Source organism: Protopterus annectens, chromosome 3.part1 (genome assembly GCF_019279795.1).
Source record: "Protopterus annectens isolate FY-2018-M chromosome 3.part1, PAN1.0, whole genome shotgun sequence".
NCBI classification, from domain to species: Eukaryota; Metazoa; Chordata; order Ceratodontiformes; family Protopteridae; genus Protopterus; species Protopterus annectens.
This window is the reverse complement of record NC_056732.1, coordinates 1,509,942,603-1,510,086,781: the sequence shown is the minus strand read 5'-3', so window position 1 is coordinate 1,510,086,781 and position 144,179 is coordinate 1,509,942,603.

The following is a 144,179-nucleotide window of genomic DNA, read 5'->3' as shown; positions in this document are numbered from 1 at the left end:
TAATGCATGCAGAATAATCCTGAGGAGTAGTGAGGTTTAAAGGAAGGCAGGATTTGAGCAATTTATTTAATGGACTGAATGACAGGTATTAAGAAAATGTATATGTAATGTAAATAAATGAAAAAAAGTTAATATGTTTTGCTTTTCATATATGTGTGCCCGTGTCTTAAGTGATAATTTAATGAAGGTGTTTAAAAAATAGCTTACAAAATATATAACATTTTTGAAAAAAGAGGTCAACAAAAGCCATGTTGCTGAAGCCAAAAGTATACATTGTGTGGGGAAAGGCATGTTCAAATAACATACTGCTGCAGAAAAGTGCACAAGATTCAGTGATGAGGTAGAAAGACATATGGAACACGTGGATCTTGCAATATTTTTATCAAAGTTATTAAGCTCTTCTTTCAGTACTGGTGATATCCTGTAGGACTGGAGGAAGTAATGCATAGTATACCATCATAGTGGAGAAATTAACATGTGGCACTAATATTGAAAGGGATCTAGTAAATCTAATTTTTGTGATTGGTTAGCTACCTAAAATCATTATAAGTTCTGGGGTGGACTCAGTTGGTATACTTTTCCAGAATTCAGCATAACTAAAATTTGGGTCCCACTACAGAACAGACTTCATGATCTCAGCCTTGATTAAAAAAATACATGATTACTCATTTAGACAAAATGAAGTAAACACGCATTAACTGTTTAGCAATACTGCATTTCTCAGTGTCTGTGGGCAGAGATATTTTTTAGTCTCATAATTATTTCAAATACTGTTAATGATAGCACGGACCAGTGCTGTAACTTGATTGTTTAGCTAAAAGTTCTACATTAGGCACAAGTAGCTTGTCATACAAATATAAGCTTTGCAAATAAATGATTGTTGCATAAAATCTGCTGTTTTACATAACCTGTTAAATTGTTTTACAGCTTTGCAGTAGTACATTAGTCAGTTTTGTAATACAGTGTTCTGAATGCTACACTTAAAGGACCACTGTGTGTGTGTGTGTGTGTGTGTGTGTGTGTGTGTGTGTATGGAGGGGTGAAGTAGCATTTTTTTAAGCTTTGCATGAAAGTGCATTAAGCTTGTATTTAGTCAAATTTATTTAATGTTAAGTTGTCAATCTCGCCTTCATTCTTGCTGGATGGGGTTCGGAGCCGATCCTCGGCTCTGACTCAGCCACTCTAAAAGCTCGAGAGCTAGTTCCACCGGCTCGAGGCTCCCCTATATCCCACAATGCTAGGCGGTAACTCCTCAGATCTCGTTTGCCGCTACAGCGATCGAGGTGCGTTCTTACCGGCTCAGGTTAGTTTTTGGTATAGAAACTAGTTTTCTTAGCCTTTTTCCCCTTATTTTAAGTTAGTTTTTTATAAATAGTTATTGTAAAGTAGTCTATCAATTCCCTGTTAATTTCCCCCCCTTTTTCCAAAAAACTATAGAAATTTTCCCTCGGGCCCTAGGCCCAGTCCCTCCCTTCCTAGTAGTGAGTGACTGTGTTTTGTAGGGATTTTATTAATAATTACCTTTAACTTAATTTAAGTTAGTTTAATTATTTTTTAAGTGTAATCGGTGTGTGTGTGTGTGTGTGTGTGTGTGTGTGTGTGTGTGTGTGTGTGTGTGTGTGTGTGTTTGTGTGGTTACACTTTCCCCTTAGATATGTCTAAGGAATCAAAGGTCTCAGGCTTTAAGAAGTGTGACTCGTGCTGTCAGAAGATGTCTCTGACAGACGGTCACACTTCTTGTGTGTACTGCCTGGGACCTTTGCACCTGCAGGACTCATGTGCTGTTTGCCATGGCTTCAGCCCTAGAGTCCTGCAGGAGTGAAAAAATAAACTCATTTTAAGGGGTTTATTGAAGCCTGAGGGTCCCTCGACTCAATCATCGGGGAAACCCTCGAAGTCTTCCAGACCTTCGGCTCCAGCCTCTGAGCCGTCTTCTGGAGGTCCTAAGGCTATTCGAACATCGGCTCCGGCCGGAGCCGAAGAATCTCGAATAAAAGCCCCTACGATGTCTTCGGCTCTGGCTGGAGCCGAGGAAGACATAGCTGAGTCGGCTCCGATCAAGTTGTCGGAACCGTCATCTAGAAAAAGGTCCCGATCTCCATCTATCGGCTCCGTTCATTCGGCTCCAGCATCTCCTTTGCTGTCTGAATGGAGCCATAGATCCCACTCTTCTAGGTCTTCCAGGTTATCGGACCATGACCTTCAGAGAGTAGTGAGTCGACTTCTTAAGTCCGAGGCACTAGCCCAGATGCTTCGAATTCCGACTCAACAGTCGAGAATGATTCCCATCACTCAAAATGTTCCTCCTCTGACTCTTTTGAGTTTGGAGCCGGGGCGGCTCGGACCCGAGACTGTGGTGGCATCGGAACCGATACCTTTGTCTTCGGTTACGTCGTCTGCTCCGATGTCTTCCTTGGAAGAATCTCGGCGCCGGACTTCCCTCGTCGGCTCCGAGGGGGCGAGTGGCATCGGACCCTTGTCCGACCCCGCTCTCCCTCTCGGTGCTTCGGCGCTGGTGAGTTTGGCTCCGACATCGGCCTCGGAGCCATCACTGTCGGTGTCGGGGGAGGTTTTCAGTTTTTCGGAACGGAGACCTCCGGCTCTGCCTGACAGAGGTGCCTTCGAGGTCATGAGGAGCGTGTTAGAACCAGGTTCAACTCCACAGTCGGCTCCTTCTGCCCTTCCCCCTATAGTGCCTCCGGTGATTTCTACTCACTCTCTCATCCCCGACCGTAGAGAGCCAGCTCCTCAAGTTTCCCCAGTGGGGATCTCCTCCTCTTCCGAGGCCTCTCCTGATCCTGTAGGAGAGCCCCCTAGGAAGAGGCAGTGCAAGAGGAAGCACATTGACTCCCCTGAGTCTGTCACCTCTGACACTGATTTAGAGGATTCTGAAGGTTCCCCTCGATGTCCTTCAAGGATGCATCTGCAGTCCTAACATATGGGTTGTCCTGCCTCAGGCAGCCCTTCGGTCGGCCGGATTCCAAAGTCTGGGTCTGGCCTCGGCTGATGTCGCACTTCACCCGATGTCATAGCTGCTGTTAATTGGGTATAAAGGCATCAGCCGACGCCATTTTCCTCAGTCTTTCTTGCCGCGCGGTGCCCGAAGCAGAAGCTGTTCGCAAGTGCCGGTCGGTCAGATCCAGAGATTTCTACTACCGAAGACTTCTAAAAAGCTAAGTACCCCGTTGGGGACTCTTTCTTGCCTCAGCCGATGTCAGAAAAAGTAAATAATTGTTTAACTTGTGGGAATCAAATACCTCATAAGGATTTCCACTCTTACTGCCTTCCTTGCTTAGGCCCAGACCACGACGTAGCAGCTTGTCTAGCCTGTGCTTCCTTCAACCGACGGACACTCAGACGTCGGTCGGAGTTTGCGGAGGAGTTTTTTGGTCCCGCTTTTGCTTACAAAATGCCGTCGGACCCTCCGACTTCACAATTAGCTAAAAAGCGTAAGGAAAAGGACCGACACTCGTGGTCCGCGGTTTCGGCCGAAACCACGGTTAAGCCAACCGCGAGTGTCTCGGTTTCGGCTGAAACCGAGTCCTTGGTTCTTCCTTCGGCCGAAAGCATACCTCCGACAGCCGAGGCCTCACACAGCATGGCTGAATCTGCTACTGAAATTTCTCCTGCTGTAGCAGGCACCCAGGATTTATCAGATACTATTCCTTTAGACATATCTACTCCTGCACGTGGAGCTGCTAGGCCCCCTGCATCCATGTCTATCAAGGCTTTTTCTAGGGCTAAAGCAGCTAAATCTTCTAAGGCCTTGCCTGCTAAAACCCCCTCACACAGGCCTAGCTCTAGTTCCCAAATGCTCAGCCTGGCAGAGGATCTCATTTCTTTGATCAGGGGATCCCAACCTCACCCTGACAGGGCCTCTCATCCCCCTCCCGAGAAGAGGCCTAGAGCAGAGCCACCTGAGCCAGTTTCTACAGATTATTCCTCTGATGATTCAGAAAACTCAAATCCTCCAGAAGGCCCTTATTCTCCATATGAGGACACGCAGAAGACTCCATTCATTCTGCCTCTCCTCCTGAGGAATTTTCTTTTGGGGAAACCTTGCATGCTATGACAGAGCAATTTCAATGGCAGGGCCAGGATTTTTCAGATTCTAGGAAAAGGCTAAGGACCTTTTTACATTTGCCACAGCATAGGCCTTTAGCCATTCCTCCAGTACTAACAGTTGTGGATGATGCATTTAATGATGCTTGTACTGCCCCTGACTCTCTTCCCCCGGCCCCTGCTAAGCCCGACAGATACTACAGGGTCCCAGACACACATTATCACTTGTATAAGGCTCCTATTGCAGATCCTGAAACTATTTCACAGGGCCCCAAAGCTGTAGCAACTGCCTCTGCCAAAAACCCTCCCCTCTGAAAGAGAATCTAGAGCATTAGAGAGATGGGGTAAAAAAGTTTATACTTCTGCTACTCTTTCGGCTAGGACCTTAAACTGTCAATTCCACATGATTCAGTATCAGGAATTTTTGTTAGATCAGCTAAATAAAAAAACTATCCTCTCCTGAACCTATAGACCGTAAGTCCCTTCAGGATTTGGTACATAACACTCAGCAGGTCAGTAATCATTCCTTAAAATGTGGCTATGATGCACTGGAGACTTCCTTTAGATCAGCTATGACTGGTACAGTGATCAGAAGGCATGCATGGTTAAAAGAGCAATCCTTACCAGACCATGTAAAGTCAAAGCTCCTAGATGCTCCCATGGAGAAACACAGTTTGTTTGGCTCCCCTGCACAGCAAGTGTTAAAGAAGGTGGAAGAAAAAGCAAAATCTGTCCAAACAGTCAAGGATTTCTTACAGGTCCAGCCTCCGAGGTTTAGTAGAAATTGGCCTTCGAATAATTGGTCCTTTCCAGACACCACCAGAGCACAGAGAGGCAGAAATAGGCGCCCAAGAGGCAGAGGTCAATCCAGAGGTGCCTACAGGGGACGTCAGTGGCAGCCTAACAACCAGAGAAGTACTGCCACAGATCCAGCTACTACCACTTCCACAGGACAGTCACAGTGACTTGGCTCTGATACCGCCTACCAGGGAACAACTGGAAGCACCCTTAGGTGGAAAGCTAGCCTTATTTTCAGTAAACTGGCATTACATTACAGGAGACAAATGGATTTTACAGACAATAGACAAAGGTTACAGGTTTCACTTCCATACTCTACCAAGGAAGAGAGGAATGCCAAACCTACCACCAAACCAAAAAACAAACGCTCTAGGACAAATCAACCACTTACTAAGGATGAGAGCTATAGAAAAGGTACCGTCTATGGAACAAGGACAAGGATTTTATTCCAGACTTTTCCTGGTGCCAAGAAAAGAAAACCAATGGAGACCTATTCTCGACCTGTCCGCTCTGAACACATATCTCATTGTTCCAAAATTCAAAATGCTGACCCTACAGCAACTTCTTCCCCTGCTGGGCAAGGAGTCTTGGCTGATGACTCTAGATCTCAAGGAGGCATACCTGCATGTCCCTATACGACCAGATTGCAGAAGATACCTCAGATTTCTTGCAGGATCAGAGCATTATCAATTCTCAGCATTGCCCTTTGGCTTATCTACTGCGCCCAGAGTATTCATGAAATGCCTGGCATCAGTAATTGCTCATTGCAGGCTTCAGGGAATTCAAATTTATCCATACCTGGACGACTGCCTGATACAAGCGGACAACAAGATCAAATTAACAAAAGATTTGGAAAAGGTTATTCACCTATTGCAAGCCCTGGGATACACAGTCAACATAAAAAAGTCAAGGCTGATACCATCTCAAAGGATAACATTCTTGGGTGCAGAACTGGACACATCAAATCAAATGGCATTTCTCACAGCAGAAAAGCAAAAGCAACTACCACTCTATTTCATGGCATTAACAACGCAGAACCAGCTTACAGCAAGGAAAGTCCTGCAAGCCCTGGGTTACATGGCATCCTGCATAATATTGATTCCACATGCCAGACTACATATGAGGAAGTTGCAATGGTACCTAAGGAATTTATGGTCTCAGCACAAGCACAGCCTAGAAAACCAAATTCCAATAATTCCATGCCTGAAGCAAGAATTCCTGTGGTGGGCTCAGGCCTGTCAGTTGAACAAAGGACTGCCTTTCCACAGCCCTCACCCAAGCCAGACTATCACCACGGACGCCTCAGACCTCGGTTGGGGGGGCGCACATGGTAGACAAGTGTATACAAGGCCTATGGACACAAGACCAGCTGAACCTACACATAAATCAAAAAGAGATGCTGGCAGTGAAACAGGCAATTTAGACATTCAGACCGTTTCTTCAATGAGGCCATTTGCTGATAAGGACGGACAACACCACAGTTATGTGGTATATCAACAAGCAGGGAGGCACACATTCATATCCTCTATGCCAGATGGCAATGGACCTGTGGAATGTGGCCCTGAACCTCAACATTCAGCTCCAGGCCATATTTGTGCCAGGAAAAGAAAATATACTAGCAGACACCTTAAGCAGAACTACCACGGATGCCCACGAATGGATGCTGCATCCAGACATCTTCAAATCCATTACAAAGAAATGGGGCCTACCAGAAATAGACCTGTTCGCATCCCCACACAACCACCAATTGAGAAAATTCTGCACAAGGACATACCACCCACTTGCTTGGAAGGTGGACTCCCTATCCTTCAGTTGGGAAAACCTAACAGCATATGCATTCCCACCTCTTCCTTTGATGCACAAAGTGCTACTGAAGATCAAAGAAGATCACCCAAGGATCATCCTGATAGCTCCAGACTGGCCGAGGCAGCATTGGTACCCGCTACTGAGGAGTATGTCTCGGGCACACGCATGGCCTCTACCTCTAGTTCCTTTACTGCTAACACAGAACAACTTCAAGATCCTACATCCAAACTTGAAAACACTGCAGCTAGCTGCTTGGAATCTTACATAAAACAAAATAACCCAGATGTATCTCAGAGGGTTAAAGACATTATCCTGGAGGCTCGCAGACCCTCCACAAGGAAAACTTACTCAGCAAAATGGAAAAGATACCTCATTTGGAGTGCAGCAAAAGGAGAAAATGTATCATTGGCAAACATAGCTAACATCCTGGAATATTTAGCAGAACTTTTCCACAATGGCCTGTCTTACTCCTCCATTAAGATTCATGCATCAGCAATTTCAGCAGAATACAACATGGATCCTCCAGTCTTCTCTCATCCTCTACTCAGGCAGTTTCTAAGAGGAATTAAAAATGTAAAGCCTCCAAGGAAGCCACCTTTGCCTACATGGGACCTGAACTTTGTGCTAGAAAAGTTAACACTTCCCCCTTTTGAACCAGCAGCAACAGCAGAATTACAGTTCTTATCTTGGAAAACTGCTTTCCTGCTTGCAATCACTTCAGCAAGAAGGGTTTCTGAATTACAGGCATTAATGGCAGTACAGCCCTTCCTTATCTTCCATCAGGATAGAGTGTCCTTGAGAACAAACCCTACTTTTATGCCAAAGGTGGTCTCCAGAGTATCATTGAACCAAGCAATCCACCTACCAACATTCTTCCCCAACCCACAGAACAGGGGGGAAAGACTACTGCATACCTTGGATGTGCACAGGCAATTCGCTACTACCTGGACAGAACCAAGAACAATAGAAAAACTGACCAGCTTCTGGTAGCATATGCAACAGGAATGGAAGGAAAAGCAATTTCAAAACAGACAATCTCAAAATGGATAGGAAATTGCATTAGATTTTGTTACTCTTTTCATGGAAAGACAACTCCAGAAAACATCAGACCTCACTCCACAAGGGCTACAGCCACTACTACAGCTTTCTTACGAGGAGTGGCTACCAAAGACATTTTAGAGGCTGCTACTTGGAGCTCCGTGCATACATTTGCCAAGCATTATAATTTACCTTTATACTCCAGATCCCAAGCAGGTTTTGCCACTGCTGTTTTGCAAGGGATCTTAACTACACCATAATCTTCTTAGTGCCTCCTCCCCCAGTTTGGCTATGGTATTCTACCCATATGTTAGGACTGCAGATGCATCCTTGAAGGACATAGTACAGTTTTGTACCTACCATAAATGTAGATGTCCGAGAGGTATGCATCTGCAGTCAGGATTACCCACCCTCCTTCCCCTCTGTGGTACTCCTAGGGTATTTACCCATCTTGTAGCTGGCTGGGGGAATCTATTATGGTGTATTTGTTTGTATATATGTATATACATGTTTATTTTTGTGTGCTCTCTACTGTTTGGAATCATTTGCATTTATCCAAATTTAGCCTTCCTAGAGGGCACCTGGCATCTGGGGCAAGAAACACTGAGGAAAATGGCGTCGGCTGATGCCTTTATACCCAATTAACAGCAGCTATGACGTCGGGTGAAGTGCACCATCAGCCGAGGCCAGACCCAGACTTTGGAATCCGGCCGACCGAAGGGCTGCCTGAGGCAGGACAACCCATATGTTAGGACTGCAGATGCATACCTCTCGGACATCTACATTTATGGTAGGTACAAAACTGTACTTTCCCCCTCTGAAGATGTCTCCTTTGTAGACATCCTTGAAATCTTAAAACAGGGGGAATTGGCCAGCCCTCAACCCTTCAGAGGATGAATCAGTGTATCTTGAGGCGTTTGGCTCTCGCCCTTCCACCTCCTGGGTGTCCCCTCCCTTTGACCCCCTTATGCAAGTGGTGGCAAAGAAGGCTTGGGCGGCTCCTGATTCAGTGGAACCCACCCCCAGGAGACCATCAAAATTCATTACGGCCCCCAAGGACAAAGAAATTTTGACCAAAGGCATCTTTGTTGATGCTATGGTGGTGGCTGCGGCCACCAAGAAGGAGTTAGCTGATCCTTCGGTACCTGTTCATCCTCCTAACAAAGAGTCTAGGTCGATGGACAGGTACAGGAAGCGGATGTTCTCGTCAGCGACCTTTACTATGAGATCGCTGAATTACCTGTGTCATTTCACTCATCTTCAGAGGGATTTGCTCAAGGAAGCGAGTGAAATGTTGAAGGACCCAACAGCTGCGGGTTTTCAGGATAGGATGAACTCTCAGCTGGCAACCCTTAATTCTATAACTAACTCCTCCATGCGCCTCCTTTCATATGCGGCGGATGGAGCAAGTAGAGCAGCAGGTACAGGTGTAGCCTTGCGTAGGCACGCCTGGATGCGGCTATGTAACTTTGCGGACCCTTTCAAGGTGTCCTTCACTAATTCCCCCTTTGATGGATCATCCCTCTTTGGTCCTCAAGTGAAGGAAACCCTGACTAGGTGCGAGACTGATGGCAAAACTCTCTCTGTTGTCGGAGTCCATTTTTCTACTCCTTCTAGACCTTACCCCAAAGGCCAAAAGGGGGGAAAGATGTGGTTCCGCAAGCAATCTCAAGGAGATTTGCCTGACGCACAGAGTCGATTCCCCTCTAGAGGCAGAGGGGGGAACAATAATGGTAGACGCCGTCCTAGAGGCAGAGGAGGCCCACAGAATCAGGGCAGTCGAGAATCCTTTTCCGACAAGCCCTTTCAGCATCCCTGAGGTGTTGCCCGACTGTCCACCTTCGGAGGCAGTCTGGGGAAGGTTGTCACTGTACCCAGAAGCCTGGCTATCCCTAACTCAAGACAAGTGGGTACAGTCTATCATTTCTGAAGGCTACAGAATCCCTTTCCTTTTCATTCCGAAGCAATCCAAAAAATCCCTTCCAGACATTCCACCCAGTCAAAGGGAGCAAGCAGCTTTAGAAATTTCAAAGCTGCTCGCAAAAAGAGCCATTCAACCAGTTCCAGCAGACCAAACAGGATCCGGAATCTACTCCAAATTCTTTTTGGTTCCAAAGAAAACAGGGGACTGGAGACCCATTCTGGATCTCAGCAACTTGAACAACTTTGTCAAGAAAACAAAGTTCAGGATGGTCACGCTGAAGTCCATTCTACCCCTTTTGGGGCGGGACAACTGGATGTGCTCGATAGATCTCCAGGACGCGTACACAGAATGAGTCGACGCTCCAGGAGGTTTCTCCGCTTCAGGCTGGGAACCAGTCATTTTCAATTCAGAGCCCTGCCCTTTGATCTCACTACAGCCCCCCCGAGTGTTTACCAAATGCATGGCAGTGGTAGCCTCTCATCTGAGACGACAAGGATTCCAGGTGTTTTCTTATTTAGACGACTGGCTCCTTACAGCCCCCACCAAGCATCTTTTACTTCTCTCCAGAGACTACACCTTTCACACATGTCAGGCACTAGGCATTTCAATAAACTACGAAAAGTCTGTCTTGTCGCCTTGTTGTGTTATTACCTTCATAGGCGCAAATCTAGACACAGTCAATATGTCAGCCAGACTCGCAGAGCAGAGAATAGCAGACATACACAGGCAGGTCTCTCTTGTCTTGCAGAGCAACAAAGTCAAAGCCAAACTGATCCTGAAAGTCTTAGGAATTATGGCGACGGCCATCCCCCTTCTACCATTAGCTCACTTCCATATGAGAATTTTACAATGGATGCTTTTCACACAATGGTCTTACCAAAGACTTCCAATGTCCCATCCTATTCGGATAACTCAATCGTGCAAGAATCACCTCTCTTGGTGGATCACATCTCCCCAGCTCCTCCTAGGGAGACCTTTTGTCCCTCCCCCTCCGGTTGCTACAGTGACAATGGACGCCTCCCTGATCGGGTGGGGGGGCATTACCAGGGCAGGACAGTCCAGGGCATGTGGCAACCATTCGAGTGCCACTTGCACATAAACGTCCTAGAGATGAGAGCAGTGCTTCTGGCGTTGCAAGCTTTACAAGACTCTCTTCCCAAGGGAACTATAGCAATTCAGACAGACAACATGTCTGTAGTGTGGTACATCAACAAACAAGGCGGAACCAGATCTTACCCCCTATGTCGAGAGGCACTCAGACTGTGGCAATGGGCGATTTCTTTCAGCGATTTCTGTTAGCAACGCACATCCCCGGGAAGTCCAGTGTGATTGCAGACAAATTGAGCAGAGCTATTCTCATGCCTCACGAGTGGTCTCTGAAGAATTCAGTGTTGGAGAAAGTTTTTCGAAAGTGGGGCCAGCCTTGCTGCGACCTTTTCGCTACTCCCCAAAACAGCAAGTGTGACGATTTTTTCACCCTCTTTCCCCAACCAGGCCACCCCAGCAGAGACGCTCTAGTGCACGTTTGGCCCCAGGGACTTCTGTATGCTTTTCCTCCCTTCCCACTGATATCTCAGCTGATACAGAAAGCCATCGCTCAGGAAGCTTCCATGATCTTCATTGCCCCTTACTGGCCTCGACAGGTTTGGTTCCCATTTCTCCACCGTTATCTGTTGGAGCAACCTTGGCATCTGGACCCAGTTTCAGACCTCTTGACCCATCAGTCGGGTCAGTTGCACCACTCCCTTCCTTCTCTGAACCTCACATCGTGGTTCCTCCAATTCCAACTTTAGCCAGGCTTCCGCTGATATCTCACTCAGAGATATCTTGATAGCCTCTCATAAATCTTCCACTCGGAAGATTTATCATAACAAGTGGAAACGTTTTTCCTATTGGGCGTAGTCAAAGAATATAGATCCTTTCACTGCTTCCATTCAATCAGTTCTAGACTTTCTAGCCGAACTTTTCCACTCAGGTTCGTCTCCATCTACCATTAGAGTTCAATTGGCAGCAATTTCGAACTTTCATGTTGGAGTCTGAGTCCTCCATTATGTCTCACAAACTCTGCAAAGCCTTTTTAAAGGGAGTTTTTCTCCTCAGACCACCCATCAGAGATCCTCCTCCCCAATGGGATCTCAACTTGGTTCTGACGTCCTTAATTCTTTCCCCCTTTGAACCTGCAGCTTCATGTTCAATAAAGTTACTTTCTTGGAAAACACTCTTTTTAGTAGCTATCACTTCAGCTAGAAGAGTCTCTGAACTCCATGCTCTGTGTTGTCGACCCCCTTATCTTGTATTTCATAAGGATAGGGTGTCCTTACGTACTAACCCGTCTTTTTTGCCCAAGGTAGCTTCACTGGCAAATTTGAATCAAACCATTGAGCTTCCTGTTTTCTTCCCAAATTATTCTAATAGGTCAGAACAAAAGTTACACTGTTTAAATGTTCATCGCCAACTTAGGTACTATTTAGACAGGACCAAACAATTCAGGAAATCTGACCAACTGTTTGTTTCTTATGCAGAAGGTAGAATGGGCCTTCCAGTTTCTAAAGTGTCTCTCTCTAGATGGCTTACTTCGTTGATTACCCTAGTGAATGAGATAAGACATCAACAGTTGCCATCCAAGCCCAGAGCTCATTCAGCTAGTGCTTTAGCCACTTCTATAGCTTTCCAAGATAGGTTGCCTATTGATTGGATTTGTTCTGCAGCTACTTGGGCTTCTCCCATACCTTCATTTCTCATTATAAGTTGGACTTGGCCTCTAGAGACCGAGCCAACTTTGGTTCCACTGTACTCAAGAGTCTGTTCCGATAGGCCACCCGGGACAAGGTGCTAGGGACGCGGTCCCATCCAGCAAGAATGAAGGCAAGATTGACAACTTAACATTTAGAAGTTATGTACCTACCATAACGTTCCATGTTAGTTGTCTTCTCGCCTTCTTTCTTGCGTCCCACCCTCCTTCCCCCTAGCCAGGACAGACCTAGAGAAGTTTTTCCTTGTTCCTTATGGACTTTTCTTGCTGTCCTTAGCTTTCAAACGAGATCTGAGGAGTTACCGCCTAGCATTGTGGGATATAGGGGAGCCTCGAGCCGGTGGAACTAGCTCTCGAGCTTTTAGAGTGTCCGAGTCCCCATCCAGCAAGAAAGAAGGCGAGAAGAAGACAACTAACATGCAACGTTATGGTAGGTACATAACTTCTAATTTTACAATACAATTAATGCACTCATGGGATGGACATCTTGATAAGTTTTTCTTGGAAAGCAAACTCTTGCCAATAATGCAATATGAATGCACAGATGATGATGATACAGTGTCATAGACTGGACTGTAACATCACAGTTCTGTTTGTTCAGAATGGAAGACCTGAGAAGTACTGCTTTGAAGAGTCTTCAGTAGATATGCAAATGAATGGATTACATTGACTTTTACAAGTGTATTTCCTCTGATGTTTTACACATTCTGTGGGGAAAAAAACTTCTATATTAGTAGACAACAGATTTTTTACAAAGAGAACTTTTCAGAGGTTCTGTTTCTATACCAGTTACTCCTTTAGTTGGCCAGAGCATCATGTTTCCTGTCCTCCAAGATTCAGTTAATTAGCCAACTCTGCATTACAATGCATATCAGAGATTAGTCTGCCTGGTGTGGCAGTCATCAAGTTCCCTTATGTGTCTACTTACTCATGTGATCTGTACAGCACCTACACAGTAAGCAATGCTATTAAATGCATGTCTCAGCCCTGAACATACACAAATATAGCCTTTCCTGAAAATGTGCCCAGTTAAAGATTGATTTCAAATGCATATTGGCTGCTCACATGGATATACTCACTTGAACTGTTTTATGTCCTACAGAGCTTTACAGAACAATTAAGTGCTGCTGCTTAACAATGATTTTCTCATGACTTCCAAGGTAGATGCATACTGGTCAACAATTTCATTTCAGTTCTCCCACTGTAAACAAAGAAAAACAAAGAAATTGAGAAATAAGCGTTAGTAATTCACTACATTTCAGTTACTGGCTAGTAAGTACACTGTCTAGATGACAGCAAAGAAGAAATTTAGAAAACTTGAAAGAAATTCAGTTATAAAAGGTGAGAAAACTGACAGGTAAGAATCCTGCAGCTGTTCAGCAAAAGGCAGCTGAAGCTTCAGCTTTAATACAAAACCTAGCTTCCAGTAATTTAAAGGAAAAATAAATCAAATGTATTCAGAGGTGCTTAAAATAATGAAACCTTGAGGAGTGTATAAAGACAAGTAAAAGGCTGGAAAAATAGATGAAGCTTTAACTAGCTATTTCGATGAACTGATAAAGCTGCAAAATTAAAGGCTGAAATGAAGAATGAAACTTCTCATGAAGAGCTGTTTCAAATAATGGTACAGTTAGAAGAGAGCATGCAGAGAAAATCTGAGATTTTCTGCTCTTCCAGAAAAACTGGAAACTGTATTAAATTTATGAAAGCACAAATAAGCAACTGTACTGATATTCCACAGCAGGACTTGTTAATTGAAGGGGCATGTATATTCTATGCGCCAAACCCGGTCATGAGAAAGCAGTCAAGGCCCTTATTAGTAAAGGTGTAATTATACCAGCAGAAAAGGTTGATCATAGTAAAGCTGTGACATAAGGGAAAAGTATAAACTGGAGACAGCAGAGTGTTTATAGAAAATTATTATTCTCTGTACACCAGGAGAAGAGAAGCAAATCTATCCTAGTAATCAGGCAATGTTTTGAGGCAGGTGTGAGATTCAAGCTGCTGTATCCATCTGTCTTCAGAATATTTTTTTCCAGCAGGATCAAAGACATTTTTAATGTAGAACAGACTAATGAGAAAATACAAATGTTTATCCAACGAAAAGTGAGGCAGTAAACAGAAGGGGACCCTGCTTACCATTCTTCTGAAAACTTATAGAGCCTTTGCCAGTGAAACATTTTCCAGTATTCCAAAGGAAAATGGTTGATGCAGAAGAAAAGCAGAGGAGTTGACTAGAAGAATCAGAAGTACCTTGTACTTGAACCAAAGTCTGGTGCTGGGAGATGGAGATGAATAGAAAGAAGACCAGCAACTGAAATTAGTCAGTAAATGTGAGATTGTAAAGCATCACTGACATTTGTGAAATATGGCTTTGCAAGCAAAAGTGGCAGATAAAATTTGAACTTTTAACAACTGTTAAACTCGTGGCTGGACTGTTAAGCATATATCACATGTTGTCATTAATATCTAGAAGAACACTAAAAGAAATAAAGTAACTGCAAGAAAAAAAATGGTCATAATAGTATTTGCATAAAGACATTTCATGCTATAAACTGAATGCTATGTAGTAAATCAGTTTTGTGTAATATATAGTTAGGGTATTTTAAATGTGGGGGAAGTCTTTGGTTATTGTTTGAGATAGATGTTAAAGTAAACAAGTACTGTTTTTAATTGTAAGAAATATAGGCTTTACAGTGTATTGAGAAGAAAGCCCAGACAAAAGCAAGTTTAAGCTGATGTGCTGTGATCTTGGGCTGCTGGAATGGGGGTGTAAAAGTGCACTAATTACATTGTATTTAAAGTTTATATATTTTCTCTTATTTTTGTAAAGGTGAATGTTTGTATTAATGCCCTTAGCCAATCTGTAAATGTTTTTTGTAAGCAAGTAGTCGAGAAATAAGGCAAAAATGATGAAAGCTATGTGTAGTGGCAAGTTTCATCCATATGCAGTATTAGCTTGGTTTTCTCCATTAAAAAATGTTCAGTAAGAGTCAAGAAGTCTGCTGCTGAGAACAGTTCTGCACTAAATGAAATTGCCAAAGATTCCTTCGTGCATCTGCAGAGTTGTTAGCTGTTTTTCTCTGTCTCTCATTGCCAACCATGTTTCCATGGAGATGAGCTATCTGAAGTTGCAAGCAATTAATCTTGAGAGTTCTGAGCATTCTTTGCTGAGGGAAATGCAAAATTTAAAGGTACAAGGGCAAGCAGTTCACTGAAAAAAATTCAAAATTATTGGAAATGCATAAGAGAATAGTATCTTTTCTAGCCTTAATGCATTTAATAAAACGGTGTATAATTTTGTCTTATTTAAAGATAGCCAGTGTGCTTTTCTTAGGGCTAAAAGTTAATGGCTTCTGAAAGCATATATGTTACTTTTTTGCATCTGGGAGAGGAATAGGGATAAGAAAATAACAAAAATAACAACTGACACCAATCAGTATAAGTGGAGTCACAGGCTGTAACGTGCACTTTAGCATGAGTAACTTTCATTAATTTTAAGTTGCATAATGTCTCTGGGTGTAGCTGTTGATTGCTGGAGGGTTAATCTTCACATAGATTTGTATGATTGTTCTAAAATAGTTTCTAGGAGTGTTCTGAAAAAAGTTTTTTTTGAGGGTTTAATTAAAGCAAATGTGACATTGGTTCAAATATAGATGATAGATAACTATGAAAGATCAGTCTGCCAAACAATGTGTACATGTAACACAAAAGTTGGAAACACACATTCAGTAAAAAAAAAAAAAAATCACATGTAATAGGTGGGAGCAATAACTTATCATAATTGCCATACTACCCATTTTATGTTGGAACGTAAATGGCCTTACAGCTATAGTCAAAAAGAAGAGTATTGAACTGTATTAAGAAATGCTGAGTGCAAATAGCAATGTCGCAGGAAACATTTGGAAATAAATGAGCTTGTGGATTTGACAAAGAAAGCATTTCAGGAAGGATATTCAGAATGTCAGGGACAAAGGAAAAGGGGAGTAATTATACTAATTGCGGGAAAAGCTACAACAGTGATAGAAGAGGAAACAATATTATTATAGATTTGTAGTAGTAAGGGGCTATTGCCAAGGGAATGGGGTTATGCTGACATGCATTTGAATTCAACCAAAAGCTGCTGTTATGGAGCTTAAAAAATTTTTGTGAGAAATGATCAACTTTTGGCGGGGAATATTACTTGTAGATGGGGACTGGAACTTGATTTGCAACAGTGAGGCTATATCTGGGGGACCTAAAAAGGAAAATATAATAAAATAGTGTAGATTTCTGAAGAAATTTATGAAAATAGTTGATGTGAATTTCAGAGCAGGAACTCTTGACAGAATTTACATATTATTCCCCAAGATATAATAACTGGGGTAGACTAGCTAGTAGTTAAATTTCACAGGAACATGTGTATTTCATTGAAAGCTTTGATACACATCTGATAACTATTTTGGTTCATGCACCAATAAAAACTAAGATAAAAAATAAGCCACTATGCTTTCCCACCTACCTGTTAAAAAGAGAAGAGTTTAAAGAATAGGTAGTGGAAATTATTCAAGAGTTATTAGGGAAGATAAAACTTTCTTCAGAAGGTGTAGCTAGTGATTGTAGAAATAAAAACAAGAGATATGGTCAAGAAGTAATACAAATTATTTATAGAGTCTGACAAAGGTTAAAGTAATACAGAATCAGGTGAATCTCATAGAACAAGAAGAGGTGCAACTGCAGAATGCCTAAGAGAAAATAAAGGAATATTTGGTAATATGCACAAGTTTGAAAGATTGCAGTTATGCACTTTTTTTTTTTTATAATAATGCCAGAGCACAAAAACTTCTAGCACAGTGATTTAGACAACGAAAAGTGGAAACTGTTGTCTCCAAACTTAGGGTTCCTGTAACAAAAATAACCAGGGATCCTGTAGAGGTACTACAAATGTTTTGGAAATGTTATGACAGTTTGTATAAAGCAGAAAAATGTGGAAATCAAGCAAGAGCACAAAAGGAAATATTTAGGGAAGACTTAATTATGCCAGTGTTGAAGGCAGATGAGGTACAGCAATTAACAGTTTAAGAAAGGAGGAGATGAGCTAAAAGCAGTGCTATACAGACAATCTGCAGGAAATTCGCCAGGAACAGGTGGTATTCCTGTGGAAATTTGGAAGTTAGGAGGGAAGAAAGTGATAAAGAAGTAGAAGGTTTTGGAAGAAAGCTGTGGTGGCTGCAATACTTAAAGGTGGTAAAGACCCCATCAGACCCAGCTTCACATAGACTGATTTCAATTTTAAACCATGATTATAAAGTGTTTGTACTAGCTAAAAGAATGAGAAAGCTATTGCCAAGATTGATAGATATGGATCATTATGGGTTTGTGGAGGGGAGGCAAACATTTGGCAGCTTTAATAGAATAACGATGATCTAAAGGGAAGCTGATTGTAAGAAAATACCACTGTTTTTGGGTACTGATGCAGAGAAATCATTCAACAAAGTAAGTTGGGATTTTATGAGTAAGGTAATAGAAACATTGCATTCCCTGATAAAATAAGATTAATTAGGAGGGATATATATAAAGTCTTGGAGCCAAGAGTTAGCGTGAGAGTTCCTCTCTGATAAGTTGTGTCTGAACAGAGGGACCAGGGAGGAGTGCCTTCTTTCTCTTTTATTATTTACTTTATATTTAGAGCCATTGGTAAAGAAAATAAGGGACTCAGAAGAAATTCAAGGATATAGTTGGTTGTTGGTTGTGTCTTTTGGCTTATCCCGGTTAGGGGTTGCCACAGCGGAACTCCGGTCCGCTAATGTTTGGTAGTGGATTTTTACTTGCCAAGCTACCAGCCCTGACGTACAACCTTCAATGAAGGCATGCCCATTCACGCATGCCTGCACACAGAAGACGCTCTAGCTGAGAATCGAATGCGACAACGTCTTGCTGTGAGGCAAGGCTTTATTTGTAGATGATATTATTTTAGACCTGATAAGTCCAGAAAAGGATATCTCAGTGTTGTGGAACATTTTGAAACAGTTTCAAGTCTTTTCAGGATATAAAGTAAATGAAAATAAAAAAAGGTCTGCAGGTATAAATTATATACCCACACATAAATTGGTTCAGCAATACCCATATTTATGGGGACAGAATAAGATTAAATATTTAGGAATATGAATTAAAAAGGCTTTTGTTATGGCAGCTAAGGATATGTGGGAAGAGACTAAAAAGATAATACAATAACATAGAAACTGGAAGCTCTTGTTTATGGATATAGATAGTAAAATACAAGCAGTGACAATGCTTACATCCCTTTAGTTTTATATGTAGGCCAGGCGTATTTTTATCAATCAGTGGAGACGTGGGCAGTAGGTAAGTTTTTGGAATTTATTTGAGAGGGGAAGAGGTCAAGAGTTAGGTGGGAGAAGGTGATCCTTCAAATAAAACAAGATGGTTTAGGATTATATGATTTGAAGGAATACCTTAGAGGTGACTACAAGTAAAGGTGCAGAGAATAGGCAAGAAGGGGCTGGAATTTAGTGGAGAAAACTAGCAAAGGAACCTAGGTATTGGGAGCAAAATACAAGAAAGGGAAAGGTAATAAAATGGAATAAGGCCAAGAAGACATTTGGAGTGCTGGCTGGAGACTGCCTTCCCTACCTGGGATTGATATTGGATTTTTGGCAAACAGAAATCTCCTATCCCTTTCTAAGTGAAATACCTGCTCTCATAGAGTTTTTGTTTGAATCTGTAACTGTAGCTGCTGTTAAAAAAAAGAGATAATTAGTAGAGCATATAAGATATTGCTTAGGGACTATAAGAATAAATCAGAGGATGTTAGAAAAGGTTGGAAAATAGATTGGAAAAGGAATTTACAAGGGAACAATGGGAAGACATAGTATGGCTCCCAACTATGCAGGAAAGCCTAAAAGGTTTAGAACTGTTGCTTGTGTTTGCATACATATTTTTATACCTCGCAAAGACTTCTAAGAATTTTTCCTCAGAAAGATGGCAAGTGTTGGATATGTGATGCAGAAAAAGAGGTAACTGGGAACATGTATTGTGAGAGTGTAATGAGATGGGAAATTTTACAAATTCCCTACAGATTGCTCTGTAAGAAATATTGACTGAGCAAATGGGTGCAGCAAAGGAAATGATTCTTATGAGCTGGGACACATGATCTGAATTGCCTTGTCATAGTAAGACCTTGTCAAGTTTTCTTCTGGTGGTTGCCAAAAAAAGCAATTACTAAAAAATGGAAATCAAAGTCTAAACAAACTGGATTTGAAATCCTGAATATTGTAACAGAAAGAGAATAACTGGAAGTAGGATTTTTAGAAGTAGAAGCAAATTACATAAAAAAAATGAGAGCTGAGGTAACAATACATGCAGAATAATGTTTTCCATGAGGAGTGAGGCTGAAGGGAAGGCAGGAAATAAATCACTTAATGTTGGATTGATGATAATTGCATAAATAATGTGTGTAATATATAATGTTTGCAACTGTGAACATGTTAACATGGTTCATTTTCTTTTGTATAAATTTGATGCTTACACCTGGGTTTAAAGGAGTACTAACAGAACCAAGATGCTATCCCCCCAAAAAAGGAAGCCAATCTGGTGGTCCCCTGCCATAAACAAACTCTTCAACAGAAGACAGAAACTGTCGCAAAAACGAGTAAAATTCCATGATTGGAGACGCTCCCTGGTCAGCCTCAGTAAGAAGCTGAGATCCCTCATAAAATCCTTCAAAGCTAGTTATGAAAACAAAATCGCTACTGACTCTAAAGACAACCACAAAGCATTCTATAGCTATGTCAAGAATCTCAATGGCAAAACTCAGATCTACTTTGAGTTACAGCACAATGGCACTAAATATACAGAACCAACTGATATTGCCAACATCCTGGCAGATAGGTTCAGTGCAAACTTTACCCCCCCTTGTCATCCCCTAAAGGACCCATATCTATACCAGAAGAATGCAAAGTTCCTGTAATCATGGCTGCACAGGTAAAAAAACACACTATCCAAAGCCAAAAAACACAGCATCCATGGGACCTGACAACATCCCAGGCTGTGTTCTACATGACCTACAGAACAAACTGGCACCCCACCTAAGTACCATGTTCAATCATAGCCTGACTTCAGGCTATGTGCCCACTGAGTGGCGCACAGCAACAGTTATCCCACTCCACAAAGGGGGTGCCACCACAGACCCCGGAAACTACAGCCCCATTAGCCTAACGAGTCTGGTCTGCAAGGCTATGGAACGTATCATCATGGAACTTATGACATTGGTAATCTCCAAACTCAGGACCCCACCCAGTTTGGATTTGTAAAAGACAGATCATGTCTCCTAAACCTGATAGACTTCTTTGAAGCAGTGACCAAAGCTGTAGATGAGGGTAAGGAGGTTCACACAGCCTATCTAGATCTCGCCAAGGCTTTAAACACCATTCCCCACTCTGGAATTATAGATAAACTCACTAAACTAGGTATAAATCCCTATGTCACAAGACGGGTTGCCAACTGGCTCACTGGCAGAAACCACACTGTGAAAGTAGCAGACTCCAAATCCAACTTCAGACCAGTGACAAGTGGAATACCACAGGATTCAGTCCCAGGTCCTCTCCTGTTTGGTATCTACTTCTCTGAAGTACAGGCCAACACAGAAGGTCTTTGGCTAATGAAGTTCGCAGATGACTGCAAACTAGGAGCCATAATCAAAACTCCAAAAGATGAGGACATCCTACAAAAGGGCCTCGCTGAGACAGATGCCTGGTGTCAAAGCCATGGCCTCAAGCTCAATGCCAAAAAGTGCATTGTCATCCCTTTTGGTAAAAACTCTGTACCCATGAACTACCACATAGGCGGTAGTCTACTTAACACCGAAGGTGTCATAAGAGACCTTGGGACACAGGTGGACAGTAGTCTCTCCTTTGATAATCACATCACCACAGTAGTCAGGAAATCCTTCAATGTGGCACACTTCATGACAAAAGGTTTCTCATCCAGGAAAAAAGAGGTCATTGTTCCCCTCTACTCATCACTCATTAGACCCATTATAGAGTACAACACCCCTTTTGGTATGTATCTCACAAGACATCTACAACTGGAAAGACCACAGAAATACCTCACAAAGAGGATTACTGGCCTCAAACAAATGCCCTATGCAGACCGTCTCAAAAAACTACAGCTTTACTCCATTGCATATCGCCTACTCGGGGGCAGTCTCTGCCTAACATACAAAGCTATGTCAAACCCAGAGCTGTTGGACATGCTCCACTTAAAGAAATCCCAATCCCTCCGAGCTACATGCTCTAGGGACCTAAACCTTGTCACCACAATAAACAGAACATGCTGGAAGGATAGATTCCTGTCCCAGAGACTTACCATACTCTGGAACAGACTACTTATCTATGTCAAACAGAGCTCCTCATTAGCACCCTTCAAGAAAAATCTTGATGATTGGAAGGGAAATGGGAAATTCACCCCGGGGATCACTTCTGTGGCTCTGCTCGACAGGGGCACAGGAAAATAAATCTCTTGGGTAGCGAAAGCCAGGGTACATTTTTTGGCTAGGCTTGTATGGCCCTAGGGCCGATAGCCTAGTACTTACCTATGAACCTATATATATATATATATATATATATATATATATATATATATATATATATATATATATACACACACACACACACACAAACACATATATATATATATTACATACATATATATATATATATATATATACATACATATACATTATATACACACACACATTATATATATATATATATATACATATATATATATATATATACATTATATATATATATATATATAAACAAAACCGAATAAGACTAGGAAGAAGTAAACTTATACTACTGAAAACTTCCGAACTATTAAAAACAAAAACAAAAAAACATTGAATAGACGCTGAGCCAGAACTATTATTTCGTTCACTTTATTGATAACAATCGAACTTCGTCAGTGCAAAATGTGATGTTTTTGCAGTACTGTGCGAGCTTTAAATAGTGTAACTGGTATAAAAAATGCTTCACTATGATTGGTAGATAGACTATGCTAATGCAGTAGTATTTGGACTAATGAAAGACACTGCTGTGAAACAAAAGGTTTTATCTGCTAACATCTTGCCTCTAGGGGGCGTGCTGTACCTTTTTAATTGTACCACTTTAATGCATATTTAATGTTGAGATTCTCGTTGAGCCCTGGTGGGGTATCTGCTTCAAGGAGGAGTTGCCATCTTAATTCCTTCAGCTTCAATAGTGGGTTGCAATCTCCAAAAAACTGCTGGACCTGTTCTAACACTAGAAATTTAAAACGGGCAAAGCCGTTGCAGCTCGTGGCGTGTCTGCTTAATGCATTGTAACTATCATTATGCCTGATGGCTGCAAGGTGTTCCTTCACCCTGTCCGAGAGCTTTCTAATTGTTTTTCCAATGTAGAAGGAAAAACATTTGTCGCAGTAGGCTGCGTAGACTAGAAAAGTTGAGTGGCAGTCATGTTGGGCTTTGAAATGCACCGTGATGTTGCAGTGCTGAAAAGTGTAGGATGTGCCTGAGTGTATGAAAGGGCAGACTACACAATGCTTGCAAGGGCCCATACCTTTGGGGTTTGGCAGGTTAGCAGGCTCATGGGGGTCTGCGCCATTCCTGAGTATGGGGGTCTCTTTCCTTTCAAAGGTTTGTTTGAGCGTTTTGGTCTTCTTGTATGAGAAGACAGGCCCGTTACCCACTATCTGGTGGGTGTTGTGGTCCGCTCTTATGATGATCCAGTTTCTGCCAATGATATCCCTAATGGGTTGCATATCTCTGCTGATGGGGAAACTACAGTTTCTGTTTTTGGGTTCAGTAGTTTTGGTGGTCGCCCGGGGGGTGAGGCCATGAGTTAGGATGGATGGATGGATGGGTGGGTGTCTGTCTGATCTGTTGGTAACCACTTCTTGAAAGACATCCGCTACTAGCTGTTTAGGGTAATGTCGGTGGATGAACATTTTGAAAGGAATTGGTTTTCCTTGAGGAAGGTATCATCAGAGAAGATCCAGGAGAGGCAGATGTACTGCCCTTTGAGCACATTCTTCTTCATAAAGAAGGGGTGCTGACTTTTGAAATCCAGGAAGTTGTTCCTCTAAGTGTTCTTCCGGTACACATTGGAGGTAAGGCTGCCAGTGCTGGGGTTAATGGTTAACTGAGTATCAAGGAAGGAGATGTGGGTCCCTCGTCCTGAGTCTACAAAGTCTAGGTATGGGATGCTGTTTGTTAGTGCCATGAGGAAGGTGTCCAGCTCGGTGTTGTCACCCTCCCACACGAAAAAATTATAGTCAATAAAATGACAATATAAGTGAGCTTTGTGGAAGCCTTGTATATGGCCCAAAGTCTCCTCCCATGTGCTAAGGACTAGGTTGATGAAAGAGGGGGCCATTTTGGACCCTATCGCCACCCCCTTGGTCTGTAGGTAGATGGCTCCATTGAAGCAGAAAAAGTTGTTTTTTAGAACCACTGTGGTTAAAGTTATAAGCATTTCAGTTTTAAAAACATTGAATTTAGCATGCTTGTTGAGAAACCGTTCTGAGGCTTCCAAACCTTCCCTGTGGGGGATGTTGGAGTACAATGCTACTAAGTCTAGCGTTACTAACATGCATTTTGAGAAATCAATATTACTCTCGTGCAAAATGTTTAAAAAGTCCCAGGAGTCCTTGATGTAAAAATCCGTTGCCTGAACTAGCGGGTTGAAAATGAAGTCCAGGTATTCCGAAATTGTCTCTGTCTTGGTTTTGTGTTAGAGACGATGAGCCTGAATGAGGGTTTGGTGGTGTCCTTGTGTACTTTGGGGATGCCGAATGCTCTTCCTAGGCTGGGGTTATGCACCAACAGAAAACAAATTCCTCTAGGGTGATATGCTGCTTGCATTCCAGGGTTTTGAGCAGCTTATCAATGGTAGTGAAGCTTTTGTTCACTTCGTTCATGGTCACAGCCTTGTAAAAGTACTGGTTGAGCAGTAAATTAAGTTTTTATACATATGTTTCCCGCTCCAGAAGTACAAGGCCCGTCCCCTTATCTGCTTTCATGATACGGAGATCGTGATCCTGGCTTAAGTCCCGAGATAAAGCCTGAGATCCAGCTGAATGTCTGTGATCCGTGTTCTTTGTGATGGTGAAAAGGGCACCCCCTTGTTTAATAAACAAATGTGGGCCTCTGAGAGATTTCTGTCAGTTAAATTGAAAAGGGCGCTGGTGAGTTGTACCTCCCACTCTCCTAGTACCTCCTCGTGGAGCTCCTGGTGTTCATGGGTCTGCTGACGTGTGTTCAGTGGCTCGACCCTCTCCCTCTGCCTGTGGTTCTCCATCCTCCCTGCCCTCTTCCTTTGTTCCGGTAAAATGCCACAAATGCTTAGGGCTGGACTGCCTGGTCCTTGTTGCCATAAAAAACGCTGCTGGGGTTGCTATCTGTTGAGCTCGGTAGCCCCGTTGTCTGGGGTTCCTGCCATGGGGGCAGGTATGGGAGGAGAGGGGTTGTTGATAAGCTCCACTTGATGCAAGGGAGCAGCTGTAACCGTGGAGGAGGAGGGGGTCCTGTGGATGCAGTGGTGGTCGTTGGGGGTTGCCTTGTGTAGCCATTTCTTGTTCCCAGATGTCTTTCATCAGGGAGTCTGTATGCGTGGTTGTCCCGGTATTGTTGTAGATCACGGTTGAGCTTTTTCTGTTTCCTGAAGATGCATCGGGGAAATAATTGTATATCTATATACACATGTATGTATATGTGTGTGTGTGTGTATATATATATATATATATATATATATATATATATATATATATATATGCACACATATATATATATATATATATATATATATATATATATATATATATATATACACATATGGTGGTGCTGCGGTAGCGTGGTCACCTCACAGTAAGATGTTGTCTTGTTTGATTCTCAGCTACAGCATCTTCTGTGTGGAGACATGCGTGAATGGGCGTACCTTCGTTGAAGGTTGTGCATCAGGGCCGGCAACTCAGCACGTAAAAATCTACTGACAATTATTAGCGGACCGGAGTTCCACTGTGGTGACCCCTAACCGGGAAAAGCTGAAAGACACAACAACATATGCATATATACATATGTATGTATATATATATATATATATATATATATATTTAACAATTTTAGAAATTATCATACATCCTGCATATAGAAAAAAGGATAGAGAGTGCACAGTTCAGGGGCTCCATACCAGGAACTGTGGTTCCTACTAGTATCTCTATCAGGTCTTTCATAACTATGGACAGGGGGAAGGAGGGCAGGAAGGTTGAGGAAGAATGAAAATGGGCAACACAGATGGAACATTATGATAAGTACACAACTGCATCTGATGTAATTTTTATTTGTTCCTCAACCTGTGGAACAGAGTCCCCAGCTACAATAACCTAGGGTGGACCTCATGGAAGGATATTCAGGAGCACTGCAGAGTCAAAAGCATTCCTATTCCTGGAGATAATTTTTAGTTTAGCTACACAAATATCAAGTTGAAACTCTGGAGCAAAAAGCTTGAGATATCACCATGGATCTTGTAGAATGAGCTTTGATATGCCTAGGTAAAAGAATATGTTTTGAAGAATAAATAAAGGAAATGCAATCCAATAACTATTTAGCCAGTGTGGATTTAGTAACTGCTGTACATTTTCTAACATCCAAGAAAGATATGAACAGTTGATCAGATTTCTGGTAAGATTTTGTCCTGTCCAGATAAAAATGCAACTGCCTATGAACATCCAAGAGCTGCAGCGTTTATTCACCCTTGTTCTGAAAATTGGGAAAGAAGATGGGTAGTTTAATAGACTGATTGATATTGTTTTCTGTCACAACCTTAGGGAAAAAGGAAGGATTGGTCCATAAAGATACTCTCTCTTTAGGAAAAATCAAATAAGGAGGTTTAGAATAGAGGGCTTTCAGTTCAGAAACTGTTTTATCTAAAGTAACAGCTACCAACAGAGCTGCTTTCCAAAAAATAAACTTCAAATCTACCTTAGCTGCAGGTTCAAGAGGGGGAAGAACTAATGCCTGTAAAACCAAAGTCAGGTCCCAAGAAGGAGTTAAATCTTTGAATGGGGGAACAAAGCAAAAAGGTATCTTTGAGAAAGACCTAGCATAGTTTTGATGACTCTAGAGAGAGAGAGAGTTTTCTCCAATGTGATAATTTGAAATGGCTACCAGTTGGGGAATAACTGGACCCATTTTGGAAGAGGGAGGCCAGGAAATCCAATGCTAGTGGGATAGGAGCTGTAAAAGTATCTGCTAGCTTCTGTTGAGCCCAGATGGAGAATCTTTTCCATTTGCTCTTGTAGATTTTTCTGGTAGATATTTTGTGACAGGAAATCAGAATCTTTTGGACTGGGGATAAAATCCTGGAATGTCAAGCCATCACTGGAATTGGAGAAACCATGAGGTCAGTTTTAGGCCTAGAAGTTCCGGGTGACTCTTCCCTGAGGGATAAGACAGTAGATCTGGAAGAGGCTCCAGTGTCCACGGAGGGCAAATCAGGTGAGGCCAAAAGGAAGCAATGAGGATTACTTTGCTCTTCAACTTGTGTGCTTTCTGAAGAAGTTTGGGAATCCGGGGTAAAGGAGGGAATGCATAAAGTAGATCCAAGCATGGACTAGAACATCTCTTGGTGACTATCCCTGAAGGAGGATCAAGGCAAAGAACCTGTTGTATTTGTTGTTGAAGGGGGAATGCAAAGAGATCGCAGCAAAGTTGACCCCATTTGAGGAAGATCATGTTTGCCACTGACTGATATAGAGACCACTTGTGCGGTATTAGTAAAACTGCTGAGCCTGCCTGCTAGAATGTTGTACTCCTCCAAAATCTGCATTGCAGTTAGAAAGCGGTAGATATCACCCATTGCCACACTCTTATTGCTTCTTGACATAGAGGGTAAGATCTGGTCCCTCCTTGCTTGTTGATGTACCACACTACGGATATATTGTCTATCTGAATCACAATAGTCCCTAGAGGGAGAAAACTGTGTAGGGCTTGCAGTGCTAGAAGGACTGCTCTGATCTCTAGAACATTGATATGCAAGTTGGTCTCCTGAGAAGTCCATATGCCTTGGACAGTCCATCCCAAAAAATGTCCCCCCACCCCATCTGGGAGGTGTCCATGGTCAGCATGGCATTTGGTAGGGAAGAACAAAGAGGCATCCTTGGTTGACTTCTGAGGAATGAAGCCACCAAAGGAGAGAATCTTTGCATGCACATGATAACTTGATTGGTTGGTTCAGTGGGTGATGGCATAAAGACCATTAGACTAATAACATCCACTGTAGGTTTCTCATGTGCAAGCATGCTGTAGGTAATAAAGTTATCATGGCAGCCGTTGAGCCTGTCATCCTGAGCACTAATTTTGCTGGAAGGGCCAGAATTGCTAGGATCTGCAAGATATGTAGCATCATGGTCAACATTCTGTCTGAAGGTAGGTAGGCCATAGTTTTGGTTGTGTCTAGATGTGCTCCAATAAAGTCTATCAGTTGAACAGGTAGCAACTGTAATGTTTGCATGTTGACAGTCATGCCAAGAATGGGAGCTAATTGCAACAGGTATTCCCTGGCTTGGATGAGTAGATGCCTGGTCAAAGCAGTTAAGAGCCAGTCATCCAGATAAGGAAATACGTGGAATCCCTGTTGTCTGAGATGAACTGCAACTACTGCCATGCATTTTGTGAACACACTGGGAGATGTGGTGAGACCAAATGGGAGCACTCAGAACTGGTAATGGCTGGCTCCCAGCCAGAAGCAAAGATACCATCTTGAGTGCCTGTCCATTTTGATATGGTAGTACACATCCTTCGGTTTTATTGAGCACATCCAGTCATCCATCTTCAGAAGAGGTAGGGTGGATTTGATCATGACCATCCTGAATTTTGAGTTCTTCACTGCTTTTTTCAGGGATGTTAGATCCAAACTTGGCCTGAGGTCCCCTGTCTGCTTTGGTATCAAAAAGAACCTTGAGTAGATGCCCGATCCAACATGGTTGGGAAGGTCCTTCAGGGTGAATCATTTTTGGAGCAGCTTTGTAATTTCTACAGCTGCTGCATCCTTCTGACTGGATGGAACATCGGGGAGGTGAGTCTTTGGTTTGGAGAGATTTAAAAAGGATATGGAGTATCCTCTGGATACAATCCTTTGCACCCTTTGGTCATTTGTGATGGCTAATCCTGGCTTCTGGGTACAAGAATAAGTGCACCCCCAGTTGCCTCCAAAGAAGGGCAGTAAGGCAACCTTTCAGTGGTGCTGAAAGGATCTGTCCAAAAAGGAATCTCAAGACCCTTGATTTTGGAGACCCCCCTCTGCCCCAGGGTGTTGTCTTCCACTATAACTGATCCCCCTCTGCCCCGGGGAAAAGTCTCCCTGAGATTCCCGAAAAGGGCCTTGAGACTTCTTGAACCACAGTTTTTTACCACCACAGTGATTCCTGGAAAAGGATCTTTGTGGTCTAGAAAAAGATTCTGACAGCATTTTTTTTTTTTGCTATGGAAGAATGTCTCATTGACTGTGGGGCCATCAGAGGGTGCATTGACAAATGACACCTTGAAATATTCCACAGTCACACAACCACATCCAGGCATGGTGCCTAATGGCAATGCTGTAACCAGCAGCCCTTGAGGTGCCTTCTGCCTGGGAAATCAACCTCATGGACAAGTTGGATATTGACTGAAGAGTGGCCATTCTGGAGGAAAAAGTCTTGTGTTCCTCATCAGATATGGACTTGGGACCTAGCTAGATAGTTCTTTAAGTCCCTCTGTAGCCTGGTAAGGTGAGATAAGTAGTTTAGCACTTGTAAAGCAAACATGGCCGAAGTGTAAACCCTCTTTCCAAATCTGTCCAAAGCCCTAGACTCCCTGTTAGGGATGGACAATGGAGCTTTCCTGAGCCAGCTCCTTTTTGGTGGCTGCCGCAACAACCATGGCATCTACTGGGATCCCTTTGGTCCAGGGAAATCTGACTGTGGGGGCAGTGAGAATCCTTTCTCCCAGTTTAAGCATGGGCTGTACAGTGTCCTGTTCTTTCCATGCCTTAGTAGATACTAAATCAATAAGTAAATCCGCAGGGAGGACACCCAAGATTTAGATGGGCCAGTGCCAAAAGCCTCCAAAAGCACTATGGGTTTTGGGTGGACCATCCACCTTTTTGATGAAGAATCTCTAAGATGTCAGCAAAAGAGACATCATCAGGTGGAGATCTAGGGGGACCTTGTCCCTTCCTCATAGTCAGTTTCAGTAGTTACCAATTCCTGATGGGAATCCAAGTGTCTCCTTTTACACTTCTTTTTCCAGGGAAACTCCCTGGTGGGATGCTTCAGGAAGAGGGAGGTATTGGAAAAAATTCAGGGTTCCACAGTTGGAAAAGGTTGGAAACTTTCTAAGACTGGCTGTTGCAGTGGTAAATGTGAGGTCTCAGTAATAGATTCCATGGAGGTGGGGATTGGATCTGATAGTGGGAGAACTGGGAGTCCCCTAAGATGGGAGATGAACCTCTCCACTTCCTCAAAGGCAGATGGACTAAGAGGACTCGAGAGTCATCCCACCAGAGCTGAAGCTGTTGGAGCAGACTTCTCTGGAGTCCACTCAATCCTTCGCTATGAAGGGGAGTTGGTGCAGAGCTGTCAAATGCTGAAGCTGTGAGGGGAAGCAACACCTATGAAAACTTTGGAGTCGAAGTAAGCCCCCCCAGACTCAATGTGTAAGCTTTGGCTTTGAGATGCACTGGGCCTTGACACTGTCAGAGCCTAGCAAGTCAGGGAGATGGTTGGACTCAAACTAATAACTACTACCAGATTTGAAGTCTCAGTTCTCTGGGGCATCAGATTTGATGACTCTGAAGCAGGAAGTGGGATTGGAGAATGAGCTGGCAAAACCCCCATCTGGATCTGTGTCTTGAGAAATTATCTCATCAATCTATCCATCTAATGCTCGGACAAACTCCGGGAAGACCTGATAGAAGAGGAGGCTGGTGGTGGCCTGGACACTCTTTTGGGAGAGGCTTCCTTGACAGGAGACCTCTGTGCTGAGACACCTGGCCTTAAAGTGACAGGGGGGATCATGGAGTGCTGAAGGAGAAGAGATGAGGACTATCAGATCCAAAGATCTTGGATCAGAGGTTTTAGGAGCCTTTTTTGGCAGCTTGGAGGAGGATCTGTCTGGGATATGTTTCCTGTGTTCCTTGGTCTCCTTATGTTTCTTTATGGGGGTTTAAGCCCCTGAATTGGAAGGCACAGAAGGAGTAGGAGAAGGAAGCAAGCCCTTTAAACAAACTTGTTCCTATGGTCCACCAGTGCCCACAGATTAAACACCCTTACAAATGTCACACAAGAACTGTCCAGGTGCACTGGGTCTAGACAGTAAACCTACTTCTTGTGGGTGTCATATAAGGGAATCTTGTGTAGAGCAGAGTACAAGTGAAGTGTGCTGTATCTTTAAGAAGGTTCTCAAGGCTGTACGTGCACATATAAATTCCAGACATGTGCAGTCCCTGGTGCCATTTTGTAAGAGCAGCCAGAGTGAATGCATGCATGATCGCAGTTGATAGTTTGTATATAAGTTACTTAAGTTAGAGTCAAAACTTCTATAGTGATGTGTTTGCATAAAATAAAGCTGCTTGAACAGAACCAACAAAGACTCTTGTATTGTGTCAAAAGTAGGACAGTGACATGGTGTCAGAAGTGAGATGGCAGAGAATAAGATCTAGAGCCATGAGGTGCAGAAACGACAATGAAGATACAACTAAGAAAAATGAATACAAAAAGAGCCAGAAAAGAATCAAAGGTAATGAGAAGTAGCACAAACTGTTTATTTGATAGAAGAGACAAAATGTGGTATTACAAGGGCACAAACAGCATTATTGAGCAAGCAGAAAGTATGAAAAGTTTGTTATTGAGCAAGAAATGTTTACAATAAAGGTATTTGATGAAATGATTAACAGTAAAGCAAAATAAACATGTTTAAAGATAAAATGAGCATGTTTAAAGCAAAATGAGTGTGTTTAGAGCAAAATTGTGCATTTTTAGAGTAAAACGAGCACAAGAAAAGTACTTTGGGCATGAAAAGGGATTAAAGGAGCAAAACCAATAAAATAAAGGCAAAAAGGGCACATTAAGCAAGAATAAAGCAAGGTGACTGCATGTGTTTTGGCAAAGTGCTATGTTTTGGGCATAACTACAACTTCATATTGTATCAAGGGCATAACTAAAGTTATTTGAAGTATCTCAAAGTGTGTAAAAGTACTTACAGTGTTTGCTTATTACTGTGCATGTATTTTGAAGAGTTTATTTTGTGCAAGGTGCAACTATTTCATAAAATACAGTCAAAGTATAGCCATTTCAAAACGTTTCTTGTGCTGAGTGTGTCTGTTCACAAAGTGCTGCCATTACATACTGTTTCCTGCACTGTAAAGAGTTGCCTAGCAAGGTACTGCCATTTGGGGACATTTCAGTGTGCTGTGTGCAGTTACTTGCAAAGTGCAATTGCTTTGAAATGCTATTGGGTTTTGGGCAAGAGAGGTCCAGTTTATTTGCATTGTGCAGTTATCTGATATGTTTCTTACACTGATAAGAGGTGATTTCTTGCAAAACTGTTACAAGAGTATTACATTGCCCAAGAGTTTTTCTTTCACATTGTAGTTGTTTGAGATGTTTTTTAAAATGCTGATAAATGACTTTAGCATTGCAAGACGATATTACAAGAGTGCCCGAGAAGTTTATTTTGGAAAGTCCAATTTTTCAAAGGTGCTATGAGTTTGTCCATTAGCATAATTTTGAAAATCCCAAATGGTATAAATTCAGAAGCACAAAGGCATTGGACAAAGTTACAAATACTGGCATAAGTGTATGTGTGTATGTTGTGCTTATTTGCAAAACCCTTCACTGGTATATGTTAATATGGCAGACAGATTTTGAAAGCTCCTACCACTTGTATTTGATCAGAATATTGCAGAGAATTGGAGAATATTTGAGCAAGAGTATGATGTTTTTACACAAGCAGCTTATGCAGATAGAGATGCACACACCAGGGCATTCATTTTGCTAAATCCAGCTGGGTCAGAGGCCATAGAAAGAGAGCGTTCATTTGTTTATGCACCTGCAGTATATGAATGAGAAGGTGAAAACTGTCATATTGTTGTACAGGCTGAATCAAGAGAAGAGAACCAAATAAGGGAATGAGACCAGAATAAGAAAATCCAAGGGTTTACTGAAACACTTTATTCGCAATAACGCTTAACACTGCCAATACGTTTTCGAACACCTTCCTCAGAAGCAAAAAACTGTTGTCAATTTAATATCCATCATTTATACTAAATTCAATAAAGGATTGGCCAATAAAAAATTAATACCAATTAAATATTCAAAACAGCTATTTAAAACAAATACAAACATTTCTGTACATTTTTGTAAGCAGAAAACAAATTGTTCTAAAAACATTTTTAAAAAACGTTAAAATATCACTGTATTACATACAGATTAAATACTAAACAAAACTGACATCATAAATATTCCAGATCTTGATATAAAAGCAATATAAATATTGTTAAAAATATATATATTTGGAGCTTATGTTATATATTACCACTAAGAAGTAAATACATAGTTCTGAAAATATGTTCTACTACCATCTACTGGAAGAATTAGAACATGACATGAGCTACAAAACTATAATTTTGCTGCTTCAATACTGGGAGAAGCGAAACTACGTCATTCAGACCTGGCACTTTTGTAGCCTCCAAAATAATTTGCCAGAATAATTCCCTATATTCTAATTTTGTCTCCCACATACCACCCCTGACCTCTTTTGGTAATACCTCCAAAACAAAAATATAAAAAAGAACTTGATTACAAATTTGTGAATGACGAAATACATTTTGTTTTTTTATTTCAAAGTAATGCTCGTAGATTCTAGACTTTAACTTCCCTATATAAAAAGATGAACAGGACTGGCATGTAGCTAGGTAAACAACTCCATTGGTGTTACAATTAGAATATTTAGTGCTTTTTATAAGCCTATTTCTACTGGGAATTTGAATATCAGAAGTATTATTAATATACTGGCACTGGGAGCAAAAACCACACCTAAATGTACCCACTCTACCAGATTTGTTTACTGGGTTGATACCACCCCCAAACTCAAAAAGATTCTTATAATTCATATCTTTTCTATATATGAATTTTAAAGGCTGCCTATGTATAAATTGCAGGTCTGAAATTTGTTAAAACAAATTGTTAACAGAGAATGGGATAGGTTTAATGACTGCCGAATCGCCAGTGTAGTCCATAACATATGCTTGTTCCAAATTTTTTGTATTAATATCAGGAGAATTAGAGTGAAGGTTAACAAGTTCTTCTTGACCTAAAATAGGAGCAAACCTTCCATTTCTACCTTCCTGTACCTCTTGAAACATCTCATTAATTAAATAATCAGGGTTACTTCCAGTTGTGTATTCCATGAAGTTAGACCCAGAGGTCACTCTAGTAGTCAGACCAGCAAGAAGAGGTCTGATAGCTATGCAGGATAAATTTAAGGCTCAGTTGGATAAAATGGTGCAGCAAGGTGTGATTTGTCCAGTCACAGAACCAACTGAATGGGTTTCATCCATGGTAGCATTTCACAAAAAAGGCTCAGATGAAATCAGAATATGTATTGACCCAAGAAATCTGAACAAAGCATTAAAGAGACCGTATCATCCAATGTGCACAGTTGAAGAGGTCGCAGCCTTAATACCGAATGCCACTGTTTTCTCTGTCTTGGATGCAAAGAGTTCATTTTGGCAAGTGATGCTTGATCGCAAATCTTCGTTTCTAACTACTTTTGGTACTCCATTTGGCAGATACAGATTCCCAAGGATGCCATTTGGAATAAATTCTGCAAGTAAAACCTTTCAGCTTGCAATGGAGCAAACTTTTTTGGGTTATCCTCGTACCATAATATTAGATAATTTATTGGCTGGAGAAAATGGTGAAACAGAGCATAAAAGAAACCTCAAGAAAATTCTAGACAAAGCATGTGAAATAAACTTGAAGCTCAATCCTCTGAAGTGCAAATTCAGACTTCCAGAGGTTACATACTTAGGTCATTTGTTTATGAGTGGAGACTTGAGACCAGACCCGACCAAGCAAGCAGCTATTCTTGAGATGTCAGCACCAGATAATGTACAAGCTCTACAATGTTTTCTGGCCATGGTCAATTATTTAGGCAAGTTTATACCAGAGTTCAGTGAGTTGACAGCACCCTTAAGAGAGCCAGTGCACAATAATGTTACATGGTCATGGTTGGAACAGCACCAGAAGACATATGAAGACTTAAGCAGAAAATTGCTACCCCACCTACATTAAGATACTGTGATGTGAACAAACCCATTACTGTTTCCTGTGATGCTTCAAAATTTGGTTTTGGCACAGTTATACTTCAAGAGGGCAGACCAGTAGCCTATGCATCTAGAACACTAACCCAAACTGAGATGCGATATGCTCAAATTGGGAAGGCGCTTTTGGCAATAGTATTTGCATGTTCCAAGTTTCATGATTATATTTATGGTCGAGCTATTCAGATTGAAACTGACCACCAACCTCTACTTATTACTCTAAAGAAGCCTATACATTCCACTCCATCGAGATTACAAAGAATGATGCTCAAATTGCAAAAGTACAGTTTCAAAATGGTCTACATGAAAGGCAAATTGCTCTAGCTGGCTGATACCTTATCCGGATCGCCTAGAAATATGAAAGAACAGCTCGACTCAGAGAATTTTGACTTTGATGTGAAGTCAGTGTGTACTTTTTCCACCACTAGACTTGATGAATTGAGATCACACTCAGATTGATCCAGTTTTGCAGAAGCTCAATCACTACATTAATGTTGTATGGCCATCAAAGCAATCTGGTGTACCACCTGAACTGCAAACCTATTTTCCTTATAGAGATGAATTGTTGATGGAAGATGGCATTATTTTCAAAGGTCCTAAAATTCTTGTTCCTGCTTCCTTACAACAACAGTATATCCACATTTTGCATCATGGTCACCCAGGATCTGCATCCACTAGGAGAAGAGGAAGAGAATTAGTATTTTGGCCTTCATTGCCAAAAGACATTGATAAAGTACTTTCTTCTTGTTCAGTATGCAATAGTACTAGACCGCATTTGCAGAGAGAACCACTTCAGCTAAGGCCAGTTCCTGAACTACCTTGCTCAACAGTTGCAACTGGTATCTTTGAGTGGAACAATCAACACTACTTGGTCTTGGTAGACTCTTATTCAAATTGGTTTGTGCTTGATCTACTACCTAACCTAACATCCACTGCTGTTATTACTAAGTTGAAATGTCATTTCTCAGTTCATGGTAGTCCACACAAAGTTCTTTCTGACAATGGTACTCAATTTACTAGCCAGTTGTTTCAGAAATTTGCAAAAGAATGCGACTTTGTATATGTCACTAATAGTCCTGAATATCCTCACTCAAATGGTCTAGCTGAATGTGCAGTGCAAAGCAATTACTTGAAAGGTCAAAGCGTGACAATAACAATGTGTTCTTGCATTTGCTTAATCTCGGAAACATACCCGTGATGATATTCTTGGATCACCTGCTCAAATAGCTCCGCTACACATTACTTCCAGTTTATTGAAGCCTAAACTTAAGAACAATAAAACCATCAAGGCTCAATTGGTTAAGAAGCGTAATATCCAGAAATCTAGTTACGACAGATGGAGCAGATTACTTCATCCATTGAGGGAAGGATAGATGGTACGAATCCAGACAATGAAAGGTTTTGATCGAATTGGACAGATTACAGGCAAATCCAAGATCCTACCTGGTAGACTCCAAAGGTGTGGAATATAGGAGGAATTGTAGACAAATTTTCCAGTACCAGAATCATCATCACCATAACAACATTGTTTCTGTGATACAGACTTCAAATCTAAGAGTGAATCAGACACTGCTCCCCTACCAGAATGTGTTCAAAATTTTGATTTCATTCCAGAAAATGTTCCAAACATTCCACAGGTCAAACATTTTACAGAGACCGTTCCAGTTGCTAAATCTAATTCCCAGTTTTATGTCACATGATATGGATGAGTATCAAAGCCTAGTGTGAAATACGCAGCAATGTGGACTTGATGTAGTGTGTGTGTGTGTTTGTGTGTGTACTTAGTATTCTGTAATGCATGACAAAGAATTACCTGTGATTTCTGCAAGCTAAATATACTCATAGCTTTTAAACACTAAGGAACACGTCGACTATGAAAATAAACCAAGATAACTTGTTCCTTTACCCGTACACAGTTCCACACCAACACACTTGTAAAAATAAAACACTTCTTTATTCCAGATAAAATTCAATTGTTGAGCGCTTTCATCTAGTTTAAATAGACTTCATCAGAACAATCCTAAAACAGTATTCCAATTACTTAAGTACTTTTTTTTAAAAAACACGTCATTTTATTAATCAATATTTAAAGTGCCAGTGTGCTTATTCAAATAAAACCATCCTGATATCTACATTAACCTACTTAACTTATTGCTTAGATGCATTCCTCATATGATAAGATACAAATGCTACTACTAAATCATTATATTAAAACTTCTACTCTATAATGCCACTGTTGTGTATTGTTAAAAATTCATTTATTGAGAATGTTATTTTGTTAATATATTGATGTATTTGTTTGTGCACAAAGGGAAATTAATTTACTATGTTTTCTAACATGGGCTTAATAGATATATGGTCATTGAGCCCAGGGGGGGTAGCGGCATTTAGCCTAATTTGCCATCTGGTCTCTAATTCAGCAAGTTTCTTTTTTATACATCCTCCCCTTGGATTCTCCTTGGCCATGTCCAGTATACCGAAATGAAACTCACTACATCCATTTGGACCATTTGACTGGGCAATGTGCCTCCATAAAGCATTCCTAGTGTCTTCCTTTTTAATATTATAGTAGTGATCGTATATTCTTTGTCGAAGACACCTGTCGGTCTTCCCTATATAATAACATGGACACTTCGTACAATAAGCAAGGTAAACTATATGTTTTGTCCTACAATTACCTTTTTTGAAGTTAATATTTGTGTGATATAGGTCATCCAGCCTAATACTATTCTTCTTCGTAATGAACCTACATTGGTTGCAGGTGCCACAACTAGTAGTTCCCCGAAGGACACCTGCATCCCCATCAGTTCCAAATTTCCTTTCTACCTCACTTTTCAAGTTAACTCCGTTCCTACCTACAAACTTTGGTGCACTTCCTACTATGTCCACTAATTTTCTGTCAGTCTTAAAAATGCTCCAGTTTTTGGTAATAATATCCTTTACATCTTTATTCCATTGGGAGTATTGTACTATGCAGGCTCTACTGTATTCCACACTTTCGTCATCCTTTGCATTCCCTTTATTATTGTTCTCTTGCTCCCTAAGGGGTCCAGCTCCTAAAAGGGGAATATATTTTTTACCCCATTCTTTTTTTACGTATTCAGATACTTCCGATACTAACCACCTCGGGTACCCTCTCTGAAGGAACATGTCAGATATTTTTGTCAATTCCACTAAGAAGTCAGCATAGTCTGAAGTCATCCGAGCTGCTCTTATACATTGACCCCTAATTAAACTTCTTTTTTGACTAAAGGGGTGACAACTCGAAAAATGTAAATAGCTATTGCTGAAAGTTTCCTTCCTATGTATATTTGTTTTTATATTGTTTCTTACTACTTCAATCTGGGTGTCCAAATATGTTATTTTATTTTTATCTACATTAAATGTAAATTTAAGCCAACTGCTCCTTGTATTTAAATATTCCTTAAATTTTTCCAATTGGATGGGGGTACCTGTCCAAATCATAAACACATCGTCAAGAAACCGGTAATAACATGCCATGTGGTTATACCAGTTAGTGTTTAAGATGTGTTCTTCCTCCCAATCGTTTAAATAGAGGTTTGCATAAATCGGTGCGCAAGCCGCTCCCATTGCTGTACCCCTACTTTGTACATAATACTCCCCTTCGAATAAAATGAAATTGTGTTTTAAAACTATTTCCATGAATTCCACAATTAACAGTTTCTTATCAAAGGTTAGGTGATTGGCCTTGTTCAACTGAGATTCCAACCTGGAAAGTCCATCGTCATGGGGTATACTGGAGAATAATTCTACCACATCAATGGTAACTAACATACATCCAGGAGATATCATGTTGTTTTTCAGTCTACCTAAAAAGTCCCATGAATCAATGATAATGTGTTCTATGGACTTGTATATGGGTTTTAGCCAGACATCCACCACCTTTCCAAAATTAAAGGTTTTGGACTTACTCCCAGAAATTGTAGGCCATAACGGGGGGTCTAGTAAATTTTTATGAAGTTTAGGAATACCGACTATCGTACTGATAATAGGTTTGTCAATCTTCAAATAATTATATAGGTCAGTACTAATTCTCTCCTCTATTAGTAAGTCTTCCAAATACAAGTTAATTTTATTATAACCAATATTAACTTCATTCTTAGAAGATTTAAGATAGTTACCTGAAGCCAATAAAATATCATTAATCTTATTGATATACTCATCTTGTTTAAATAGTACGACCCCTCCCCCTTTATCAGGCTTCATTATTCTGATCCGTTTGTTTTTTTGCAAATCCCTCAAGAGGTCAGCTTCGTTTTTATTTGTATTGTAAATAATCTTATCACTATTTACTTTTTCCTTGAGAGAGTAAAGGTCTTCCACCACTATATTTTCAAACATGGCCAGTGTGTTGTTTAACACTGGAGTGTATGCACTCCTTTTCTTAAATTCACTTTTTCCTACATTATTATCATTGCTATTACTGTATAAAACTGCTAGATTTAACTTTCAAATATATTTTTTTACATCTATAATTGCCTCTTCAACATTAAATTTTCTTGCAGGCACAAATTTCATCCCTTTACTTAATAAAGTAAAATGTTCTTTCCTAAGCAGTAAATCTGTGTAGTTGTGAATATTAAATTGCTTGTAACTACTAGTTATGGAATTGACCCTCACTATCTCATCTTCTTCCACCCTGGGTTGCATTGCAACAAATGCTCTTCCATATTTTCCCTTTGATGATAGTGGGTTTGTTTGTGCTTTGTCTTTACTTCCTCCCATTCGCCTTCTTTTTCTAAAAAAACTTCATTGTTAGTTGAATATGGCCTGTAAGCCTTCTGCCTATAGGAATGGTTGTTCCTGTTCTTATTCATACCATCATTATTTGACCATTTTTTCCCCCTCCCCCCATTTCCCATCTGTATGCTGTGCCCTTGGCATATTGCTCCAAGTCTCTGTTAAATTTCTTACATTTTCTGTCAAATATTTTATCCACTTGGTTCTGCACCCGGGTATACTGAGCATCCATATGGTATTCATGTTCATCATACAATAAGTCGTTCACAATATTATCATTTAATTCCTCTAATTCATTCAATAGTATAGCTATTTTTTTGTCATTACAACTAATAATGAATTTCATAATAACACCAAATCCATCAAATAATTTTGTGCATTCCATTATGGTTTCTTCGTCCAAGTCTATCCCCATGGGGTATTTGAAAAATCTTAACCCCATAGGTACAATATTAGTATCTACACACTTTTTCAAATATCCATTCTCAACTTGTAAACTTTTACACAGCTTCAGCTTTTTACCAAAACTGTAAATTAAGTCTTTCAAAGTGCTAGTATCATTTTGTGCCTCTTTAATGTCTTTGTTAACTATGTTTTTACCATTGTTAAAACATTTGCGGTCAAAATCGTAATTGTTGACTACAAACTGATTAAAATTGAATTTGTTGTAGCCAGCATGATTACCGGTGCTATCAGCAATGCGTTCATTGTGAACAGTACCTTGTTGTTTAGTGTTCGGCACCATAGTGTAAGTCCTTTTAGGCAGAATCCTTTTTGGCTTGGCCCCCGAGATAACGTATTCAACCTCCGATCCTAGTTCCCTTCCTCCGATAGTCCGGTCCATTCGACCCACGGCCTGGGAGTAGGATCCATTAGAGTTGGTGCTCCTTGCTTCACCGGTACCTCGTGGCTCACCTTGTCCGTTTGGAATCCCAACATCACTGTCGCGCATGCTGGTCGAGCGTGATGACATCACAGGAACAGTTCCTTTAGCAGTTTGCACAGGCTGGCTCATGAGCTCGATTAGCCTCGTAAGCTCCCCTCTGATAATAGTCATTTCTGACTGTAAACTTTTGATTTCGTCCCTCCGGGGCGAAAAAATGGACGGTAGTTCATCAAGTGAATCCATCTAGGGTATCCAACGACAAATAACTCGTAAACACTAAGGAACACGTCGACTATGAAAATAAACCAAGATAACTTGTTCCTTTACCCGTACACAGTTCCACACCAACACACTTGTAAAAATAAAACACTTCTTTATTCCAGATAAAATTCAATTGTTGAGCGCTTTCATCTAGTTTAAATAGACTTCATCAGAACAATCCTAAAACAGTATTCCAATTACTTAAGTACTTTTTTTTAAAAAACACGTCATTTTATTAATCAATATTTAAAGTGCCAGTGTGCTTATTCAAATAAAACCATCCTGATATCTACATTAACCTACTAAACTTATTGCTTAGATGCATTCCTCATATGATAAGATACAAATGCTACTACTAAATCATTATATTAAAACTTCTACTCTATAATGCCACTGTTGTGTATTGTTAAAAATTCATTTATTGAGAATGTTAATTGTAGGACAAAACATATAGTTTACCTTGCTTATTGTACGAAGTGTCCATGTTATTATATAGGGAAGACCGACAGGTGTCTTCGACAAAGAATATACGATCACTACTATAATATTAAAAAGGAAGACACTAGGAATGCTTTATGGAGGCACATTGCCCAGTCAAATGGTCCAAATGGATGTAGTGAGTTTCATTTCGGTATACTGGACATGGCCAAGGAGAATCCAAGGGGAGGATGTATAAAAAAGAAACTTGCTGAATTAGAGACCAGATGGCAAATTAGGCTAAATGCCGCTACCCCCCCTGGGCTCAATGACCATATATCTATTAAGCCCATGTTAGAAAACATAGTAAATTAATTTCCCTTTGTGCACAAACAAATACATCAATATATTAACAAAATAACATTCTCAATAAATGAATTTTTAACAATACACAACAGTGGCATTATAGAGTAGAAGTTTTAATATAATGATTTAGTAGTAGCATTTGTATCTTATCATATGAGGAATGCATCTAAGCAATAAGTTTAGTAGGTTAATGTAGATATCAGGATGGTTTTATTTGAATAAGCACACTGGCACTTTAAATATTGATTAATAAAATGACGTGTTTTTTAAAAAAAAGTACTTAAGTAATTGGAATACTGTTTTAGGATTGTTCTGATGAAGTCTATTTAAACTAGATGAAAGCGCTCAACAATTGAATTTTATCTGGAATAAAGAAGTGTTTTATTTTTACAAGTGTGTTGGTGTGGAACTGTGTACGGGTAAAGGAACAAGTTATCTTGGTTTATTTTCATACTCATAGCTTTATATGATCCATTTCTCAAAGAGGGATGATGTAGATCAAAAAGCAAGTGAAGTGTGCTGTATCTTTAAGAATCTTGTCAAGGCTGTATGTGCACTTATAGATTCCAGACACGTGCAATCCCTAGTGCCATTTTATAAGAGCAGCCAGAGTGAGAGCATGCATGATTGCAGTTGATAGTTTGTATATAAGTTACTTAAGTTAGAGTCAGTAAACTAGGGACGTGTTTATATAAAATAAAGCTGCTTGAACAGAACCCACAAAGACGCTTCTACTGTGTCCAAAGTAAGAGAGCAACACTTGTACTCACAGGAAGTGCAGTTTTTAAAAGCCAGTAGTTTATTGGACTTATCAGCCATGATAGACCAAAAAAGAAATCTAACTACATTTAGGAGAGGAGCGAATGGGAGGAGAAGGAGAAGAAAGAGGGAATCAGACAGAAAAAAATACAGGAAAGTCTAGCTAGACCAGATTTTTTTTTTTATATAAACTAAGACCTAAGAGGTAAAATGGGAGGGGAGGATAGAAAACATATCAAGAAACCATGGCTCAATATTGGTGGATCTTGATGCAGAGAAAGCATTTGGCATAGTAGATTGAGACTTCATGAGCAGGGCTATGGAAGAATTTGCTTTCCCTGATAAGACGAAGATGTGAGGGATTGGAGGCATGAATTAAAGTGGGTGGGGTCCTCTCCAATAATTTCTGCTTGAGTAGAGGAACCAAGCAGGGTTGTCCGCTTTCGCCTTTGTTTGCATTATATCTAGAACCATTGGCAATGAAAAGAAGGGACTCAGAAATACATAGATATAATTGGTCTGGTAGTCAGGAAAAGCTGGCTCTATTTGAAGATGATATTATTTTATACAAGGCAAAACCAGAAGGGGACATTACAGAGTTGTGAAATATTTTAAGACAGTTTCAAATCTTCTCTGGATACAAAATTAATGAAGCTAAAACAAAGGCAATAGCACACACAAATTGGTCCAACAATATCCATATTTATGGAGACATGATAAAATGAAGTATTTAGGAGTATGGACTAGAAATAACTCTGGTGGCAGCTAAGGATATGTGGGAAGAGACTAAAGAGAGGGTAATACAAAAATTGAGAAACTAGAAGTTTTGTTATATGGATATGGATACTGAGATACAAGCCATTAAAATATTTTTAGTCCTTTTAGTCTTATACACAGGTCAGGCATACTTTTACCAACCATAGGAGAAGTTGTGGATCACAATTAAAAAAGAGTTGAAGGATTGTATTTGGGAAGGGAAGACAGCAAGGGTCAAATGGGATAAGCTGATTCTACCAATAGAACAAGGTGGACTAGGATTACGTAATTTGAGGGGGCATTTTAGAGCAACACGGTTAAAGCTCTTACACATAGCACAAGCAGAAAACTATAAATGTCCTATTTTCATGTTGCAGTATCCATTACTGTAGGGAGGTTGCTGTCTGCAGCACCAGATATCCGGCCAATATACCAAAGTCTTAGGAGCAGGGGTACGTGCGACATTTGATGTCAGAGCCATAAACTGACGTTGGCTATAAAGGTGAAGTCTGCACGTACCCACTTCAGAACTTTTCTGCCACAGTGATCTTTGGACTTCTGATCGCCAGCTTTGGGAAGCAGTTCACTCATTTAACAGCCATCCACTACAGATAAGTACCCTTTGGGTCTTTTTGTTATCTGTTCCATAGCTTTTCAGATGTACATGTCAACTAGAAAGGGGAAGTGTGCTTGTGGAAGACAAATTCCACACAAGGACACACACGATAAGTGCTTGTTTTGTCTAGGGTCAACCCACGACCATACATCTTGCGACATTTGTAGGTTGTGCCTAAAACTCTTTGCAGCCATTTGACTGCTCTCAAACTCTATCTAGAGAACCAGAGACTCCGGTGTCTAGCATTAGGTATGGAGGGCAGGGTAGGTACTTTCGATAAGCTGCCTAGGAAGAAGGCCAAAAAAGTTAGGCCCAATGCCCATGCTGCACCTCAAGAGTCCAGGGAGACTCTCAAGGCAGATGTTAGCCCAGGGTCCCATTGGACGCCTGTTTCTCAGTTGGAACTGAGAACCATAATGGAAGCTGGTCTGATGAAAATGCTGAATACGTCCACTGAGGTTGATCTGCCATCAGTCCCTGATGGCAAGTGGGAACCGCGGCTCATGGCATCGGAGGGGCCTACCCCTGCTCTGCAATCCTCCCAGACATCGGCTTCTAAATCCACCCATCCTTCAGCTCCCCTGAAGAGAAAACAAAAATTAAAACACACAGAACAACCATCTGCCCCTGGATGGGAAGTTTTCTTCCAAAATCTATTCAGGGCATTCTAGGCCCTACAATCACAGGTACCTCCACCTGCTCCTTCTCTTGTGCAGGACTTAGAAGTGTCTGCAGGAGAATACTCCTCCTCTGAAGACTCCCTTACTTATTGCTCTCAAATTGAATCCACCAAGGACATCATTACCCCTAAGGAAGAGGACTCTATCAGTCCTGAATCTTCAGGGGAAGAATTTTCTTTTGGAGATACCATCTCTCTCTCTCTCTCTCATGAGAGAACACTTCCTGTTTAAGAACCCCCCTGCAGATCCTGCAGTCATAGCAGTCTCAGCTGACAAATCCTCCAGGCAGCTGCCTTCTATCTCTTTATTCCCTACTGACAAGGACAGCAACTTTATGGATAGGCTAGGAAAGAAGGTCTATACTTCTTCCACTCTTGCCATCAGAGCCCTAAACTATCAAACCCAATGGCCAGGTTTGTTCTAGACACCCTTTCTAAGGCTGCAGCCCTCTTGCCTGATGTACCAGACACACCTGCTAAAGCCCAGCTAAGCTCCCCTCTTTTCACTGCCTCACAAATGACAAGGCACTCCATTAAGTGCAGTTCTGATGCGGTGGAGGCTTCTTCTAAATCTGCAGCTTCAGGCTCTGTATTTTGAAGATATTCTTGGATGAGGCTATAATCTCTCCCTATGGATGTACAAACCAAGTTGCTGAATGCACCACTATATAATAAGGCCCTTTTCGGTGAAGCATCTGCAGAACTCCTCAAATTCCTGCAAGAAAAGGGAAAGGAGTTGCAAAATTTAAAACATTTACTGGTTTCACCTATCCCTAGGTACCATAGAAACTACCCTGAAAAGACTACCTTTGTTAGGAGAGAGTCTTTTCATTCTGTTCCACCACAGGCTAAAGGACGGAGGCAACCTAGGAAGCATTCCACTCCTCGACCCCTTCCTCTGGTAATAACACTCCCTTTCAAAGGCAGCCTGACCAGGACAGAACCCCTCAACTGTGACTCAAACCCACTACCTCTCTCCACCCCCCCCCCATCCCTTTGCCTTACTCTCTCCTTATCATCGTGGCGGAAGATCACCTCAGAGGCCTGAGTTCTTTCCATAATTCAAAAATATTATTTTATGACTTGGTGGGCTCTACCTCCCTCCAGGGGATACCCCAGCTCCCCTCAGGTCAGCTCCATCTTTTCCCATCTATTCTGGATCAACTTCAAGCCTAGGGCACCATAGAAAGGGTCCCACCACACCAGCTAAACAAGGGATTTTACTCAAGGATGTTTTTGGTCCCAAGAAAAGATGGTCCTTTGAGACCAATTCTAGATGTGTCCATACTCAACCTTTATCTCAAGGTTTCCACTTTCAGAATGCTCACCTTGCAGTTGCTGTTGCCCCTTATCCCCCACCAGGCCTTTATGGTATCCCTGGATCTGAAGGACCCCTACCCTCACATTCCTATTCATCCCTGCTACAGGAAATTCCTACATTTCTCAGTAGGTTCCCTTGCATTTTCAGTTCTCTGCCTTACCTTTTGGGCTCTCCACAGCCGCCAGGGTGTTCACAAAGTGTCTAGCACCAGTGATTGCCCACTGCAGAACACAGGGCATTCAAATATACTCATATCTAGACAACCTGTTAATACTTGACCAGGACCTTCACACCCTGCAACAAAACCTACTCCTGGTGACTAGAACTCTGCCAGACTTAGGGTTCACTGTGAACCACAAGAAGTCCCACCTGACCCCTGCAAAAGACCTAGTCTTTCTAGGTTGCAGGATAAGAACCAACAAGATGGCAGCCTTCATCCCCTGCCAGAAGGTAAAAGACCTCACTCTTTACCTCCAGAAGCTTCTCTCTCTCTTCAAACACTTTCAGCTAGAGAATTCCTGAGAGTCATGGGACACATGGCATCCTTGATACTAATGCTTCCTCTGGCAGGACTGCATATGAGGAAGATACAGTGGGTACTAAAGTCTCGTTGGAACCAACATTCTCATCCTCTGGATATCTCCATCCCCTTACTACCATGCCTGAAAAAAGAGTTGGAATGGTGGATTACAGCTATCTATCTCAACCAAGGCATACCCTTGCATTTACCCCCACCCTCACAGCAAATCTTCACAGATGCTTCAGACCAGCTAAAACTAAGCAAAGTGCAGGGAGGAGTGGCCTCCACTCAGGCAAAGGGACCACATCAGCATCAAAGAGATGAGGGCCCTTTACTTAGCACTACAGATATTCCAACCAGTCCTCCTACCAGGCTCTGTGAAAGTAGTCACAGATAATATGACTGTCCTGTGGTACATAAACACACAAGGGGGACATGGTCTTACCCTTTTTGCAGTGTAGCCATACAGATTTGGTCTCTTGCCTCATCTCTGCAAATCCACCTTCAAGCAGTTTACATTCATTCAGCAGAGAATGCTATGGCAGACACTCTCAGCAGAATGTCTGCACCCTCTCATGAATGGATGCTTCACAGAGAGGTGTTCCTAGATCTTATATACAAGTCGGGTATTCCTCAGGCAGACCTGTTTGCCTCCTCCCAGAACAGGTAGACGCCTCTGTTTTGTATGAGGGATTCACATCCCCAGGCCTGGAAAGTGGACAACTTCTCTTTCTCTTGGATGGGGATGTATCTTTATGCCTTCCTCCCTTCACACTGATTCACAAGGTCCTCCTGAAGATTCAGAGGGACAAACCAAAAATCCTACTGGTGACTCCCTTCTGGCCAAGACAGCATTAGTTTCCCCTTCTTCATTTACTAGCCAAGGGCAATCACCACAAGTTAGTCCACCATCTAGACCTACTCACACAAGACAGGGGGTCCCTAATATATACCCTCAGGTGAGCAATCTCAGGCTCACTTTATGGGTGATAGGGTTCTGATCCTCTTCAGGCACCTATACTCAGGGGACGTACTCAATGTCCTGCAGGAGGCCAGGAAACCCAGTACCAGGAAAAATTATGTGGCCGAACAGAAAAGATTCTCCAGGTGGTTTCATAAGGAAAAAAACAGGACCCTTTACTCATTCCTGTACCAATGGACCTTTCTTACTTGGGTGAGCTTATCCATTCAGAACCAACATACTCTTCTGTTAAGGTCCATGTCTGCCATTTCCGCTTGTCTTCCTTTGGTACCTCCTCTGGCATCCAGATTAGAGGTTAAGCTCTTTTTAAAAGGAATCCTCTATGTCAGACACCCCCCCACACACACACACACACAAACCAATACCTCTTACATGGGACCTGAATTTTGTCCTGGAAAAAATCACTTTACCTCCTTTTGAACCAGCCCACTCTGCTTCACTGAAGCTATGTACCTGGAAAACAGTACTGCTGGTGGCCCTCACATCTGCCAGGAGGGTATCTGAAATTGAAGCCCTGATGGCCATCCCTCCTTACCTCATCTTCCATAAAGACAGGGTCTCCCTCAGGACTAACCCTTCCTTCATGCCTAAGGTGTTAATGAGCTATCCTTGAATCAGACAATTAACCTTCCTGTCTTCTTCCCTCAACCTCAAAATTCCTCTGGAAGAACTTTACATTCCCTAGATGTCCACAGAGAATTCAGGTGTTATCTGGATAAGACTAAACCCATTGGGTTGTCTGACCAGCTATTTGCCTCCTTTCACCCAAGGGCCTTGGGGAAGGCAGTTTCTAAACAGATTATCTCTTCATGGATATCTAAGGCCATCTCTGCATGCTACTTCTTTCATGGCAAAACCCTACCTGAAAGCGTGAGGGGTCATTCCACTAGGGCAGCTGCCTCCTCAACTGCTTTCTTCAAAGGGGTAGACTACGCTGCTATCCTAGAAGCTACTACCTGGTCATCAGTCCATACCTTTACCAGACATTACAAACTAGATTTGGCTTCTAAGGCCAGAAGTGGTTTTGCTATGTCCATTCTACATGGCTTAATAGACCAGGGACCTCATCCCTCCTCCCAGGCTCATACCTAAAGCTTTGGTACTCTCCCCACAGTAATGAATATTGCAACATAAGAATAGAAGGACATAGAATAGTTCTGCAAGTACTTATCATAACCTTACATGTCTATCTGTTCCATGTTGCAGTGTTCAGTCCCACCCTCCTACACCCTCTTTACCTGTTTAGCCACCTGAGGGGACAGATTTCTCTCCATCTACCAAACCTCAGCATCAGGCATATGCCTCCATGAGGCACCCTTTGGCCTGGTATTACATGTGGGTCTGAAAAGCTTCCTCCTTCCTCTTCATTGCTTCCAGGGGTACTACTGTATGTGGCAATCAATTCTGAAGTGGGTACATGCAGACATCACCTTTATAGCCAACGTTGGTTTATGGCTCTGACATCAAACGTTGCACGTACCCCTGCTCCCAAGACTATGGTATACTGGCCAGATGTCTGATGCTGCAGGCAGTTGCATCCCTACAGTAATTAATACTGCAACATGGAAGAGAAGTACATCTAAGGTTATGGTAAGGTCTTACGCAATTATTCTTTCAAAGTGGAAAGGAATGATGCTGACATAGTGAGGAAGCTGAAGAAATAAGGAGAGATTGGAATTTTGGATGCAGACTCTTAAAGAGAACAACCAAAATCATACAGAGTATTATATTCATAAAATAGCAGGGAGTATTCTAAGAACCAAACCAGCATGGGAATGGAGAAAAGAGATTTTGCCGATAGGGATGACTGTGGTCAGGGATACTGATAATATTTATTTATTTTTATTTTACATTTGTTAACCGGGCTAGTCTAGCTAGATATATTTCCATTTACAGTAGAGGCCCGGGGAGAAAAGCTCCAACAAGATAGAACAATTCAAAATATCATTACAAGGTAAATGAAAGGATTAATAAAAAAATAGAATGGAACAAGTAATTATTACATACTAAAGATATTTACACTTGAAAAAAAAAACAGTAAAAATATTTACACTTAAAAAAGGAAAAATAAAAATGTAACACAGTAAGATTCTTATGGAATTTTTCACATCAGGTAGAAAAATTTCAGCGGTGTATTGATTAGAGTTTAAACAGTACCAGACTTGCTTACATGAATATGCATTAAAATGTTTGGAAGTTTGTTTGGAAGAGGAAGAAACAATGGTGGAAGAGGATGGTTAGTCAGGGTTACTACAAGGGCATAACCAGTGTGTTTTGAGGTGTTTTTTTTTTAAGTTTTTGTTTAAAGAGAGGCAAGGATGCGATTAGTGTTAGTTCATTGGGTAGTAGGTTCCAGTTTTTTCCTACTGCGTTAGTAAACAGAGAATCACCAGCTATGTTGTTAGACTTGGTTATACTAGCGAGGAGTTTGCTAGAAGAATGAAGGGAATTCAGATTTTTATAGGAGAGTAAGAGATTGGAAACTATAGGAGTGGTGTTGGGTTGGTAGAAAATCTTGTGGGCAATCATGAGTTGGGAGATTATCAGATGGTTTTGGAATTCAAGCCAGTCTAGTTGCCAAAGGTTCAAACAGTGGTGGGTTATAAAGGGTTTGCCAGTGGCAAATCTGGCGATGTTATTGTAGGAAGTTGCTAGTTTGTTAAGGTTATTTTTCTTTAGGTTGGTATAAATAGGTGAGGCGTAGAGAAGAGTAGAGATTAGATGTGAGTGAGCAATCTTGGTTCTGGCTGCTGGGGTTAGGAAAGGTTTTATTCTATATAAGGAGCCTATTTTTCTATTGACTGTTTTAATGGTGTTATTTATATGGTAATCAAATGTAAGGCTATTGTCAATGGTTATTCCTAACAGTTTAGTGGTAGAGTCAGGGACAATAGGCAGGAGGGGGCTGGGATTTATTGGAGAAAATTGACAAAGGGACTAAGGTTTTGGGAGCAAATAACTAAAAAAACAAAAGGTAATAGAATGGGAAGAGGCCAATAATTTATTTGGACTACAGGTTAGAGATTGCCTTCCCTATCAAGGATTGATATCAGAGTATAGGCAAAGAGAAAGAAATAGGGGGCTCCTAAATAAAAGACCAGCACTGGTGGAGTTATTAATAGAATCTAGAACAGAACATGCCATTAAAAAGGAATAATCAGTAAAGCATATAAAATATTGCATGATAATTATAAGAATCAATCAGAGGAGCTTAGAAAGGATTGGGAAGAGAGACTGGATAAGCAATTCACAAAGAGACAATGGGGGGATATGTCCATATCTCCCAAATATGCAACAAAGTCTAGAAGCTTTAGGATCTTTGCCTGGGAGTGTTTACATAGGTATTTTTACACCCCAACTAGACTCCAAAGAATTTTTCCTCAGGTGGATAGCAAATGTTGGAGGTGTGATATGCAAGAAAGAGGTAGCTGAGAACATATTTTCTGGAAGTGTAATGAGCTAGCATTCTTTGGGGATTTCTTGCAGACCGCTCAGTCAGAGATGGTGGGTGAGCAGATTGTACTGACTGGTGAGATACTTTTTTGAGTTATGCTACAGAATCTGAATTGCCTAGTCATAGTAAAGCCTTGCTGAGTGTAATTATGGTGGCTGCCAAAAAAGCAATTACTAGAAAATGGAAATCAAATTCTAGACCAACTTTTCTAGAAGTAGTGAATAAAGTAACAGACAAAACAACTGGAATATGGATCTTTAGAAAAGGGAAGGAGCAAACTTCATAGGGAAAAATAGGAATTGTGGGAACAATATATGCAGAACAGGTACAAGGCTTAAGAGGCAGGATTTGAATGAGCCATATAATGCTTAACTGATAGTGACTGGATGGTTTACAAGTGATGTATAATGTTTGCAATTACAGTTGTTTCAATGGTGCCTGTGATGTAAACTCTTTGCAACTAAAATGGTGTTATTTTGTATGTTTTTCATTTATGTGAAAATTTAATAATAAAAATATTTGAAAAAAAAAAAAAAAACATGGGCTCAAGGCCGACTTATGATTTAGCAAAAAAAAACTTTTGACAGGAGCTCTCAGAGCAGCAAACCTCAATACTTTTCGGATGAGCAGCAAATTAGATCTGAGGTAATCTGGGGGAATGAGGCATTATGGCATGTAGAGGAGGAGCTCAAGCATCAAATCCTAAGCTTGTATAGCAGTGAGTCTGATCCAAAGGTCAGATCCAAAACCCACCAGTTGAGGAACGAATAAAAATGAGAACATCAAATCACGATTTAGGCAAAAAAGAAGGAGATAAGGGAGTAATAAGTGAAAGACTAGCTATGGCAAAGTTTTTAGTTGATTCTAAAACAGAAGCTGTTTTAAAAAAGAGATAATTAGTACATTGTATAAAATACAGTATGATATCCATATCAGAGGATAGAAAATATTGCGAAAACAGAATGGAAGGGCAGTTTAGAAAGGACCAATGGGAGGACATCTGTAACACTCCCAAGTAGACAACAAACTCCACAAGGTATAGGATGTTTGCATGGAAGTGTTAGCATACATGTTTTTATATCACAAGCAGACCTCAGAAGATTTTTCCTTGAGTAGATAAGCAAAGGCTGGAGTAGGTTGGGGAAGATAGAGGTAAGTAGGAACATATTTGGGGAAAGTGGCAAGTTGGATTTAAAAATATTCTACAGGTTACTTTATCAGAAATGTTGGGGGAAGGGTCTTCCAAGATGGATGAACATTGAGTAGTAGCTTACTTTCAGCTCTCCCAGTGTGAAAACAGAAACACAGAAGAGACCGCCGGTAAACTCATTAATTGGTAAATTTCAGTAACTGGCTAGCAGTTGCATTGCTTGGATGCCAGCAAAAAATGTAGAGAACCTGAAAGAATATCGATCACAAAAGGTGAGGAAAAAACACTGACTGGGAAAAATTCTGCAGCTGATCAGCAAAAAGCAGTGCAACCTCCAGCTTTGGTGCAAGACATGACTTCCAGTAATATAGAGGAAAAAATAAGTCAAATGTTCTCAGAACTGATTAAAATAAATTAAACAATGATGAGGTGTATCAACTCAAACAAAAAAGGCTAGATAAAATGGAAGAAGCTTTAAACAGATATTCAGATGAGGTGATAAAACTGCAAAAAATAGAGGTTGAAATAAAGAAAAGGCTAGCTGAATATGAGACTGCTCAAGAAGAGATGCTTCAAAAACTAGTAGAATTAGAGGACATAGCATGTAGGGAAAATGTGAAATTTTCTGCTGTACCAGAGAAGCTGGAAGGAACAGGTTGTATTAATTTTATGAAAGCACAAATAAGCAACTGGACTGGTATTCCACAGCAGGAGTTGGTAATAGAAATGGCACATTGTGTGTATGCTCCAAACCTGGCCATGTGAAAGCAACTTAGACATTTAATAGTAGGGAAGTGAGCCTGCCAGCAGAAGGAATTGATTTTGACAAAACTGTGGCAGAAGGACAAAGTACTAAAAATGGGAGACCGTAGAGTGTTTGTGGAAAAATATTTCTCACTGTATACCAGGCAGAAGAGGGATACATTTTTTCCATTAATCAGGGAATGTTGAGAAGCAGGTGTGAGATTCAAACTGCTGTACCCAGCTAGCTTCAGAATAATATTTCCTGGAGGGACACAATCATTTTTTAATGCAAAACATTCTACAGAGGAAATACAAAAGCGTGTCAAACAAAAAGTGAGCTGTGAAACAGAAGGAGATACTGGTGCTTGTTCTTGTGGTAGCAAAGACCACAGACAGACTGTGTCAGTGAAACTCACTACAGTTTTTCAATGGAAAATGCTTGAGAGAGAGAAAAAAGCATAATAGTTAACTAGATGAACTGACAGTACATTGGAAATGAAGCAGAGACTGGATTTGGGAGATGGAGATACACAGGAATAAAAGCAGTAACTCAGAAATAAACAGGTGTGTGATTACAAGGTATTAATTATATTTGTGGAATATGACAGAACATAAAAACCTGAAAATATTGGATTTTTTTAGTTTGCTAAACTTGCAGGGGACTGTAAAATATATCCTATACTTCATGTAATTGATGTTTGGAAGAAAGCTTAGGAGAGGGGAAGAGGAGGGAGAGTTAAGTGTAAGTAAAACAAAATTTTGTTCTTAACAGCAGTCTTTTTATAGTGCATGATATAATCTGCATGCTATAAAGTAAACTTTTATCAGTTATTTTTTAAGTGTAATGGGGATGCTAAAGTAAACAGGTGCCCCCTGATTTCTTTCCCTTTAATTCTCTTTCTCCTTGTTCACTTTTAAGAAATGTAGGCACTGCTATGTAAAAACAAAGACAAGTCTAGAAAAAAGAACATGATACAAGAAAAAAATGATCTGCTTTTTCTCATTCTTGCATAGGGGAATGACTGGATTAAGGATCTTGGCTTGATCTAGTAACAAGTTTTAAGAGAAAGCAAATAAATAAAAAAAGAACATTGAAAGTAATAAAACTTGTAGAAGCAACCCTGTATCTGGTTCTTATGTTTCCATGGAGATAATCTGATAAAGAGCAATAAAAACAGAATATGTCCTTCTTTCGATGGCCAGGAGATAATGCTTTCTGAAAGCATTAAAGTGTTTTCCCAGTCTGGGAGAACAAAAAAGCTAAGACAAAAACTGACAGTACATAGTAGAAACATAGACTGTACCATGCATCTTAGCATGGATAACCTTCCTAATTCCTAAATTAACCCAAGTCTGTGAGTGTGGCTGTCATTTTGGGACAATCGTTCCTATTTGAAGGGTAAAACTCCAATATTTGAAGATATACATAGTGTTGTGTGTTAGTATCAAGTTAATAGGTTTTTGGGGTGTATTTGTTTTTTTTTTGTTTTTTGCTTGAAGGCTTTCAATAAAACAAAAAGTTTTGTAAGGTGTGACATAGGCTCAAATGGTTATGATAAGAAACAACTGTATAAAAGATCAACCTGCCAAATGTTAGTGTATGCATGTAACCCCAATGCTGGAACTAGATACATAACAAAAAAGGTGTTGCACATAAAATGTGGGAATAACTTTTTAACATGACACTTTCTATGTTATCTTTAAATATTAATGGTCTTACAGATATATGCAAAAAAAAGAGTAGTGAACTATATTAAAAATGTAGATTGCTAATAGCTATGCTATAGGAGACATATTTGGAAAGAAATGAACATGTGAGTTTGATAGTGGAATACCTGGGACAAAAGAAAAGAGGGGTTCTTATATTAATTGGAAAAGGATCTCCAATAGTGATAGAAGAGGATAAAAGATAATGATATGTTTGTATTACTAAGGGGTTACTGGCAAGGAAAGAGGATTACACTGGCATGTATTTTTATTCCACCTAAAACTGGTATAATGGAGCTTAAGAAAACTCTGGGAGAATTAATCAGCTTTTATCAAGGAATATTACTTATAGATGGAAACTGGAATTTGATTTGCAGCAGTAAAGATGTGTCTGGGGGCCCAGAAGTGAAAATATAGCAAGGGAGGATACATTTTTGATGAAATTTATAAAAATATTTGGTATAGAAGATACAAATACAGTACTAGGAGTTCAGAGTGAATTTATATATTTCTCAGAATACAAAAACTGGGCTAGGCTAGACAGAATTTACATTTCACAGGAACATGTGGATTTAATTGAAGGTCTTGATATGCACCCAATAACTATTTCAGATTATGCACCAATAATCACTAAAATAAAAACAAAGAATAATGAAATAAAAATGAGACACTACTGCTTTCCACCTATCTGTTGAAAAGAGGAATTTATCGAATGGGTAGTGGAAATTATTCAGGCTCTATTAGAGAATATAGAAATTTCTTCTGAAAATATAGCTAGGGAGTGGGATAAAAATTAAAGTGGAGTTTAAAAATAGGGTGGAAATGAAAGAAAGGGAGACATGATTAAGTAACAAGAATTATTTAGAGGGAATGACAAATGCAAAATGGGGAATCTATCAAACCAAGAAGACCAACTGCAGAATGCTAAATAGAAAATAAGGGATTACCTGAATATATGCTGAGTTTAGACAGATTGCTGTTAAGCAACTGTTTGTTGATAATTCTTGAGTACAAAAACTTTTAGCACAACGACTCAGGCAGCAGAAAATAGAAAGGGTTGTCACCAAACTTAGAGTGCCTATAACAAGGAAGATAACAAGGGATCCTGTAGACGTATGAGAAATATTTCAGAAATTCTATGAAAGTCTGTGTAAAGAAGAGACATATGGAAATCAAGAAAAGGTACAAATGGAAATGTTTATGAAAGAATTAAATATGCCAAAGTTAGAGGTAGAGGAGGCTCAATTGCTCACAGTTAGGATAGGAGGAGATGAGATAAAAATGGTGATGTATAACCAATCTACAGGCAAGTCCCAGGAATAAATGATATTCCTGTGGAGGTTTGGAAGCTAAGGGGGAAAACTGATAAAGATCTATTAGAGAAGATAGATTTTTTTCTGAAAATACAGCTAATGAGAGGGATAAAAATTAAAGTGGAGTTTAAAAATAGGGTGGAAATAAAAGAAGGGGAGATATGGTTAAGAAGTAACAAAAATATTTACAGGGACGGGCAAATGTTAAAGTATTGCAGAATGGGGGGATGTTACTGTGATGATGTGAGGTATTAACATCTGTGCCAGGGAGAATGGGGGAGTGCATGTGTAACACATGCCAGTATAATTAGCTGGAGTTTTGTAAATAATTTTGTGTCATTTGACTATCACACTGAATTGTACAGATGCTTATGTTAAAAATGTATCAATGGTGTTATTATTACAGATTAAATGTATATGTTTAAACAAATAATTCTGGAAGGGAAAAGTATAAGTTATTTAAATTGTATAGCTTTCCAGTACTGCAACAGATCTTAGCAAAACTCTGAGTGTGTATTGCATCAGAGTCAGGTGATCAAATGTGATGTCATTCTATAACCAACACTTAGAGAATGGAACTCAAAGCAGGTTTTTGTTTTGTTTTCTTTGAAACCTGATATAAAAGATCTGTGACAGTTATCACAGTTTTTCTGTTGGTTGAGTTCAGTTCAGTCTGTTAGAAGCTCATCCCTTGCCTTGTGGAAGTAAGCATCTCAGTATCTAATCTTGCCTTGCTGTATTAATTAAGTTAGCTAGGAACAGTTATTCTTTAGACAGTCAGGAAATACAGTGAGATTAGTTAAGTAGTATTTTTCTGCATCTGTTTGAATCTGTCCAACTGTGTTATTTTTATTTCTCCTGTGACTGAAACTCTGGTGTTTATTGCACTTAGATATTTAGTATTCTCAGGTTTTCTATTCTGTTATTTATTATTAAACATGTTTATACCTGGTGGCTGGTCTTTTAGAGAATACTTTTAACATCCTGACAGTAGTTGTGCTTATTGTAGTGACACCTTGGCCACTCTGAACAGCCTGGCTGCTTTGGTTACACTTTACCATGTATATTAGTATTGATTTTACATAGTATAATTGGATACCCTTGTAAGAGCCTGAAAGCAGTTGACTGGTGTCAGCGAGGTTACCTTATAGTCTGGGCAGAAGGAGTACAGCTAGTACATTTGTACCAGCCTTTCCCAGGAGTGTGGTATGTGTGTGTGAGAAAATCAAATACCCAGGTGTGGGTGCATCATCAGCTTGGAACTGGCCCACAGTGCTCCAAAGTGAGTCTTGTTTGGGATCTGGAGAGACAGTGTCCAGTCTCAGATCTTGAGCTTGTTCCCGTGTGCTCTTGGGGGAAACTGTATTTGATGTAGAGAACTGCATTTGAAATTACTGTATAAATCCTTTTCTTTGTGACCATCTCTCACTTGTGTCAGTGGGGAGAATTGAGGCTGCTTGATTACTGGCCCGGAGTAAAGAGAAACTGTCACATATTGATGTCAGAGTGCTGAAACATTAATTGAACTTCAGTAGCCTGTGGGCAGTTGTCACTGAAGGTGTGTATACTCTCAACAGCCACAAGATAAACATTCACAGTTTCATTTTCACAACAGTTTTATTTATTTTTGTTAGTTTAGTTTAGGGAGGAAAAACAGGTAAATATGTCAGCAGAGGATTATGGTAAGGTGACAAAGAACCAGTTGGCTAAGTTGTGTGAAGCCAAAGAACTGTTGCTTGCTAACCAGACTAAAGAGGAAATTATTTCTGCTTTAATTGCAGCTGCAGCAGAGACCAGTGACCAGGAGGACAACCAGTCTGGTGATGGAGATGTGCAGTCTTCAGAAACAGGACAGTTCACCTTTTCCTCAGAGGACTTAACAATCTGCCTGGAGTTAAAGAGACTTTAACTGAAGGCCAAACATTTGTAAACCAAAGAGAAACAGCAGTGAGTGGAGGCTGAAGAAAAAGACAAGCAGTGTCAGCATGAACTGGAGGCTAAACATTTGGAGATCGAAGAAAATGAGAGACTGAGGCATTTGTAGATCAATGAAAATGAAAGACTGCAGTGAGTGGAGGCTGAAGAAAAAGACAAGCAGCGACAACACAAAAGGGAGATTTTGATTCTTCATCAGGGTCATGGAGGTAATGGGAAAGGAATAACTGAACCCTAGAAGCAATAAAGGTCAGTAAATTTCTTCCACAATTTGCAGAGGGGGATTACTTTGATAGTTTTAGTCTTATATTTGAAATAGTATGTAAACAGTATGATGTTGACCAAGAGCTCTGGGTACCGTTCCTGAACCCCTTACTCCATGGTAAAGCTGTAACTGCTGTTTCTAAATTGCCTGATACTGATTGTTTAAATAACGATAGAGTAAAACAATGTTTATTGAACTGTTATAAGTTAACACCAGAAGCTTAGAGAAAAAAAGTTTTGTGAGCATAGACATAAGGCAGATGAACGTGTATGCAATTATATTGCTGAGTTACACACTTATTTTCATAGGTGGGTGAGTGTCAAGTTATCACTTTTGAAAGACTAGCAGACCTCTTGGTAAGGGAACAAACCCTTAGTACTTTGTGGAAATGAGAATCTGGTTGGCAGACCAGTATTGTAACTCTGCAGATGAGCTGGAGAGAAAAGGGATCTCTACTTATCAAACAGGGCATCACTACACAAGAAAGGGATACTTAGTGCTGCACATGGATATAAGGGAACTCATGGTGGGCAGCCTAAATCACTGGCAACAGAGTCTACCAGTAACTGTGGAAGCCACTAGTTCAGGTACACAGACAGAATTAGGGGTTAGATGTTTTAAATGTAACCAGAGGGGACATGTTCATAGGTGTTTACTAGGCTAACAACCACAATAGGCTTTTTAAGCCTAGCCAAGCATCCCAAATCTCTGACAACTTCTGATACCCTTGATAAGTGAAGCAGGGGCTTGGCAGGTAAAACATTTACAAGCTAGTGCCTGTGAGATGAACCATTTATAGGTTGCCTGTGTCCATTAGAGACATAGGTGCCAAACCAGGGATGAATTTCCTGTTCCCCATCCAATTGTTGAGGTTGCACTTGAATTGGGTTAGGGAGGAACTGTGCTTCACATGGATGGGGGAGCCTGTTCCAGAGATGGGATAATCTGTAGGATACATACCTGTCTCTCCAGCAGGTCCTATTTATATCACAGGCAAGGTTTAAGTCTTTAGGAGGGTAATTCTGGTGTTCTTTATTTTGCCAATATGCAGGAGGTCCATCAGAGTGGGGTCTGACAATGCCCTGTATGTCAGGCATAGATCTCCCACAAAAGTTTGTAGGAGACTGAATACAGAGATAGAGACTTGAGGCAGTCTGCATAGGACATTTTACTTAAGCCCTGTATTCTGTAGCATACAAATGTCAGCTGAAGCAAGGTGGGGAACAAAAGGGAAAGGCACTAGCAAGTGGGAATAACAGCGTGCCAGTAGCAAGTTGTCTGGAGACAACAGGGGTACCAAGCTATCACCAGAGTTTATATCCAATCTCCATGGATGGAAAACAGGCCACTGCTAAGACAGACACAACCTCTGAAAAAAACTATTATGCAGTCTGCACTGATTAAAGAGGAGCAGTACTTGCTTGGGCAGTCCACTCCAATCAGAGCTGTATGAGGGATTTGACCATGGTTCACCTTGACTGGGAAGGTGGAAAAGGAAGCAACCAGGTAGCTGTGTATGAGGATATTCCTGCAGATGTCTTGATAATGAATGATTTTGGTAATGCAGTACTTTGTGTGTATGCAGTTACATGCAGTCAGGCTTGGAGACAGGCATGCAGATCTGGTAGCCTGGGGAGACCCAGATGGACCCCCACACCTGAAGCTGGGAATGGTGATATGGCTATTTCAGGGAGGGAGCTACCTTGTAGCAGTGAGCCTGAACGTGAGCCACAACTGCTGATAGATATTGATGTTCCCATGGACAGGGTGACTGCAAGGACAGAGGTGAGTGGTAGTACCCAGACTAACAGTGAGACTCTGCCATCAGAAGGTATTAAGCTTACTGTGAAGGGAGGGCTGGGAGGGTTCACAAAAGTAGTGTTGAGACAGGCTCAGCTTTAAGACCCTACCTTACAAAACTTGAGGGAAGTAGCTAAGGAGGCAGCTGATGTTCAAAGAAAAGTGGAGTGTGTATACTGTAACAAATGGTTACTGTATAGGGAGTGGACCCCTGAGGCAGGGCTAGAGGGTGATGTAGTACAACAGTTGGTAGTGCCCAGAGCCTATTATCTGGCATTTCTAGCCATAGCACATGACATTCCTTTTACAGGTCATATGGGCATAAAGCGTACCAAGGGATGTATTATGCAGAATTTTTTTGGCCTGGGATTGCAAAGGATGTAACAGGGTACTGCAGGAACTATGAGCAGTGCCAAAAGGTAGGCAAGGCAGCGAACAAGGTCAAAGCTCTGTTGATGCCTTTGCCTGTGATTGAGGAGCCATTTCAGAGGGTAGCTATAGATATTTTGTGGCCTCTGAGTACCCCAAGCTCCACAGGGAAGATATATATATTGGTGGTAGTAGATTATGCTACTAGATACCCTGAGGCAGTAGTTCTGTCCTCCATTAAGGCAGAGAAGATGGCAAATGCTTTGTTAGAGACTTGTAGCAAGGTAGGTTTCTCAAGAGAAATGCTGTGGAATAGTAGGTTATGGTGCTCATTCCTGTCAGACAGAATAAGCTGCAGGCAGCTTGGGTGGTACCCTTCAAAGTGGAAAGGAAGGTCAGTAATGTTAATTATATGGTAAACCTGCTAGGCTGTAACCAGGGGCTCAAATTGTACTTTAACATAAACCTTGAGCATGTCAGAGAGGTTCTGGGCAGACTGCAAAGGGCAGGATTGAACATTAGGCTCAGTAAGTGTCAGGTGGGTATGGAAGAGGTCTCCTACATGGGACATAGAGTAGGGAGTGGTAAGATTAGGCCAGAACCTGCCAAAGTAAAAGCTGTTCAGGCATGGCCTGCCCCTGTTACCAAAAAGCAGGTGAGGACATTCTTCGGGCATCAGGGTACTATAGAAAGTTTGTTCCCAATTATAGTACAATAGCTGCTCCCCTCACATATTTGACAAGGAAAAAGAAGCCAGATCAGGTAGTGTGGACCCCAGCCTGTGAGCAGGCATTCCAAAAGTTTAAAATTACTTTGGGAGGACCCCTTGTGTTAGCCAATCTACATTACAGTAAATAATTTGTTGTGCAGGTGGATGCTTCAAATCATTGGGTGGGGGCTGTACTCAGCTAAGTTTCCTCAGAGGGAGACTACTACCCAGTTGTATATCTCAGTCATAAACTCCAGCTGAGGGAGGAATGTTATGCAGTTGTGGAGGGAGTGTGTCTAGCTGTGGTGTGGGGACTGCAGAAGCTTCTGCCTTGTCTGTAGGGAGGGACGCTCACTGTGGTTGCAGGCCACAATCCCTCAACATGGCTACATAGAGTCAGCCATCAACATGCCAAGTTATTAAGGTGGAGCCTAGGGTTGCAGGCATATGAAATGCAAGTGAAACACTGTATTGAGGTCAGAAATGCCAATGCAGATGGACTCTCAATACAGGGTATAGGTTAATATGTTCCCAGACAGGCTCATTTCTCTCAAGCAACATTTTTCCAGGGTTACTTGAAAAAGTAGCTTGAGTCTTCTAAGTGGAGGGAGAGAGATTTGATGATGTAAGGTATTGCCATCTGGGCCAAGGAGAATATTGCAGTGCATGTATAACATATGCCAATATAGTTAGCTGGAGTTTTGTAAATAATTTTGCATCATTTGACTATCACACTGACTTGTGCGATGATGTCAGTTATTACCAGGTATGCCAGGGGATGTAGGGCAGTCGATATGCAACATATGCCAGCATAGCTAGCTGGAATTTTGTTAAAGTTGTATGTCATTTGTATAGCAAACTGATTTGTACAAATGCTTGTGTTGAAAAATGTATTTGTAAAGTTGCTTGTGTTACAAATGTACCAACAGTGGGTTCTGACTGTATTGTAACTGATTAAATGTATATGTTTTAACAGAGGATACTGGAAGAGAAGAGGTTAATCTCAACCAGCTAACTTTGAAAAATAGGAAGAGATTAAATTACCTGGTAGGCCATAAGGATTGTATCTTACAGTTCTGATTGCAGCTAGAGACAAAATGTCTGTGAAAACAAGGACTAGGAATCCTTGTTGTATTGTCCATGGCAGTAAACTAATTGCTACCCTGGAATGGTGGAAGTGTTGAAATGTTTTATAACTTCTAGAAGCTGTAACAGAACATAGCAAAACTCTAGGTTTGTAAGGTAACATATATGTGCTAAATCCTGGCAGCCTATAGTAAAGGGGGGGGGGGTTATGGAAACCAGAAGTCAGATGACCAGACGTATGTGATGTTATCACTGAAATTATGTTTTAATACTAAATGAGACTGAAGTCACATGGTGCTCTGTTTTTGGAACCTGACAAAGAAGTACCCCTCACCTACTTCATCTTGCCTTGCTCTAGTAAGTCATCAGGGAATAGTAATTCTTTAGATCAGTCAGGCAAATATAATGGGGTTAGTTAAGTACTGTTTTTCTATATCTGTGTCAATCTATTCATCTGGGTTATTTTAATATTTCCTGTGATTGAAGCTCTGGTGTTTCTTGTAAATAGATATTCCTTATTTTCATGCTCTTTTATTATTTTTAAATATATTTAAATTTCTCATTGTGGCTGGTCCTTTAGAGAATATTTTAACCTTTGAGAGTACTTTTATCTATTTGGTCACTCTCTGGCTAGTCCTGAAAGCCTTACTGCACTGGTCAAACACTACCATTTGTATTAATATTAATTTCATGCAGTATGATTGGGTACCCTTATAAGAGACTTAAACTAGTTGTCTTTGGAGTGTATGGTGGCAGTAACTACCTTATAGTCTGGGCCGAAGGGGGCACATCTAGTAAATATGTGCCACCCTTTCCCCAGATGTGTGTGTGTGTGTGTGTGTGTGTGTGTGTGTGTGTGTGTGTGTGTGTGAAAATCAAATCTCAAAGATTGTGTGTGTCAGCTGCTTGGAGCAGGGACATGAGGCACTACTTTCACAGACAGAGTACTGGAAGACTTGGCTTAGACATTCGCCTGAGGACTCGACTCTGTGGCTGTGCCAGTGGGGAATCTTACTGGGGACCTGAAGGGAGACAGAGAGAGAAAAGCCCAGACCCTGGACTGTGTGTTCTTAAGGGAAATTATGCTTGATGCAGAGATCCGCATTTGGAAATACTATGTGTATCTATTTTTTGTTCCAAGTGAATGTCCCTGTACAGTGTCAGTGCTGAGGATTCAGGCTTCTTGCTTACTGGCCCAGAGAGGGGACATCACAACTTGTACAGATGCTTGTGTTAAAAATGTATCAACAGTGTTATTATAACTAATTAAATGTATATATTTAAACAAAGAATTCTGGAATGGAAGAGTAGAAGTTTTTTGCAATACTGCAACAGATCTTAGCAAAGCTCTTGAGTGTGTGTTGTACCAGAGTCAGGTGATCAAATGTGATGTCATTCTATAACCATCACTGAGAGGATAGAACTCACACATCAGTTTGTTTTGCTTTCTTTGGAACCTGATATAAAAGATATGTGACAGTTATCACAGTTGTTAAGTTGTTTGGCTAAGTTCAGTTCAGTCTGTTAGAAGTTCATTATATTGCCTTGTGGAAGTAAGCATCTCAGCATCTGATCTTGATGTATTAAGTTAGCTAGGGAACAATTATTCTTTAGAGACTTAGAAAATACAGTGAGATTAGGTAAATAGTGTTTGTTCTGCATCTGTTTGAATCTGTCCTATTTTTCTCTCTCCTGTTATTGAGACTCTAGTGTTTATTGTGCTTAGATATTTAGTATTCTCATGTTTTCTGTTTTATTATTTATTACTACATATTTTTATACCCTTCACTGTGGCTGGTCTTTTAGAGAATACTTTTAATATCCTGAGAGTATTTGTGCTTAATCTAGTGATGCCTTGGCCACTCCGAAAAAAAACCTGGCTGCTTTGGTTACACTCTACCATTTATATTAGTATTGATTGTATTCAGTGTGACTGGATACCCTTGTAAGAGCCTGAAAGCAGTTGACTGTTGACAATGAGGTTAACTTATAGTCCGGGCAGAAGGGGTACAGCTAGTAAATCTGTTCCAGCCTTTTCCAGGAGTGTGTTTGTGTGTGAAAATCAAATATCCAGGTGTGAGTGTATCTGGAACTTGGACACAGTGCTGCAAAGTGAGTGTTGTCTGGGATCTGGAGAGATAGACAGTCCAGTCCCAGATCTGGAGCATGTTCCCTGTGGGCTCTTGGGGAAATTGTCTTTGATGCTTCATTTGAAAATACTGTGCAAATCTTGTCCTGTTCTTAGTGATATCTCTCACCATTGTCATTGATGAAGATTGAGGCTCCTTGATTACTGGCTTGGGGTAAGGAGAGGCTGTCACACTTACAGAAGAAGAACAGCTACATAATGCTAAACAGAAAATAAGGGACTTCCTTGATAATATGCATAAGTTTAGAAAGATTGCTGTTAAGCAACTGTTTTTTGATAACACTAGAGCAAAAATCTTTTAGCACAACTCAGGCAACAGAAAGTAAAAAGGGCTGTTGTCAAGTTTAGGGGGCCTATAACAACAGATTCTGTAGAGGTATTAGAAATATTTTGAAAATTCTGTGAAAGTCTGAATAAATCAGAGAAATATGGAAATCAAGAAAAGGTACAAATGGAAATGTTTATGGAAGAATTAAATATGCCAAGGTTAGAGGTAGATGAGGCTCAGTTGCTAACAGGATAGGAGGAGATGAGAAAGAAATGGTGATGTATAACCAATAATAGGAAAGTCCCCAGGAATAGAAGGCATTTCTGTGGAAGATGGGAAACTAGGAGGGAGAAAACTGACAAAGATCGGGAAGGTTTTGTTTAACAGAATTTTAAGAGGAGGAGGAGAAGTACCAACATCCTTAAGAAAGTGGTGGTAGCTGTAATACCTAAAGAGTGTAAAGACCCATCAGTTCCAGCTTCATATAGGCCCATTTCAATACTAAACCATGATTATAATGTGTATAATGCTAAAAGAATGTAAAAGTGATGCCAAAATTGATCAATGTGGTTTTGTGGAAGGGAGAAAAACATTTGACAATGTTTGGCCTGCTTGCTCTGAATATTGCTTATCTCTGGGTGCATTTTATTTTGAATTGAAGCTCTTAATTTAAGGTTTGATCACTTCTATTTTATATCTTATTCTAGTATTACATTTGTTTTAAGTTTTCTGTTATGTTGGAGTTTTAAGCATTCTTGGCTAGGGTCAGTTAAGAAAAGTTACAAAAAAATCCTTTGCAAACTGTGAATAACATCCTTTAATTAGTGGGAGGAGCTGGGAAACAGCATTGCTCTTTTATTTAGAAATATCTCTATTTAACTGAAGTGTGTGTTTGGCCTGCTTGCTCTGAATATTGCTGATCTCTCTTTGGATTTTTCCCTCCCACCTGCTCAGGTCTTGTTGTGTTTTTAAATTTGCCCCCCCCCCACTATAAATCTCATTTTGGACACGCCTCTCAGTCCCATCTCATCAGGTCACTCTGAGTAAGAGAGAGAGAGATCATTTGGGAAGGCCCTCCCCCTCCTTAGTTTTTCAACCTTGAATTATCTTGTTTCCAGCCTTCCCACTTAACCTAAAAAATGCACTTTATTCATCTGCTTTTGGTATATTTGTGTTTCTTCCTACTTTATTGCTGCTTGTTCTTAAAAGTATTCAATTGCATTTATTCTGGTGCATTTATTATGGCTTGTTAGCCTGATTAAACTGTAACTGTTATTCTAAGCCTTTTGGTTTAAGCACTTGGGCTTCAAACCAGTTGTTTTACATTAGGAAGCTTTTTGGTCTACACTCTTGTGGCAGGAGAGGTAGCTTACATCCTTCTAAGCTGGGAATTGCTGGTTGAAGGCTTAGTGTGCCTGCTTATTTGAACTGTTTCTTTCTGAAACTGGTGTACCTTGTTTGCTGTACCATAGACTAGATTCAGACCTGCTGAATCTTGCTCTGTTTGTATAACTTGATCACTAAACAAGGCCATCTTTTATTGGAGAGGGTTCCCCTGCATCCTAGTGGCAGGAGTGTGCAGTTAGAACTTGTCTGATGGATGGTTGCTAGAACAGGACTCAGTTTTGAGCCTTTTTATTGGTTAATTTGTTTAAATCAGTTTGCTCTTGTTTGCTACTGTTATATTTAAGTGTGTATCTGTTCTCCTGTGTTAAATCGACCTAAACAGAGTTTAAACATCTTTAGCATAGTTTGGTTACAGGTTTTGCTGTATCCAGATCTATTTGTGTGATTCCTGCTATGCCATATTTTGCTGGCTGGGGCCTGCCTGCACTTAGTGGGAGTAAGTGAACTGGTTGGAACTGGTCTGACATAGGGGGTTTAGGTAAGAACTCGGGGACAAGGATTGATTGGTCATTTCCAGATTTTCTATTTTACTTTCATTTTTATGGTATTTCAACCCCGCATTTGTGCTTGTTTACACAACTCCCACCACTGCTGTGCTGTTCTAACCCTTTGTGAGGTATCTCAGCTGCATTTTTCCCTTACCAGCACTCCTGTGTAAGTGAGGCCCTCCCTTGCAGCTACTGTACTGATTTTATCCAGCCATACTCACACCTATAGGTACTCTCGTCAGATACTACCCACTCTACTATCCCTGATCTTTCTTCCACAGATTCTGACAACCATGGATGGACAATTTCTTATGCTTTCACCTACTAGTTTGGTTGCTATCAGCATCCTGAGACAGTGTAGCAACTGCCCATGTACATGGACAACTTTCTACTACTACCACCTAGGAGCACAATATGTGGGAGATGCAGTTACATTAAGAAACTAGAATCCTTGCTGTCTCAGACACAAGCCAGTACATCTGGCACTGAGAAGGTTGTCTGTGCAAACACTACAAACACCACACCTGTACAACACGCACCTACATATCTGGTTCTCAACAAAAACATATCTAAACAGAGCAGACCTCCAAAGCAAAAACACACACACACACGCACATCACAACCCACAGCACCAAGCACCACACATAGTACACACACCTGTGTCTCACAGCCTCTAAGGCCCAGCCACAAACCCAACACACTAGTCATAGGAGACTATCTTGAGACACACAGATGTGCCCCTCACCCAGCTAGACAAGGAGAAAGTCACAGTAAGTTGCCTGTCAGGTGCTAGAATCTACCACATCATGCATGCATTCAAGTCTATTAACAACAGGTACTGTTATGACACTGTCATAGTCCATGTTGAGAGTCATAGTCCATGTTGGTGTGAATGACTTGAGACATATCTCTCTGGACCATATGAAGGGAGACATGACTGTGCTCACTGAATGTGTGTCTCATACAGGTATGTCCCTAGTCTTAAGCAGCATCCTACCGTCACCCAGAATGATTCCTCAATACCAACAGAAAATGATTGACTTTAACAACTGGCTTAGTTTCTGGTGTCATTCCAAGGGGATCCAGTAACTGACAGCCTGGGAGGACATGATTGACAGACCATGATGCTTTGCCAGAGATAGCCTTCATATATCTCCCCTGGGCTTCAGGCATCTGGCAAAGGGTCTTGCTTCCCCCATAATGCCTTTTTTAGGTAAAGTCATGAGCAAAAAATTACCAACGTGAAAAATTTAAACAAAACAAAATTTAAAGGTCATGCTGCTAAACACTAGGAGTCTTAGCATGAAACTGCACTCATTGCAAGCATCCCTCACCCTGGAATATGCTGATATTTGTGCAATCACTGAAACCTGGTTCAAAGCTATAGAAAGCACCCCAACCTTACCAGGTTACTCATCCTACCATACTTTCAGACCCTAAATGGAGGGCTACAAAGCCAAAGAGGTGGCATTTCAATATTTATCAAAGACATACACACCTCCAGGCTGGTCAAACAGTATGATGCACAGGAGACACTCCAAGTGCAGTTATCTGTTGACAAAACACTTATTCAAATGATAGCTAGCTACAGCCCCCCAACCATGATTCAGGACACTCATTCCACCTATCTGGACTTACTTGAATCCATCGAGTTTCAACCCTCTACCCTGATCCTGGGTGACTTTAACTGCCCAACCATAGAGTGGAAGATGTATTCTATCCCAAACATGAATGCCCAGAGATTCCTTAACTTCATCAATGCCAATGCATTGGATCAGCTGGTCGACATCCTCCATGAAAGGTGAAAATATCCTGGACCTGGTACTAACCAACAGGAGTAGCCACTGTAGCACCCCTACAGTGTCATCCTCCTTGGTAAGATCCAACCATAAAGCAATCACTTTCAAAGTCACCATCTCTCCTGACACCCCCCCCCCCTTGTCAGGGGCAAGCAAAAAAACTTTTCCAAAGCTGACTACGATCTCCTGAGAGCTGGTACAAGCAGCTTCACAGCCACCATCCCTTCAGCTGGAAATAGCAGTAATGTCCAAGCCTACACCAAAAACTATATGAGCACCTATATAGCTTTAGGGACTCAGCAGTACCTGACAGGACCGAATCATCTTCCTGAAGGAAGAGTAAACCTGTCTGGTGGACAGCAGCAATAAACAAACTCTATAATTAAAGGAAAAAATTGCTGTCCAAGACCAAGAAGGAGCAGGAGACAATATGGAGGCAATCTCTCCCTTCTCTGAACAAGCAAATAAGGTCACTGGTGAAATCCTGTAAGGCTAACTTCGAGTCCAATTTGGCCACATACACTAAGGACAACCACAAGGCCTTCTTCACATATGTCCACAGTCTCAAAGGTAACACCCAAATTTGCTCTGTACTGGTGGTCAAGAACACACATACACAAACACACTGTAGATATAGCCAACCTGCTGGCAGACAAGTTCAGTGAAAACTTCACCCCCCATCCCCCCATCAGTAAAACAGGACATCCCCAGCACCTGCCCTCCTACCCTCATCACCAGGGAGCAGATCTTTAATGCCTTCTCAAAGGCAAACAAATACAGTGTCCATGGACCTGACAACATCCCTGGCTTCATCCTACATGAACTCAGGCATGAGCTCTCGGCTCCATTAGGGACCCTATTCAACCAAAGCCAGAGCACCGGCTTTACCCCAGCCAAATGGAGGACAGCCACTATCATCCCTCTACATAAAGGTGGAATGTCCACTGACCTAGGCAGTTATAGGCCCATCAGCCTAACTAGCCTGATCTTGCAAGGGAGTGGAATGCATCATCATGGATGTTATAAACAAGGACATTAGCAACCTCCAAATGCTTGACCCCACACAGTTTGGTTTTGTGAAAGGGAGATCATGCCTGTTAAACTTGGTCGACTTCTTCAAAACAGTCACTAAAGCCATGGATGAGGGGAAGATGGTGCACACCACCTACCTTGACCTAGCCAAAGCCTTCAGCACTATTTCCCACTCTGGCATAATAGATAAACTCTCCCAGCTAGGCATCAACCCGTATGTTGCCAAATAGGTAGCTAACTGGCTCACTGATAGAACCAACTCAGTCAAAATAGGGGAAGCCATCTCTAGTAGTAGACCAGTAATGAGAGATGTACCCCAAGGATCAGTCTTGGGACCTCTACTGCTTGGGATATACTTTTCTGAGGTGCAAGCCAAATCCAGTGGTCTGTGGCTGACCAGGTTTGCAGATGACTGCAAGCTGGGAGCTGTCTTAAATTCCCCTAGTAATGTGAACATCCTCCAAGAGGGTCTTACCCAAACCAATGACTGGTGCCAGAAGCATGGCCTCAAACTGAATGCCAAGAAATGCGTCATTATCCCCTTTGGGGAAAGCGGCATTCCCACTAATTATCACATTAATAATGTACTAAGCATGCAATCAGTAGTGAGGGACTTGAGCACCCAGGCTGATAGCAACCTGACTTTTGACCATCATGTTGCCTCCGTTGTACAGAAGGCATTCTACTTGGTCTACCTCATAAGTAAGGGTTCCAGGAACAAGGAGGCCATAACATCCCTGTACTGTTCCCTTATAGGTTCATAGGTTCATAGGTTCATACTAGGCTGTCTGCCCTAGGGCATTTATAAGCCTAGCCAGAGTGTGTGTGGCTTTCACCACCCCTTAGGATAGGTTCATAGGTTCATAGGTTCATACTAGGCTATCTGCCCTAGGGCATTTATAAGCCTAGCCAGAGTATGTTTGGCTTTTGCCACCCATTTTAAATTAATTTTGCTATGCCCTTTTTCGAGGTTAGTATACTGTGCCTCTGTCTAACAGTGACACAGAAGTGATACCCGGGATAAACCTACGATCTCCCATCCACTCATCAAGATTCCTCTTGAAAAGAGTCAATGAGGGACTCTGCCTAACCTGGACTGGGATTTTATTCCAGAGTGAAGGGAGCCTCTGGGTTATGAATCTGTCCCTCCAGCATGTCCTATTTATTTCACTGCTGAGGTTCAAGTCTCTCGAGCGTGTAGCTCGATGGGATTTGAGGTGCAGCATGTCCCTTAATTCCGGGTTGGACATGGCCTTATACGTCAGGCACAGGTCACCTCTGAGCAGGCGGTATGCCACTGAGTAGAGTTGGAGTTTCTTTAACCGGGCAGCATATGGCATCTGTTTGAGCCCTTTGATCCTCTTGGTGAGGTACTTTTGGGGTCTTTCCAGTTGCTGCAGGTGTTTGGTAAGGTACATCCCAAAAGGGGCATTGTACTCAATTATAGGCCTGATGAGGGATGAGTAAAGAGGCACGATGACCTCCCCTAATCTAGATGTGAATCCCTTCATGATTAGGTGGGCTATATAAAATGTTTTTCTAACCACTTTGGCCACATGGTTGTCAAATGAGAGATTGCTATCAACGTGGGTCCCCAGGTCCCTAATTACTTCTTCTGTACTTAATGGATTACCACCTATGTGGTAATTTGTGGGCATTTTGTTTTTGCCAAAGGGGATGACTATACACTTTTTGGCGTTTAGCTTGAGGCCATGGCTCTGGCACCAGTTGTCTGTTTCTATGAGGCCCTTTTGGAGGATGCTTGTGTCGGCTGGAGAGTCGATTATGGCGCCCAGTTTGCAGTCATCTGCGAACTTGGTCAGCCACAGTCCTTCCATGTTGGCCTGTACCTCCGAGAAATATATACCAAACAAGAGAGGTCCCAGGACTGAGCCTTGTGGGACGCCACTTGTAACTGGTTTGGAGTCTGACATGGCTCCAGCAATTCTAACCATGTGGGTTCTGTCCTTGAGCCAGTTTGCAACCCATCTAGTGACATAGGGGTTTATATTTAAGCTGGTGAGCTTATCTATAATGCCCGAGTGGGGTATTGTATCGAAGGCTTTGCGAGGTCCAGATAGGCTGTGTGGACCACCTTCCCTTCGTCAATGGCCTTGGTGACTGTTTCAAAGAAGTCAACCAGGTTTAAGAGGCAGGATCTGCCCTTAACAAAGCCAAACTGGGTAGGATCCAGTGTCTGTAAGTCCCCAATATCTTTATTTATGAGGTCCATGATGATCCTTTCCATAGCTTTGCAGACCAAGCTAGTCAGGCTTATGGGGCGATAGTTTCCAGGGTCCGTTGAGGCACCACCTTTGTGGAGAGGGACCACTGTTGCTGTACGCCACTCTTTGGGTACATATCCTGTAGTAAGGCTGAGATTGAACAGTAGTTTTAAGAATACTATACCCATTAGTTTTCTGTGCCTCTGTCCAGCAGTGATACAGAGATGATTCCCGGGGTAAACTTACGATCTCCCATCCACTCGTCAAGATTTCTCTTGAACAGAGTCAGTGAGGGGCTCTGCCTCACATGGACTGGGATTCTGTTCCATAGTGTAGGGAGTCTCTGGGTGATGAATCTGTCCCTCCAGCACGTCCTATTTATATCCGTGTTGAGGTTTAAGTCTCTTGCTCTCGTGGCTCTGGTGGATTTGGATTTTTTGAGGTGGAGCATGTCCATTAATTCCGGGTTGGACATGGCCTTGTATGTCAGGCACAGATCACCTCTGAGCAGACGGTATGCGACTGAATAGAGCTGGAGTTTCTTCAGATGGGCATCGTATGACAGATGTTTGAGCCCCTTTATCCTTTTGGTGAGGAACTTTTGGGGTCTTTCCAACTGCTGCAGGTGTCGGGTAAGGTACATTCCGAATGGGGCGTTGTACTCAATCATTGGTCTGATAAGTGAAGAGTACAGGGGAACAATGACCTCTCCTGATCTGGATGTGAATCCCTTCATGATCAGGTGAGCAATGTAGAAGGTCTTCCTAACCACTTTGGCAATGTGAGTGTCAAAAGAGAGGTTGCTGTCAACTTGGGTCCCCAGATCCCTGATAACTTCTTCCGTGTTTAATGGATTACCACCTATGTGGTAATTAGGGGTTACCTTGTTTTTCCCAAAGGGTATGACTATACATTTTTTGGCATTTAGCTTAAGGCCATGGCTCTGGCACCAGTTATCCATTTCTATGAAACCTCTCTGGAGGATGTCTGTGTCTGATGGAGTGTCAATTATGGTGCCCAGTTTGCAGTCATCTGCAAATTTTGTCAGCCACAATCCCCCTATGTTTGCCTGCACTTCAGAAAAATAAATGCCAAACAAGAGGGGGCCCAGGACTGAGCCCTGTGGGACACCGCTCGTGACCGGCTTAGAGTCTGACATGGCGCCAGCAACTCTAACCCTGTGTGTTCTGTCCTTGAGCCAGTTTGCAACCCAATTATCAGACTCATTATTGAGTACAGTGCTCCCTTTGGCATATACCTTGCCAAGCATATGCATCAGCTCGAGAGACCACAGGGGTTCCTGACCAGGAAAATCCAGGGTTTCAAACACTTATCCTATACAGATAGGCTAAACGCCCTGTCCCTCTACTCACTCATACAGAGTGCTCAGAGATGACCTGTGTCTGGCATACAAGGCCAACTCAGACCCAGCCTTGATGGAGTTGCTGCATATCCATAAGTTAAACTCCACTCACACAACCCACATGCAAGGCCTCAACCTGGTCTGTGACATTAATAGAACTTGTTGGCTGGATAGATTTGTGTCTCAAAGACTCACACATCTGTGGAATAGACTTCCTCTCCATATCAAGCAGAGTACCTCACTAGTCTTCTTTAAGGGGAACCTGGATGACTGGATGTGAAACAGAAAATATACCCCTGGGATCCCATCTGTGTCCCTACTGGACAGGGGAAACAGGTGATGACTTTGTGGGAATATGGGCGAAATTTTTGGCTAGGCTTATAAGGGCCTCTGAGCCATTAACTTAGTATCATCCTATGACAACATTAACAGAACATTTATGATCCAGAGGGAAGCAGAATGTAAGAAAATACCACTGTTGATGGTGGGTCTTGATGCAGAAAAAGCATTTGACAGAGTAAGTTGGGATTTTATGAGCATGGCAATGGAAGAGTTTGCATTCTCTGATAAAATTATAAAGTTGATTACGATGATATATGATACATTGGCAGCAAACATTAAAGTGGGTGTGTTTCTCTCTGATAATGTCTGCTTGAGCAGAGGATCCAAGCAGGGGTGTCCTCTTCCTCCTTTGTTATTTGCATTATATTCAAAAACACTAGCAAAGAAAATAAAGGACTCAGAAATCCAAGGACATGATTGGTATGGTACTCAAGAAAAGCTGTCTCTGTTTGCAGATGATATTATTTTATACCTGATAAAATCAGAAAAGGACATTTCACTGTAGTGGAGCATTTTGAGACAGTTTCAAATCTTTCAGTATACAAAATTAATGAAGCTAAAACAAAGGCAATAGCAGTAAATTATATGCCCACATACGAACTCGTTCAGCAATATCCATACTTATGGGAACATGATAAAATTAAGTACTTAGTAGTATGTATTAAAAATAATTCCAGTGTGGCAGCTAAGGATATGTGACAAGAGACTAAAGAAAAGCTAATACAAAAACTGAGCAACTGGAAGCTTTGCTATATGGATATGGATAGTAAGATATAAGCAGTTAAAATGTTTGTAGTCCCTTTAGACTTGTGTACAGGTCAGTCATATTTTTACCTGGCAGAAGAGAAGTTGTGGATAGCAATTAATAAGGAGCTGAAGGATTTTATCTGGGAGGGGAAGATGGTAAGAGTCAAGTGGAATATGCTGATTCTTCCAATAGAACAAGGCACATTGTGATTATCCCAATTTGAAGGGGTATTTCAGAGCTACACAGTTAAGGCTTCTAAACATAGAACAAACAGAAAACTATAATACAAAGTGGAAGAGGATGATGGTAAAACAGGCTCAAGAGACAGGGAGAGACTGGAATTTTGGATGCAGATCTTTAAGGAGAATAACAATAATCATACAGAATATTATATTTATAAAGTAGCAGAAAGTATTTTAAGAACTAAGCCAACACAGAAATTGAGAAAGAAGATTCTGCCAATAGGGATGACTGCAATTAGGGATATATATACAATAGCCAAGAAGAAGCTGGACTTTATTGGAGAAAACTGCCAAAAGAACCAAGGTATTGGGAGCAAATAACTAGAGATGGAAAGGTAATAGAATGGGAAGATGCCATTAATGTATTGGGACTGCAGATTAGAGATTGCCTTCCCTATCAAGGTTTGATATCAGTGTGTAGGTAAAGACAAAGAAACAGGGGGTCCTAAATGAAAGACTAGCACTGATAGAGTTTTTAGTAGAATCTAGAACAGAAGCTGCTGTTAAAAAAGGAATAATTAGTAGAGCATATAAAATAATGCATGAGAACTAGTCAGAGGAGGATTGAAAGGATTGGGAAGAGAGATTGGATAAGCAATTCACAAAGAAACAATGGGGGATATATGTATCTCTCCCAAATATGCAACAAATATAGAACATTTAAAATGTTTGCTTGGAAATGTTTACATAGGTATTTTTATACCCCATATAGCCTCCAGAGAATTTTTCCTCGGGTAGACAGAAAATGTTGGAGGTCTGTTGGGTAAGAAAGAGGTAATTGGGAACATTTTTGGGAGTTCTGTGTGGAGTCTGCATGTCCTCCCCGCGGTCGAGTGGCATTCCGAAAGACATGCGTCACTGGACGTGCCTTCACTGAAGGTTGGGCGACGAGCTGGCAACTCGCCACCGTAAAAACCTACTGCCAATCATTAGCGGACTGGAGTTCCGCTGTGGCGACCCCTAACCGGGAAAAGCCGAAAGACAAACAACAGTGAGTTGACAGACTTTAAAGATTCTATGCGGACTACTCTTGTCAGAGATACTGGGTGCGCAAATTAGTGCAACTAAGGAAATTATTTTTTTTTTTGAGCTATAAAACAGAATCTGAATTTTGTAGACATAGTAAGGCCTTGCCAAGTCTTACTATGCTGGCTGCCAAAAAAACAATTACTAGAAAATTGAAATCAAAGTCTAAACCAACTGTACTAGAAGTAGTGATTATAGTAACAGAAATAAAACAACTGAAACTGGGATCTTTCGAAAATGGTGGGAGCAAATTATATAGAAAAAATGGCAACGATACATGCAGAGGAGGAACAAGGTTTAAAAGAAGGCAGGATTTCAATGAGCTAAGTAATGTTTGACTGACAATGACTGGATATATTATAAGTGAAGTATAATGTTTGCAACTAAAATTGTCAGTATGGTTTGTTTTCAGTTATATAAACATATGATTGCCTATGTCATACATGATAATTTAATAAAGATGTTTCTTGTTTAAAAAAAATGGGGTAACAAACAGTTGGGATACAGGATATGAACTGACTAGACGTAATAGGGCTCTACCAAGTTTAATGCCACTGGCTTCCAAGACTAGAAAATGGAATTCAAAATCTAAACCAACTGTAACTCATTAGAAAAGGAAAGCAGCACATTACACGGAAATAAATGGAATTTGTGGGAACAATACATGAAGAATATTGTGTAAAAGGAGAAGTGAGGTTTAAGGGACAGCAGAAATTGAGCAATTTGTGTACAGGAGGAGTGAATGAAAATTCTTAAAAAAGAGAAGATATGTATACTGCATGAAAATAACAATGAAAATGTTACTGTTTTTTAACTTCAATTAATGTAGGCATACTTAATGTCATTTTAATAAAGATGTTAAAAAATTACTGGTAGCTTGAACACTATGACTTGCATCTGGTTGCCTGCAGCAGAAAATAAGATCTGGTGAAAGAGATTGTGGAGCATTCTGAGAATTAAGGTAGGAGCTTGAGTTTAGGAGGAGATACATTAATGATTTAGTGCTGCCTGCAGTGACCAGTACCTTAGTATGGAAGTGGATGGACTAGATAATTTAAGATCGGCTGTTTTACTTCTCTACTGTACACAAACTAAGACTAGGCATTTAGGTATCACTCCTTTCTGGTCCCATAATGCATTCTCTGTATTAGCCAGATATTCTAAGATCTTAACTACATTTTTTAGCAAAGCATAACTGATGTTTTAAATCAACCTAGGTATTCTTCTGTGTTCTGTTGTCAGTGGCTCTCTACTTTGCATTCACCCTTTTTCCACACACTGAGCTCAGCACTGCTGGAAGTAAAGTACGGAAAACTATAATTCATTGTTGTACCTGTTGTACAGTATACTGAACAGGCTGTGGTTGAACCTTCATATTAACATACATAACAATGCACTTTATATACTTGCCTAACTAGGGTAAATTTTATATCATAAAAAGAGTAATTCACATTGTGCAATTGATTACTATGCGCTTACCATGTTACTACTGATTTATTTGGACATATACTTGCACTTAGTTCACATTTATTTAGTTTCTGATTTGACCTATAATTATTGTATACTGTACCTTCAGTATCTATAATTTTTGAGTAATACATAGTGATATCTTATGCACTGTTGTATTTTTCAGTGTAAAATCATATACTGAATTACTGATCTATGCTTTAAAGGTCTGCTATGCTATTTCATTTGGCTTCACTACAGCCACTTGAGGTAAGATTGCTTGAGTGCCAGCAGCATGGTGAAAAAAAGATGAGGCATAACACTAAATGCTGATTCCTATAGGAAATCATTGCTGATGTGGTTTCTAAGTGTGCATTGGCAATTATTCATGTATTTTGGGAGATTTCTTCCTTCTTCAAGTTGGTGCGACTGTGGAGTTGGTCTGTACAAGTTTGTAGGGGTGAGGGGGCTTGCTCCCTTTGCAAAAAAGCAATTAAAATTGATTTTTTTCATCTTTTTAGCTCATCAGCTTTCAGGAAGTTGGCATTTTGTAGTAGAATCATTTATTGTACCCTTCCACTAACCCCCTCCCCATTTCAATTTATGCTCTTCTGTTTCTATCCAATGCAGTTACTATGTGTACTTATGTCATTATTTAAAATAGGCTCACTATATTGCCGCTACCAGTAAAGAACAGTCCTTTTACATCATCCCTGTTTGGAACAGTTGAAATCTACAGCACAGTACAAGACTTTTGATAGGTTGATAGGTTGATAGATTAGTACTAGGCTAACTGCCCTTGCGAGCCATTTTAAGCCTAGCCAATTATCCCCTGTGAGATTCAAACCCTGCATCTTGTGCTTGTAAGGCAAACACCTTAACCATTAGGCCACCTTCCCTGGTTGCTTGGTTCCTGATACATTCAAAAGCCAGCAATTTTCTCTTCAAGACTCTTTCTTATGTTGGCTGGAAGGCTGATGCCAACTTATTAACTGTTGCTCTGCTCAAGCATTACAACCTGGCCTCATTCCTCTCATTCATTGCTTACCCTCACTTTGCTGTAGCATCCCTAACAGATTAATTATGATCTGTAATTTCATTACTGCATGCAAACTTAGTCTTTGCATTTAGGGCTCACTCCTTTCTGGCCCCTACTTACCCTCTGTGTTAGCCAGATATTAACTTTTTTTTAGCAAAATATCATTGATGTTTGAAAATCAGCTTTGGAAATCTCTTTTTACCTTGCAAGTGGGTTGCATTGTACTGCAGATTTGCAGAATGGATTGTCTCCTGCTAGCATGGGAGGTATGGCCTACTTCATTCCTCTCCCACATCCAATTCCCATTCACCCCATTGGATTCATATTTTATTGCCTTTTTTAGACATTTATATTCTGTGACAAACTCTCTACTTCATACAGAAGCAAATCCTGTCCACCTTTCCTGATTATGTTATAAACTGTTTCTACTCTCCTGACCTCTACATTCACACTGGCAAACTTTCCAACACTTGAAGAAACAAACTAAGCTTACTCACTCTGCTTTTCCCAATGACATTACAGAAGTAAGAAGAGAAGATTTATAATTATCTCTGGCCTGATTAGCTGCATCTCACATCTACAAATTAATCGGGCTCCTTACAGAATCCACCCTGTCTTACCAAAGTCACACAACTAACACTTCTCTCCTATCATCATTATACCACCTCATTTTATCTAAGCAACTCAACTTACCATGCTACACATTCCACTCTTACCTCTCTCCACTCCCTAACTGGTTCTCAGCCAAATGTAACTCACCTATCACAACACACCATGTGGTTTCTCCCTTGCATCAACTACTCTGCCTATTCTCCTCCCTGCCTCCCCTCCATCAAAATACTTTTGCCCCTTAATCACCACACTTACCCAACACCTTTCCTCTACTAACCTCCTACCAAGCTCCCATTACTTAATGATTTCCAATTTTTTAAACCCAAAACCTACTCAGGAACCATCCCCAAATAGGTTTTTACACCAATAATAATCTTTATTATACTGATATGCAGCAATGTGACATTAAATCCTGAACCACCCTAACTCATCCACAACCATAACAGCAGCAGCTTGATCCTGTCTTATACCCAAAGTGCACTCAGCATTAAAAACAAATTTGATGCAATAAAAATATTCCTTGCTACTCACTAACCAAACATTGCTGACATTACCAAAGCTTGACTAAAACAAGTTTTCACCAACTATCCCCTCTATGACTACACTTACGATGCTAGACTGGATACCACATCAGGAGAGGGAATGTAGCTTCTTTGTAACACGCACCTCAGCTCAACAATTACTGTTCAAGCCAATACCTCCTCAGATTAAGACCTAAATGGCAACTTGTCCAATTCCTTCTCACAGAAGGGAAATCTCTCATTCTATCTGTAGTCTACCTCCCTTCCTCCTCGAACCTGAAAAAATTCTAGATGCCCATTCATAACTTAATTTCAGCCATTCATAAGAATAGCAGTGTTCTTATCCAAGGCAATTTGTCATGTATTAAGATATGCACTGCTGGGTACACTGCTGTTTGTCAGAGTCGTCCTCCCCTCCACTGATGGAATAATTTCAATCTAACTTAATGCTTTTATATGTAATTTTAATGTTTAACGTATACAGGTGTAAAATATGAAAAAATATTTTTCACGAAAAAAATGTCTTTCCAGCTGTTACCGTAACTACAAGACATTAAAATTGCTTATGTAAAATAAAAATTAAAATACATTATCTTGCTACTAACATCTCATTCCAGAGTACCTTAGTCTAGCAGTCAATGACAATGAATATACTCTATGGATCTTAAAAGGTCTGTAAAAGAATCTTGTCTACCTAAAATAAGGCAACCTTCATACAATGCCACCCCCCCCCCAAACAAGGGCAGACTCTTCCCAATAGCAAGCCAACTATAGATAAAATGCTCTAATCCCACTCCAAAATACACCCTTGCATCAAAATAACCTTTTTCTCATGTACTAAGAACTGTTTTCAAGTAGGTTATGGTACCAAAACCTGCTTTACTACCATTTTACATGGTATCCAAAGTAATCTTAACAATAGTGAGATGTCTGCATTCATTTTACTTGAACTTTCAAGGGCATTCAACATTATCATTACACAATTCTTCTTCTAACCTTGGTCTTCACCCACATGGTAAATGTTTCAAAAGCTACTTACCTGATTAAAATCAAGTTGTCAAAGGTCAGATACTTTATTAACTCTCAAAGCTTCTGCAAAAGTTGTCCTCAAAGCTGCATATTAGGCTTGCTTAGCTAACATTTTCATCAATATGTACAAAGTGTTAACACCCTGCCCAACTTTTCCAAAACATGCACAGTTCTATTCTATTATTCTTAGCTAAACCTATACAGCATAACTGTGCTATAAAAAAAATAGAAAAGTACAGTTGTGTACACTTACCGTAAATGTAGATGTTCGAGTGTATTCACTGTTCCAGTCATCACATTTGGGTTATCCCTGCCAGGGTAGCCCTTGGCCGTCCCGAATACCAGAGGCTTACTATTTCTGCATCGGTTGCTGTCGCTTCAGAACTAACGTCAGGTCATCAGTAGTATAAAGTAATGCAGCCAACGTTATTACATCAATTTTTCTTGCCCTGTCAGGAGCCCCCAAGTAGGAGCCAGGATATGGTGGATGAACCCCACCAGTAGAAAGTAAATACCAAAAAGTTCCTTGTAAGGAGAGAGAGAGAGAATAAAAGGGGGATGGAGGGAGGGAAACCAGGACTGCAACAGTGAATACACTCAAACATCTACATTTATGGCAAGTGTACACAGCTGTACTATGTTCTTCGTGTTTCACTGTTGCAGTCATCACATTTGGGTTGATTCCAAAAGCTGAGGAACAGAGTGGAGGCAGTCAAAAAGACTAGGGGCTGGCAAGGCTGCAGTGGCAAAGCCTGTCCTGGATTTGGAGAAGATAGGCAGGTGGTAATTCTTGGTGAAGGTGTGAACAGATGTCCATGTGGTAGCCTCCAGGATGTCCCTGGTGGGGACTCCTCTGAGGAAAGCTGCAGAGGTGGAGGCTGCTCTGGTAGAGTGAGTCCTGACCCCTTAGGGGGAGGTTTTCTGTGTTGCTTGTAACAGAAATGGATGCAGTGTGCTATCCGTTTGCATATGGCTTTGCAAAGCTGATTAGCAATTGATCAGTCTTTCTGAATGATTTAGTCCTGTCTAGATAGAATCTGAGCTGTCTGTGCACATTTAGAGAGTGCAGAATCCTTTCCCCCTTGTTTTGTGGGTTAGGGAAGAAGGTGGGCAAATAAATGGATTGGTTGAGAGCCACACTGGACACCACTTTGGGCATGAAGGATGGGTTAGTCCTGAGGGACACCCTATCAGCATGGAAAATGATGAAGGGCTCTACAGCCATGAGTGCTTGTAGCTCGGTTACTCTTCTGGCTGAAGTGATGGCCAGAAGCAAGGCTGTCTTCCAGAAGAGAAACTTTAACTCTGCTGAAGATGCTGGTTCAAAGTGGGGGGGGTGAGCTTTTCCAACACAAAGTTTAGGTCCCAAGCTGGGGTAGGTGCTCTTCTGGGTGGCCTTAAGTTGCTAGCCCCTCTTAGGAACTGTTTGATGAGAGGGTGTGAGAAAAGCGGGTGCTCAGTGTTGAAATGAGCAGAGATAGCAGAGGCATGAATTTTAATAGAGGAAAAGGAAGGACCACTGTGTAGCAGGTCAGCTAGGTAATACAGGATGAGAGGTTGGGAGGGCTGGGATGTATCGGCTCCCTTAGCCTGCATCCAGGTGCAGAACCTTTTCCATTTGTCAGCATAAGACTTTCTAGCGCTAGGGTGTCTAAGCTCACATATAACATCTAGAACCTGTTTACTGATATTGGCAGCTTGATCAGTAGTCAGGGAATAAACCAGGCTGCCACAAATGAGGGTCTGCAATTGGTGATGCATGAATTCTCCTTCCTTCTTAGTCAGGAGGGTTGGGGTCTGAAGGAGCTGCCATGGTGGCAGTGTGGACAGGCTGCACAGCAGTGGGTACCAGTGTTGGCGATGCCCATCTGGAGCAATCAGAATTGTCCTCTGTTTTTCCTCCCTTATTTTGAGCAGTACCCTGGTAATGAGAGGTAGTGGGGGAAATGCATAGACTGAAAGGTTGACCCAGGGGAAGGATAGGGCATCCACTTTCCAGGCCCTGCAGTGAGGCTCCCTGGTGCAGAACCTGCTGAGCTGATGGTTGGAGTGGGAAGCAAAGAGGTCTACCTTCAGGGTGCTCCATTTCTGAGTTATTAGGGTGAAGGTTCTTTGGTCTAGCTGCCGCTCATATGAGTCCAGAAGATTTCTGCTTAAGTTGTTTGCCAGAGAGTTTAGGGAGCCTGGCAGGAATTGTGCTAACAGGTGTAGTTGCATGGCTGAGGCTGTGTGCCAAAGGGTGATGGCGAGCCTGCATAGAGGGTAGGCGTGAGTCCCTCCCTGCTTGTTGATATACCACATCACAGTGGTGTTGTCTGTTTTGATCAGGAGAGCCCCAGGGAGAGAAGGGGCCTGAAAGCTGTCAATGCGTGCTAGACAGCAAACATCTCTTTTTGGTTGATGTGCAGATGTATTTGCTGAGGGCTCCATTGGCCCTTTATGCAGCTGCCATCCAGGTGTGCACCCCAGGCATAGTCTGATGCATCTGTAGTGAGAGCCTGGGTGGCAGGGAGTGGTGAGAAAGGAAGTCCCTTGTTGTGGTAGCATGCTGCTGCCAACCAAAGAAAATCTTTTCTTAGGCAAGGTATCATTGGCATAAGAGTTTCCAGGTCTTAAGAGTGTTTACACCAAAGGCTTTTAGGTAACAGTGAAGTTTCCTCATATGCAGTCTGGCATATGGAATGAGTAGAATGCAAGAAGCCATGAACCCCAGAGCTTGCAGGATTTTCCTTGCAGATAACTGGGGTCTGGTGGCTAGTTGAGAGAAGCAGGCTGTCAGGTAAGTTTACTTTTCTGGTGTAAGGAATGCCATCTGGGATTCTGTGTCCAGGCTTGCTCCCAGGCATATAATGCTTTGGGTGGGTACTAGTTTGGATTTCTTTTCTTTGATAGTGTACCCTAGGAAGGTCAGTAGGGACTTTACAAAGGCTAGGTGCTCATGGGCGCCGGAACCATAGAGTGAGGGGGGAGGGCCCCCCCAACTTTTGCAGCAGATCCAGCAACTTGTCTTTTCAACTTACATGTAAAGGAGGAGCACCCGAAGTCCCACACCCATAGCACTTTGCACAAGAACACCATCCACATCTTCAAACTAACAGATTAAATTAAAAAGGTAAAACTGAGCCAGCAAAGAAAACACCTGCGTCCACAGTGGTATATGACTGATATATTACTAACTAACCGATTAAAGGCATCTAAAGTATTAATTTTAATATTTCTGGTGCATGTCTTTAATCTTGTGTTTAGGACATGTGCCATAGCAAAATCAGGGTAGTTCTGTTAACTGGAGGTTGCAGCACAGAAGTTTGCTGTGCATATCAGAAACTCAAACTCCTCCCAGTCTTTGGTGGGGTGTAGGCCACAGTGTAAAAGGTGGTGATTATTTCCAAAAATCCTCGCTACAGCTGGTGCATTGCCACTTAACTGTCCTGTGCACATTTTCATATCCCTCACTAAATGTTGCTTACTGCACAAGCTTTGGAACTTTTTGGATTACAACATTTAAAACAGGTAAAATGTATAATGCAAGCGAAATCTCTTAAGGAGCTGGTCTCATTCCTCCAAAACCTTGCCATGTTTTTCATTCAATGTTTTCGCGGCTTTGTGATTCTGTACCGCCTGCCGCCACGAATGTAATAATTTCATAATTCCGTTCTGCTGCCTAATGCACAGCTGCCCCCTGCTGGAAGTGATGCCACATAACCAAAGTCCTCAAGGCATGTTTTGTCCAAATTCTCTCCTCACATCTTGGGACAGAAAATGGGGTGAAGAAGCTAGACAGATTGCTGTTGTTACCTAAACAAGGCTGAAAAGGAAAGGAGACCACACCACAGCAAGAGATGATGCTTGGTGTGAGGTAACGGCGACTTGTGTCTGCTTAATCGAGTGACTAAATAGTTCACTCCTTTAACAACATTATTGTTTGTCTTGAATAGCGTACACTGATTCTACCTCTTAATAATAAAGTTTAATGCCCTGCACAGTTAACGACCATGCATTTCCGCTGGTAAATATTTATAATTTAACCCTTGAACACGCACGCAGCCAGGCCATATTTCTGAGTCTCCCGTGTATATATAACAGGCGGTTTATTTGCAGAGACACAAGATTCGGTTGAAGTTTAAAGAAGTATCACAACTTATGTCATCTGTACCCAGTTTTATACCTATAAGTATAAAAAGTCTGCATTTCGATTCCACATAGAACAAATGGCGTACCTGCTAACTTCTTACCGCAAGGAGTCTGGACAAAGGCCTAAAATAGTGGCGGGAGGGGTCAAATGCCCCTAAATAGGTACATATTTTAAATATTGTTCTTAAAAACTTAGAAAGTTGTTAGATTAGCAGGATTTGCTTTTGCATGCAAGGGCGGCAGAACCATTGAGCGAGGGGGAGGGAGCCTTCCCCCACTTTTACAAGACCATGTTGTCTTGTCCTCATGGCAGTAAAGAAAAGAAATAGAAACGGATGACCCATTTCCAAGCCAAACACATGCATGCGTCATTACGCCAAACACAGGCGCAAAATGTTTAATTTCTGTTAACTGCTCTTGTGGAAAGTGTGTACAGGTCTTGCTGTTAAGGAGATTGTGTTTCGGTCTGCCTACCTGTTGCCCTTACAGCTCTTGCTCTTAAGGAATTCAGGCACAGGTAAGGTTGTCTATATAAATAAAATTTAAGAATGGATGAATGCTGTATTTAATTGGGTTGGGTCTGGGTGATGCTAAGGATGTTACTGTTAAAGGACTTGAAGTGATTAGGAAGTGCAGTTGAGTTTATTTGGAGGTGTATACCACAATTCTCACTGTGGGAAAAGAATCTCTGGCACGTTAATGGGTGAGTTGTGTGTATGGTACTGTAATTTTGTGTGCACCCAATTAAATGACTGTTGCATCAAGTTGAATATTTACTTTAGAGAATGCAGTGTGTTTTAGTACAACCTTCGAATTACTCAAAGTCCGTCTTGAGAGTCTGACATTATAAACCCCTATGTATTTGTAGTTACTGCAACACTAAGGTCACATTCCAGGTTGTCTGCTTAGAGGAAGCAGTCCTGAAATTACTGTCAAAGACAAAGTGCTGAGAAATTTGAGAAATTAGTTGTATTGTGGATACTGCCCCATGAACTCTGTTATCCTGTCTTGAAAATGCACAGGAGTAAGACGTGTCATTTTGAACTCACAACTTCATGTTGTTGTCCCTTATCCTGCTTTGCATTTCAAAGTGTAAACATTTCTGCAGGTGTTGACCTCTCCATTACCTGCATATTTTCAGCTGTTGTCCTCCACAACAATAACAGAGGCTGTTTTCAGAAAAGTATTCGTATCTCTATGCAAGTTATGTAGACCTTTATGGCACTGTTTACTTTAGACAGTTGTAAAAATATTGTGGCCTCAGTTACAATGTTTCTGAGAGATATTCAGAAAAAAAAAGCAGTTAAGTATAAATTTTATGCTGGCTATGTTCATGCGTAAGCCAGCCTGAAAATGTGTTTGCAGTCCTGAAAGTAGCTTACTGCATTGCAGAGCTAAACAGTGACTTACCAATTTCTTTTTGTAACCTGTTGTTATTGCTATAATTACTCTTGAAAACAATATTTTTTTAATACATATCAGCACACAATGGTAGAAGTATTACTGCTCATTAGTGTAGGTAGCGTTGTCACCTCACAGTAAGACGCTGTCCGGTTCGATTCTCAGCTAGAGCGTCTTCTCATGCGTGAATGGGTGTACCTTCGTTGAAGGTTGTGCGTCAGGGCTGGTAACTCGGCACGTAAAAATTAACTACCAATCATTAGCGGACCGGAGTTCCGCTGTGGCGACCCCTCACCAGGAAAAGCCGAAAGACGCAACAAAAAGTGTAGATTTTCAAAAGCATTTTTGTTTACCAGAAAACCCTTTGTACTCTGGTGAAAGGGGCTCCTACCTCGTTAAACAGGGACATGTTTAAAGTATGTGTATTATTCATTTAAAAAGTTGTTAGAATTTATATTAATGTTTATTTTTTTCTGATCAGTAAGAATAAAAGAGTAACTGGAGTGTCTGCCTTAATTTTGAAACAGAAATTCTCACTAGTTTGCTGCAAAATTAAACATTTTACAAGGGGTAATCATTTTTCCATTGGTTCACCTGCTCGTGGTCCCCCTTCCACTCAAGATGCCTGCCACCCCTTATGATCATCAGATGTGCCTTTTGAGCATCCATTTACCACTTTACTATATTTAAGAAGGGATAACCATCCTTGTGGTCAGGTCCACACTGCTCATGTCATTGTGCTGGCTGCCAGCTAATGGACTTCATTGGGTTCTGCACTAGTGACCAGCACAAGCTACTAGGGTATTGGCTGTGCACCAGAGACCTATGATTCCTATCCTAGAAACGTGAGAATAGGCCACTAGCTGCTACTACTTTTCTTCCACCTCCATACTGGCTGTAATCAGAGACATTTCTGTGACTTAGCAATATTTGAGTGGTATGAATAGACTTGTTTTAAGTTCATTCATTTTCATTCTAGCATTTTCTGACCTCACGTCATTGCTTGTTTTATATTGTCTGAATACTGGGGACAGGGATATTCCTGTTTAATTATTTGGGGCTAATTGTACATTTTCTGCTTTACAATGTATGGAGCAAAAGGAAAGTCTGTGATTAACTTGTTCTCATTTCTTTGTTAATTAATTATAATTTATTTATTTATTTTCTTTTATTTTAAATCATAAATGATTCAGAATAAATCACATGCCCATCTTCAGTCCCTTCAATTGAAAGCATTCTATTTATTTTAGCCTAAAAGAGTTTTGATGTACTTATCAAAACTGGTTTATTCCCAAAAAGGCCACTGCACCCTACCAGGCAGTAATTTTCAATTGCCACCAACTGTATTTCTCCTCCTATGATTCTAGTTCTTTCTACCCATATGTTTCATCTTTCAATTTACCAGTCAAGCAAGATTGCTCAGAAATGTAGAATAAATTAATAAATATGCACATTTTCTAGTATATTTGATCAGACTTCATTTTTTTAATGTAACATAGGCAATTTATTCTTCAAGGGCAACAGGCACTTTATTTGTAGATGAAACATAAAGTTGTTTGCTAGCAGCAACCTCTTAATTAGTTACTGATTGCTTTAATGTGGAATTATTTAGATGAATACTTCTGCAGAGATTTTGCATATTTACTGATATTGGTGGATTTTAATGACAGAAGTTTGAGTGGTCTTTTATGGTTGAAATTTTCTGAAATTAGTAGTTTTGTCATTATTGGTCCATACATTTTGTTTCATTGCTTACTAGAAGACTGTTCAAAACTACAAATTTAAAGCACATTCTAACAAGTGGTGCTGTATTATACAAGTAATATAATATAAACACAATCAGGAAAGTGAAGCAAGGAACTTATGCATGGCCCTAAAAATGTGTAAGGAGCCTATGGTTTGAAAACAATCAAGAGGTCAGCTTAGTCCTGCACTGGCCAGATGCAAAATGAATGTGGGTTTTCATGCCCTTTCAATGAATGTGAGTTTTAAGGGCAGAGAAGTTTGCTGCTTATGCCAAGTTTGTTTTCATTGTGAGACTGTATTGTGTAGCAAATGGCTCAGTGTTTGTGGTATTTTATTTCAATTTCTATAATCATTGGTGAAGTCAATAAGAAAACAGTGTGCACACTGACAGGTCTGAACAGTGCTTATGGTAACTGAGGAGAAACAGCTAAGTAATGGAACACTGGAGTGGCTGGGGAGGGGGCTGCTGCTGGAGCGGTAGGGGGTTGCAGACTATCCATTCAAGTACAACAAACCTTATCCATGTCCATATTCAAACGCAACTTGGATTTAAGGATGGGTAATAGAAAATGTACTCCAGGATTGCTCCTCATGCCACTAATGGATAGAGGCAGTTCCTAAATGCTGCATCCCTTACATGGGTCCCCTCAAATTACCTATGGTATGATCACAGTTATTCTCACTAGGGCTAATGTACAATTATCAGCCATGGGATAGGTAAGACCAATCAGGAAATGTTAATTCAAGCACCAGAAGGGAAATTGGCTAAGCTTAAAATGTCCTCTTAAGTGAACCTATGTTGTGGTAGTAAATAGTTTTTTTTTTTTTAAATTGCAAAATTGCCCTGTTTAGATCACTAAGTGCCCCTCTCAACCCCCCCCCCCAAGTCTTCAACAGCTTCTGGTGCCTATGCAGGTGCTTGAGCAGCTTTTCCTGACTGTCTGCCTGAATTAGGCAGTCATCTAAGTATGGGTAAATTTGTATATTTCATTGTCTGCAAAAAGCAATAGTGGGAGCCAGACATTTTGTGAAAACTCTGGGAGCAGTAGATAAGCCAAAGGGAAGTGCAAAGATCCTGCCCTGAAATGTAGATATTTCCTACATGATTCCCTGATTGGGATGTGGAGGTAGACCTCTTTTAGGTCTAGGGTGGCTAGCCAAGCATTCTTGGAGATCATAGGCAGTAGTTGTTGGAGGATGAGCATTTTGAATTTTGGTAAAACTAGGAAGGTGTTTAGAGTGGCTAGATTGAGGATGGGGTGCCAGGTGCTCTCTTTTCTGGGTACCAGGAAGAGGCTGGAGTAGAAACCTTGGCCTATCTGTTCTGCAAGAACGTGCTCTATTGCCCTCATAGAGAGCAGCGAAAGGACTTACTTTTTGGCCTCTGCCCACTGGTTTGGAGGAAGATCTGGGAACCCCTTTGGGGCTGGGAGAGTGTGGAAAGACAATTTGTATCCCTGGGACACTATGTTGAGAACCCAGTGGTTGTTGGAAATGGTGGTCCAGGTGCTTGCGTGGAAGGAGAGTTTTCCTCCTAGGGGCACGTGCAGGTGGGCAGAGGGAGCGGGTGGAAGTGGAAAGTCATTGTGAGTTCTTATTATGAGGGGCTGTCTTTGCACTCCCTTGTTTTGAAGTGGAGGAATTCCAGTGCTTTGATCTCTGCATTCCCTGTGGCTGTTGTTTGGGGGGTCTGCTTCCCTACGGTCTGGGCTGAACTGACCTGGAGGGGTAGCAATGCCTACTGAACCTGGGTGGCTGGACCCGTAGGAAATCCTTAACTGTCTGCATAGATTTAGCTTTTTCTTCCATCTTTTTTAAGACCTCCTCTGCCTTGGTGCCAAATAAGTTCTCTTTGTTTAAGGGTGCATCCAATAATTTAGATTTGACATGGTCTGGCAAGGGCTGTTCTTTAAGCCAAGCATGCTTTCTAAGGATACAACTGGTGACTGCTGCCCTGCAAGAAGCTTCTAGGGCCGTCAAAACCACAGTGTAAGGTGTGCTTAGTTACTTGACTTGCAGAATACATTAACTCTTGTAACTCTACTTTCTACACAAGCAGGAAAGGATGATATTTTTGTTTGAGGAGTTCCATGGTATGTTGCTGAAATTTTAGCATAAGGAACTGACAATTTAGTGCTCTGATACCAAGAGTAGCAGAGGTGTATACTTTTTTACCCCATCTATCTAGTGCTCGGGAATCCCTATCTTAGGGGTGGGGATTCTTAGCAAAAGTTGCTTTGATTCATTTAGGCAATTGAGAAATAACCTCAGGGTCAGCAGTTGTATTTTTGAAAAGATAATTGTGTGAATCAGGGACTCTGTAATACCTGTCAGGTTTCCTGGGAGCAGGAGGGAGAGTGTCAGGAATCAAACTAGATTCCATGAAAACATCATCCACAACATCCAGGACAGGAGGAATGGCCAGGAGTCTGTGCTGTGGAAGAGCTAAGAATGCTCCGAGCCTTTTTTTAGACTGAGGGTATTCCTGACATTCCCAGTGGAAATGTTCCCTTAAAGTATGAAGAGTTTCCCCAAAGTAAAAGTCCTCTGGTGGAGAGGCTGAAGGAATGGATTCCTCTGCATCAGAATCCTCATAAGCATAGAGGGGTTGCATGTCTTCATATTCAGATGCATCAGAGTCATCAGATTCTTGTTCAGATAAAACTACTGGGGACAGAACTCTTTCTTTTGGAAGGGGTAGCTTGGCTTCCCCTGATCAGCATTATAAGGTCTTCCTCCATTTTAAGCATTTGAGATTGAGGCAAGGAAGCAGGTGCCTGAGATTGGGTAGTCGGTTTCTTGGGAGTGGTTTGTACCCTGAGCCTTAGAAGCTCGGTAGTTTTCGAAAGAACTGTAGACGCGAAAGAAGTCATCGGTTTGTACGAAGTACTTCCTCAGAAGCTGGTGCCTGCTCAGCGGCTTCAGACCCATCCAAGGTAGAGACAACCGCAGGATCCTTAGTCAAAGAAAAGTTTTGTGGGATACCGGACTCCAAAAGGGTCTCATAGCCTGCAAATCCACAGAAGCGAGCATCAGGGGCTGCGAAAGCACCTCACTGAGGACTGGAGAACTGACAACTAGCTTAATGGAAGCATCTTTGGTAGGTTTGGAAATGTGCGGTCTATCTCTGTCTTTATCCTCATGTTTTTTCAGAAGATCTGCTGTCAGATGGCTTACCAAACCCATATCGGAAATTCGAGGACTGTGAGCGAAAATATCTAGTTACAAAAAGGGCCTGATGACGTATAGTTCTGGCATTGAACAATGCACAAAAGCGACAGCGAGAAACGTCGTGGTTTGGGCCTAGGCAAGTGATGCAGTAAGAATGAAAGTCTTGGTCTGGTATTTGCTTTCTACAGGCGAGACAATTGTTAACTTTTTCTGACATTCGTCAGAGCAAGAAAAAAGGATCTCCAATGGGGTACTTAGCTTTAGAAGACTTCAGCTTCAATTGGGAAGACGAAAATCAGGTAGCGTCCGACCGGCACTCGTGCAAACTGCTTCTGTTTCGGGCTCCTCAGCAAGAAAGACTGGTGTAATGGCATCAGCTGCCTTACTTTATACTACTGACAACCTGACATCAGTCCTGAAGTGACAGCAACCGACGCAGAAATACTAAGCTTCTGGTATTCGGGCCGGCCGAGGGCTACCCTGGCAGGGATAACCCAAATGTGATGACTGCAACAGTGAAACATGAAGAACATCTATGCCTACTATGGAATAAAACTTCCTAATTGAACATTCTGCAATAATAACTACTTGCACTTTACACAGCCTTCGAACTTCCCAGCTCACAAAACTTGAGCAGTGCTACAACAAAATATAGACAAACATGCTCAAAACCTCACAAAAGAAACCACCACTATGTTGCACTAAAAACACAGGTGAGGTATACGCCCGCAAATCCTCATGCATGCATAAATAAAAATGGCCCATAGTATCTTGTACACAACTCAGAAGTTTCCAGCAATTCCATCACTATTATGATGGTTCACCTATCAAAGACAACAAAGGTCCACACCACAGAAACTTGTCACCATGATAAAACTGAATTAACCACCATGGTGACATATTCTATGTGGTTAAGTACTGCCAGGCTTTGGAATACTCTTCCCCATCTCCATCCTGCAAATTCCAGAACCTGAATAGTTAAGTACACCTTTAAAATACACATTAGCTTTATATAATTGCAGATTCCAATACAGTTAACCTAAAAACTCAAACGTATCCACTATTTTCTGTCATTCAGTTATCTCATAGACTCTTTCTTGCACCCTGATTTCTTGTACGCCATTCATGTTGGGACACTCTCTTGCACCTTGATTTCTTATATGCCATTCATGTTGGTCTTCTTTTCTCAATTTCTATCACCTCTCTATGTTACTAGAGGATGTTCTTTCATTATAAACCGCTAAGTACCCTACACTGTTCTAATACTCACTCCTTCCCTCTACACATTTCAGTGACACGAGTCTTCAGCCTAACATAAAACCAACAACCGGTTAATGACTATAGAAGGACTGGTAGTCTTGCATTTAACTGCATCTCAAGGTGTATTTGAATATGAAGAAACTTATTTTCATAACATATTTTTGTTACATCTGTGCCAGGGAGAATATGGCCGTGTATGTCTAACATCTGCCAGCATAGTTAGTTGGAGTTTTGTAAATAATTTTGTTATTTGACTGTCGCACAGTTTTGTACAGATACTTCTGTTAAAAATGTATCAACGGTGTTATAACTAATTAAATGTATATGTTTAAACAAAGAATGCTGGAAGGGAAGAGTAGAAGTTTTGAAATTGTTCTAGAATTTTCAAATACTCCAACAGATCTTAGCAAAGCTCTGTGTGTGTATTGTACCAGAGTCAGGTGATCAAATGTGATGTCATTCTATAACTAGCACTGAGAGGATGTAACTCATAGATGACTCATACAACAGTTTTTTTTTGTTTTGCTTTCTTTGGAACCTGATATAAAAGATCTGTGACAGTTATCACAGTTGTTCAGTTGGTTGGTTGAGTTCAGCTCAGTGTGTTAGAAGTTCATCACCTTGCCAGCACTGAGAGGATAGAACTCGCATAGCAGTTTGTTTTGTTTTCTTTGGAATCTGATATAAAAGGTTTATGACATTTATCATAGTCAGTTGTTCATTTCAGTTCAGTTTAGTTTGAAGCTCATCACCTTGCCTTGTGGACGTAAGCATCTCAGCATCCTGTGTTGTCTTACTGTATTAATTTAGCTAGGGAACAGTTACTCTTTAGAGAGTTAGGAAATACAGTGAGATTAGTTAAGTAGTGTTTTTCTGCATCTGTTTGAATCTATCCAACTGTGTTATATTTATTTTTCCTTTGATACTAAATGCTGGTGTGTATTGTACTTAGATATTTAGTATTCTCATGTTTTCTGTTTTATTATTCAATATTTTTATACCTTTCATTGTGGCTGGTCTTTTAGTGAATACTTTTAACTTCTTGAGAGTACTTGTGCTTATTTTAGTGACACCTTGGCCACTCAGAAAAGCCTGGCTGCTTTAGTTATACACTACCATTTATGTTAGTATTGATTTTACTCAGTATAATTGGATACATTTGTAAGTTGACTGGTGGCAGTGTAGTTACCTTATAGTCTGGGCAGAAGGGGTACAGTTAGTAAATCTATACCAGCCTTTGCCAGGAGTGTGTGTGTGAGAAAAATCAAATACCCAGCTGTGGATGTGTCAGCTACTTGAAACTGGAACACAATGCTCCAAAGTGGGTCTTGTTTGGGATCTGGAGAGACAGAGTCCAGTCCCAGGTTTAGAGAGTGTTCCCTGTGTGCTCTTGCAGGAAATTGTGCTTGATGCAGAGCTGCATCTGAAAATACTGTATAAATTCATTCCTGTTTTTAATTACCATCTCTCACCAGTGTCAGTGGTGAGGATTGAAGCTCCCTGATTATGGGGCTAGGGTAGAGAGGCTGTCACAGCATCACTGTAATTATCAACCCTCTTTTTCCCATTTTTACATAAGGATGGAGTGTCAAATCAACATAGTCAATGTGATCAAATCACCTGGATCCAAAGTTTACACAGCCAGGTGGCTTGTAATGTTGCCCACTATATAAAATATGTAGGGTTTAATAGGTGCATAGGTTTATATTAGACTAACAACCACCAGTGTCTTAACAAGCCTACATGTAGCTCAACCCAGTTTTGTCCCAGTGTTCCTTGGTTACCTATATGGTGGGGTATGTTAAAAAGGTGGTAGCTAAGGGTTAAGTGTATGTGTGTGTATTAAATTACTTACAGCTGACGTTTCCCCATCAAAAACATGGGAGGCAAACTGGGGGTGACTTTGATATTTACAATCTAATGATCAAAGTTTTGTATGAATGTGGTTAGGGATCAACTCTGCTTCACATCGACTGAGAGCTTATTCTATAGCACCAAGATCCTTTGAGACACATATTGGTCTTTAAGCCATGTTCTATGCCACAGGCAATGTTCAGATCCTTGGATCTAATGTTTCCATTTGTTTTGTGGATATGGCAGAGTTTATACCCTAGATTCTTGTGGTAAGGAACCTTTGAGGATATTCCAACTGCTGCAATTGCCTGGTTAGGTACAAGCCAAAGGGGGTGGGGGCATTGTACTCAATGTTGGGTCTGATAAGGGCTGTGTAGAATGGTACTATAACATCCTTGGACCTAAATGCCATACCCTTTCTTATGAGTCGGGCAACACAGTTTTTTTTTTACTATATTAACTACATATTGGTTGAAGATCCAATTACTATATACATATGTTCTCAGATCCCTATCAGGTTATCTCTTAGGGGTGTTTTATCAATGGAGTAAATAGCTTGGGTGGGATGATTTCCCAAAGGGCACTATAATGTATTTCTTCGTGTTCAGTTTTAATCCGTGGCTTTGCCACCAGTCATTTGTGTTAGACCCTCTTGTAGGATGTTGATGTTGTGGTTGGAATCTATGATGGCTCCCAATTTACAGTTAGATGAGAACTTGGTGAGCCACAGACCATTGACATTAGCCTTCACATCCAAGAAGTAGATGCCAAAAGGAGTGTTGTCTGAGTGGGGTACTGTATCAAATGCCTTGGTTAGGTCAAGGTAGGCAGTATGCACAGTTTCCCTTCATCCATAGTCTTGGTGACCCACTCAAAGATGTCTACCAGGCTGAGCAGGCAAACTTTCCCTTAAAGCCAAATTGGGATGGGTCCAGGGTCTAAGTTGTCAATGTCTCTTTTTTAACTGATTTTATCACTTGTGACATAGGCACATTTACATTTATATGAAAGTAAACAAACCATATTAAAAAGTTCACATTTACAAACATTACACATTACATATATTCTTCTATGCAATATAACCAAGCCAACATTACAAAAATTGTTCAGATGTTCTTCATCTCACATTGCTGCAGTCCTTACTTATGGGTAGTCCGCTGTCCTCGGTCGGCCCGAATACCAAAGTATTAGGCTGACGTCGGTCATGGGCGCCTAGATCTGACATCAGAGCGTCATATCCTCAGTCTTTTTTGCCGCATGGTCCGATGCAGAAGCAGCGTTGCAAGTGCCGTTCGGCGTTCTGAAATTTTTCGTTTTCGGAGTTTCAGACCGATACCAAGTTGGGCTAAGTACCCCGTTGGGGAATATTTTTGTTTTTTCTTGCCTCAGTTACTTACCGGATGTCAGAAAAAGTGAATAATTGTATTTCTTGTGGGAAACAGATACCGCATAGGGATTACCACTCGCTTTGTATTCCTTGTTTGGGACCGGAGCACGACGTAGTCGGGTGTCGGTTTTGTGCTAGGTTTAATAAGCGCACTATAAAACGGAGGTTAGATTGCGCTAGGTTAGTCTTTGGCAAGAGGTGTAATTATAATATGCCGCCGGATGTTCCGACGCCTGCTTCTACTAAGAAGCGCAAAGACAAATCTTTAAAGCCTAGGCAGGATGATTCGTCCGTTTTGAACACCGGACCTTTAGAAGCTACAGCTGAACAGGTGGATCCGGCTGAAGTTTCTGTTGAGTCCCAGGGGGAAACTTTGATTTTACAGGATGTGGCCTCTCAGGAGGCAGGTCAGGCTGAAGGGGCCTCTCAGGTTACTATTCTCCCTTCTATGCCTAAGGTGGTTAGGCCTTCTGCTACTGTTTCTAAGGCTCCTTCTAAGGGCAGGTCTGTCTTGCCTTCCTCTGGTGTCAGTTCTGGTTCTTCAGGGTCTGTGCCTAAAAAGCACATGCTTAAAATGGCAGAAGATTTGATTACTTTAATTAGAGGTTCTATTCCCCCTCCTGATAAAAGGCCCAGGATGGAGCCAGAGTTGGAAAGTTTGGGGCAGGCCTCAGATGATTCAGAGTCTTCTGCTGAAGACATTCAAGATTTCCCTCCTTATTCTGATTCTGATGCAGAGGATTCCACTCCTTCTGCTTCTCCTCCAGAGGATTTTTCATTTTCAGAAACTTTGCATTCCATGAGGGAGCATTTTCAGTGGGAGGGACAGGATTACTCTGATTCACGGAAGAGACTTAGGGAGTTCTTGTTTTACCACAGCATAGACCCTTAGCTATACCTCCGGTTTTGGATGTTGTTTCAGATGTTTTTCGAAGCTTCCCTTAATCCAGATTCTGTGCCTCCTGCCCCAGTTAAACCGGACAGGTATTACAGGGTGCCTGAGGCTCATAAATATCTGTATAAGAGTCCTAGGGCGGACCCAGAAACTATTAGTCAGGGGCCTAAGGGTGTTAGAGCCTCTGTTGTTAAGAATCCGGTTCCTCTGGATAAGGAAGCTAGAGCTTTGGATAGATGGGGTAAGAAGGTGTATACCTCTTCTACTTTAGCAATGAGAGCTTTGAACTGCCAGTTTCATATGTTGAAGTATCAGAATTTCCTCCTTTCTCAGCTAAGGTCTAAAGTGGATGCTTTGGCAGAGGGCATAGAGTGTAAAGAATTGCAGGATTTAGTGCATGTTTCTGAACAGGTGGGTAAGCACTCTTTGCAATGTGGTTTTGATGCTTTACAGGCTTCTTCCAGGGTGGCTGCCACTGGTTCAGTTATTCGTAGGCACGCCTGGCTTAAGGATCAGAATTTGTCTGAGCATGTTAAGTCTAGAATTCTGGATGCCCCTTTACAGTCGGAAGTTTTGTTTGGTCCTCCTGTGGAGTCAGTCTTAAAGAAAATGGAAGACAAGGCTAAGTCTATGCAGACTGTTAAAGATTTTTTGCAGGTACAACCTCCAAAGTTTAGTAGAAATTGGCCTACTAAGGGGTGGACATACCCTTCTTCTGATTCTCAGTCTAGGGGTAGATCTAGGCGTGGTAGGGGCAGAGCTCAGAGTACTTTCAGGCCGAGACAATGGAGTTCGCCTGCTCAATCTGCTGGTGAGGGCAGGGGCCAGTCCTTTCGTAAACAGGCCCAATGACCTACATTTTCAGCTGCCAGATTCTTCTTGCCTGGCAGCTCCTTTGGGAGGAAAGTTGGCTCTTTTCAAGCAAAATTGGCATTTAGTCACCCAGGACAAATGGGTATTGGACATTATAAACCGAGGTTACAAGTTCTATTTCCATACCATGCCTCCTTTCAAAGGCATGCCAGACGTCCCTCCTCGGCAAAGGATAGAGGCTTGCAGACAAATTTCTTTACTTCTTCAAATGGGAGCTATACAGCCAGTTCCTCTGTCAGAAGTGGGCCTAGGATTTTATTTTCGCCTGTTTCTAGTTCCAAAGAAAGGGAACACGTGGAGACCAATTTTGGATTTATCTATCCTCAACACTTACCTGGACATTCCAAAGTTCAAGATGCTGACTTTACAACAACTTTTACCTCTGTTGGGAAGAGATCACTGGATGGTTACTCTGGACCTCAAAGAGGCTTACCTTCATGTTCCTATCAGGCCCAGTTGCAGGAGGTACCTGCGTTTTCGGGCTGGAAATTTACATTATCAGTTCTCTGCATTGCCCTTTGGCTTATCTACTGCGCCCAGAGTGTTCACAAAGGTTCTGGCTCCAGTGATAGCATTTTTCAGACTAAGAGGAATACAGATTTATCCTTATTTGGACGATTGCCTGATTATTGCACAAGAAAAGGACGAACTTCTTCATCATCTACAGTATGTGATGGCAGTGTTAAGATGCCTAGGGTATTCTGTGAATGAAACAAAGTCCAGTCTAGTACCCTCTCAGGACATGTGCTTTCTGGGTGTGAGACTGAATACAGCTTCCCAGATGGCCTTTTGACCCCGGACAAACAAAGAAGCCTTTCTCTTTATTTCCATCAAATGTCTCTACGGTCCAGGCTGACTGCAAGGACAGTCCTTCAAGCCTTGGGGTTCATGGCATCTTGTATTCTGGTGCTTCCCAATGCCAAATTGCATATGAGGAAGCTTCAATGGTATCTCAAAATGTATGGACACAGCACTGCCAAGATCTAGACACTGTCATTCAGATAATACCTTGCATTCGGAAGGAGTTTTTGTGGTGGGCTCAGGAATGTCACCTAAACAAGGGACTCTCTGTGACCCGGCCAGAGGCGAGTCAGATTCTAACGACAGATGCCTCGGACAAGGCTTGGGGAGCACACCTCAATGGAAAATGGGTGCAAAACACGTGGCCTGTCAAACTCCAACATTTGCATATCAACTTGAAGGAAATGTTAGCAGTCCAGTTTGCATTGATGGCTTTCAAAGATTTACTTCACCCAGGGCAGGTGTTGATTCAAACAGACAACACTACTGTCATGTGGTACATCAACAAGCAGGGCCGAACCCATTCTTACCCTCTTTGCAGGCAAGCGATGATTCTGTGGGAAACTGCTCTCAATCTACACCTCAATCTTCAGGCAAGGTTTCTACCAGGAGCACAGAACTCCTTAGCAGATGTATTGAGCAGACAAATAGTGGATCCTCACGAATGGAAATTGGATCCTCATGTATTTCAACAGTTGACAGTGTCATGGGGAACTCCAGACATAGATCTGTTCGCTTCTCCACTAAATTACCAGTTGCCAAAGTTTTGCACAAAAATGTTTCATCACACAGCTTGGAAGGTGGACGCTCTATCATTCAGTTGGAACAATCTGCATGTATATGCCTTTCCACCTCTGCCTCTTCTTCCCAAGGTACTCTTGAAGGCCAGACAAGACAAGCCAACCATGATTTTGATAGCACCGGATTGGCCTCGACAACACTGGTACCCACTACTGAGGAGCTTAGTACGAGAACCTCCATGGCCTCTGCCTTTGATTCCGCACCTTTTGTCACAAGAGGACAGTCACTTCCTCAATGTCAAGATTCAGTCTCTACATCTAACAGCCTGGCATATTCGGTTTTAGACTCTGGAGGGTCTCAGCTTCCACAACAAGTTTTGAATGTTATTTTGGAGGCCAGGAGGCCTAGTACCAGGAAAGTTTACGCTGATAAAGGGAGGAGATTTTTTATTTGGTGCAAAGGAAAGGACTTTGATGTCTCCAAACCTGATTTAAGTGTTGCTCTTCAATATCTTACTGAGTTGTTGGACAAGGGTTTGTCTTTCTCCTCAATAAAGGTCCATGCTGCAGCCATTTCTGCTCACTATGATTGTGACCCTCCTTTATTCTCTCATCCTTGGTTTAAGCAATTTCTTAGAGGGGCAAAGAATATAAGACCCCCACGTAGAGCTCCTACTCCTGCTTGGGATCTCAATTTTGTGTTGGAAAAACTTACTCTACAACCTTTTGAGCCTGCAGCTACTGCCGAGTTAAAGTATTTGTCATGGAAAACTGCTTTTTGTTGGCCATTACCTCTGCAAGAAGGGTTTCTGAATTACAGGCCCTCATGGCAGTGGAGCCTTTCCTGATTTTTCATAAGGATAGGGTATCTTTGCGTACTAATCCTTCCTTTATGCCTAAGGTGGTTTCTAGTGTGGCCTTAAATCAAACTATTCATTTGCCTACTTTTTATGCAAACCCCAAAATAAAGGGAGAAAATTTTGCATACTTTGGATATTCACAGGCAGTTGCGTTATTATTTGAGCAGAACCAAAGAGTTCAGACAGTCTCAGCAATTGTTTGTTTCTTTTGCTTTGGGTTCACAGGGTAAACCTGTTTCAAAACAAACTATTTCTAAATGGATTGGGTTTTGTATTTCTTTCTGTTATTCCCATCATGGTAAGGAGATTCCTGCTGGAATCAGGCCTCATTCCACTAGGGCTACTGCTACTTCTACGGCCTTTCTAAGGGGGTTAGCTACAAAAGACATTTTGGAGGCAGCTACTTGGAGTTCAGTGCATACCTTTTCTAAACATTACCACCTTCCTCTTTATTCTAAGTCTAGGGCTGGATTTGCCACTGCAATTTTACAGGGCATTTTAGCGGCCCCTAATGCTTTATGATTTTTACCATCCTCCCTTTCCCGTTGCTTTGGGATTCTACCCATAAGTAAGGACTGCAGCAATGTGAGATGAAGAACATAGTACAGTTTTGTACCTACCATAAATGTAGATGTTCGAAGATCCACATTGCTGCAGTCCAATTTACCCTCCCTCCTTCCCCACTGTAGTTAGACTTGGTGTTATGCTTTAGGTGATGGTTGTTGTTGGGCATGTTTTTGGGAGGTATTCTGTTTTTGGCTGTGGCCTTTCTGGTTTGGCCTTCTGACATCTGGGGCAAGAAAAGACTGAGGATATGACGTCGGTCATGCGCCTTTATACCCTGACGCTCTGATGTCAGATCTAGGTGCCCATGACCGACGTCAGCCTAATACTTTGGTATTCGGGCCGACCGAGGACAGCGGACTACCCATAAGTAAGGACTGCAGCAATGTGGATCTTCGAACATCTACATTTATGGTAGGTACAAAACTGTACTTTCCTGGCTTTTCTTAAACCTCATTCATAGGTTCATATGTAGGTACTAGGCTATCGGCTCTAGGACCTATACAAGCCTAGCCAAAAAGGTACCCTGGCTTTTCCCACCCAAGAAAATTATTTTCCTGTGCCCCTGTCAAGCAGAGCCACAGAAGTGATCCCCGGGGTGAATTTCCTATTTCCCATCCAGTCATCAAGATTTTTCTTGAAGAATGCTAATGAGGAGCTCTGTTTGACATAGATAGGTAGTCTGTTCCAGAGTATGGGAAGTCTCTGGGACAGGAATCTATCCCTCCAGCATGTTCTGTTTATTGTGGTGACAAGGTTTAGGTCCCTAGAGCGTGTAGCTCGGAGGGACTGGGATTTCTTTAAGTGGAGCATGTCCAACAGCTCTGGGTTTGACATAGCTTTTGTATGTTAGGCAAAGATCACCTCTGAGTACGCGATATGCGACAGAGTAAAGCTGGAGTTTTTTTAGATGGTCTGCATAGGGCATCTGTTCGAGGCCAGTAATCCTCTTTGTGAGGTATTTCTATGGCCTTTCCAGTTGTTGTAGATGTCTTGTGAGGTACATACCAAAATGGGTGTTGTACTCTATAATGGGTCTAATGAGTAATGAGTAGAGGGGAACAATGACTTCTTTTTTATTGGATGAGAAACCTTTTGTGATGAGGTGTGCCACGTAGAAGGATTTCCTGACCACTGTGGCAATGTGATTATCAAAGGAGAGACTACTGTCCACCTGTGTCCCAAGGTCTCTTATCACACCTTCGGTGTTAAGTAGACTATCGCCTGTGTAGTAGCTCATGGGTACAGAGTTTATACCAAAGGGGATGACAGTGCACTTTTTTGCACTGAGCTTGAGGTCATGGCTTTGACAACAGCCATCTGTCTCAGTGAGGCCCTCTTGTAGGATGCCCACATCATTAGCAGTTTCGATTATGGCTCCTAGTTTGCAGTCATCTGCGAACTTAGTTAGCCAAAGACCTTCTGTGTTAGCCTGTACTTCAAAGAAGTAGATACCAAACAGGAGAGGACCCAGGACTGAACCCTGTGGTACTCCACTTGTCACTGGTCTGAAGTCTGATTTGGAGTCTGCTACTTTCACAGTGTGGGTTCTGTCAGTAAGCCTGTTGGCAACCCAATTTGTGACATAGGGATTTATGCCTAGTTTAGTGAGTTTATCTATAATTCCAGAGTGGGGGATGGTGTCGAACGCCTTGGCGAGATCTAGATAGGCAGTGTGAACCACCTTACCCTCATCTATGGCTTTGTTGACTGCTTCAAAGAAGTCTATCAAGTTTAAGAGTCATGATCTGCCTTTTACAAACCCAAACTGTGTGGGGTCTAGAGTTTGGAGATCTCCAATGTCTTTGTGTATGAGTTCCATGATGATATGTTTCATGGCCTTGCAGACCAGGTTCATCAGGCTAATGGGGCGGTAGTTCCCATGGTCTGTCATGGCTCCCCCTTTGTGGAGTGGGATAACCGTCGTGGTGCGTCATTCAATGGGCACAAAGCCTGAGGTGAGGCTATGACTGAACATGGTACTTAGGTGTGGTGCCAGTTCATTCTATAGTTCGTGTGGAAGGCAGCCTGGAATGTTGTCGCGTCCCATGGATACTGTGTTCTTGGCTTTGGAGAGTGAGGTTTTTACTGTGCAGCTGTGATTACAGGAATTTCACATTCTTCCAGTATAGAGATGGGCCCTTTAGGGGGTGAGAGGGGGGTAAAGTTAGCACTGAACCTATCTGCCAGGATGTTGGCAATATCCGTTAGTTCTGTATATTTAGTGCCATTGTGCTGTAACTCAGAGCAGATCTGTGTGTTGCCATTGAGATTCTTGACATAGCTATAGAATGCTTTGTGGTTGTCTTTAGAATCAATGGCGATTTTGTTTTCATAACTAGCTTTGGATAATTTTATGAGGGATCTCAGCTTCTTACTGAGGGTGATCATGCCGTTCCCCCAATCATGGGATTTTACTCTTTTTTTGCAACAGTTTGTTTCTTCTGTTGTAGAGTTTGTTTATGGCAGAAGACCACCAGATTGGCTTCCTTTTTTTGGAGGATAGCATATTGGTTCTGTTACGGATAGTACGATCCATGCACTCGTGTAAGTGCTTATAAAGTGCATTTGTGTAGGATTCAACAGTCATATCTCTATTGTCCGTCTGCATGGGTGTTGTGAGGTTTGCCACTTCTGTTTTAAGAAGCATGAAGTTGGCTTTGGAGAAATTTTTTATGGTTGTTTCCCTAATGGGGGGTGGGAGCGAGATGTGAATGTCTAGGGTGATTAGCTTGTGGTCGGATCTGACCAAGGAATTGACCTCTGGTGTGGAACACTGGTCACCCATGTTGGTGATGACTAGGTCTAGGATATTATTGCTGCCCTTGGTGGGGGCATGGATAAGTTGATCCAAGGTGTTGGAATTGATGAATTCCAGAAAATGTTGAGCAAAGGAGTTGGTACATGAGTAGTTTTTACAGTTAATGGTGGGGTAGTTGAAATCATCCATTGTTAGGGTGTTTTGTTGTACCCTAATATTTTCCAGTGTATCAAGAAAAGAGGAGTGGGAATCCTGGGGCATGGTGGGGGGGGGGTCTGTAGCAAGCTACAATCTGGATTGCGGTCTTGCCTAGAGTTAGTTGAACTTGGATAATCTCGGATGCATATTCCTCCTCCAAAACATTTTCCTGTATATATTGTTCTCACAATTTCCATTTTTTCTATGTAATTTTATCCTACCCTTTTTTAAAGATCCCACTTCCTGTTGTTTATCTCTTGTTATAATGTTCACTGCTTTAAGTACAGTTGGCTTGGATTTGGAATTTCATTTTCTAGTAATTGCTTTTTGGCAGCCACCAGGATGAAACTTAACAAGGCTTTACTATATCTAGGCAATTCAGATCCTGCATTCCAGCTCAAAAAATCATTTACACTCATTTGCTCACCCTGTATTCCCAACAGACTACTCTGTAGGGAATTTTTAGTCTGCCAATTCATTACACCATAGAAACATATATGCTCCTTGGTACCTCTTTTTTTTCCATCACACCTCCAATATTTGCAATCTACCAGGAAAAATTCTTTCCAATCTGGTTGTGGAATAAAAGTACTTATGCAAACATTTCCAAGAAAAAAATCTTAAATTTTCTAGACTGTGCTGCATATTTGGAGCATATATTTGTCCTCCAATTCTAATCTCTGTTCTCAATCTTTTACCTCATCTTCTTGATACATTTAGTAATTGTGAAATATTTTACATGTCATACTAATTGTTCCATTTTTAACAGCATCTTCTAATCTAGATTCAACAGAAAACTCAAACAATGCAGGTATTTCATTTACTATTCTCCTATCCCTTTTCTCTTTCCCTATATTCTATCAAGCTCTGATAGAGAAGGCAGTCTCTAGCCTGCAGTCCAAATGTGTACTTGGTGTATTCCCATTCCATTACTTTCCCCTCTCTAATCATTTGTTCCCAATACCTTGGTTCCTTTGCCAGCTTCCTCCAGTAAATTCCAGACCCCTGTTGCCTGTTCTCTGTACCCATAATTGCAGTCATCGCTGTTGGCAGAATCTCCTTTCTCCTCTCCAGTGTTGGCTTTGTTCTTAGTACATTTTCTGCTACTGTATGAATATAATATTCAGTATGATTGCTGTTATTCTTCTTAAGGATCTGCATTCAAAATCCCAAACTTTTCTTATTTTTTGAATCACCCCCCTTCTTCAATGTTCCTTTCTACTTTGAATTGTAGATTTGTGATCATGTTATAAATAAGACCCTTAACTGTGCAGCTCTAAAATATCCCTTCAAATAAGGTAAATCTAAAACACCTTGTTCTTTTGGAAGTATCAACTTATTCCATTTAACTCTTGTCCTCTTCCTCTCCCAGATAAAATCCTTCAACTTTTTATTAGTATCCACAACTTCTCCGGTTGATAAAAATGTGCCTGCGCTGTGTATAAAACTAAAGACACTACAAAATATTTTTGCTGCTTGTGTCTTGCTATCCATATCCACAGGCAAGAGCTTCCAGTTTCTTGGGTTGTGTATCATCTTTTAGTCTCTTCCTATATATCTTTAGCTGCAATAACAGAATCCTAAATACTTCATTTTACCATGTCCACATAAATATGGGTATTGCTGCACCAATTCATGTATGGGTACACAGTTATATAGGAATAGCGTTGTTTTATCATCTTCATTTATTTTATATCCTGAAAAAAATTGGAATGATCTCAGAATGTTCAATAACACAGATGTCCTGTTTTGTTTTTATCAGGTACAGAATATCATCTGCAAGCAAAGCCAACTTTTCTTGATTACCATAACAATTATATCCTTGAATTTCTGAGTCCTTTGTTGTTTGTGTCATATTTAGAACCATTGGCAAAGAAAATAAAGGGGAAAGACAACTTATTGGAGTGGAACTCTCCCACTTTGATTTTTGCCTCCAATGCCTCATATATCATCCTTAATTAACATTATTGTATCAGGGAATGCAAATGCATCCGTTTTCCTACCCATAAAATCTTAGCGTACTCTGTCAAATTTGTGTTTCAATCAAATTTCTGTCAACTTTCTCTGTAACAAGAACCACCAAAAGCAGTGGTATTTTCTTGCACTCTGCTCCCCTTCTGATCATCACTGTATTATTATTAATGCTGTCAATTATCATAGGATGTTTACTAGACTATCAACCTGGAGGTCATTTCAAGCCTAGCCATTTCATCCCACTATAATACCATAGATACTCTAGTCAATACCCAAAATTGTATTTATGAGTGACTGCCCATGTCCAGGAGGGTTGTGGGCGCTATCCCTGGTAGTTTGACTTCCCTCCTAAAACCACATTGATTCATATCAATTTTGGCAACACCTTTGCAATTCTTTAAACAATTATAGACAAACACTTTATAATCATGGTTTAAAATTGAAATGGATCTATATGAAATTGGATAGTATTATGGCCACCGCAGCTTTATCAATGATGTTGGCAGTTCCTCTCTTTTTAAAATACTGTTAAACAAAGCCTTCTAGATCTTTATCACTTTCTTCCCTCCAAGCTTCCAAACTTCTACCAGAATACCATCAATTTCAGGAGATTTTTCTGCAGGTTGATTATATATCACAGTTTTTATCTCAACTCCTCCAATCTTAAATATTTTTAAGGAAACATCTTTATCAAATTATCGCTTAGGATATAGGCAATCATACATTTATATAAATAAAAATTTGACATTTCAGTTGCAAACATTATATATCACATATAATCTTATATGAAGTTGTCAATCAAAAATTACATAGCTCATTCAATGCCTGCTTTCCCTGAAATCTCATTCCTCCTCCAAAATATTTTGCATGTACTGTTTCCACAATTCCCATTTTTTTCTATAGATCACACTTCCAGCTCTTTTATCTCTGTTATATTCATTACTTCCGATATGGTTAGTTTAGATTTTGATTTCCATTTTCTAGTAATTGCTCTTTTGGCAGCCACCAGCATTAAACTCTGCAAGGCCTTACTATGTCTAGACAATTCAGATCCCGTATCACAGCTCAAAAAGTATTGTCTTTAGATACACCAATTTGCTTACCCAGTATTTCTGACAGAGTAGTCTGCATGGTCTACCAACTCATTACACTCCCAGAAAACATGTTCCCAATTACATCTTTCTTCCCCATCACACTTTCAACATTTGCAATCTACCTGAGGAAAAGTTCTTTGGCATCTGCTTGGGGTACAAAAATACCTATGCAATTGGTAATTGCTGAGCCTCATTTACCTGTAACATTTGCATTTTTAACTCTTACATAAATATTTCCATTCATGCTTTTTCTTGATTTGCCCATTTCTCTGCTTTATACAAATTTTATAACATTTCTGAAATATCTCTGATATCTCTAAAGGATCTCTGGTTACTTTTCTTTGTATAGGATCTATAACTTTGACAACAGCCCCTTCTACTTTCTGTTGCCCAAGTTGTTGTGCTAAAAGGTTTTGTACTCTGGAATTATCAAAAAAAAAAAAAAAAAACAGTTCCTTAATAGTAATCTTTCTAAACTCACGCATATTATCCAGGTACTCAGTTATTTTCTCTTTAGCACTCTGCAGTTGCACCTTTTCTTGTTCTGTGAGATTCTCCCTATTCTGCAATACTTTAACCTTTGTCAGCCCCTCGAAATAATTTGTTACTTCTTAACCATATCTCTCTTTTTATTTCTATACTATTTTTAAACGCCACTAGCTATAACATGTGGTGTACATTTTCTTCCCCTTAACTTCTGAATAATTTCTGCTACCCATTCCTTAAATTCCTCTTTTTAACAGGTAAGTGGGGAAATGCCAGTGTCTCATTTTACTTCATTACCCTGCATGTTTATGTTAGTTATTAACTGCGAATGATCTGAAGTAGTTATTGATTGTCAATTAAATACACATGTTCCTGTGAAATAACTTTGCACCTAGTCTAGCCCAGTTAACTCAGTTATTGCCCCTTGGGGAATATGTAATTTTCTCTGAGTTCGTACTACTGAATTCACATCTTCCATAACAAATACTTTCATAAATTTCTTCATAAATATACCCTCTTTTGTTATATTTCCCATTCTAAGCCCCCAGATACTTCCTCATTGTTGCAAATCAAATTCCAGTCTCCACCAGCAAGCAATATTTCCTGCTAAAAGCTGATTTCTCCCAACATTTTCTTAAGCAGTTTTAGGTGGTGTAGAAACACATGCCATAATCCTCATCCCTTGCCAGTAGCTCCCTATCTACTACGATTATGTTTTTCACCCTCTTCTAGCAATATTGGAGCTCCCCTAGAAATTAATATAAGTACTACTCGTTTTCTTTGTTCCCTGATATTTTGCTGAATATTCATCCTGAAATCCTTTATCAAATTCAGATGCTCAGGTCTTTCCAGATGTGTCTTGTGTAACATTTTTATTTGCATGCTGCTGTACTTAATATAATAAAATATTATTTATTTTTCATATATACTTGCGAGATTTTTTACATTCCAAGATAATGTGAAAAGTGCTGACATTATAAGAAGTCATTATTTCCACCTATTATATATGACAGCTTGTTAGATGTCCATTTACAGTTTTTGTGATTAGCACCCATTAATGTTTAGCAGGTTGATCCTTATACAGATTTTTCTCATCTACATTTGAACCTGTCACATTTTACAAGACTTTTTGTTTTAAGGAAAATCTTAATAAATAAATAAAAAAGCCACGGCTATGTTGGTGCACCCATAGTCGCCTCACAGCAAGAGGCTCTCTGGTTCAATTCTCAGCTGGAGTGCCTTCTGTGTGGAGTCTATATTCTTCCCACATTTGTCTTTTCCCGGTTAGGGGTCGCCACAGTGGAACTCCAGTCCGCTAATGATTGGCAGTAGATTTTTATGGTGCCAAGTTGCCAGCCCGATGCCAAACCTTCAGCGAAGGCACGCCCATTCACACATGTCTTTCGGAGGCCACTCGACCATGGGGAGGACATGCAGACTCCACACAGAAGGCACTCCGGTCGAGAATCGAACAGGAGAACCTCTTGCTGTGAGGCAGCAATGCTACCGCTGTACCAGCACGGCACAGTCTACAGTCTACATTCCTCCCACGATTGACTGAAATTTAAAAGACATGCAGGTAGGTGCATGCGTAAATCACTGCCAATCATAAGCAGACCAGAAATCCGCTGTGGTGACTCCTAACCGGGAACAGCCGAAAGACCACAGAGCCTGTCAACTTATATGCAAAACTATGTACATCTTCAAATAATGAAGTTTAGCCCTCATAATAGTAATAACTGCCCTAAATAGACAGCTGCAAACACAGGCCTTATCAAATCTACAACTGAGGTTATCTATGCTAAAACTGCCTATATCCTAAGTGATAATTTGATAAAGATGCTTCCTTAAAAATATTTAAGATTGGAGGAGTTGAGATAAAAACTGTGATATATAACCAACCTGCAGAAAAGTCTCCTGAAATTGATGGTATTCTGGTAGAAGTCTGGAAGCTTGGAGGGAAGAAAGTGATAAAAAATCTAGAAGGCTCTGTTTAACAGTATTTTAAAAAGAGAGGAAATGCCAACATCATGGAAAAAGCTGCGGTGGCTATAATACTATCCAATTTCATATAGATCCATTTCAATTTTAAACCATTATTATAAAGTGTTTGTCTATAATGGTTTAAATAATTAAAAGGTGTTGCCAAAATTGATATGAATTCGTACTTACACTAATTGGTGTTTTTATCTTTATTCCTCTCTCAAATGTGAAAAACAACTTGCATGCTTTCAGAAAGCATTAACTTTGAGCCTTGAAGAAACCAGTGTTTTTGCTTTTTTATTGCCCTATAATCAGAGTGCCTTCATGGAAATTGTCTTTAGAAGCCTGCAGCTGAGGGCTACAAGCTGAAACTATTACTGCTGAATGAAAACTTTTCATTACATTCAGTGTTTTCTTATTTACTTGTTTCCACTTTAAACTTGATAAATAATTTAAGTCAAGCGTCTTAATCTAGACATTTACCTATGCAAAAGTAGGAGAAAACATATCAGCTCTACATAATGACTGGTGTACTTTGCACACCATCCCCCACCTCAACAACCCAAGACGACTGCAGCCTGTTAACAAACATTCTTTTGTCTAGCCTTTTTTTGTTTTCAGCATTACAATGCCTACATTTCTTAATACTAAAAAAGAAAATAAAAAAGTTGTCCGTTTACTTTAGTTTTCACATACAATAAATCCAATGCCTTACTATAAAACATGCAATTTATGTCATGAAAGGTTTTATAGAAATACTGTTAAGAACATAAATTGTTTTACTTAGTTACCCTCATCTTCCTCTTCCCTTCCCCTTAGTGTCCTTTCAAACATTATCCTTGCTGCTGCTGCTGCTGATCTTCGTCTTCATCTCTATTTCCTAATTCCTAATCCCAGTTCAATTCCATGGTACTCCTGATTCTTCTAGTCAACTCCTGTACTCTTCATTCTCTCTCAAGCATTTTCCTTTGAAACACTGGAAAAGATTTCTCTGACAAAGTCTCATTCTATGAGCTTTATTATCAGAAAATGAGAAGTACAGTCCCCTTCTGCTTGATGGCTTACTTCTTGTTGGACAAACTTTTGTATTTCCTCCTGTTCTGCAATAAAAAAACACTTTGATCCTCCAGGAAGAAATATTCTGAAGACAGCTGGATATAGCAGCTTACATCTCACACCTGCCTCTTGACATTCCCTGATTGCTGGAATAAATGTATTACTCTTCTGTCTGGTGCATAGTGAATAATATTTTTCCACAAACAATCTAATGTCCTCAACTTTTAATACTTTGCCCTTTTGCCACAGTTTTGTTAAGATCAACTCTTTCTGCTGGTAGGGTTGCATCTTTAATCTAATACAGGTCTTGGGCTGCTTTCTTATGGCCAGGTTTGGAGCATACCAGTCCAGTTGCTTATTTATGCCGTTATAAAATTAATATAGTCTGTTCCTTTTAATTTCTCTGGCACAGCAGAAAATCTCAGATTTTCCCTACGTGCTCTGTCCTCAATTGTTTAACATCTTTATTGAATTATTATAGGCAAGTACTACACTAATTGCTCTTCTGGGCCATTTTAAGCCTAGCTAACTTCCCAAAGGTGAGAATCAAATGCTGTGCCTTGCGTTTGTGAGATAAACAGTAACTATTATACCAACCCTCCCCTCTTGTATCATAGGCAAACTTACATTTATATAAAAGCAATCAAACCATATTATGTTCACATTTACAAACATTATAGAGCATATAAGATATTTGCTGTGTAAGCTAAGCAACATTACATAAAGTATTCAATTTCTGCCTTCTCTTAAACCTCATTTCTCCTTCAAAACATTTTTCTGCATGTATTGTTGCCATCATTATATTTTTTCTATGTAATTTACTGCTCTGCTTTTCTGAAGATCCTACTTCCTCTTCTTTTCTCTCTCTTATAGCATTCACTACCTCAAGTATAGTTAGTTTAGATTTCCGTTTTCTAGTAATTGCTTTTCTGGCAGCCACCAGAATTAAACTTAAAAAGGCCTTACTATGTCTAGGCATTTCAGATCCTATATCTCAGCTCAGAAAGATCATTTCCTTAGGTACACCAATTTGTTCGCCCGGTATTCCTAACAGAGTACTCTGTAGGGAATGTTTGAAATCTGCCAACTCATTACACTCTCAGAGCATATATTTTCAGTTATCTCATCACATCTCCAACATTTGCCAAAAAAATTCTTTGGAGTGTAAAAGTATTTATTTTTTATTTTATTTATTTGTAGGTTTTTACCAGGGCAGTCCACTGGCCCACGAGGCACCCATTTTCAGTAGAGTCCTGGGGAGAAAAGCTCCAGAAATACAAACAGTACTTAATAGTAACTAATATAATTGCAAGATAACAAAATAACAGTTACAAAATTTCTAAGTTACAAAATGCTTAATGTGGCATTAAAAAAAATCACAATGTTAACAATAGTTATATTAACTTGGCATATGATGGAGCAAATGCATGAAGAGCCCCATTATAAACAAATTTAAGGAGTATAAAAGAGTGCCAGTTCCTTCAGGAAATTATAGGCTAAAGAAGGCTATTAGCAGATATGTTTGATATAGGGAGAAGTTGTGGTTAGGGATGTTATGTAGGATGATCCTCCTCACGCAAAAAACTTATAACAAGTACACCAACGAACCTTGGATCCTGGCAAAGAACAATCCTTTATTGAAGAGCACCAACAATTCCGCACATAGTAGTTAAAACAAACAAGGACTAAGCGCTTTCACCCTGACAAACAGGGCATCTTCAGAGTACTAATTATACACCACTAACTTCATTATATAGTGAAATAAAAACCTAAATTGCACCTCATTAACAATAATTGTTACTCAGAATTACTACATTGTTTAATTAACAGACAACCAGAATTAAAGTGAAACAAACGTAAAATCAAGAAAGGCAGTCAGCTTACCATTAACACTGACTTTGAATATTTAGATATGAAGCCAAATGTTTTTGATCAATGTGACAATTTATATTTGTATATAAATAAAGAATGAGAAATATAAATATAAATATAAGTAATATAAATGAATGTTTGTGTTTTTGCTTTTATACATGTCATTTTATAATGGTATATAACAAGACATATAAAAACAATAATAATAATTTGTTGAAACAACTGATTCATAATATGTATACCATATAATAATAATAATGAATACGTTTAATAATTAGTAACACTTTAAAAGATTTTTTAGAAAATTTTTAAGGAAAATTTTTTAGGAAAATTTTTTTATATATGTATATGCAAAAAAATCAGGAATTTTGAATTGTAATCATGTTGCATAAAAATACGAATGCTAAACTCATTTAACTGTAACATATATATAAAAATAATAATATGTACATATATATTATGCCTATAAAACAGTATAGTAAAATAGATGTTCTTAATCAATAATCTTATTAAAATGTTCAAACACTTTCACAATGTCAAGAAATTATCGAAGTTATTCAAAAATTCATTTTTTAAAATTCATTTTTTAAAAAAACATTTTATATTTAAAAAAATTTTTTGTATACATATTTATTAGGTATAATTTAATATGATATAAAAATGATAATTAATATTTATAACAAATTTATATAATTTGAGATCTAAGCTTTAATATACTAGATATCGAGATCTGTTCATTAATTCCAGGCAAGGCTGTGGCATTTAATCTTAGTTGCCACAAGCATTCCTTGGCTTCTAAGATCATCTTTTCATCACCACCACTAAATTCTTGATAGTAAAATCTGTCAATAATAAAAAATATGAATTTTTTGAAATTGGAACAAATAGTACTATGGTTATACAAAGCACTAGTTGTTTTGTGCTTTTTTATATCTCGTAAATGTTCACTAATTCTTTGCTTGAGTTTTCTAATAGTTTTACCTACATAAAAAGCATGACAGGCTGTGCAAGATGCAACATAAACCACCATTTTAGTGTTGCAGTTGCACAACCCTGGACATGTAATTGTCTTTACATAATTGTGAATATACAAATACGGGCCATCATTAATAAATCTACAGACGTGGCATGTTCCACATTTGTTCATTTTAGAGTTTTTAAACATTTCATAATTCTTGTACTGTTCAAATAGATTCTTTAAATTTTTACCTCTACTAAAAGTTATTTTAACTGAGTTACCTATTATTTCTCTTAAATCTTGACTTAAATCTGTAATACTAGTCCAGGTTTCTTGCATAGCAGTAACAATTTGTTGAGAACAATTGTTAAAAGGTAAAATGAAAGTATCATGTCTTGAGGTAGATTGGTTCTTATTTGTAGTAATGTTAGTAGCTAGGGAAATGATAGGTTTATATAATGTATTCCTTTTAATTATAATTTCCCTACCTATTTCTTGAATAAAGTTCATCGGGTATCCTCTAATTTCTTGACATTGTGAAAGTGTTTGAACATTTTAATAAGATTATTGATTAAGAACATCTATTTTACTATACTGTTTTATAGGCATAATATATATGTACATATTATTATTTTTATATATATGTTACAGTTAAATGAGTTTAGCATTCGTATTTTTTATGCAACATGATTACAATTCAAAATTCCTGATTTTTTTGCATATACACATATAAAAAAATTTTCCTAAAAAATTTTCCTTAAAAATTTTCTAAAAAATTTTTTAAAGTGTTACTAATTATTAAACGTATTCATTATTATTATTATATGGTATACATATTATGAATCAGTTGTTTCAACAAATTATTATTATTGTTTTTATATGTCTTGTTATATACCATTATAAAATGACATGTATAAAAGCAAAAACACAAACATTCATTTATATTACTTATATTTATATTTATATTTCTCATTCTTTATTTATATACAAATATAAATTGTCACATTGATCAAAAACATTTGGCTTCATATCTAAATATTCAAAGTCAGTGTTAATGGTAAGCTGACTGCCTTTCTTGATTTTACGTTTGTTTCACTTTAATTCTGGTTGTCTGTTAATTAAACAATGTAGTAATTCTGAGTAACAATTATTGTTAACGAGGTGCAATTTAGGTTTTTATTTCACTATATAATGAAGTTAGTGGTGTATAATTAGTACTCTGAAGATGCCCTGTTTGTCAGGGTGAAAGCGCTTAGTCCTTGTTTGTTTTAACTACTATGTGCGGAATTGTTGGTGCTCTTCAATAAAGGATTGTTCTTTGCCAGGATCCAAGGTTCGTTGGTGTACATGTTATGTAGGATGAGAGCAGGGGCATTCCCACTGTGAGATTAGGTGTGAATGAAAAAGAGTATTAAAGATAGAGAGACTGTTAGTAGTATGGATAGAAGGTGGGAGAGAATTCCAGTGGCGTGCTAGACAGAAGGAAAAAGCTGTTTGCCAGGAGGTCGGGTAAGTTTATGTAGTTCTATTAGATTTTGAAAGATGGATGATAGGCATCTGTTAGGAAGATGTATTTTGAAGGTAGAGGCAAGGGAAGGGCAGAAACAGGGTTTAAAAATAAGTTTGTGTGCTTGGAGAAGTTGCATATAGCGTAGGTAATTGGGCAGTTCAAACCAGATCAGTTGGTGCAGGGAGATGCAGTGATGGGTATTGGATCTGTGGCCAGTTGCAAATTTTAAAATTTTTGTTGCATTTATTACGTCAATGTCTTATGAAAAATAAGTTACAGTATTTTTAAAAAAATATCGGTCATTGATTGAATAATTAATTATGGCTGAATTAATTTGATTATGATATCATTTCCTGTATCTTGTTTTAAAAGACATGAGTTGGGGAGGGCTCATGTCTTTTCTGAAGAAGTTCACGTTGGTAATAAAAGTGGATGAAAGCGCTAAGAACGATTATTTTGCCTTTATTGTGGCTATTGCACTATTTTGCTATCGTTGTGTTCACAGTGTTTATTAAATTTTAAAATTTTATAGTAGAAGAGGAGTTTTGATTTGTGGGAGGATTGAAGATTGGTGAGGATAGAGGCACCATACAGGAGGGAAGGGATGAGGTATGTTTTAGCAAGAATGAGTCTGGTGGAGAGAGAGAGAGAGAGAGATGAAACAGTAGTGGGTGTAAAGCATGGCTAGATTCTTGTGAGTTTTTTTGATATTTAGCTGGATGTAGCTATCAAATTTTAGTTGGTCGTTAATGAGGATTCCTAATAGTGTGGCATTTATGCCACCACTTCCAGGCAAATCACAAACCTTCTAGACCTTATTGCATATTTGGGAACCATAAAATATGCCTCCCATTGTTTCCTTGGAAATTGCTGTCCTCTAACATTTTTAGAATATCTCTTCTTGAGCAATCACATTCCCAGCCTTTTCCTCATTTTTGACCTCTGATTTTTTGCAGGATTTTCAGATAATCTGAATATCTGTTTAAAGCTGTTTTCTATTTGTCCAGCCTTTTGCTATTTGAGTGATATACTCAGTGTTTCTTCTATTTTATATCAGCTCTGAGCAAACGTGACTTATTTTTCTGCTAGATTACTGGAGGTCATGTTTTGCACCAAAGCTGGAGCTTGAACTCCTTTTTACTTAACAGCTGTGTGATTTTTCCCAGTCACTGTGCTTTATCTTCACCTTTTCATAGGTAGGTACTAGGCTATCGGCCCTGGGGCCTATATAAGCCTAGCCAAAAAAAATCCCCTGGTTTTCACTACCCATGAAAGTTATTTTCTTGCGCCCTTGTCTAGCAGAGCCACAGAAGTGATCCCCGGGGTGAATTTTCTATTTCCCATCTAATTGTCGAGATTCTTCTTAAAGAGGGCTAATGAGGAGCATTGCTTGACATGAATGGGTAGTCTGTTCTAGAGCATGGGAAGTCTCTGGGACAGGACTCTATCCCTCTAGCATGTTCTGTTTACTGTGGTGGCAAGGTTTAGGTCCCTGGAGCGTGTGGCTTAGAGGGATTGGAGTTTCTTTAAGTGTAGCATGCCCAACAGATCTGGGTTTGACATGGTTTTGCATGTTAGGCAGAGGTCGCCTCTGAGTAGGCAATAAGCAATGGAGTAGAGCTGTAGTTTTTTGAGAAGGTCTGCGTATGGCATCTGTTTGAGGCCAGTAATCCTCTTATTGAGGTATCTCTGTGGCCTTTCTAGTTGTTGTAGATGTCTTGCGAGGTACAAATCAAGCAGGGCATTGTACTCTATAATGGGTCTGATGAGGGATGAGTAGAGAGGAAAAATGACCTCTTTTTTTCTGGAGGTGACCCTCTTTGTGATGAGGTGTACCACACAAAAGGATTTCCTGACTACTGTGGAGATGTGATTAAAGGAGAGACTACTGTCCACCTGTGTCCCAAGGTCTCTTATCACACTTTTGGTGTTTAGAAGGCTACCGCCTATGTGGTACTTCATGGGTACAGTCTTTTTCCCAAAGGGGATGATAATGCACTTCTTGGCATTGAGCTTGAGGCCATGACTTTGACACCAAGCATCAGTCTCAGTGAGGCCCCTTTGTAGAATGTCCACATCGTTAGGCTATTCTGTTATGGGATCTAGTTTGCAGTCATCTGCGAACTTAGTTAGCCAAATACCTGCTGTATTAGCCTGGACTTCTGAGAAATAGATTCCAAACAGATGATGACCCAGGACTGAGCCCTGTGGTACTCAACTTGTCACTGGTCTGAAGTTGGATTTGGAGTAGGCTACTTTCACTGTGTGGGTTCTGTCAGTGAGCCAGGTGGCCACCCATCTTGTGACATAGGGATTTATGCCCAGTCTAGTGAGTTTATCTATAATTCCAGCGTGGGGGATGGTGTCAAAAGCCTTGGTGAGGTCAAGATAGGCTGTGTACACCACGTTACCTCATTCACAACTCTGGTGACTGCTTCAAAGAAGCCAATCAGGTTTAGGCGACATGACCTACCTTTTACAAACCCAAACTGAGTGGGGTCCAGAGTTTGAAGGTTACCTATGTCCTTGTTTATAAGCTCCAAGATGATGCATTCTATGGCCTTGCAGACCAGGCTCATCAGGCTAATGGGGCAGTAGTTCCCGGGGTCCATGGTGGTGCCCCCTTTGTGGAGTGGGATAACCATCACTATGCACCATTCAGTAGGCACAAAGCCTGAAGTGAGGCTATGATTGAACATGGTACTTAGGTGGGGTGCCAGTTTGTTCTGTAGTTCATACAGAATGCAGCCTGGGATGTTGTCAAGTCCCATGGATACTGTGTTCTAGGCTTTGGAGAGTGTGGTCTTAACTTGTGCAGCCATGATTACAGGGACTTTGCACTCTTCCTATATAGTGATGGGCCCTTTGGAGGGTGAGGGGGGGAGGGGTGTGTGAAGTTTGCACTGAACCTATCTGCCAGGATGTTGGCAATATCAGTTGGGTCTATATATCTGGTGCCATTGTCCTGTAGCTCAGAACAGATATCACTGCGATTCTTGACATAGCTGTAGAATGCTTTGTGGTTGTCTTTAGAATCAGTGGCAATTTTATTTTCATAACTAGCTTTGAAGGATTTTATGAGGGATCTCAACTTCTTACTGAGGCTGACCAGGGAGTTCCTACAATCAGGGGATTTTACTCTTTTTTACAAGAGCTTCTTCCTTCTGTTGTAGAGTTTGTTTATGGCAGGGGACCACTAGATTGGCTCCCTTTTTTGGAGGATAGCGTCCTGGCTCTGTTGGGGATGGCACGATCCATGCACTCGTGTATGTGCTTGTGTAGTGCATTTGTATAGGATTCAGCAGTCATACTTTTATTTTCCATCTGTATGGGTGTCATGAAGCTTGCCACTTCTGTCTTAAGGATGAAGTTGGCTTTGGAGAAGTTTTTTTACGGTGGTTTCCTTAATGGGGGTGGGGGGCGGGATATTGATTTCTAGGGTGATTAGCTTGTGGTCGGATATGACCAGTGAGGAGTTGACCTCTGGCATGGAACATCGATTGCCCAAATTGGTAATGACCAGGTCCAGGATATTGCTGCCCCTGTCGGGGGTATGGACAAGCTGATCCAGGGTGTTGGAATTTATGAATTCCAGAAAGCGTTGAGCAAATGAGTTAGTACACGAGTAGTTTTCCCAGTTGATGGTGGGGTAGTTGAAATTGCCCATTACTAGGGTATTGGGCTGTAGCTGTATTACCCAGTATATCAAGAATCATGGAGTGTGCATCCTGGGGCATGGCAGGGGATCTGTAACAAGCTACAACTTGGATTGCAGTCTTGCCAAGTGTGAGTTGCACTTGGATAATTTTGGTTGAATTATGTTGAGCAACTAGCCTGGAGGTGTGGATATCCTTAATGAATATGGACACGCATCCTCCTTTAGTGTTTCATTCCAGGATAGGCGGGTGAAAGGTGTGGTATGAGTTATAGTCTGGTAATGCAGGGGTGCTCTCTGGAGCCTTGAACCAGGTCTCCATCACTGCACAGATGTTGATGTTCTACATTTTAAGGAGTGCCTTGAGTGAATGCATTTTGAGGTTTAGACTTCTAGCATGGAGTAGCTTTACCCTCAGATTTTGCTTGCTTATACTTGCTACGGTGGTGAGTTTGTCATTTGAACCTTGCCTAAAAAAGTCACTATAGGGGTGGGTAAGAGCATTAGCCAGTATCCAGAATCCCAGGGACAACAGGTGCAGGCCATCTCTGGGAAAGCATCGTGGTCGGTCAATCATGTTGTCCCAGGCAGACAAACACTGAATCCCCTTAGAATGACACTAGAAGCTTAGCCAATTGTTGAAGTCAATCATTTTGTCCTTGTATTGTACTATCATTCTGGGTGATGGCAGGATGCTACTCAGGGCTAGGGTCATACCTGCCTGGGCTACATGATCCAAGTGCTCCTCCATGTCTCTTTTCATGTAGTCCAGGGAGGTACGTCTCAAGTCACTCACACTAACATGGACAATGAGAGAGTCATATTTGTACTTGTTGTGGAGTGATCTGAGTGCTTGCATTATTTGGCAGATCCTGGCACCCGACAGGCAGCTGACAATAACTTTCTCCTTGTTTAGCCTGGTGAGTGGAACATCAGTGTGTCTGACTATAGAGTCACCTATGACTAGTGTTGTAGGGTACGTTATTTTGCCTTATGGGTTGTAGTTGAGTGGCACACTGACTTTGTGGGGTATGTGTCATTTGGATAGTGTTGGGGGTAGTGTTTCTAGTAGATTCTTTCAGGCTCTCTTAGCTTCTCCTTTGCTGGCATCCATGCAATGTACTTTCTAGACAGTAATTGACTTTACCAAAAGTGACAAGAGTTCCTGGTCCTTGTCTTTCAGTTTCTTTTTTCACATTGGGGGAGCTGAGGTTAACTCATTCATTCCAATGGAGCTCAGGAAGTTTGCACTGTAATGTCCAATGGGTGGAGCATAAGCCTTTTGACAGAATCAAATTATGTCCTCATATTCCAAACAAATGTTCATATCTCTGGAACCATAGGGGTTATGAAAGAAGTATAAATGGCAAACTCTTCAGCACAAACTATTTTAAACCAAATTTATAAGTCACAGTAAACATAGTCCCCGGGATTCATGAAGCTTGCGCCATGCGCCGGAGTAGCGTCAGTGATTTAGCGCCAAATATGGCCGTCAAGCGATTCAGGTAATTCCACGTGCACTACCAGCGTACACCAGAGCTGCGCAGCTCATGGCGTTTGTATGCTAATTACCCCATGTACAGCAGTGTAGCATGCAAATGAAGGTATATAGCGATTCATGAAGTGGTGCAGGCATAGTGTAAGCATGCAGAAATGTAAACCAAAAAAAAAGGTTTACATTTTTTCAAACAGAACATCGGAGCCATGAAAGTGGACAAAACTTACATATTACAATGTTAACATATGCCAATGGCATAAAAAAAACACGCACAACACATAAAAAATAACATTTAATGTCATGGCCAGACTAACGCAAAGTACAACTGCAGTGCATGGGTGCGCAAACGGGAACACAAGGAAAATATATTTAGATGTCATAAAACTGCAATGTAACACAAATCATGATTTCACCATAATAGTCAATGGTACGCATGCTACACCACAACCAAGGCGCAAGGGTTGCTAAGGGTCTGTGACAGTGTTCCATGCGGTAACTAGGAATTAGTAGTCAATGCCATGCAAATGAGTCAAGTAATACTGAATTGCAAATGTCCCGCCGGTGTAAGGATGTACCACATGGCACAGCAGTACAACACCGAGGAGTGGCCTGGAGGTAAACATGACATCATGAGAGGTGTGTGCCACCGTAGCTGTAAGCACATTGGAACATTGGTAATCCGGGTTGCCTGTTGCTAAGCAAAGATGCCAGAATAGGGGTGTGTACCTAGCCATAGCTATGCTTAGCTGACAGCACACAAGGTGACCGAAAGTGCATGTGAATGTGGATGAAAACGCGCTCAAAAGCCGGAAACCGGGCGCACGCGGCATGCAACTTAGGTGAAACAGGAAGGTTACGGGAAGACAATAAGGAAATGCTGCAGCATGGTAATTGGAGTACAAATGAGTAATTAACACCTAGAAACTTACAGTGGGCCATAGACAACAGCTAACAAAGCTGCTAGCAGCTACCTGCAGAACAGGAAAGGGGAGGTGCCGTACAGCAAAGAAAGGAGAACTGTCACAGCAGAACAAAGCAAACTTGCTGTAGATCAGCTACATAACACATTTCCCAACACAATCCTGGGTTGTGGAAGCACAAAACAATAAAAGCAGCAGCTGGATGCATGCCTGACAATGGGAGGTGAAACGGGTTGAAAATAGAAGTAAAGGGCAATAGATGAATCACGGCAGACAAGCGTAAGTCGACACCAAAGGCCCCACAATAGCAGTACCTGCTGTAAAACCAATAATTAAGATACCCTGCAGCTGGAATAGCACAAACACACTCAATTACACCAGCACCATCCATTGCACAATAGTATAAGGTGTGAAAGCCCCACACACACACACTTGTGTATTTCCAGACACACTGCACCATTGGTGTATACAGATGGGGAACTTTTAATATGTATATGTTAGGGGCTGCCATAGTTTTGATTCACCAGCATGTGTTGGAGACTGACGGTGGTGTGGAGGATAATGCTGACAACCATCTCAGGCACTGGAGGGGGAGACGAGTGTTCAGATCCAGGGTAACCTACCAGGGGCTACATGATCTGGAGATAGTAAAGCATTACAGGGTGGACGGGGACATCATACAGCAACTTGTTGAGCTGTGCCGGCCATGCCTCAGAGCCAGAAGTAACAGAGGGGAACCCATCCCAGTGGACATGAAGGTATGTGTAAGCTTGAGAATACTAGCCACAGGTACCTTCCAAAGGATATCGTGGGCATCTCACAGGCATCAGCATCCAGGGTACACTTCCCCCAAATGCAGGAGGAGTTGAGCAGCAATATGCATCTCTTCCACCATGTGGCGGACTACCCGGAGGTACTGGGTGCAATAGACTGCACGCACATACACATCAAGTCTCCACCCGGTGAGCAGGGTAGGCACTACATAAACCGCAAGGGATTCCCCTCCATCAACTGCCAGGTCATGTGCAATGCCCAGGGGATTATCATGGATGTGTGTGCCAGCAGTCCTGGAAGCTATCACGACTGCCACATCTGGCATGCCTCACAGCTGTATCAGGTATTTGTCAGGGGGGACAGCCCATATGGCCACCTGGTGGGGGATGCTGGCTATGCACTGGAACCGTGGATGATGACACTCATCAGAACTGCACACACAGCCACGCAAGAACTCCATAATGAGGTAAACACAGAAACCAGAATCATCATAGAGCGCGTGTTTGGGATGCTGAAATCGTGGTTCCATTGCTTGGACATATCTGGTGCAGCCTTGCAGTACTCTCCAGGAATGTGTGCCCACATCTTCATAGTACATGCCATGCTACACAATATGATCCTGCGGAAACAGCTGCAGCAGGGACAGAATGTTGAAGACCCTCACAGCCCACCACCATTGCCAAGGGACCCACAGGCACAGGGGGGCTCAGACCATGAACACCCTGTGCTAGCCCCAGTAGACAGACGGAGGCATGCCCAGTATGCCCATGCCTTGGCAAAGAGGGAACGTATAGCACACACAGTGACAGTGTAGGCACTCATGGACTGACACCCTTCTCCACCTGCACACACAGAAAACAGGGATGGCACACACACACGACCACCTGTACATTGTCATGTATAGGTGGTCTACTGTGTGCATCCTACATAGGTAGCCCTCAACTATTGTACACACAACCGCCATTGGCACAAAGTCAATACCTGAACAGTATATTAAGCTATCAGCATGTGTCCATACCGTATGTACAGGTTCATAGTTACATAGATAGGTGCATGCCCAACTGCCGAGGCCACTCATAAGCATAGGCAAAACGTGTCTGCTGTTGCCACCCCATCGATCAACTAACTGTCCCTCTGTGGAGCAGAGCCACTTGCGGGATCCCTGGGGTGTAGCTACTGTTCAACACCCACTCTGCAAGGATTCCCCGGAGTGTTAGTGAGGGGTTTTGTATAATGTAATCAGGGGTGTGTTTCCAAATAATGGGGAGTATCCCTGACAGGAATCTCCACAGATCTGTACATGTTACATACTATACCTTAAACACAGCTTGCATATATAGGTAGTTCTCCACAGAATAATAAACGTGGAACACACAACCGCTGAAATGTGCGTTCATCAACCTTGCACTACCAGTGCCTGCTCTGAGAGGTAAGATATCACTGCCAGGATTAGAACACGCAACCATGTACACATTTATCACAATAACATACCACTAAGCTACCTGAGATGTATAAATGGCAGTCATGTATACTGACAGGATAAAACACAAAAGGTAGGAATGTGTTGAAATAGGACAAACCGGCATGTACACAATGAAAGGTGTATGTTTTTATATATATATATATATATATATATATATATATATATATATATATATATGGGTCTACCTGAGTTAGTCGAAACGCCAGAAGACCGACAAGCGAATCGCGAGGCCCAGAAGATCGACAAGTCAGAAGACCGACGCGATGGATGAAAACACCGATGCCGACATGGGAAAAGGCTGTGTAAGTATGCGGTAGTGACGGACGTTTGGGTGCGAGTAAGGTAAGTGTGGATATTGACGGTGTGTGGGGATAGGGGTGGATTAAGTGAGTTAGGGTTAGGGAGCAGGTCAGGTAAGTGTGCGGTAGTGATTGTGTTTGGGTTAGGGGCGGGTTAAGTGAGTTAGGGTTAGGGCGCGGGTTAGGTGAGTGTGCGATAGTGACGGACCTTAGGGTTAGGGTTTGGGTTAGGGTTGTAGATAGTTGTGTATGTGAGGTTTAGTGTGGGTTTGTAGGGATTTTGGTGTGCTTGTGTTGTGTTTGTGGTTTTTGGACAGGGAATGTGTTTTGTTTGTTGATTGTTGTGATTGTGGTATGTGCAGTGTATGAGGTTTCGTGTTTGTGTACCGTCGGTTATTTCGTTGTCGGGCATGTGGGGTTTCGTGTTTTTGCACTGTCGGTTATGTGGTTTCGGTGATTGCGTTGTCGGTCTTCTGGCGTGTTGATTATGTCAGGTAGAACCATATGTGTATATATATATATATATATATATATATATATATATATATATATATATATATACAATCATATATAGAGAGGGAGAGAGAGATATGTCGATATATGGGGATATACATATATATGTAGATATATAGATAGGTTAACAACATCTACATAACCATGGAGGTACATATAAATGGGATACCTACCACATACCGACTGCTTTACATACCGAAGCACGTAATCCCGAGGCTTAATGTCGGAAAGAACACAGTACTCAAACACCAGATGCGCAAGGTGTAATCTCACGATGTTAATGGACAGTTAGTCAGTGCTTCTGGTGTTGTGGTTTGGGTAGGTTACTCTGTGTACGTGTGTTTCTTAGGGCTGTAATGTGTGTAAGTGTGTGTGGTGTGTGTTGTTGGGGGACTGTAATGTGTGGTTGTGGGTTAGCTTTGTGCGTCTGTTTGCACAACCTAGGATGTAGGATATTAAAGTAGTGGGTAGTGTGTGGGGCGCAGACACCTACATGGGGTGTGTAGGGGAGCTTGGCCACCTGCTCATACGTAGTGTAGGATGGTTTGTTTGGATGTGTTCATAGGTTCGTACTAGGCTATCTACCCTATGGCATTTATAAGCCTAGCCAGAGTGTGTGTGGCTTTCACCACCCCTTAGGATGAGAATACTACGCCCATTTAGGGTTTAGTTTACTGTGCCTCTGTCTAGTAGTGACACAGAGATGACCCCCGGGGTAAACCTATGATCTCCCATCCACTCGTCAAGACTTCTCTTGAATAGAGTTAGTGAGGGGCTCTGCCTAACATGGATTGGGATTCTGTTGCAGAGTGTAGGGAGCCTCTGGGTTATGAATCTGTCCCTCCAGCATGTCCTATTTATTTCTGTGTTGAGGTTTAAGTCTCTTGCTCTCATGGCTCTGATGGATTTGGATTTTTGAGGTGGAGCATGTCCATTAATTCCGGATTGGACATGGCCTTGTACGTTAGGCACAGGTCACCTCTGAGTAGGTGGTATGCGACTGAATAGAGCTGGAGTTTTTTCAGTCAGGCAGCATATGACATATGTTTAAGACCCTTTATCCTCTTGGTGAGGAACTTTGGGGTCTTTCCAACTGCTGCAGGTGTCGGGTAAGATACATCCCAAATGGGGCATTGTACTCAATCATTGGCCTAATAAGAGATGAGTACAGGGGCACAATGACCTCTCTTGATCTAGATGTGAAACCCTTCATGATAAGGTGGGCAATATAGAAGGTCTTCCTAACCACTTTGGCAATGTGAGTGTCAAAAGAGAGGTTACTGTCAACCTGGGTCCCTAGGTCCCTGATTACCTCTTCCGTACTTAATGGATTACCACCTATGTGGTAATTTGTGGGTACCTTGTTTTTCCCAAAGGGTATGACTATACATTTTTTGGCGTTAAGCTTAAGGCCAATTATCCATTTCTATGAGTCCTCTCTGAAGGATGTTTGTGTCCGCTGGAGTATCAATTACGGCGCCCAGTTTGCAGGCATCTGTGAACTTTGTCAGCCACAATCCTCCTATGTTTGCTCGTACCTCAGAAAAATAAATGCCAAACAAGAGGGGACCCAGGACTGAGCCCTGTGGGACACCGCTTGTGACTGGCTTAGAGTCTGACATAGCTCCAGCAACTCTGACCCTGTGGGTTCTGTCCTTGAGCCAGTTTGCAACCCATCTCGTGACATATGGGTTTACATTTAAGCTGGTGAGTTTGTCTATGATGCCCGAGTGTGGTATTGTGTCAAAGGCTTTTGCAAGGTCAAGGTAGGCTGTGTGAACTGCCTTACCTTCATCAATGGCCTTAGTGACGGTTTCAAAAAAGTCGACCAAGTTCAAAAGGCAGGATCTGCCCTTGACAAAGCCAAATTGGGTAGGATCCAATGTCTGTAGGTCCCCAATGTCTTTGTTTATGAGTTCCATAATGATCCTCTCCATAGCTTTGCAGACCAGGCTCGTCAAGCTTATGGGGCGGTAATTTCCAGGGTCCGTAGATGCACCGCCTTTGTGAAGTGGGACCACTGTTGCCGTATGCCACTCTTTGGGTACGTATCCTGTATTAAGGCTAAGATTAAACAGCAGCTTTATGTGCGGGTTTAGTTCCTCTTGGAGTTCATGTAGCACACAGCCCGGGACACCGTCCGGTCTCATTGATGCTGTGTTTTTAGCTTTAGAGAGGGTGGCTCTCATCTGGGCATCTGAGATGTTAGTGAGGCTACACTCTGCTGGGATAGTTATTTCTCCTTTTGGGGGGGAGGGAGAGGAGAAATTTGCACTGAACCTATCTGCCAGAATGTTGGCAATGTCAGTGGGTTCAGTGTATTTATTGTCATTTTGGACTAACTCTGAGCATATCTGGGAGTTTCCACCCAGGTTTCTAACATAGCTAAAGAAGGCCTTGTGATTGTCTTTTGTGTCTTTTGCGATTTTTCTCTCAAAGTTGGCCCTGGATGATTTTATGAGTGATTGTAGTTTTTTGCTAGTACTGATCAGAGATGCCTTCCCATTTAGGGATTTTGCTTTGTCATGTAGTAGCTTCCTCCTTCTGTTGTAAAGTTTGTTTATGGCTGGGGTCCACCAGACCGGGCGCCTGCCTTTGGGGGAATGGGTCTTGGTTTTATTTGGGATTGCATGATCCATGCATTCTTGAAGGTGCCCGTAGAAGGCATTTGCAAAGGATTCAGCAGTGTGGGTTGTGGTTTCCACTGGCCCAGGGACCTTGAAGGATACCACTTCAGTCTTAAAAAGTGTAAAGTTGGCTTTTGAGAAGTTCTTCACTGTGGTCTTTTGTGCAGGGGGTGGGGGCGGGATGTGGATTTTCAGTGAGATTAATTTATGGTCTGATCTTACCAATGAGGGATATACTTCCAGTGTGGAGCATTTTGTCCCCATGTTTGTGATGATCAGGTCTAGTATATTGTCTCCTCTTGTGGGAATGGTGACTAGTTGTTCCATCGCATTTGAGTTTATGAATTCTAGGAACCTTTGAGCTAGGGTGTTTGGGCTTGAGTAATGTTCCCAGTCTATGTTTGGGTAGTTGAAGTCTCCCAATATGATGGTATTTGGAGAGACATTCATACTCTCCAGTGTCTTCAGGAAGGCTGTGTGAGTTTCCTGAGTTCGAGAGGGTGGTCTGTAGCATGCTACAAATTGTAAGGCAGTTTTGCCTATGGTTAGTTGCACCTGGATGGTCTCCGATGCTTCGTGCGTTGCCGCTAACCTGGAGGTGTGGGTATCTTTGATGAATATGGATACTCCCCCTCCTTTTGTGGTTCGGTCAAAGTTTTGGGGCCGGAAAGCATGATATGAGGTAAAACCTGATAGTGCTGGGGTGCTCTCAGGAGTCTTGAACCTGGTTTCAGTCACTGCACAGACATCGATGTTCTCCATACTGTGGAGGGCTTCGAGGGCGTGCATCTTGAGATTTAGACTTCTGGCATTGAGCAGCATTACCCTTATTTTTTTTCCACTTGTGTTTTCTAGGGAGGTAGGTTTATCATTTGAGCCTTGCCTAAAAAAGGCACTATGGGGGTGACAAGAGCCTTGGCCAATATCCGGAAGCCCAGGGGTGACAGGTGCAAGCCATCCCTTGCGAAGCAGCGTGGCTTGTCGAGCATGTCATCCCAAGTAGACAGACATTGGATCCCCTTTGAATGACACCAGTAATTAAGCCAATTGTTAAAACTGATCATTTTGTCTTTGTACTGTGGCTTCATTCTTGGTGAGGGTAAGATGCTGCTCAGGGTCAGGGTCATACCGGCCTGGGCTACATAATCAGAGTGCTCCTCTATGTCTCTTTTCATGTAGTCCAGGGAGGTACGTCTCAGGTCGTTCACACCGGCATGTACAATGACTGAGTCATATTTGTACTTGCTGTGGAGTGACCTGAGTGCTTGTGTTATGTGGCGGATTCTAGCTCCTGACAGGCAGCTTACTGTGACCTTATCCTTGTTCAGTCTGGCGAGCGGGACGTCAGTGTGTCTGACTATGGAGTCACCTATTACAAGTGTGTCTGGCATGTTGTTTGGCCTTAAGGGCTGTGACTGTTTAGCACACTGACTTTGTGAACTATGTGTTGCATGTGCTATGGCTTGAGGTGGCGGTTGCTTGGGTGTCTGCTTTGGAGGCCTCTGTTGTTTTGGTAGATTTTTAATCAGCACCTCCGAGTATGTTTTTGTGTGTTTATGTGTTTGGTTTGCAGTTGTGATAGTTCTATGTGAGACTGGGTTTGTGGTGTGCGTGGTTACCTTCTCCTCCTGCCTGGTCTTGCCAGTACTGAGTTGAGAGAGCTTAGCCTCCAGTTTGGCTATATAGTTGCATCTCTCGCATATATTTGTATTTGTTGGGAGGAGGAGAGGGTTGTCTGTGTACATGAGGCAATTGTAACATTGCCTCAAGATTCCCAGATTCAGCAGCTGAATAGGAGAAGATGCCAGCAACTGACCCTTCGACATGCTAGAATAGTGAAAAAGATTGCTGTGTAACTGAGTCAGAAAGGATCTATAGGGAAATGGGTACTCAAGGGAATTTAAGTGAAAGAAGTACTTTCTTTTGTTTAAGAGTGCTTTACCTGTATAAAAAATGCTTTTGGAGCAAGTGCTGAGCTTTTCAGTTAGAGAATAGGCTGTTTAGATTGCACGTAGAGCAGTTCTAAGGGAAAAATTGAAGAGTAGACTTTACGGAGCCAGAAATAGTTTAAACTTGATTAACCGGCGCTGCTCGATGCTGCTCTATGAGCAACTTTGCGCTAATTCGCGCAAAAGCGGGCTTTATAGCAGGCCAATAAACTACAAGTTGCTGGGCTGGAACCAATCCTCTAGGGACAAATAGGTTGCTCAGTGCTCCCCACTCCCACTGGTGAACAAAGAAGCTTCCTCTTAACCAAATAAGGATATGGATAGCACAGGAACTAAGACAAAGCCCAGAGATCAGCAAAATCTGAGGACTGGACTATACTAGTTCAGAAAAGCGGGAAAACAAGGATATTTTTTTGTTTTTTTATAAACAGTCTTGCAGGTCTAGAACCCAGGACACTATACACTATAGTCACAGTAGTTAACCACCATGCCATCTTGGGTAGCAGTGTGCATGTGTGTGTTCCTTATTTGTGTTACCTTCGTGAGTTACTGTCGATGTTGGTAATGTGGGGTATGGGAGTCTGTTCCCGGGACTGTGTGCGTCGGAACACTGTGGTTTCGGAATTCCGTAGGTCTCCCGTATACAGCGGTTGAAGTGTTCACATATGTGTATAACATAGACCATAGCAATTACACATTCCGCCACTACCAACCTTTATGAACAAAGGATATGGAGAGTATATGCCTATACACCATTACAAATATGTGCTATGGACATGAGCCAATGATAGTGTTACCACCTGTTCCACTTTGCGAGTGACACTCCCTCTTTGGGCGGTTGTGTCCTGACCAAATATATTAAATGTGGCAAATGTCCTGGGATTGTAGGACATAATTATGTCCCATATGTACTGTAATAGTTGTATACAATAGTTATTTCTGTATCTAAAGTACCTACATGGTACAGGAAACAGGATATGCTACTAAACTGCTACAAGAATGAGCTTATAATTAGGCAAGAAAGGAAAGTTCTATCCCTTGTACTGACCATGGGTTTGTGTCAGCCTGTAAAATCAGATGTGTGTCCCAAAAAGGATCCACTATGTACATATGAAAAGGTGGCAACCCTAGCCAAAGAGGATCAGTCACCAACACAACTACGATGACTGCAAATACCTATGACAGAAATACACAGCTATCATGTAGCAACACGTTATTACATTCAGATGTATTACCGAAGGGATTAAAGGACTAACATCACCTGCAAGCTATACAGGAACCACATAACAGTGCCTTAATGAATCAGCCTGCAAATACCATTGCATTAGTCCACAAAAGGATAGGTGTTCAAATAGGGGAGGAACCCTCACGCACATAGCGATTATGTATAAAAGCAGTTCCTACACACCTGCATTTGCTAAGCATACCCACCAACATAACCTCCACACCCAAACATATTACAATACAGACTGTAATAACATCACAAATCATTCACACACTGTACATCTGCAGAAGCCATAACATACCTTGTCAGAGACACACTAACATGGCCCTAAGTGACATAGCGGCTGTTATACAATGGAACAGCTGCTGATGTAATAGGGTTTGTTTGCACTAGTCTCATTTCAGAGGGTTGTGCGTACAACAGGATGTGTTAGCAATTAGTAACAGCACAGTATGCTGCACTTGTACACCAAATCAAGGATGTCTGGTGAGCACACTGTACACCACATAACAGTTCATGCATAGCCATACAGCCTTGAGCTGGCCAAACATCCTTGCCAGACTTAAACATCTGCAGAAGTATCAGGTACAAACAAACCCTGCATAAGTAGCACTGTTCCGAAATATAACAGCTGTACTCACATGTAGAACTAAATTGTCTAGCCATTACACACAGTCCACGGGAGTCATGAAGCTAATATATCTCTGTGTGTCTCCATATAGCTGTTGAAATATATCGCAATAACACATCAAGGCCGTCTCCCTCGAAAGTAAGGCAAACGGACAACGCTAAAAGGAGTACTCACTTATACACCACTGTTGCCATGGTATCGGCTAATGGAGTAGCTGCACAGCCGATGTGCATCCAGTTAACTACTTTGTAACAGCAATTGGTGGACAGGATACCACATGTTACCGATATGTAACTAGAAAAGGATGTGTCATCACACATTCAAACCATCCGTATATACCAGCAGAACATTACAAATAACATTGAAACACAAACCGAAAAGGATTGAATCAACTGTTAACGATACGTCGGGTTACTAATAAGGTATGTAGAACAATCAGTGGTGTGTATGTAGTACTATTCTGTAGTATTTAAAGTGCACGCAATCCATATAGTGGAAACATTTATCTTGTAGTGATGTATTGTTGAGCATAGTCACACTTGTAGTATTTGTGGGTACTGCTGTAGGTCACAAGGCAAACACCACATACACCACAAGGGATGCTATATAAGGGCTTTGAACAGAAATACTCCTCACCAGCCGACATCAGTGGCAGGGTTGGTCCAACAAGTATGTGCTATAACAGAGGATAGTATATGTTGATATATTGTAACTGTAGCCATATGTATGGGTGTAATACAGAGAATAACATGTGGAAGGTTGGGCCACTGTTCTAGTATGTTTTGCATTGTGGGATATTGTGCCAATAACTGTGTAATGTACAGTATTGTGGGCAGATATGTATTACAAGCTACATAGCATTAGTGTAATGGTAGGCAAACATTAGTTATGTCAATCGGCATTTACAATACACAATGACAGGATACATGTCTTTTAGTGAGCCGACAGTTTATCAGCATGATAGCAAAGTAAAATGGAAGGGCTATTTAACTATCCATGCACATAAGGCATGTAATATGTGCAATGGTAGGTACTAGGCTGTCTTACCAAAGGTATCTGTAAGCCTAGCTAGCATGTGTTGTCTTTCGCCACCCCCATAGGTTGGTTCCCTGTGCCTCTGAATGGTAGAGCCAATAGTTCCCTGTGTCTCTGTCCAGCAGAGCCATTGCAGTGATCCCCAGGTACATGTCTGTCTCCCATCCACACAGCAATGTTTCCCTTGAAGAGTGCTTGTGAGAGGCCCTGCCTGATTTACATTGGAATCATGTTCCAAAGCATAGAGAGTGTCCGGGTCAGGAATCTATCCGTTCAGCACATCCTACTCATTGTTGTGGTTAGGTGTATATCCCTAGAGCATGTGGCTCTCAGGAGTTTCTGTTTAAGTGGAGCATATCCAGCAACACAGGGTTGGACATGGGCCTTGTATGTCAAGCAGAGATCACCTGTGAGTATGCGGTATGCAATTGAGTACAGCTGGAGTTTGGTAGGTTGGGCTGCATAGGTCATCTGTTTGAGGTCAGTAATCCTCTTGGTGTGGTACTGGTGTGGTCTTCCAAGTTGTTGCAGTTGTCTTGTAAGGTATATCCCAAATGGGGTGTTGTATCTTTTAATGGTTCTGATATGACATGTGTAGAGTCACGATGACCCCTCTGATCTGGATGAGAACCCATTAGAGATTAGGGAAGGCCATGTAGAAGGATATTCTAACCACCTTGTCATTATGGGTATCGAAGGAGAGATTGCTATTTACTGGTGTTTCCGGATCCCATATTACCTTTTTTGTATGTAGAGGACTAGCACCTATGTGGTAGTCCACGGGTAATTACTTATATCCAAAGGGGATGACTATGCACTTTTAGGCATTCAGCTTGATCCCATGATATTAACACCAGGTATCAGTCTCAGTGTGACCCTTCTAGAGGGTGTCGGTAACAGCTGGGGAAACAATTATGTCCCCTAGTTTGCAGTCGTCCTGCAAACCTTTTCAGCCAAAGCCCTCCTGTGCTTGTCTGTACATCGGAGAAGTATATACTGAACATGAGGGGTCCTAGGACTGAGCCCTGGGGGACGGCAGTTGTAACTGGTATACAGTCGCACTTAGGATATGCAACTCCTACTGTGTGTATTCTGTCCATGAGCCACTTTGTAAACCATCACATGACGTAGGGGTTAATGTTCAGGCAGAAGGGTATGTTAATACCAGAAGGAGGAATGGTGTTGAAAGCCTATGAGAGATCTAGGTAGGCTGTGTGGACCTCCTTACCCTCATCTAATGCCTTGGTAACTGTCTCTAAGAAGCCCACCAGGTTTAGGAGGCATGGTCCGGCCTTAACAATACCAGACAGGGAAGGGTCAAAGGTTGGGAGGTACCCAATGTCTCTGACAGTGATCCATGATGTGCACCATACTCTTGCAGACCAGGCTAGTCAGACCTATAGGGAAATAGGTCCCATGGTCCGTTGTGGTGCCACCTTTGTGGAGTGGGATAACTGTTGCTGTGCGCCCTTCAGGGGGCACTATGCCCAATGTGAGTCTGTTATTGAACATGGTGCGTAGGTGAGGAGACAGTATGATCCGAAGTTCATGTATAACGCAGCCTGGGATGTTATCCAGTCCCATGGATGCTGTGATATTACCTTCAGAGTGTGCAGCTTTGAGAGGGATCTGCCAGGATGTTGCCCATATAGATTGTTTCTGTAATGTTCGTGCCTTTGTGCTGTAACTTAGAGCAGATCTGGTTGTGGACATCGAGGCTCTGTGGTGGTTGTTGGTATTAGTTGCGTTAAAGTTTTCATAGCTAGCTTTGGAGGGTCGTACAAGGGATCTCACCTTCTTACTGAGGCTGGCCAGGGATCTCCTCCACGCATGGTATTGTACTGTCGTTTGCAACAGTGTCTTCCTCCTGTAGTACAATATGTTTATGGCAGGGGACCAGACTGGTTTAGTTAATTATGAGTATAGCGTCCTGGTTCTGTTTGGGGATAGCACAAGCCATGCACTCCTGTAAGTGCTTATAGAGTGCATTTGTGTAGGATTCAGCAGTTGTAACAGTATTGTCCATCTGCATGGGTGTCATGACGTCCACCACGTCTGCCTAAAGAAGCATGTAGTTGGACTTGTAGGCATATTATACTGTGTTTCGCTTAATGGGGGGGTAGGTGCGGGATGTGGATATCAACGGTGTTCAGCACATGGTCTGATCGGACCAATGAGGAGTTGGCTTCACGTGTGGAGCACCAGTCATCATGTTGGTAATGACTAGGTCTAGGATATTGTTGCTCCTGGTGGGTGTGTGGATATCTTGAGTCAGGAGATTGGAGTTTATGAATTCCAGAAACCATTGAGCTAATGTGTTGGTACATGAGTAGTTTTCCCAGTTAATGATGGGGTAGATACAGTGAAGCTTATGTGATGAATGTGGTGTTGTGTGACTGTGTACCTTCTCCACATGACAGTCAGGGTCAGGCTTGGTTGGAGAGACCTTTACCTCCAGTTTGGCTAGATGAGTGCATCTCTCACAGGTTGTAGTGTTGGGTGGTAGGCAGAGAGGCTTGTCTGTGTACATGAGTCAATGTGTACATTGCCTCAAGATGTCCAGATTCATCAGATAGACAGGTGAGAACACTGGCACTGGACTCTTGGACATGCCTGAATACAGAACTACATTCACCTAGATAAGTGAGGAAAGTGAGTACAACAGCTACATTACTCTACGCAAGTGAGAAAAGTATGTACAAAATCTGTTCACCCTTACCTGTAGGTGATGTGGAAGATTGAGTGCTATAGTAATCATTAGCTTACGTACTGTTTACAAGTCCTGAACAAGTGCTTAGCATGAATAAGCAATCCAGATAGGGTCTTGGATAATATAAAAACATGGCCCCCTCCCAACAGGTACACAAGCATATATCCATGTACACCACAGGGTCCCTGTACCCACAACTATGCAGGTACAAGCTGCACTCAGTCTGCATGGGACCTGCCCACATCACAGGCTGTATCATACACATATGGCAAAACAAGATGCTCTCCACATACACATCATGTAAAACATAGCTCCATGTCAGATTGTGTACACACTGAATGGTGCACACCAAGAGGTATCACAACCCAACAAAGGGGGAGACACCACTGATAATGGGAAGTACTGCACTACTACCCTGCTGAGTCTGGTCTGGAAGGCCATGTACCTTGATCACTTAAGTGATGTCAGCAGTACAGATGTAGATGACAGTATGGTTGATGTCACACTGCATATCATAACCTTGCCAGGTCATAGGACATCATCACCCATACTGTGTACCACCTACACTCGGTATACTAGATGTACATTCCTATGTCACAGGAGTGTTTAGCAACAGGACTGCTGGCAGAAACAACACTACAGAAGGTTTCTGAATAATACATGATCATCACACCAGTGGCAGCTACAGTATGTCAGGGTTAATGAATTCTATTCCTCCTCTTTGTAGTCCATACCTCACAGACAAACAGAAGGCATCTGCCTATTGAAGTATGCGAATGACTATGACCTAGGAGCAATAGCTGACTCGCATTGTCACCCCTATGTTAATAACCCTGTACCCATGAACTACCACCTAGGCAGCGGTCATCATAATGGACACGTGTGTGAGGGATGCAGATGGGCAGTTGTCTTTCCTGTGATAGCTGCGTTACCACACCCGTCAGGGAGTCATGTGTGGCAACCCTAATAATAGGGTGTCATTCATGAATATAGAGACCATTGTCCAGCCATACAGACCACTCAAGTGACCCATATCAGATCACATATTTCCTTTAAGGGGTATTGGCCATGTGCAGATGGGCTACACCAAACTTCCCCTTCCCCATCTCCACTATGTAGTATAATGCATACCCTGAATAAATCCATGTCCAACCCAGTGATGTCGGACATGCTACACGTACTCATCCTGATCTCGAACACATACTTCATGGACATCCACCTACCACATGCTGGACAGATTCTTGTCACATACCCTTGACATAGTCCTGCCATACTATGCATTCCTGTCTGTCAAAGCTGCACATTGCTCCCTTCCCAGACATGGTGTGATGACCACATGGTAACGCATGGTATATGTATCATTAACCCTGTATTTCAGTAATGTGGCACTGCTCCACCTGGCCCCACAGACCCGCCTGTCGGCTACTGCCAGGTAACCTTTCATCCTAGATGCATACATGGCCCATGGCATATAGCCCACTAGTTGACTTTGACTGTACATGCCATAGTTGATATCCATCCTTGCAAATACCGTCTGGCTAGCCAGTGTCCCATGTGTATCACATGTGCAACACAGGTGATACATAGGTTCATAGAGTCATAGATTAGTACTAGGCTAACTGCGCTTGTGGGCCATTTTAAGCTTAGCCAACTTCCCCATGTGAGAATCAAACCCTGAACCTTGTGTCTGCAAGGTAAACACCTTAACCATTATGCCATCCTCCCACCCTTTGGCAGGATGTTAAATCGCTGCACAGTGCTGTGTAGATGTATATGGCAGACCATATACATGTAAAACCTTATCTGAACATGTCTGCAGGGTCACAGGTCATGTCTGTTAAGGCAGTGTAAGTCCTTATATGTGACATATACACTGCATCAAGGTCAACTGCATTAATGTGGACACATCCAGCCATGTGCCGATAGGTAGGAACACACGTACAGGCAAACAGACATGCCCACATCAAGACAGCAACCACATGGAGTATGAGCAATGTAATCAGGTGACACACACACACATATGGTGATAATATCCACTCAACATTGAGTGTCATGTGTGTGACACAAACATGTCATTGTCATGTAGGTTTGCAAATACAGCTTTTTAAACTGAAGTAATGTGATACACATGTATGTTCAGCTGTAGCTCTGTATGTCTCTGAGGTACTGTGACCTGTCTCCATCATTATGTCTTCCAGGTATGCCGCGTGCAAGGCTTCCCCCTTTTACACACTTGGAGGATGAGGCCCTCATCCCATACCTACTCGATAATCATGATATCATGTTCAGCCATGTGCCACAGGATGCACAGCAGCGGGATGCCCTGTGGATGGAACTTCGCAGGAGGGTTAATGATGTGGGTGGCCACAACCGCACATACCAGCAGGTGCACAGACACTGTACACACCTCATTAGATGGGCAAAACAGCGTGCAAATGCAATCGCCAGGGAACAAGGTGCAACAGGTGATAGACTACCAACCCAGCCCCCACTCACACATACTGAGGAGCTACTGGACAACCTGGGGACACCTGCAGAACCACATCCACAAGCCTTAGCCGATATTGTGGAGGTAGGTGTCTCTCAACCCCTGAGCCTGGAGTTGCCTGGTAAGTCAGTACTGCACCTATAACAACTATATTCAATATAGCTGCATGTGTCACTGTACAGTATGTAATGTAACATCATATGCAAGGCATGTATACACACATGCCGCATACTATAGTATGCTACTTTGTGTATGCACACATGTGCATACACCATAGTATAGTCTAATGTACTGGTGTATGTGTTATGCACATTGCTCCCTGTAGCCTTTATACAGGGGGTGGATTATGCTCATACTGCTGTGTTACTTCTATTTAGGTACCTCTGGCATTCTGCGGCGACACCAGCCCGTTGCAGGTGAGATTGTTATTATCAGGAACCGTAATGCACAAATCTATCTGCCATGTGGCCATTCACAACATGTACACATAATGTATGGTCCTGTCACAATATACAGGTTAGACTTCTAATACCTCACAATGACTATCCATGTGCCACACTTGCAAACTATGTGAATCATCTCACTGACATGAATCCTCACAAACTTTATTGCCAGATGTGTTGACAGCTGTGCATACAATGGTGGTGGTGCTGTCCACGTTAGGAACATACAACAGATCTGATCTGCACATGTGGTGAATACAAACAGTACTACACAGTGGGATGGAGTATGGCCAGCACACAGGTTTCACCGGTGTGGATCATAGCCCTGCTATGAATGTCACACAATGTGATGTGCTATCTTGACATGTCCATGACATCTATTGGCCCAGCTGCTACACTACCTATCTAACCTGAAAACATATCCCACATACCACCCTTTATCTGCATAACCCTGTTGTCAGTGGAGCATATATGTCATATGGGACAACACAGACATGTGAAATAGATGCCCGTCACTATAATTTGGACAACACATGTACACACATGGCCATGGAGGATGGCCAGAGACATGGAGCAACACACACACTAGAAGTGCTGTGCTTGTGCGTACATCCTGTCGTACAATGGCTACACATGGTTCAGCCATGGCCTTTGTATAATGGTCATAATGTAGATGTGGAATGCTAGACATCCCACAGGCCTGTGCACATCTTGTGTAGGCTTAACATCAATCCACCACATAGGATGTGTTGAACATCTTGAGGGTGTTGCAACATGACAGCAGTTACCTGTACAGTATCCACATCAAGCCACAGATACATTCCCATTGCTGGTTATGGACATAAATGCCATACTAGCTCCTTGTGTGTGTGTGTGGTACACAGATGTCATGTGGGACATGGTGTACCAACGTCTTCACCATGTCTGCCCATAGTTGCCAGGCTGCAGCAATATAGTTGCAGATGTGCAGGGGTGTCATCCATATACCCATCAGTGACCTGTGTCACAACTTCCACATCATGGTTTAGTGTGTATACACCTCAATGATGTGGGCCACATTCCACAGTATATATGTATTGTATCTGAACACAGTCATGGCTATGAACCCTGTCTGCAACTCACACTGTATAGCACGAGAGACACCTCATGATTCCCTGCAATGGCCATGCACATCAGCTAAATTTGCAGTATATCTGTAGGGTGGACAGACAACACTGAATTGGGTACACCATTGCCCCACTGTATATTCGACAGGACACCATTGTGTTAAACATGTATGCATGTCATTGCACACGTCAGCAGATCACATGTCATACTACATGTGATTATCAAGGTCATATGCCACACATCAGGCAGGTGTACTATTAACCTGTGCTGGTCCACATGGTGTAACACAGGGATGTATGCTAACCACTACTATGATTGTGTAATTTGCATGCAGTCTGCTATCACACATGCATGCTGTGTGCAACCTAGGTATGTATGATAACTACCACTATTATTGTATGCTCTACATGCCGTCTGCCATATCACATGCATGTTGCATGCCTTCTGTCATATCACGTGTGTGTGTGTGTCTATTGTATAGATTGTAATGTACAGTACTTGTCTGCCCTCACAGATGATGTAGGTGCATTGCCCTCCTGCGGTACGTCAGATGTTAGTGTCCCCACAGACTCTAGCAGTGATGATGAACTTATGATTGGGTCACAGGCAGAGTTGCCAGGGGCTGAAACTGTGCCATTGGTTGCCATTCCATCTATATCCACCTCATCCTCGTACACAGATCCCATACTTGCACATACCCCATCACCAGCAGCCATAGAAGAAGGACAGTTGGCACGTGGTAGCTTGGAACAGGAACAGGAAAGTGTGGGGGCTATGGAAGGTGTGCCTGCAGACTATGGTGTCACCCAAACTACTGGTGGTGCCCCACACAGGCACGTGACCACTGCTGCTCGTAGGAGGACCTCTGGCCAACATGCTCCTGCACGACAGAGCACAGCAGCTGATGTCACCAGATGCATGTTTCAGGCTGTAATGGAGGCACAGGCACATGCTGAATGGCACAACAGAGAAGATCAGAGGCTACAGAGAGCTGCTGTCCATTCTTTAAACAACAGTATCCAGGCAATGGTAAATGCTCAACAGTAGATTGCTGATGCTTTGTATAGATGGTTGGGTGACATGGTTGGAGTCCTTGACCATGGCATGACAATTTGCGAGCATGAGCTGTCTGTGTTGGAACATCTGGTAGGAGTGAGGCATTGGGCACTTGGATGTAGGCCTGCTACATCACCTGTATCAGGTCTACGTGTACAAGCTACTTCACATGCCCGCTCCCATAGTGGCGGTAACAGCAGCAGTGCATCTGGTGCTGTGCTGTCCACACCACGACACAGCAGGCCACGTGCATGTGGCCCGGAATGGTCCCAACAGGGACACGGTTCCAGTGGACTAGTGACATCAGATAGTACCCAATCTGTACCTCTGTCTAGTAGTGCCCGTGCAACCCCTGGCAGGCACAGGTCACATGTCCATGGCCGGACACCGTGAACTGTAATACCTCGCCTGTACAGTCTGCAGCTGTCAATAATACCCCTGTGTAGGCCAGACACATGGGAGAACTGTGTGCAGACATACACACACATACTGGACACATATGTAGGTGACCGCAACACACACATGCATAACATCCACACACGCTCAATTAGATCAAAGGCCCAAACCCACACACATGATGTCATCCAATGGTGCAGCCTAGGCCTGTGGCAAACAACACCCTGTGCATATTTTGATGCCTGTGCCACATCCCTGACATCCACACCATCGGTGCAGGGACATGCTCATATGGTCTGATGCACAGGGTGAACAGACTAGGATGATATGTAGTTTACAAATGTTGAGGACTGTTGTCACTCAGCAGATATACTATGTAGTACAGGTGTACAATACTGTTAACAGTATGTGTCTTGTGTAACAACAGTAAATGCATGTTGGTCATGTTGTTCTGCTGTCCTTCTTCAGGTCTAATTGCAACTGCTGGTGGATGTCAGCGTTTGCAGTTGTGTCCCATATGTCAATCTGGACTATTCACAGTTATGTATGAATATACCAGCATGCACCGTGTAGCTGCCACATACCAGTGAGAATGACCCACATTACAAACACGTCTACCATTCCAAGAGCATGATAGCTGTGTGTTAAGCTACTGTGGCCACAGATGTGACATCCATAAAGGGTGACATCACAGGTACAGTTACATGGAGTGGTGAGGTAAGAGAGTGGTCTAACTGATTACAAGTGTAGAGGCCAGTGGGAAGTGTGATGCCTCAATGGGAATCAGTAATACACGTTCCCATGACAGGATGCCAACACACAACTGCACCCACACACACAGGTATTTACACACTTGTATTCAGTGACACTGTAACACACACACACACACACACACACACACACACACGGCTTCACCGACACAGTAACACACTCGCACACAGTTACTACTAGTGTGATGAGGACCCCTGCCTATGTGCAAATCATCATTACAGTACTGTGCACCTACATGACGCACCACAGAGAATACACATGTACAGGTAGTACGGCCTAAGACAGGGGACATCAACACGGATAGTTGAATGCATCTCCTGGATGGTGGGAAGGGTCCTATCAGTTCAGTATGGTAACATACATCCTCACCCCAGTGACCAGTCAGCTCTACATATACACACTGTGGCATTCAGTAATTAATACACCTATGTCATGCACATACAGATACCTCACATGTGTGAGATACACACCCCTGCCTATGTCCTGCTTTATACATTGCAGTCTGTACAGATGTGTACACTAGTGTACAGGAGAGTAACAATTGAGATGTATTCCCCACAATACGTGACAAATATGGACACACATGCAACCACACATGCCAGTACTGTGAATCTCAGACGTGCCTAGCTTATGTTATGTATGTCAGACATACAGCAGTATTGCACACATTACAAACTGTACTGACACTTCCTGTGACAACAGTGCTGATATATGCACTAGGGACGTCATATCTATTAACAGGTGTCAAGTGATTTACCTTCGCTATCACCCTGACAGCTGTCTAAGTTGTGTGTTATGTCCTTCAGTTAACGAAACCATTGCTTACTGGTTACACAGGGTATTGTAGGACTGCTTGTGACACCTGTGAGCTGTCCAGAGCAAACATCCATCTGCAAAGATGCCCCACCACTTAGTTATTTCAACACATCTGTGGTACATCTTTCTGTAAATTCAGCATATCACCATATACAGTTGCCAATGTTGAGGCTGCATTGCAGCTGCATGATGTACTAGGATACACGCCACCTGCATACATCAGCAACTGCACACAACAACACTGTGTGTACAGGTGTGCAGGTCCTACAATCCTGACATTTGATCATGTTTGTAGGCATTGCAGTTGGCGGATATGTGTAATAACATACATGACACATGGACTGTTGCATGATATGATGGGTGACCAGTACAGAGGGGATGTTACCTCTGTCAACATTGATATCACACATTATGTACTGTTAGCATTCAGCAGCCATGGACCTACATTCCATGTGTGTAATGGCTGTAGCCACCTGTTTGCACAAAGGACTACAACAGCTATGCTATTTACAGGTATATTGTGTGTGTGGCATGTACATACCCAGGGCAGGCACATGTATGTCATATCCATACATGAGGGTGTGTACTGGTGTACAGCAACAGACATCTGCTAATGGTGGACAATACTGAGGGCCCTTGGTATGTGTACAGCTGACCTGGTCACAGTCAGTGGTATCATTGCATTGCATAACACATGATGCAACTGTGTCAGTACATGTGTACTGTCTACAGTTGATGTAGAGCTTAGTACAGTACACAGGTCAAGCGTCACATGGTGGCATACTCATCTGTCATACATGTATGGTTGCATGGTGGTGGTCCAAGGGCATGGTGGTGTCTGCAGTTTACATCCTAGAATGCAGCATGTGACACTATGTCCTGCACATGGCTCATCTGTGATGCCTTTCATGGGGGTCAGTACATGAGTGGCCTTTATGTATGTGGGTACATGACCTGGAGCAGTCCGTACCTGTGTTATGGCTCACATGTCTGGTCCTGAGGTATATGGTGGTAGTGCTAGGTTCTGAGGTATATGGTGGTAGTGCTATTGTGCACTACAGAGACATCAGCCAGGTGTTCCTCACTGCACATGTCAGTAATCCCCATTGTTGGATCTACAGTGGCCAGCTGTGAATATGGACGCTACACATCTAGCACTGGTTAGCATAAGAAAATGCAGTTGTCCTGTAGGTGTATGGGAGTTAACCTGTGTTCAAGACATTTGCCTTGGAATGGCACTGTGTGGGCGGATGTGACCTGGGTAATATCCACACTCCCTTGTATCATGGATGCATGTGATATGTGACAAAGGCCTGCCTACTGTCAGCCATGTCATACAAAAACAAAAAAAGCAGAGAAACCAATCCACAGAAACTATTTATTGTAAGCGCTTTCGTACATAAATTCCATGCACTTCTTCAGACAACATAACCCACTAAATCAAGACTTATATAGTAAACAGAAAACCAATAAACCATGCAATTACATTAAATTAATTAATTAATTGCAACTAAAGACACCCTTACATTTAAAGAAACATTCATACCTAAAAACTTCATACTTAAAATAGTCTAAACAATAAACAAGTATTTAAAAATAAACTGGTTTAAAAATGTATTTATATATTTAAATTAATGTTATATATGTATTTTCCATATGAATATATATAAATACAACTGTACGCATCAACATTAATATTGGTACTTATAGTATGCTAGCCTATTTTACCTTTTCAGAGCCTTCAATTTCATACAAACTAGATCAACCTGTAGGATTAGAGGGATTAAGTATTTTATTAAGGATAAATACACCTGTGATAGTCAGGGTATAGTTTACCTGGCTACATGCAAGGTTTGTTCAGTTTTTTATCTTGGTAAAACTGAACGTTGTTTTAAACAGTGTATTTATGAACATATTTACAGTATAAGCAAGGGTATTAGTACCAACGCTTTAGCTAGACACATAAGTGAATTTGGGACTCATAGTTTCCAATTCACTGTTGTGGATAGTATTCCAAAAAATCTGAGAGGGGGACCTTGGCAGCTCAGACTAGAGGAGCGGGAACTTTTATGACAGTTACAAACAAATGCACATATTTACCCTGGTTTGAATGATGCCTGTTCTATTAAATGCTTGTTGAAATTGAAGGCTCTGGAAAGGTAAACTAGGCTAGCATACTATAAGTACCAATATTAATGTTGATACGTACAGTTGTATTTATTTATTCATATGGAAAATATATATATAAATACATTTTTAAACAGGTTGTTTATTTTTAAATACTTGTCTAGACTATTTTTAAGTATGAAGTTTTTAGGTATGAATGTTTCTTTAAATGTAAGGGTGTCTTTAGTTGCAATCAATTAATTAATTTAATGTAATTGCATGGTTTATTGGTTTTCTGTTTACTATATAAGTCTTGATTTACTGGGTTATGTTGTCTGAAGAAGTGCATGGAATTTATGTACGAAAGCGCTTACAATAAATAGTTTCTGTGGATTGGTTTCTCTGCTTTTTTGTTTTTGTATCCAGTTTTGTGTTTCCTCTGGATTTGTCAGCCATGTCATCCCAGAATGACAGCTGATTTGTTAAAGACCGGTGTCAAATATATGTAGAGCAGCGTTCCCACTAACAATGACAACTACCAACACCAGAGCCCATTACAATGTGTTATTTACATCTACCTGTAATAGCATGGCCACTGTGGCCCTCCGTGTTTAGCATCAGAGTGCATCCCAGTCAGCCCTGTGCTACCAAGTGTATGAGCATGCCCAGTATATCCTTGTGTAGATGGACACACAGTGCATTCTGAACAGCCTTGTGCTACTAAGTGTATGAGCATGCCCAGTACATCCTTGTGTAGATGGACACAGTGCATTCTGAACAGCCCTATGCTACTGTGTGTGTGAGCATGCCCAGTGACACCTTGTGTTAGTTATGTGCCTCTGTGTATGGGCATGGCCATTGTAACCCTGTATAGTGGTAGTAATCATTCATTCCACAGATGGGCATAATTCCAGGTCAGGATGGATTCATACTTAAGATGTACATACCTGTGTGTTTAAACTGCCAGCATCCTTGTTGATGTCCGTATTCCCAGACGGTCATAATGACAGCCTTGACATGTGTAGTCTGTGTGGCATGATTCGTATATATGTAGTATTGTAATAGTAATCTGTAAATAGGCAGGTGTTCCATACCTGACACTGGCATGTGTGTGTATGTCTGTCCCCGGCATGTGTGTGTATGTCTGTCCCCATTTGCCGGTGGACTCTAAATTGCTTTTAGACTAGCCACACTCCATACATTTCTTATACCCACTGTTAGCGAGGCTGATGATGTCACCCATCTACAAATACACCTCTGGGAGGTCTGTGCCCCAGTAATCTCGGTAGCGTGTTCTGTAACTGCGTAATGCTGTAACGTAATAAAGTAGGTCGGTGTTCTACTCACACATTTGCTGTGTTTGTGTCTCCCCGTTTGCCTGAGGATTGAGTAATACCTTTATACTGCTCACACTCCATACATTTATTATTCCCACCGTTAGCAAGCCTGATGATGTCACCCATCTACAAATACACCTCTGGGAGTGCTGTGCCCAGTAATCTCGATAGCGCATTCTGTAACTGCGTAATGCTGTAGTGTGATAAGGTAGTTAGGTCGGTGTTCTAATCCCAGCCATGCCAACTGTGTGTGTGTGTGTGTGTGTCCCCGTCTGCCTGGGGACAGATTAATGATTTTCGACTGCTCACACTCCGTACAATCCCTATCGCCGACTTTGCCATTGCTGATTATGTCACCCACCTAGAAGTACACCTTTGGGAGTGCTGTGTCCCAGTAATCTCGGTAGCGCGTTCTGTAACTGCGTAATGCTGTAGTGTGACAGAATAGACAGGTAGGTGTTCTATTCCAAGGCATGACAGGTGTGTGTGTGTGTGTGTGTGTTTGGCAGTCATATCCTATGTGCTGGTGTTTGTGAGTGGCTAGCTACTGGATGTGTTGAGGAGCGTGTTTTGTTGTTTTCCTATATAGTGGCCATAAATGTCACAATCGGCCAAGAGACTGGGTTGACAAGACATGCACATACATTCAGCAATAGGTCTGGTGAGTAATGTCAGCAGCCCTAATCTTACCCTTAATACAGCCTGAACCCATGTGATGCACAGAAACACACTTGCCTTGATATTAACACCAGTACATAATGCAGGAGGCGCATGTGGTTTTCTTTTTATTCTTGTCTAATGCTTTGGTGTCACGTGGTTGCTGTTGAGATATATATATACATTCTGTATCTACATATGTGTGTGTGTGTGTGTGTGTATATATATATGTGGACATTAGCACATATAAATCTACATGATGGAATACATGTCCTATACTGTTGAATGCCTGTGCTGGATGATCTTTACGTGATAACCTCAGATGTATGTATATCTGCCATGGCTTGGTGGTAAAGCACATCATCTGTGGTGTGCAGAGGCTGGTTGTTTTGCTGCTGGGAAGAACAAGGGACATTGAATATGGTGATAGTAAGGTGCTTTTAACCAGTTGTGTACGGGTCTGGGCGACAATAAGCAGTGGTTATTTTTGGGGAGGCTCAGTATGGGTCTTGTAACTATGCATTAGAAGACAATACTATGCAAACGAGGTGGAAAATAGTGAATCCCGTTTATCCCCAGGGTGTGATGCAGGTCCCAAGAGTATATGTGTATAGATAGCCAAGTGCAGGACTCAAATATAGGTGAAAGCATGGGGGGGGGGGGTCAGGCATACTGTACGTAGATTGGAGCCCTGTGTCTCGGGATTGCTCCTAGCTTAGCACGCCTAAGCTAGGGGTGT